General features: G+C 40.9%; 3 protein-coding genes across 4 annotated transcripts in view; 2 read left to right on the top strand and 1 right to left on the bottom strand.

Annotated features, from left to right (window-relative positions):
* The first annotated feature begins 1,841 nt into the window (after positions 1–1,841).
* Positions 1,842–40,046, top strand: smyd2b (SET and MYND domain containing 2b). Its single transcript, XM_026233955.1, has 12 exons — positions 1,842–2,277; positions 3,225–3,288; positions 4,447–4,557; positions 4,637–4,697; positions 31,879–32,003; positions 32,875–32,942; positions 35,113–35,215; positions 36,110–36,220; positions 37,063–37,183; positions 37,708–37,882; positions 37,980–38,088; positions 38,933–40,046. The coding sequence occupies exons 1-12, from the start codon at positions 2,105–2,107 to the stop codon at positions 39,011–39,013; spliced, it is 1,302 nt and encodes a 433-aa protein (XP_026089740.1). The 5' UTR covers positions 1,842–2,104; the 3' UTR covers positions 39,014–40,046.
* Positions 40,047–49,044: 8,998 nt separating this feature from the next.
* prkg3 (protein kinase cGMP-dependent 3) lies at positions 49,045–80,298 on the bottom strand. 2 transcript variants are annotated; one of them, XM_026233954.1, is made up of 22 exons: positions 80,234–80,298; positions 76,142–76,286; positions 75,998–76,060; positions 75,510–75,636; positions 74,805–74,971; positions 68,444–68,557; positions 68,252–68,357; positions 67,499–67,562; positions 66,366–66,443; positions 66,060–66,148; positions 65,778–65,843; positions 65,613–65,660; positions 65,258–65,299; positions 64,300–64,411; positions 64,055–64,191; positions 63,875–63,964; positions 63,415–63,553; positions 60,525–60,688; positions 58,218–58,334; positions 58,033–58,095; positions 57,712–57,787; positions 49,045–50,361 (listed from the first exon to the last, which is right to left on the bottom strand). In XM_026233954.1, exons 2-22 carry the CDS (start codon positions 76,233–76,235, stop codon positions 50,275–50,277), a joined length of 2,043 nt encoding a protein of 680 aa, XP_026089739.1. In that variant the 5' UTR covers positions 76,236–76,286; positions 80,234–80,298; the 3' UTR covers positions 49,045–50,274. The 2 variants fall into 2 exon arrangements, with proteins under 2 accessions (XP_026089739.1, XP_026089738.1); XM_026233953.1 differs by having other exon boundaries at positions 49,046–50,361; positions 63,415–63,556.
* Positions 80,299–107,596: 27,298 nt separating this feature from the next.
* Positions 107,597–109,543, top strand: part of LOC113062766 (transcription factor MafA-like) — a 10,108-nt gene continuing 8,161 nt past the window's right edge. The window contains exons 1-2 of the mRNA XM_026232727.1: positions 107,597–107,823; positions 109,298–109,543. The exon at positions 109,298–109,543 is cut by the window's right edge and continues 519 nt beyond it. Coding sequence (XP_026088512.1) covers positions 109,466–109,543 — 78 coding nt within the window. The 5' untranslated portion in view covers positions 107,597–107,823; positions 109,298–109,465. The remainder of the gene's footprint in view (positions 107,824–109,297) is intronic.

Here is a 109,543-nt window from a genome sequence, read left to right as displayed (position 1 = left end):
TTTAATGCTTACCTGTTTTGCATTTATTTACAGATCATAATCTGTTTATTTGGAAATACAAAACATTTCCAACCCCACACAGCAAAATCCCCAGTGTTAATTTAACACTCTGAGTGTGGACTCATATAAACACTGAAGCAGTGTTAAAAGTAACACTGAAGCAGAGTTGAAGTTAATGAGATAATTAAGAAGTTAATTGAGTTATGACTGGGCATTATTGAAGACACCTGATGTTAACAAGCAGAATCACCACCCGAGAAAATCACAATTTGTGTCACCATTGTAGCGGTCAGTGTTTGATTTAGCTGGGATCTTGGCTTGTGACTTTTTACTTTTAAAGTTTGTTTGTCAAACCAAGAGCAAAAACCATTGCGTGTTGATGATTATGTTTTAATGTAATTGTTGTTTGACATGAGTCACTGAACTCATTTACAGTGTTTTCTCAAAGTAAAACTTCTGTTATCGATTGTCACAGCTTTGATTCCTCAATGAAAAAGTCTGCATTTTCTATACAGTTTGTAGGTATCTCTTGCAAGTGATTCAGATTTTTTTTTTTTATTAAAGAGCTTTAATTTTAGGCACACACAGATAACAATAATCAGTGTATGAATCTCAACAATGGTGACAAACAGCATATTCAGATAAACACACCAACTCTGAACATCACAAAACTAGATACTAAAAATGAACATAAAAACAGCAAAAATAAAATATAGTTAGAATAAAAAGTTAAAAAGACTCATAATATATTTATGCCGCAATGCATGATGGGAGCCATGGATGAGTTTTTATTGGCTATAACATGCTTTTTTGATGGTCACCGTTGTTGTGATGCTCACGCTGATTCCTGATGTCTGTGTGTCTAAACAAAAGATCTCTTTTTATTTTTTTATGTAGAACTAACTATTAAAAACATGTCATGTTATGGCAAAAATGCTGGGTTGCTTACTTTTCTTTTTCACTTAATTTATGTTTACAGGAAAGAAACTTAAACTCAGGCATTCAGATCACTCTATAACAAATAGCTCAAATCACAATCAATGGCACACATGATTGCCTTTGCTGTGGTCTGTCTGTATGATATAATTCAGTCACCACAGCCACGTAAAATCTAAAGTTAATAACTGAAGGGTCAACTAAAGCAAACACTGACCACTACAATGGTGACACACAAATTGTGATTTTCTCGGGTGGTGGTTCTGCTTGTTAACATCAGGTGTCTTCAATAATGGTCAATCATAATTCAATTAACTTCTTAATTATCTCATTAACTTCAACTCTGCTTCAGTGTTACTTTTAACACTGCTTTAGTGTTTATATGAGTCCACACTCAAGAGTGTTAAATTAACACTGGAGATTTTGCTGTGCATAAGAAACTAATGGGTTTTGCAATAAATTTTGTAGCTTAAGCTTGATACTGATTAAATTATATTTTCATATTAACATTAGTATTAATTGTGTTGAAAAGACTAAGAAAATCATTAATTAGCACTGTACTGCTTCTCATAAAATGTTAGTAAACCCACAGGAGAACAAATGTCCAAAAAAGTCCGGAGATATTGAATATATTACTTTTAAAACCTACCGTCGCAGAGATGAATCACAACTACTTGCGCGTGAGATCATGAACGACCATCTCTGAAATGTTACTGTCATCTAGTGGTATCTAAATGCACAGTTACGAGTGGTATGCTATATTTGTAGATGATTCCGTGCAACACAAAAACCGTGAAGAGAAAGTCTAAAAAGGGCAGACTCTAAAAGAAGCCACGCGTGTCATTTGATCCACGAGTGAAGACACAGTTCACAAAACCATTTCGTGATTGATCTGCAACATCTTCCTTTGATTGCATGCATATACACGATAACAACAATATTACAAACTATAAAGTCTTACCAGTTGTAGTAAGGCATACGTGACGCTTGATTATTAAACGTTTTATTTAATATAATTATTACGTTCCCGAAATAAATTCTGAGAGTCGGGCGTGGTGGGGAACTCATAAATATTCATATATGTTCCACCCATTTAAGTTACATCGAAAAGCTCAGAAGTCGGAACACCGGCGCGGTCTACCGTTAGGTGCTAGGTTTGTGTGTGAGGATGGAGTGTGAGGGCATCGCGGGCATTGAGCAGTTCAGCAGCCCGGGGAAGGGCAGAGGACTGCGGGTGAGCAGAGCGTATGAAGTCGGTGAATTGCTCTTTTCGTGCCCCGCTTATTCATACGTACTGTCCGTCAGCGAGAGAGGATTCATCTGTGAACAATGCTTTGCAAGGTCTGAATTTATTTATTTATTATTTATTTATGCAGGGATGGTTTTGTCTTTGTATTGTATAATGATTTTGTCTTAAAGGCTAGGCTACTGTTGTTACGCAGGCTATATTTTTATGATAGTACTATTCTAACAAATTACTCTCTTAATGGAAATATAATATATGCAGCAAAATTTGTAAATAGAGATGTGTACGTCCTCATTGTTAGCATTAATGTATTTCTACAGCTTAGTTTGAACTTTCTTATGAAGCTGAATGAATGGCAGGATTTCACAGCATGAGTAGAGGTGCAAACAAGCTTTGAGATTTACACATCTTTGAGAGAGAGAGAGAGAGAGAGAGAGAGAGAGAGAGAGAGAGAGAGAGAGTAATGTTTAAATAAATCTTATCTCTCAGTTGTTCTATTGATTTTAGTCTGAATGATGTCTAAGGTATGGTCTAAAGTTAATATATATAGAAACAGAAAAGAAGACAGCAGTAGACAATATAAACAAGGCCTTTTCTACTTTTAGATTTATTTCTCTTTTCTGTCATGACCAGCAGATAAGCTCCAAAAGGGCACATCTAAAAATACAGCAGAATGTCCTGAAGCAGCTGCCCAAACTCAGGACATTTGCTCTGGCCCTGTGTGGTGACAGCACACTCATTGTGACAGCTGCTAAAGAGAGATTGCTGCTCTAATACCTTTCTTTATCACATTCTGTTCCGGTCTCTCTTAGTTATAAATGTACCGCAAGTCACTTTGAAAATATAGTTAATGCATGTCAGTGATGACGTTAAATATTTTAAGTAGTAATAAACATAGTAATTTACATATGAAACATGCTTACCGTTACATGAAAATAGTTCTTGTTCTTTCAGACACATAAACACATTTTTTAGCATGAAGTGTTTTAATGAACTTTGGTGGTTATGTGTGTTTTTTTTTTTTCTTTTCTGTCATGTACAGGAAAAAGGGTCTTGCAAAATGTGGAAAGTGCAAAAAAGCATTCTACTGCAATGTGAACTGTCAGGTAAAACACACACATACACAATAATATACATACTAACAGTAATAAAAAGAACAAAGAAACAATCTGCAGGCAAAAGATCTGATAAGGAAACTGGAAGAAAGACATACATGAGTGAAAATTGGGCAATGCATGTACTGTGCTGATAATGAAATTAATATCACAAGACCTTTGTTAAAACTATAGATCAAACTTCCACATTTTTATATTCCTGCTCAGTTGGATCAACAGATGGTGCCAAAATCAAAGGTTAATTATAGGTGACATAAGAAGGTCTTTATATGTTTTCCCTAGTCATGTACAAAATGCTATTTCAGAATTAGTTTTTTTTTCAACATTCTACTGTAGAGAAAGCCAAGTTACAATTATGAAAAGTCCACCATGTCAACAGTGAATTTCCCTTTTAAGTGGCTGTTGGTTTATGAAGTTCAGAAACATCAGCAACTCCTCATGCATGGCAGCAAGTCATTGATATGTTTTTTCCCCATATTTTTTTAGGCTCCATCTGCAAAGCACATTAGGATTTAAATATAGCATCTCAACTCCGTCTGAATTTTATGTGTACAGTTGTCCACAGCAATCACATCACAACACTATTTAGTTGTCCACACAAATCAGTTTAATTAGTTTATCCATATTATTCATAAGGGGGCGACATAGCTAAATTTTTTCATCTTAATATATTCCAAAACTGTGACAATATTTTTTACATTTTTTTTACACTCTTGGTTTATTTATTTATTATAAATAAAATTAGGAAAAATAACATTAGTTAATGTAAAAATGTAAATAATTTTGAGTTTTGCTCAAACCCTAATCAAACACAGCTAAACATTATTAAGTTCTGAAGAGTTACTAGAAAGCTACAGGCAGGTGAGATTTAATTAGGGTTGGAGCTGAACTCTGGAGGGCCCTCTCCAGGATCCACCACCCCTGCCAGAAAGCATGTGTATATTCCACAAATTCTACAGTTATCTGAAAATCAGTAACCATTGTTTCCTGAAAATCTTTTAAATATTTTCATAATCTGCAATCTTGCAAGGCATACAATAAGCATCTTATCGCTGCATGTCTTTATACCTTAAAGACATTCATGATGTGTATAGTGTATATGCAGTAATGAGTCTTTCATGTGTAATTTTTTTTTTGTGTATTTGACAGAAAAAAAATTGGCCCATGCACAAGCTGGAGTGTCATGCTATGTGTGTGTATGGAGAGAACTGGTGCCCCTCAGAGACAGTGCGACTGATGGCCAGAATCATCGCCAGGCTGGTCAGATACAAACACCATTTTATTACTCTCTTTGTCGATACAGAATCAATGAGTGATTGACACATACTTACTGATACAGAGACACCAGAAAGAGAGAAGCCCATCAGAAAGACTACTCTTACTGAGAGATATGGAAGCACGTAAGTACCAGAATTCATTCAGTGCGTCTGACAGAGAGGGCATGCTGTGTTTTGTATTTTTTACATTTTATTTTGTGTCAAATTGATTTTCACATATCAAGTCTTTTTATCTAGAGATGCCCTTTAGTGATGCTATGTTTTATTATTTTTATTTTGATCATATTTAAACTCATAAAAAATAACTACCACTCTTTAGGTCTTAAAACTGGGGATGGTAAATGGGAATCATGTAACGGGAGTTGGTGGCCTAATCTAATTATTAAGCTACAAAAGTATATTATTTAATTAAACTACAAGTACAAAGTAAAAATGTGGCACTGTTGAGCATTCTACAGGCTTGTGGTTTCAAAGTAGTTTGCAATTAATGTGTAACAAGGACTCTTTAGATAGATCCTAGTGGAAGCTTTATTAATACAAAGGTGAGGTAAGCTCAAGATCCAACAAACAGTGTAATCCAAACCAAATTTTCAAAAGAGTAATCCAAAGGAACAGGCAATGTTCAAAATCCAAGTGAGCAGTCCAAAGTATAAAATAAACAAAACAATGGAACAAGGCAAATGCAATGGTAAATTAAAATGCTTGGTAGAGTCTGCAACAGCAAAACAATATTTCACCATGTGAGAGTGATTGTGTGTAACTTAAATAGTCCTCCTAGTTCCTGACATGGGGTGTTATGGGAGATGTAGTCTGTGAAACAATGGTACAGGTAAATGATGGAGAGCCCTCTAGAGGATCTCATGGGCACTCTAGCTGGAGATCCTGACACAATGAGTACGCATTTATGATAAGCATTATGATCTACTGTTGATTAATTATTGCAATGTTTACTTTATTGTGCATTTTATCTACTTCATCTTTTTTAAATGTACAGCGGTGTACTGTTCTCGCTGAGGTGTAACAACTCCAACTAAACAGTGAGATAAACTCTCTCTATTCATGAACATGAAGAAATCCGGAGTTCTTTTTATGTAGATTTATTTTCTTCACATTGAACTGAATCCATACATATGAGATGACTGATGAAAAACGAGAGAGTGAAACTAGAAAACAAACAGCAAAATACTGTAATTAGCTAAGCCATTTAGTTTTCATGAACATTACTTCTACAGCACAAAATCAAATGCTTATAAGTTAACTTAGTCAGAACAAAGATTATATACATACAAGCGATGCTTCTGCTGGGGAATCAACATGCAGGATGAATTTTCTCTGAAGAAATGACTGTTTTCATTTTTTATCCACACTGTAAAAAATTTGGAGTGGGATTTACTTGAAAAAAGCTTGGAAAGTTTTTTCACTCAGAAAAGGCTAGTAAATTTACAAAAAATTGTCAAGTAAAAGCCTAAACATAATTATAGTAAATTTAATTAGAAATTTAAAGTTACGTTTACTTGGGAATTCCCAGTAAATTTTGTCGACTCTTTCTTTGTAAATTTTACATTGTGTAGCCTAATGCTTATTACTGAAAAAAAGTGTACAAATGTATTTATTTTGCAAATTTTGCACTCATATATTTTAAGTAAAACTCAACCATTGAATTTAATAAAATCTGGGAGTTTATGCAATTTACTTTAACAACCTTAACACTGGTAAATCACCGTGCTATTAAGCATTTGGTTCACTTGGAAACATGCATGTAAGCATGTAGACAGGCTGTTATCATTTAAAGATAATATGCCCACTCAATAAAAGTAGTAGCCACCTGAACACAGAGACCTCAATACTTGGTACACCACACACAATGACGGTGAATAGTGTTTGAGTATCAATGGGTCATTTTAAATAGAAAATAAACTCCAGGTGTCACAAAACGGTATGTTACTAAAACAAACAACAACTAACAACTAAAATAAGCAACTAACAACAAAAACAACCATAAACAGTGTACATTTTTTAATTATTCATGCCCCATTGCATGATGGGAAATATGGGATCATAACTTTGATATTTACTTAAAGAATCATTGTAAACATAACAAACAGTTCCAAGTAAAATATACTTATGAGTTTTAACTTTCATTTCTACCTAGGCAGTTCCATTTAAATTTACTTATGTATTTAAGTAAAATAAATAAAAATGAAACCTCAAGTAGCTTATTGAATTAAACATGATATTTTGAAGTAAAAAGACAAAATAGTATTTGTTTGTAAAATGTACTTAACTGATGCTATCTTTATTTACAAGTTCAAAAAATATTTTTTTACAGTGCAGTCTACCGTTTCTATTGCGTTCTTTCATGCGTTTTTTTTTTTTACTTCCGGTTTTGCTCAGTAAACAAACGTCAAAATAAGAGTCTGCATGAAACTGAAAGTATACCAAATTAAAAGCATAAACTTTAAACTTATTAAACTTAAATGCCTGAAGGGCAGAACACTCCCCGTCTGACCTAAAAGGTCACTATTAACTACCAAATGAACATTCAGTCATTGGGAAGAAGAAGAACTACTTCTGACACTGGTCTCAAGAACACCCTCTCAGAACCTTGATTTGATGTCCTGAGCTCCACCTTCCTTATTTTACTGTCTCTCCCAGGGAAGACAGCTGTGATCCTTGCCATAGGCCATGTGTTACGTGCAGCTTGACTGTCCTTCAGGAGCACAATGTCCCCTTCTTTAGGTCCCGTTGAGAATCTCTCCATTTCTGGCGGACTTGCAGGGTGGGGAGGAACTCCTGACGCCAGCGACGCCAGAATCTGTCAGCGAGAGCTTGGACTTGTTTCCATTGTCTGCTGAGAAGATCCTTGTCTGTGAAATCTCTGTGCGGTGGGGCAACCCCAACCTTCTGGGTAAGTATCATTGAAGGAGACAATATGAACGGTGACGCTGGGTCGGTGGAGACTGGAACAAGAGGCCTGCCATTGATTATCGCAGTTACTTCCATCATGAGTGTGCACAGGACATCGTGGGTAAGTTGAATGTTCTCTTGAATCAGGATTGCATCCAGGATCCTTCTTGATAGGCCTATCATACGTTCCCATGATCCACCCATATGGGACGCATGAGGAGGATTAAATATCCATGAGCACCCTTGTTGACTCAAGAAGTTCTGCACTTTGAAGTCAGGTTGTTGTTGGCTTAATCCCAGTTCCTTTGCAGCGGCCACAAAGTTTGTTCCGCAGTCCGATCTAATCTGCTTTGCAGGTCCCCGTATGGCAAAGAACCGTCTCAATGCATGGATGCAACTTGACGTGTCTAGGGAGTCGATGATCTCGATGTGCACGGCTCGGGAGCTCATACAGCAGAAGAGCATCGCCCATCTTTTGCTTTGGGCCTGTCCACCTCTTGTACGCCTGGAGATGATTTGCCATGGTCCGAACACATCCACTCCTACATAGTTGAAGGGGGGACATGTGTGCAAGCGTTCTGGAGGCAAGTCTGCCATAAGTTGTTCCTCTGTTCTTGGACGTAACTTTCGACACACTACACATTTGTGCAAGACAGAGGCAATAAGTCGTTTTCCACCTATGATCCAGAAGCCCGCTGCTCTCAGGGCCCCTTCTGTGAAGTGGCGGCCTTGATGCTTTACCTCTTCATGATACTGTCGCACCAACAGCAGAGAAATGTGGCTGGTCTTGGGCAAGATGATGGGGTATTTTTCCTGAGTGCTCAAGTCAGCGTGCTTTAATCTGCCACCAACACAAATCAGATTACCTTCAAGAACAGGTCTGAGCTTGTGAAGAGAACTGTCCTTGGTTACAGCTTGTCCATGCTCAAGAACTGCGAGTTCTTTTGCATAAACATCTTCCTGTGCTGCCCTGATGATAATGTGTCTCGCCTGAGACAACTCATCCGGAGTACGTGGGAAGTTGCAGTGATGCCACCCTTTACATTTACTGGACTTGTTGTGTCTGTAAGCACTGGCTATGTGGATGAGTAGGGCAATAGCCCTGATGAGGGAGCGCATACAAGAAAAGCACTGAAACCGTGCAGCGGTAAGGCCTCGGTTTTGAGTCTGAGTAAGAAAACTACTCACTTCAGGTCGTATTTCCATGTCTGATTCTGGGTTAACAAGTTCAAACATCCTGATTGCATGTGTGTCAGATGGATTTGGCTTGTGTAAAAAGGCTGGTCCAGTGAACCACATAGTCTTTGTCAGTTGGGACGCAGGAACTGACCTGGATGCGTGGTCAGCCGGGTTGTCCTCTGTGTTGACGTAGAACCATTGGTTAGGTCTTGTTGATTGACGAATACGTCTGACTCGATTGTGAACGTAGACGTAGAAGCGTTTTGTTTGATTGCAAATGTATCCAAGCACGACCTTGCTGTCACAATAGAACTTGATTTCATCCAGCTTCAGGCCCAGTTCAACTTGGATGAGTTCGGCAACTTCTACGGCTAATACTGCGGCGCACAATTCCAACCGAGGAATGGTAGGTTCGGACTGTGGTGCCAGCTTAGCCTTCCCTAGAATGAATCCTACTTCGACTTGTCCCTCAGCTTGAATGGTCCTGAGATATGCCACAACTCCAATGGCTTTTGTGGACGCGTCAGAAAACACACATAGCTCTGTGTGTACAGCATTGGAAAGTGACGTTGCGGTGTATGAACGTGGGATATGCAGCTTACTTAAGTCATGGAGTGACTCACACCATGCCTCCCATTGCTTCAGCTTTTGTTCTGGAAGAGGAGCATCCCAATCACTTGTGTTGACACTGAATTCCCTCAAAAGACTTTTGCCCTCAATAGTCACCGGTGCGACCATGCCTAACGGATCAAAGACACTATTCACTGTTGACAGAACTCCCCTGCGAGTAAAGGGTTTCTTGTTTTTTGAGACTTTGAATGTGAAGGTGTCTGTCGTTGTCTCCCACAACAGTCCCAAACTGCGTTGGGCTGGTGTTACTTCACCGCTTAGGTCAAGATCTTTCAGAACAGCCCTGTCCTCTGGTGCAAAGGCCTGAAGCACAGCTTCTCTGTTTGAGGCAAACTTGTGAAGCCTAAGGTTCGATTCACTGAGAGAGTGCTGCGTTCTCTGTAGCAGACTGATGGCTTCAGCTTCAGTAGGCACACTGATGAGACCATCATCTACGTAAAAATGATGTTCAACAAACTGGACCGTGTCTTCTCCATACTTATGTGCACCTTCATGGATGGCTCTCCTTAGTCCGTAGATGGCTACAGATGGTGACGGACTGTTACCGAAAACATGAACCCTCATCCTGTAATCGATAATGTCCTTAGACATATCATTGTCTCTGTACCACAAAAACCTCAGGTAGTCCCTGTGGTCTCTGCGGACAAGAAAACAGTGGAACATCTGCTGTATGTCAGCAATCACTGCAACCTGTTCCTTGCGGAAGCGGATCAGCACCCCAATGAGTGAGTTATTGAGGTCTGGGCCTGACAGAAGAACATCATTTAGAGATGTGCCAAAATACTTTGCGCTGGAGTCAAACACCACGCGGATGTTTCCAGGCTTTTGAGGGTGGTAGACTCCGAAAGTAGGCAGATACCAACACTCATCATTCTTCTCCAGTGGAGGAGCCACTTCTGCATGTCTGTTGTCAATTATTTTCTTCATGAATTCTTGAAACTGGTCTCTCATCTCAGTTTTTCTTCGCAACGTTTTCTCCAAGGAGGCGAAGCGAGTAAACACCTGTTCGCGGTTGTTGGACAAGCATTGACGGGGAACTCTAAAGGGGAGAGGAGCGACCCAGTTGTTTGACTCATCTCTATGCATTTCTTGGTCCATGATTTTCAAAAAGATTGTATCCTCCATGGACTGGGCGGGTTTGTGGTCAGACTCAGTTTCCCTGAAGACATGCAGTCCAAGGGCTTCCAACGATGCCTTGTTTGGTTTGTTCTTCTGCTCCTTGCCATTGGACACATCTTCGGTCAGCTTCATGAAGCCTTTACATGGTCTGAGAATGGAGGGTCGGCCATTGTCTAGCACACTTGTCTTGAATGCTCTAACATCTGGTTTGTGTGCATTCCCTAGGCACACGTCTCCTATCAAGACCCATCCCAAATCCAGTTTTTGTGCAAAGGGGGCGTTGTGAGGTCCGCTCACTTGCTGTCGGACTTTATGGACTCTCACAATGTCTCTGCCTAGCAAGAGGAGGATTTCCGCTTTGGGGTCGAGTTCTGGAATGTGTGCCGCTACACTTCGTAGGTGTGGATGATGACGGGCTGCATCGGGTGTTGGTATTTCAGAGCGATCAATGAGAATGTCATTACACTCAATTAGCGGCGGTAGCAATAAGCTAGTCTGCCCATCGAGCGATTCGACCTGGAAACCCTCTGCCTTTCTGCCGGACGTCTGAACCAATCCGGCACAGGTCTTCAGTGCATAGGGAAATGATTGGCCCTTGATGTTGAAAAGCTCGAAAAACTCTGAACGCACCAGTGAACGGTTACTTTGATCATCCAAAATAACGTACATGTTGGTTGCCTTTTCACGTTGACCTTGAGGGTATATTCATACCAGACAGATCTTCGAGCAGGATCTTGCGGTATGATCTGGACCACATACTTGGGTGCAGTGTGAGGAGATGGCTTTGCTGTCGCTAGCATGTTCCTCTACCTCCCCGCCGTTGTCTGGTGGGGGTGTAGGCCTTCTGTAGACTTGAGGTGGTGGACCTGGATGCATAGCAGTATGATGTCGTTCGCTGTTGCACTCCAGGCACTTTACTGCTGCTTTACAGTCTCTTGCAAGATGACTAGCTGATATGCAGCACTTGAAACAAATTCCATTCTCCTTGAGAATGCTCTTTCTTTCTTCAAGAGGCTTACCTCTAAATACTCTGCATTTCCTTAGCGAATGTGGTTTGTTGTGAATGGGACAGTTTTTCTCTGGCCCACCGAGCCTTCTCTCAGGTGAGTTCGCAGGTGGATCTTTACCCGAAGAGATGTCCGTCTTGTGAACTGATATATTTCTTCCATAATTATTTGAAACTACCCTGTCTGACTTCAGTCCGTTATTGCTGGCATATAAAAGGATGAAACTTGGATCATTCCTCCGCCGTGCTTCGTCGCAGATGAAATCGGCAAAGTAATCGAATGGAGGGAAGTAGCCGTTATTATCTTCCTTAAATTTTGAGCCAACTGAGAGCCATTTCTCCTGTAGTCCGTGAGGAAGTTTCTCCACGATGGGCCCAATGCCTCTGGCAGTATCCAGGTAGGCCAATCCTGTGAGGTAACCTTCTTCTCTGGCACCCTGGATTTCCATAAGAAGATCGCCTAAGTCTCTCAGCTTCCCGTAGTCTTTAGTTGATATTCTTGGGAATTCATCCAATCTCTTAAAAAGAGACTTCTCCATTACTTCAGGCGCAGCGTAGCATTCTTGGAGGCGACTCCAGGCCTTTTTAAGTGCTGCATCTGGGTTCCCGATATGCACAGAGCGAATCCTTTTGATGTGTTTCACAGACTCTGGTCCGAGCCATTTAATCAGCAAATCTAACATTTCGGGGGAGGTGAGTCCTAAGCCTGTAGCATTGTTAAATGATGACTGCCATGCTAAATAATTTTCAGGTTTATCATCGAATCGGTAGAGACTTGTACTCACTAAATCACGACGAGCCAGGTATCGTGCCAGGTGTTCCGTTTCAGGTATTACGCTTGAGATGGGTGGTGCATACACAGGCACGTATGATGGCGCTGTTGCTTTAAGTGGTGATTTGTGAGGATGTTTTGTTGTCTTGGGTTTTGTTGGGTATCCGTTGTCTCTAGCAGGTTTTGTGTGAAGTCCACCGCCTCCAATGGGTGTTGTATGATGTCCATCATATCTTACCAAACCTGTATGACCTCCATTAAGTGGTGTGCTGATTTGGGTTTCATCCCTGAATTTAGCATGGTTGCTGAAGAATGGCTTTGTCGGCGCTGTGTTATACTCAGATGGTCTGTTAAGGGTTTCTACCTCTTCTTGCCCATCCACTAACTGTAATTTGCCTTGTACTGGAGGATTCCATGTGACATAGCTCTCTTCTGACAATGTTGCCTCGTGTAATGTTGCATGTGCAGATGGTTGAGTTTGTGGAACGTTATGTTCAGCTTGTGCTTCAACATATTCATTAGTGCGTGTTACAATTTCATTTTGTAAATTTGCTTGAGAAGATACATCGGTCTTACTTGAATCTTCTATATCTAGCTCGGCTGCTTCTAATGCCTCAGCTTGGGCAATAGCCGCCGCTGCTTCTCTTTGAAGTTCAAGTGCGCCTAGTTCGGCTTCCAGCTTTGCTTTTCCTAATTGTAGCTCTGCTTCCTTCTCTGCCCTTTGTACCTTTAGCTCTGCTTCTTTCTCTGCAAATGCTGCTCGTGCTTTTGCCGCCTCTGCTTTAGCGCGCGCCCTTACTGCTGCACTCGACGCTGATGAGTGAGAGCTCTTTGTTCTTCTTGTGCGCGCAGATGCATTGTCAGTCGTTTCTGATTCCATTTTACTCTTTCTTGCTTCTCAAGACGTTGAAACTTCAGCTGGATTACGCTTTTTCACTGTACTGTTCTCGCTGAGGTGTAACAACTCCAACTAAACAGTGAGATAAACTCTCTCTATTCATGAACATGAAGAAATCCGGAGTTCTTTTTATGTAGATTTATTTTCTTCACATTGAACTGAATCCATACATATGAGATGACTGATGAAAAACGAGAGAGTGAAGCTAGAAAACAAACAGCAAAATACTGTAATTAGCTAAGCCATTTAGCTTTCATGAACATTACTTCTACAGCACAAAATCAAATGCTCATAAGTTAACTTAGTCAGAACAAAGATTATATACATACAAGCGATGCTTCTGCTGGGGAATTTTCTCTGAAGAAATGACTGTTTTCATTTTTTATCCAGTCTACCGTTTCTATTGCGTTCTTTCATGCGTTTTTTTTTTACTTCCGGTTTTGCTCAGTAAACAAACGTCAAAATAAGAGTCTGCATGAAACTGAAAGTATACCAAATTAAAAGCATAAACTTTAAACTTATTATACTTAAACGCCTGAAGGGCAGAACAAGCGGTCTAGAGGTCTTCACAGTGCACCCGAGACCCGTCGACCCCGGACCCGACCCAGGACCGGTACGGGTTCGGGTCTATATTTTAAATCATCAGCCGGGTCCGGGTCGGGTCCGAATCTATTACCTCGGGTCCCGGGTCTGTTTAACATTGTGTGTAATACCCGTGCGATCGGAGTCATTGGACTCGGAGAACATCCGGCCGTGATCAAAGACTGCTTGTGTTTTTTGTAACTGAGTGAGCCAAAAAAAGTGATCTCTCTCTCTCTCTCGCTCGCAGACTCAGAGTTAATACAAGTGCACGCACGGTATTAATGCTTGCAGACTTGACACACTCATGTTTAATATATTTCAAATCAGCAACACAATCTGAGGTGAACTGTCACATGAATGTTTTCTATGACGCTCAAATTGCATTAAAGCATTTTAGGTTGATACAGCTAGCACGCATGTGCAGTCTCGAGTGCATTTCATGTTTCTATGGAAAGCAGTGAGGGACACTTCGACCGCCAAACCGCGATTTACATTTTCTCCCATTTTTATATTATTATAAATGAACCGTTTAATCTTAAAGTTTTAGTGGTTCAGATTCAGACTCGATGCAGAGCAGAGAGCACAGACAGAGATCAGATGATAATAGTAAATAAATAACGTCAGCGGCCATGGCATTGCACGAGCGATTGTTATTATAGTTCAAAAGGGCAAACAGTGTAAGTTATTATGCGAATTAACTCGAGTCAGAATGTACATGTGCACAGTAGCATTTGTCATCCGTCACCGTGACATCAAGTGGACATTTGAAGCTGAAATAATAATGAATGGATTCAGCTTGGACTTGGAATAACGAGAGGAATAACATGAATAACTTTCTTGACGCAGGATTGTAATGCATCACAGGCAGTCGGGTACAAGGAAGAGAGACTACGGCTCTTTAAATTAGGTAAGACAAAAAGCTGTATTCTTCGCAACATGTTTATTGACTTGTAAAAGCAATTTAAGGTGGATTATGTGAACGTCGGGTCCAGTCGGGTCTGTCTTCCCGGCGGGTTCGGGTCCAGATTTCAAATAATATACGGGTCCGGGTCGGGTCCGGGTAGGCATTTCTCGGATCTACACGGGTCCGGGTCCAGCTTTTGAAATAATAGACGGGTCCGGGTCGGTTCGGTGTAGTACATTAGGGGTCTCTGTCGGGTTCGGGCGCGAATTTTTGGACCCGTGAAGACCTCTACAGCGGTCAACTCTAGTAGCTTTTCACATTATCATATCAGCAAATATATAATACATATACATATATGTATTAGTGGTGTCAAAATTAGCGCGTTAACACAAGCAATTATTTTTTCAAATTTAACAAGCTAAAAATATTTAACGCAATTAACGTAGGGGCGGGGCTAGGATGGGCCACCCTACTCAAAACTGCTGATTCTGTCACTTTTTCTCTTGACAAGAAGTGCATTTATTTAGGCCCCGTCCACACGGAGACGCCTTTAGCTGTATTTGCATAAATTTTGTATCGTATAGGTGTTTCGTCCACACGGATCCATCGTTTTGGGAGAGTGAAACCAATATTTTTTTAAACCGGGTCCCAGAGTGGATAAATTTGAAAACGCTGCCTTTGCGTTTTCGTGTGGACAGTGAATCCGTATATTTTCTGAAACGATGACGTCATCAGCCTACGTCTCGCCCATAGTCAGACACCTATATGTCACGTAACAAAACATGAACACACACTGAGCGATTGTCTTTTTATTAACTAACATTTCATTAACACAGATTAATAAATGTATTGTTCCATGTTCGTTTGTGTACCACGCACAAGGTTTATGTGCGTAGGTCATGTCTTCTCCATTTTTAGTGTATCTCTGTGGCAGACTTAAAGCACCACATGTTGGTCTGGCATGTATACTACATCGTTTTGTGGTTTCGTGTGGATGAGGATATTTCTTGAGACGAGGGAAAAAAAGATTGGATAGAGAAAGCTCTGGCTTCATCTGGACATAGCCTTAGACGCAGAGTGACTGAGAATGGGAGATTTTCAGATGCACGCTCCACTTCACTTCAGCGCCAGGTGCGATTCAAGTGAGTGCAAAAACTGTATTGTGCTCACAGCACGTGCTCCTCAATTGCATGCACAAAGGTTTTGGCACATGCTGTAGCCTATATCTTTTCATAAATAATATGTGCATGTAATGTCGGACTCAGTTAAAGAGTTAGTTCACCTAAAAATTTAAATAATCCCATAAATTACTTACCCTCATGTCATCCATGGGGTATATGATTTTCTACTTATAGACAAATCCAGCCGGAGTTATATAAAAAGTTGTCTTGGATCTTTCAAGCCCATCATTGTGTCAAAAAAAAAAAAAAATCTCAAAAGTGTCTCACATGGCTCCGGGGGGTGAACAAAGGCCTACTGTAGTGAATCGATGCATTTTTGTAAAAATAAAAATATCCATATTCAAAACTTAATAATCAGTTTTTATAGAGAAATCAGTTGGTATCATTGGCTACATTTACATGCACCATTTTTGTTTGATTCAGACTGGATTCATTGATGAATCAGATTTTAGTGTTTACATGAATGCTGAATAAAGTGATCGGGTTGATGTGAAGTGTGAAAGTGAAAGTGACATTCAGCCAAGTATGGTGACCCATACTCAGAATTTGTGCTCTGCATTTAACCCATCCGAAATGCACACACACAGAGCAGTGAACACAAACACACACACTGTGAGCACACACCCGGAGCAGTGGGCAGCCATTTATGCTGCGGCGCCCGGGGAGCAGTTGGGGGTTCGATGCCTTGCTCAAGGGCACCTAAGTCGTGGTATTGAAGGTGGAGAGAAAGCTGTTCATGCACTCCCCCCACCCACAATTCCGTCCGGCCCGAGACTAGAACTCACAACCCTTTGATTGGGAGTCCAACCCTCTAACCATTAGGCCACGACTTCCCCTTAAGTGTGGGTATATATGTGCGGGTATATATGTCACAAGCTTCCAATTGGAATTGATTTTTTTTTACATGCTCACACTACACAATTACACACTACAGAGAGCATAGGTCATAATTTAGATATATTTTTGAGATGGAAAAATGCTGTTTTACAAATGCTAGAAATGTGGCTTTCAAAGGAAAGCTTGCCATCAAATAAAACACCTAGGTTCCTAACTGATGACAAAGAATTGACAGAGCAGCCATCGAGTCTTAGACAGCGTTCTAGATGATTACATGCAGAGTTTTTAGGTCCTATAATTAACACCTGTTTTTTTTTTTTTTTTTTTTTTCAGAATTAAGCAGTAAGAAATAACTCATCATCCAGGTTTTTATATCAACTATGCATTTCGTTAATTTTTCAAATTGGTATGTTTCTCCAGGCCTCAAAGATATATCGAGCTATAGTGTTTCAAAAGCTAACACCGTGCTTCCTGATGATATCTCCCAAAGGGTAACATGTAAAGTGTGAAAACTAATGGCCCTAGTACTGAGCCTTGAGGTACTCCACACTCCACTTGTAATCAATATGATATCTCTTCATTCACTGCAACAAATTGATGGCGGTCAGATAGGTATGATTTGAACCATGCTAATGCACTTTCATTAATGCCAGCAGTAGCATGCACAGACCTCCTAAGCGGCAGGGGCATAACCAAATGAATTTTTAAATACATTTTTATACCAATTTTTTTATGAAATTATCTGTATTTAAATCAGTATTCGTCTTTCTGGTGCCATTTTAAATATTTGAATGACTTCCTCCCGATTAATTAATAAAAAAAGCAGCAGTAGGTCAGAACAGATTTCACAAGTTTTAACTTAGAAAATGACCTCTCAACTGTAGAAGTGGAGACGGGAAATGTTGCATAAATTTTTAGCAGTTAAGAAAGAGAGGGTAAAACAGACTCAATCTCATTGTCTTTTAGGCACTTTAGCATTTCCTGGAAATCAAATTTTTGGAGGAGGATTCATGAAAAATTTAAGTTCTGTGAAGACCTTTTCTTCATCAATCCCGTATAACTTACTAACTGTTCTTATAAGTTCTGCATCACCAGGTTCTACTCCTTTTGACCATTTGGATGCTACTGTCAGACTGTTTAAGCTTTTGAGGATAATGCCAGTTGAACTAGTGTCCTTTCCTTTGAATAAGGTATCTCTTGAGTAATGGTATCCAAAAAGGTGTAGTACATCTTTGTTTCGGTAGAACTCCTCCAAATTCTCAGGGTGATGGTCTTCCCCTGTTGACTTGGAACTGTACTTATACCTTGCAGGTATTTTTCTGGCTCTTGACTCGCCAGGTATTTTGTCAGGAGGTCAATTCCAGCAGCCTCGGGCTGCTTCTTTGCTTTTTCAAAGACAACCTTGAATTTACTTTCTGTCCTCAGTTCTTGAAGCCTTTTTAGCACTCCTTCTACCAGTGTGTATGACACTGCTAGATCCACATCTTTACGCTGAAGAGCAGCTGAGGCAAGAGCAGTATCGGGAAACAATGTGTCAGGAATGCACACAGGAAACGAGAGATCCAAATGCAGTGTTTTAATGGGGTAATCCAAAATCAAACGTTTTCAATGAAAGTAGAGACAGCTGAGTGCAATTAACAGGTGTGCAATTAACAGTGATGAATGGGACAAAGGCTAGTGGGAAATGTAGTGCCTGCAGTGGGGTGACTATGGGTAAGTGAGACCACTAGTGGACACCCAAGAAAACACAGACCAGACACAGTGACATTACCAACCACAGCCCACCACAGCCGAGCAGAAGGGACTGGCGCCCACCAGGTCAGTGCAGAGAACCACCACCTCCGTTTGGTCCAGACAGAAGCCCACCAGGGAGGCGCAGAAGACCACCACAGCTGTGTGGTCGAGACAGAAGCCCACCAGGGCTGCGCAGAGGACCACCATAGCGGTGCAGTCGAGACAGAAGCCCACCAGGGTTGTGCAGAAGACCACCACAGCTGTGCAGTCGAGAAAGAAGCCCACCAGGGCGGCGCAGAAGACCACCACAGCTGTGCGGTCGAGAGAGAAGCCCACCAGGGCGGCGCAGCAGACAACCACAGTGGGATCGATGGCACAGGAGAGCAAGACTGGTTAGGTAAACCTGAAATAGAGAACATGAACAGGTTAAGGGTGGCCTCCGTGGCCCTGATGAGATGGTGGATGGTCTCCATGGCCATGACAGGGCAGGTGGTGGGTTCCTGGATGACCTCCATGGCCATGACAGGATAGTACGAGCACTCAGGAAGTTCGGCTGAAACATGACAAGGCTCTGGAAGTTCGGCAGAGACGTGACGAGGCTCTGGTAGTTCAGCAGAGATGTGAAGAGGCTCTGGTAGTTCAGCAGAGATGTGAAGAGGCTCTGGTAGTTCAGCAGAGACATGAAGAGGCTCTGGTAGTTCAGCAGAGACGTGAAGAGGCTCTGGTAGTACAGCAGAGACGTGAAGAGGCTCCGGTAGTTCAGCAGAGACGTGAAGAGGCTCTGGTAGATCCTTGGTGATTTGACTGGGTTCAGGAAGATCAAATGTGGCTTGACTTCGTTCAGGAAGATCAATGGTGACTTGACTTGCCTCAGGAAGATCAACGGTGACTTGCCCTTGCTAATGAAGATCATTGGTGACTTGCCTTTGCTCATGAAGATTCTTGGTGACTTCACTTTGCCCATGAAGAACACTGGTGACTTGACCTTGCCCATGAAGAACACTGGTGACTTGACTTTGCCCATGAAGATCATTGTTGACTTGACTTGACTCCTGAGGTCTAACTTGATTCATGAGTGTTAATGGTGACTTGACCCAGTGGCGCAAAAAGTGGGTATGCGCCATATGCTGCGCATAGGGGCGCCGGACCATGGGGGGTGCCAAAGCGATGGTTAATTTTTTTTTTTATATATAATAAAAAATAAAAATCTGTATTTAAATTAGATATATATTTTAATGGACTAACAGGTGCCTGTGCCTTCATAATATTCAATCATAGAATTTAGACATAGAACCTCGCGAGTGGGTGGGGCGCCGTGAGCGCTGAGTAAGTAGCAGTGACGTTAGTGCATTGTCGTTGAAACTCGAAAAAGATGAATGAAACAAAAAAGCTCTCGGGGGCTAAAAATAGAAAAAGAAAGAGGGAAAAGGAGATGGCATTTGACAGCAGCTAAATAAGTGAATGGTGAAAGGCAACATGTAGGATTTAAAATGTGACGTCTACGCTCAGAGAATATGTAAAACTGGAATATGACGCAGTCATTTATTCCATCATCACAGATGAGACCTGAACAGCACGCGTTGATATCTGTGTTTAAACTAAACAAATTTAAGATTTGTAAGTTTAAACAATTAAGAGGCAGAGGACGCGAGCTCGCGCGCGCAGTGAGAAGATTTGTGCATGCGCTCATCCGAAGCGCAAACCCACGCCTTGGCACGCGCGCAAATATAAGATCTCTCTGAAGTATTTTATTTAAATGGCCAAATTCATACAAAAATTATGTCAAAATGCCCGATGCCCGTCTTGGTAAGTAACGTTATACTATCAGACATAGCCAGCCTAACGTAGGCCACTGTATCAGTGCATTCTCTTATAGTGACAGTCTTTATATTAATCAAACAGCAACAACAAAGAAATTACTCACTGATCTTGATTAAAAAGCTTTTGTAAATCAAATGGGTTGGTAGTGATGCCCCCTCTACTCAGATGTGGAAATCTGATATCTGAAGTTGTAACTCTAGAACAGTGTTTCTCAAACTTTTTCAGCCCAAGGACCACTTTATCTCCTATTTTTTTTTCTGAGGACCACCTAACAGAATCCCACTCTAACACGCCCCCAAAAACCAACAAAATAGGAAGGATAAGCTACATTTAAGTTTAATATGCGACTGTTTTAAGTCAAAAACTAATTATTCAAACACAAATGCAATGATATGATCAGAAATTATTATATTAATTTTTATTTAATTTGAAAAAGTAAATGCGAAATGAGTTGCAGCTTAATATGAACAACAAACTGCACATGTGAAAAAAAAAAAAAAACCTGCAATTAAACACTGTAACAGCCTAGGTCCCACTTAATGCCATTCCATTAGTTCCATGTAGGGAAACGAAAAAACTGTAACAAATGGTTCCTATGGTTTCTACGACAATCGTGTGAGACACTGGATCAGTTTTTTACACAGCAGTGTTTTCCAGGCATTCTAGAATAGTGCGACAACCTCCTCTACTACCAATGTAAACAATGAAATGTGCTTGCGGGTATCCTCCCAAAATGGCGGAAAGGGGAGGAGACGCGGTCTCTGGGGGCGGGGCGCTGTGTCGTGACGACATCTCCTCATTCACAATAGGAAGTCTATGATTGTAACTATGTTAACAATAAAATGCTGAAAAGAATGTTACCCTTAATGTCCAATATCACTGAAATTACTGGGATTTTACACATGAAACAAAACTAGAACATTACAAAACTAATAGATCTGTGGATTTTAGATTTTGAGATTTCCATATAAAACTTTAACGTGAATATTAATGAGATGGGTGGTGCTGCTTATCACACATCAGTTTCTGAATGTCTGGCTCCAAAGAGGAGAGTTTTAGGTCATCTTTTCGCGGACCACTAGGGGGCGATGGCGGACCACTAGTGGTCAGCGGACCACACTTTAAGAATTACTGCTCTAGAAAGATTGAGGTATTGTCGCAATGGTAAATCGCACCTGTTTAAAAAATGGGAGAATATTTTTAAGTGTCTAAAGGTTAAACGGTCATAAACAAAAACTGGATAAAATTTAGGTACAATCATATGATGAAATGCTGTATGTAAATTGTCCACATGTTCATGAATATGTTAATTATTTCCTGTGCTGAGTTTTAGTTTTACTATGTTTTTGTTTGTAATAATTAAAATGTTTAATAAAAAGAATATCTAAAAAATATATAATTTTATTTTTTTAAAAAGCTTTTGTAACTTTAATAAAGAACAATCTTTAATTTTAAGTCAAATATGTGATGCTGTTTTACATTTGATTACTTTATTCAATTTCTGTACCTAAAAAAATAATACTATACCTCAACTGTGTGTGTGTGTGCATATATACCATATAATTATGGTAGGCTTACAGTGGCTGTCTGATATACTTTAAAATAAACATTTATTATTTAAAAGCCCATACATGATGATGTCCGGCACAATTATTTATTTAGAAGTGGCGGTGGGGGGTGGGGCGCCAAAATGTTTTGCTGCATACCCCTCTAACCTGACTCAGGACGGTCAACGGGGACCTGACTCAACTCAACGGGGACCTGACTCGACTCTCGAGGGTCAACGGGGACCTGACTCGACCCAACGGGGACCTGACTCGACTCAGGAGGGACCACGGGGACCTGACTCGACTCTGGAAGGACCACGGCAAAAAAGCATAAACTGAAAATGTATGCTGCGAAACAAAATTGGAGCATCACCTGCAGCTGGATCAGGTGGAATTCTGTCTGATTTTTTTTCAACAGCTGCATAACTGCAGGAAATTATTGTTCCTGTGCTTTTGAGGAATTTTCTCAAAACAGGCCCAGCATGTGCCACTCAGCTGTTTCAATTCCCACATTCTCTCTCCAGCATAAAACAAGTTATGAATGCAGCATGACGCTTGCTAGAAGACAGGAAAGTGTAGAGTCTCTCTACCAAAAAAAAACAAAAAAACACACACAATGGGGGTTTGATTTAGCAATCTACACTAACACTAAGTTTAAACAGTGTGCGTGGCAGTGCACAAAGAGTGCTTTTTCATTTTGCCTCTGAATTCTTATAGATTATTAACTTCCCCTATACTCACATCACCCCTATTTTATTTCATCTTCACTAGCTGCTTGTATCTATTCGTGTGCAATACAAAATTCTTCTGCTCACTGTTAAGGCACTTAAAGGTCTTGTTCCCTCCTATCATTCCGACCTACTCTTTTCTTATATACCTTCTCGGACACTCCGGTCTTCTAATTCTGAACTTCTTTGTGTACCTTGGTTCTGCCTATCTTCAATGGGTGGCAGGTCCTTTTCCATTATTGCACCCAAACTTTGGAATTCACTTCCCTGGCGCTCAAAACAGTCACCCCTTTAAGTGAATTCAAATCAAAACTTAAAACTTATTTACATAATCTGTGTTATGTGCAACTGCATTATTTGCAACTGAATTGGGCAAATGTCCAATTAAATAGTTCCTTGTTATCAATATTTGTTGCTTTGGTGTACCATGTTCAGCGTCCTTGAGCTCGAGAAAGGCGATATATAAATTAAACATATTATTATTATTACCACTTCCTCCAAGTCTTGCCCAGTTGTGGATTTAATGTGACACACTTGGATGAAACGCTCCTTTATTTGCATGTCATGGACAATTCGGACCACAAAGGATACTTGCTCTGAGTGTGACACGTCAGTAGTTTCATCCATAAGAATTGTAAATATCTTGGCCTCATTAATCTCTTTCAGAATGACATTTACTGTGTTCCAAGAGATTGTCCAAAATCCGTTAAATGCTCATGTTTTGGAGACTCATGGCTATTAGATACTGCTGCATAGCGCTGCAAAGGTAAATCCGCCTACCGCTCCACCTCCGCCAAAATAACGTTATGTCAGCCAAAATCTAAATATTTTAATTTGTGTTTATTGTCTTACTGTCCTTAAAGTTTGGATGCGTGTCTCTAATTTTTAAACCTTCTCTTGTCAGCCTAACTATTTCCCTGCATTTAATCACCTATGAATCCCTCATTGCCGACAGAGAGAGCTAAACTGTGGTAAGTGGTGCAAACAACAATAGCAGGAGACAGTGTCGTAGTCAAGACCAGCTCATTCGAGTCCGAGTCAAGATTGAGTTCAGAAAGGGTTGAGTCCGAGTTCAGACCGAGACCAGAGAGGGTTAAGTCCGAGACAAGACAGAGACTAGAGAGATTGGGTCTGAGACAAGACCTAAAGAAATCTTCAAGAGTATGTAAAATGTTTGGTGGAAACAATAAAATTGGTACCATACTCAAACAGTATATAAAATATAACATGGCATGTACACTGTATTTTATTGTTTAAAAAATTTTGTTTAAAAAATATTATCAGTTAAGGGTAAAAAGGCCACATATGAGTTTTACTGCACACACACACTCTTTGTGGCTCTTATATGCAAACTGAATAAGAGATGATGTAACAGACATTTTAAAAGTTAATGTGTTAAGTTCATGAGACATCCTGAACTGAGTCCTGCTGCCTCTGCACTAACATTATGCTAACATCTCATGTCACAAGAAAATCACTAATCATTGAACGTGTCAATCATAGGGCCCTATGAAATCCGTTAATTTTTTTTTCCCAAATTACATTTAATTGTTTTCCGATTTTTTTTTTCTGAGAAAAGAAGAAATGTTGTGTGATTATTCCTTTAAAAAATAAAGTTTGTTTCATTTTCGTAGTAGTAGTAGTAGTAGTAGTAATAGACTATGTACATTCTGCTGAACAACAGTTATACATTTCTGGCAAATATTTTGACGGGTTACCATGAATACCTTAACAGTTCTGTGTATGTGATATGACACTAGTTTAACTCAAATCAAATGGTCAAATGCTCATGAAGTGATTCTCAGAGCAGTTCTGGAGATGTTTTTCATGTTTACGTCCTCCTTTAATGAGATGACAGATGTTGAAGTCATCGTGAGTGTCACGCGTACTTCCTTGTGTGTAATAAATGCACTTCTGCGCCATTCATTAACAGAGACATGCAGAATTCATATTTAAATAGACTTTTCCAGCTTAATAATTACACATACTAGTCCATATCATGATTTGATATAAGTGGAATTACCTACTTTTGATTAATTCATTCAAAATAGGACAAATTTTGTGACATTCTGTGTTAAACTGTAAATTCCGTTTTATATGACTGGATTCTGTGATTCCGTCCACGTTTTCTGCATTGCAGAAATCATAGGGCCCTACAATCATATATCAGTGTAAAGAAATATTAGCATACAGTAATAATTATGATATATTTTGATTGGGACTCGAGTTGACTCGGGAATAAGTCAGATTCCTAATATGTTCGAGTCAGAGTCAAAATGCACACGAGTCCATGACAAGACCAAGACCATTAAAATACGGTCTTGAGACAGAGTTCAAGACCGAGTCCAAGTCTCGAGTACTCAACACAGGCAGGAGAAGTAGCCATTACTCACCGTGATTGAAGAATGATTCTGATTCACCACTGTTGTTTGATTAACTAAAAATGGTGTGCGAGAAAATAAAGGAGGCAAAAGAAAAAAAGAAAACAATAACAGATGCAAACATAAATACAGATTGCAACGTGAATGTTAAACTAACCGGCTAACAAATGGTAACTCGCTGCAGGTGTGCTGCACTCGCAATTTACAATTTTTAATCGGACCGTCAGATTAGTCAAATTAGACTGATAGATAATATTGTATATATGGTGGGAATTAAGTTTAGATTTTATCACTTTAGGCAACAGAGAGTGATCGTAAGATAGAGATTCAACAGAAAAGCAGAGCTACAATCACAAACCTCTCTGCAGCACGCAGACAAGAACCGGAAGGATAACACTATCTGGGCAATTTGTCCACAAAGAGTTAAAGTTAATGAGATAATTAAGTAACTAATTAAATGATGATTGTGCATTAGTGATGAACATCTGCTGTTAACACTCAACATCACTGAAGAAAAGAGAAACACAAGAACTGTCACAGCCTTAGATAAAAAAATAAATAAATAAATAAAAACAGACACACACAACATGCCACCATAATTGTGGTAAAGCTTTGCCTTAGTTTGTCTCTTGACCCTTGTATTAATTCAAAGTAATGCTATCAAGCACTCTGTTTCACAATGAACATTTGTGCATTGCTTATTCAAAAGCTCAAAGTAGTAGATAGGCTCACACCTTCTGCTTATAACACATGATGAATGAACATCATGAAGTGGTTTTTCTTTGATTTATTGACTGACATTCAGCTATTAGTGAACTGCAAAAAAAAAAAGTGTGTGAGTGTGAGACATTGATATCAGAAGAGAAACTGCATGAAAAGCGCATTTCTCCGTCTTAACAAAAAGCCCATTCTCTAGCAACCTCTGAAGCACTTGTCTGATGTGTTGAGCATGCTCCTGGAGAGACGAAGAAAAAGTAAAAATGTATATCTATATAAAAAAAAAATGTATATCTATATTACTACCACCTACCCTACCTTTCTATATTTTCTTATATAACTTTGTTGCTTTCAAAAAATATAAAATAAATACAAGACCTTCATATTCTTTGAAAAAAACTATTAAGTATAATCGGCAAAATTAAAGAATTTATGCCAACCTCAATTTAATAGTTTTTTTTTTTTTTTTTTTTACTGAATTATTTCCCTTTCATATGCCATACAATTTTATATGCCAGACCCTCTTACTTGTCGACTGTAATCATCGATAAGGGAGTGATCCAGGATGTCCCTAGCAGGAACTCAACTCCTCTCCTCCGGACCATAACCTTCCCAGTCCACCAGGTACAAGAATCCGCAACCCCTCCAGGGTCTCGAAAGGACAGGCAGCAGTTGAAGTAACGGTTGGGGGTCGATTGGAAGTCTTACCAGTGGCACAAACCGAGCAATCCAAAACAAAGCTGTAAATTTCACGAGCCATGTGTGACCACCAGAATTGTTGCTTGACCAAAAAAACTAGTGCGATTAACTCCTGGATGACAAGTGTAGCAGAAATGAGTCAAATCAGACAAATCAAAGAGTCTATCAGAGCTGTGTGCATTGAAACATGAGCTGAATTCCTCAGGAAGTCATAAATCAGTTCTAGTGCCACAGGAACCAAACAAGATAACCAACCAACCAACTTGTTCACACAACAGCTTTCAACATTAACACCAATAGAACAATTATTGACAATTTTAATTCAAAGAAGAGATTGTCAAATTTATTGTTCGTGATTGGAATGCAACGCTGGACATCACATGTAAACCCAGGAGATCAAGTTAAATACTTGCATTGACTTCCCCCCCCAGCCAGTGAAACCAGACTGAAATTCCTAAGGGGGAAGGGCTTTAAACCTTTGTCTTCACAGAAAAGTCCTTTGCCAGAGAATGGCAAAGAAACCCTTTTTATACATTATATATGGACCAGAATGAACTCAAAAAAGACTTATGAATGAATCATTCTATTGCTTAACTCCATATTCATTTACGTGTAACCCACACATTTGACTATCATGTTATAATCACTTATCGTGTATGTTTTCTTTAAATGACTATGGTATAGCTGAAGGGTACATAGTCGTGTTTGATATGTGTGTGATTGAATTTTCTTGCTTGATATTGCCCTGACAATCATTTATTTGTAAAATATATCATAATCATGTTATAGGAATCATGTCCAAAATTAGACCCTGTGAGGCAAGAACCACATGCTTGGTAAGATAAACAAATGATTTATGATACCCAAGACTCAAGAACATATCTGATTGGTCAAGGCAACATTTGAGGGGTGGCCAACAGGAAGTTTTAAATACTTTGGACACGATGTAATTTCGCTTTTAGTCATGCCTTGCTTTTAGTCTGCTTTTAGTTCTAGTCTAGCTGCTGCTATTAGCCATGTCGGCTTTTAGTTCTAGCATTGCTCGTGCTATCAGTCATGCCTGCTCTTAGCTTTTAGCTTGTAGCTTTGCTACCTAGCTTTAGCTTGTAGCATCTAGCCATGCGGTAGTCATCATTGTTCTTTGAGCGCGGTTCCAGCGTGCCTGCCTGCTGCTACTATGAGAAGGAACACAACCTAGTCTCGGCAAACTTTATTTCTTTTCTTTTCCGTTTGAGAGTTTCGTGTTCTGAGTTAAGTTTTGTAACGTCCATTCAACTTCAACCAGCGAACACGACTCTGCACTTTCAGCCAACGCCCAGCAACCACGGGCTTCCCAAGACGTCACTTCAGAGACTGAACTTCCAGCCAATCAACGACCTCGGGATAGCCCTTTCACCGAGGCTCCTTTTTTCACAGGAAACTAAGGCAACGTATCCCCAGATATTTGTTGTGCTGGTGTATCTAATATAATTTTAGTCACATTGAGGAACTCAATGCAAGGGCTAATTACGTGATTGATGGTTGTTCATGTCTATGCAATATAACGTATTGCTGTAAACTTGGGATTCCATATTTCCATTCTCTTAAACTCATCTTTCCCTAACTTTCGATATTCCTGCAACTTGTGTGAATGTGTGTGTGCGTGCGTTTATGTGTTAGATTAGTTTATATGTCTTAGATTTATCTAATAAAGCCTTATTCATATTGAAAAGAGAAGTATCTTGTGTTTTGTGCTTACAAGTTAATGTCTTAAGCTGCCGATCTTGTTACTGTGCTAATTGATAGTGTTTCACTATAGTTTGGATATTAGTATCCAGCGCAGATTTGATGTTAAACGGCTCGTTCACTGAACCGCAGGCGCGTCTCCGTGAACAGCCGTGAAACAGTGATTCTGTTCAAATTCCCTTTAAAATCTTAAATGATTCCCTTTGAGCTAAATTGACCTGTTTCCCTTACACAAGCCACATTGGAACAATGCCCCCACTGAATGATGTCTGACTGTAATCTCTCCGGCACAAATAAGCAATTCGGTGGGCACCCGGGCAGAGGGATTACCCCTTTAAAGGCCATCTTGACCTTCGATTCAACCTCCCATGTGAGTGTGGAGACAATAAGGGGCTCGGGTAAAATGCACTCGGGAGTAGATGGGCGTTCAGAATCAAAAGTCAAAAATATCATCAGTCAAAAATATGCGATAAATAATCAGGTTTGATGTTTTTGGAACCCGGGGGGTATGAGAGAGAAAAATCAAAATGACTGAAAAAAAGTGCCCACCGAGCCTGCCTGGAGTTCAATCCTTCGGTGGTTCTGATTTATTCTAGGTCAGAGATCCTCAAATCTGGACCTCGAGATCCACTTCCCAGCAGAGTTTAGAACTAATCCTAATCAAACACACCTGAGCATTCTAATCAATGCCAATCAATGTCTTTGGGATCATTAGAAAATCACAGACAGGTGACTTTGACCAGGGTTGGAGCTAAACTCTGCAGTCCATTGGACCTCCAGGGTAAGATTTAAGGAAGGGGGTTCTAGGTTCTTGTGATTGATCCAGACAATAAAAGGTACCCCCGACCCCTCTAACCAGTGACACCACTCCTCCAACGCTAACTTGACTGCCAACAACTCTCTGTTACCAATGTCGTAGTTACGTTTGGCAGGCAATAAACGACGAGACAAAAACGAGCAGGGATGCATCTTGTCATCTGTGGGAGAATGCTTGGACAGCACTGCTCCTAGCCCCACCTCTGACGCATCGACCTCCACCACGAACTGACATAATGGATCAGGGGCAGGTGGTCAGCTGTGTCTGACCACCTGAACGCCGTTCTGGGGGAGGTCAAGGCAGTCAGAGATGCTGCTAGTTGGCTGAAGTTGTGAATAAAATGCCGTTAGAAGTTGGTGAAACCCAGAAACCTCTGTAGGGCCTTATGGGAATCTGGGCTTGGCTACTCCACCATAGCCTTAACCTTCTCAGGGTCCATCCGTATTCCCTCAGATGAAATGATGTACCCTAGAAAAGGAACAGACTGTGCATGAAAAGCGAATTTCTCCACCTTGACCAAAAGCCCATTCTCTAGCAACCTCTGAAGCACTTGTCTGAGGTGTTGAGCGTGCTCCTAGAGAGACGAAGAAAAAATGTATATGTCATCCAGGTAAACAAACATAAGACCGGTGGGGAGTTGGAAAGACCAAGCGGCATAACCAAATATCCACCGGGACTGTGTTTTCAGTTACACATTTGCATATGAAATTCCTTTAAATACTCTTAAACATTGAACTTTCTCAGCATCTTTCCTTACCTTACAACCCCCGTAACCTGCACTATGATTACTTCTACAGTTGCAGCATTTTGGAAGAACTCCATGTCCACATTTCCCGTATTCATGCTCACCTCCACACCTTGCACAGCACAGTTTTCTCTAACAACTTTCAGCAATACGACCAAATCTCTGACACTTGAGCCATCTAACTGGTGGTGGTAGATATGGCCAAACTTTGTAACTTAGGGTGTACTCACACTAGGCACTGTTGCCATGAACCGGGCCCGAGTATGATTGTCCCTCCTCCCCACTTCCCCTCTGGCCTGCACTCACATGTAGGGTTTCAGCATTCGTGCCGGAGCATGCTTACGTCATTATGGTGCGACGGTTTCGGGATAAACAGGAAGAGCGGCGCTCTCTGAACACAATGGAGTGCATCGCTCTGTTTTCTTCGTGGATAATTTTGTGTTGTTTGGTCCACAGTCTGTTGTTAAACAGATGTGTCACCTTAGTGGCGCGAAAATTTTCACGTAATTGTGCTGCTCGTATGAGGATGTTTGCAAGGTACCAGCTGAAGTGCAGCAAGGACTTTGCAGTTTTTTGTTTTTATGGGTTTTGCACCTCTGCCGTAGACCAAAGCGACCCTTTCCCTGCAATGTTGGTTTTGGAGCGTCGCAAAACCGTGACGCAACGCGTCCTTTTCCGTGCTCCAGCACGGTTAGCGCTCACAATGCATGTGAACCGCGCCCGAGTCCAACTGAACCGGGCCCTGGCCCACCTCTTCCAAGCGGGCCAGGGCCGGCTAATCGAGCCGCGCCCGGGCACGATTCGGAGCACTCACACTAGTCAAACGAACCGCGCTTTGGTGGTCAAACGCACTCGGGCACGGTTCAAACTGGCTAGTGTGAGTACACCCTTACATACCCAATACACACTTTACCCAGCAACTTTTCTTCATCAAACTGAATCATAACTGACAAGCTATCCGCCTATTGTTTTTTCTTTATCTTTTACATATTTCAGTCTCTTCGCATCAATCACCCTTACCCCTGAAAGGTTTTCCTTAATTGATTCAACTGATCTATCTGTCAGAAGCCCTGAAATCACTCCTTATACCAATGTCTTATATTCCATCAAAGAACACAATATTTTTATTCCAAGTAATATTTTTAGCCCCACAAAAAACTCAATTAGCTCATGCTTTTAGACATGAACATTTATCATATGATCCTCATCATCGGTGACAATCATTTTTCATACTGAAGTGCACGATGGGAGTTTTTACTGCGGTGTTACCCAGCATGCATTGCAGCATGAATCATTTTGTTGATCATCACTATTGTTGAGATTCATATGCTGGTTCTTTGTGTGTGTGTGTGTGTGTGTGTGTGTGTGTGTGTGTGTGTGTGTGTGTGTGTGTGTGTGTGTGTGTGTGTGTGTGAGAGAGAGTGTGTGTGTGTGAGTGGGTGTCTGTCGAACTAAAAATAACACTGATCTACATAACCTTTTTTTTTTTTTTTTAAAACATTAAAGTCTGATCCTCTGTAAGTCTTAGTAACAACCGGTGTTCACCACTAATGCACAATCAATCGTCATTTAATTAGTCACTTAATTATATCATTTACTTAACTCTTTGAGGACTTGAGAGATATGACTTGAAGACTTGCTTGTGACTTGAAAGTCCCACCTCAGCTTCACAGTGTTGAGATGCATAACATTTCCATCACACACTTGAGGCATTCAGCCAATCACAGTGCACTGGGAGGCTGGCCAATCAGAGAACACCTCACTTTTTTAGAATGATTTTTGAAAAATGTATGCATTTCAGAAAGTTTGGGCGAAACAATAATGTACATTATGTGGAAAATAATATGTTTTTACACATAAACACATTGCATTACACTAAACACACATTATTTTTAGCGATGTCATATGACCCCTTTAATATAAACTATAATAGTGTCTCAATGATACTAAAATAACACTGTTGCCCCAGCCTGTTTAACTAAATAAGAAATCTGAGATACATCATGAAGGGGAACTCAAGTTGCACATTGCAACACTAAATCGACTATGTCATGGCTGATCGGTTCCCCCATGAACGTGGGGGTGATTGAAGAAGATGTAGACACCACCACACTGTGCCCACTCTCCATGTTTATTCCAGGGCATGTATATCCAGAGAATGGCACAGCACAAACACCCAGGCTCACCCAGAGCCAAAGCCAAGGCCCTACAAAGACCCATTTTTTTCTCCATGTTTAAAGAGGGGTGTTATTAACACCCATAGAATAATTTTTGACTTGGGTTTTACAGTGCGTTGCAAATGTAATTTTATGTTAACTTTAAGCATGTAAAGCTGTTACTGCATATAATGTTATTATGTCTTTATTTTCTTGCAGACATGGAGGATATGGATAATGAGAAAAGAGAGATGAATGAAGCACATATAGCCGGTCTCCATCACTTCTATTCCAAACACCTGGATTTCCCTGATCATCAGGCCCTGCTCACACTTTTATCACAGGTAAACACAGAAGTTTTGACAGCTGACCCTTAGCAATGCCCTTCCTTACCGCTTTACTGATCAATCCTTCTTTAATAAATAACATGCAATCACGCATGATTTTTCTACAGAGCAAATGTCATCATGCAACAGCAAGCAGGTCATTTGCAGAGGATATGGATTGCAAATATTAATTTTGTAAATGTTGCCAATTTTCAAGTTTGAAAACTTCTTATTTAGGGGGGACATGGAATATAATCAACTTTACAGTTTACAGTTGTTGTTGTTTTTGTTTTAATAATTCTTAAAAAGAAGAATAGGAGTTTTTTTTTTTTTTTTTCTGTCGGATCATTTTAAGGTTTTTTTTTGTTTTGTTTTGTTTAGTTTTAGTTTTAGTTTTTTTACCTCGAGTTTGAATTCAAAAAAATCAAATGGAATGTTTGTTTTGACCTTTTTTTATTATTATTTTTTAAAGAATATTTTAATTAAAATACTTTTAAATAGTAAAAGACAATTTGATTAATATTGATGTGTGTGTCTAAATGGTTCTTGTTAATGTTTGGAGCACTAGAGTAGATGAAATATATCCAGGAAAAATTATCAGGCCAGTACGGATATGAGATGTGGCCCAAAACAACAAATAATAAATATGCTTTTTGAAATATTTCACATCATTCTACATATGCCCCCCAAAAGTGTGCACTTTATGAACATATTGTACTGACAATCAGACTAGAATAAATCCTTGGAGTGTTTTGCTAAATATGTCTAAGCGAGCAACGGTAACCAAAAGGGGTCTCTGCAAAGGGTCAGTTAATCACTTAATAGTCCAATTAAAGTAAACAGACAGGTAATGCAATGATACATGATGTTTTGTGTATACTTTATTCAGGTTCACTGTAATGGCTTTACTGTGGAGGATGAGGAACTCTCAAGCTTGGGTTTAGCTATTTTTCCAGAGTAAGCACAAGAAAACACATATACAATCTGTGTTACAAGACTGTTGGATGGTGAATAATCATATATGCTGCTGTAGTAGGGAACTTTAGATGGTCCAGCCTCTCTTGGACATGGTGTGTGAGCAGTCCTTAATGCCCATAAAACAGTGTCCTGCTATTGTTAAAAAATTAGCTTTGTTAGATATCGTATTTGCAACTGATACTAATGCTGGAGCTTTTGTTTCAATTCTGCACCAACACACATACTAGATAGTTTTCCCATAAGTCTGAAAGACTTGATTAGTTGGATCAGGTGTGTTTAATTAGGGTTGAATCCCTCCAGGAACCGAATTTAGCCAGTAGCTGGTTTTCATCAGTGGTCCCTTGGCAAGTAATCATAATCACAGATAAACATAAGAACAAAACAACAAACACATACAATAAATTATTTCACAATATTATGGTTTTTAAGAATAAATGCAGTCATAATGAGCAGAATAGACTTCTTTAAAAAACATTACAAATCTTACTGATCCCAAACTTTTGAGCTGCAGTGTATTTTTTTAAAAAACACTCCATATTAGTCACTAATTAAATTATTATAAATTATTTTTTGTTATTATCAGTGATTATCGGTAATGGATTGATTATTTAAAAACAGATACTCACAGATACTCGTTTCTTTATTTAGTTTCAGAAATAAATTGATCTTGAAAATGGTTGCGTAAGTGCAGTTTTGCATTTAAATCCAGTATTGCATGAGCTCTGAAGCATCTACGGCATAAAGTAATTTAATTAATCCCAGGAGCAGGGTTGAACACCTATGGAATTAACAATATAATTTCCACATTTTTACTTTTCTAAGAAAACGTTGCTAATGCATATAAATATTTTGCTGTGATTATATATAAATTCATATTTCTGTTGACAAAGCAAAAACTCTGTCAACAAACATTTTCATTAATTTCGTTAACAAAATGAACATTGGACAAAAAAGCTAAAACAAAACATAAGGGGTGCTTCTCATTTCTTATTTGTGCATCTTCGTTTCCTTTCTTCACTAACTTTTCTCGCATCTTACCTCCATCCCTTAGGATGTGAGGGAAAGGTACACCTGTGTATGCTCTCTCATGACTCCTCAGGAAGCTTCCTTGATTCTTGTACCTCGCAGTGCAATTAGAGAATTGAGATGCCCTTCAAGATGGCTAAGTTTGATCGGTTTCTGGATCACATGCTGGAGGACGGAGCAAGGAAACAAGGAAGCGTCAGTTTCAGTATTGAGAAGCACCCCGAGTAATTCTGGCAAAGATTATCAATATTATGGCATTGTTAAGGGATTGATTTTGTAAGTCTTAGAGCCTAACACATCAAAAGAAAGTAAAGCAAGACACTGGCCAAGCAAATAGCCATGGCAAAAAGCCATAGAAATTATGGAAAGATTGCTGTTTGAGAAAAATAAGAATTGCCTCAACTTTCAGTGAGGTGGAATTTGAAAGGAATTGACCAAACCTTATTGGCCATGCCTTAAGTTGCACAGGAACCAAACTGACATTAAAAAGGTAATACTTCAAAACTAGTTTGAAGCACATGCCCCTTAACCCCAAAAAGTATAATTGTTTTTTTATGTGTGCCAGTGTAGCATTTTCACTACCTTGTATACTCTTTAAGCTCAGCTAATTACTTTGTCAACAAGGTTGTAACACTCTCCAGGTCCACTGTTTCACATTCAAAAAAAAAAAAAAAAGGAAACTTATGAGACAGAAAAACAAACTGAAGATGCAAAACCGGCAGATATCTTTGATGACAAACACTTGTTTGAGGGAATTAAGAAACCTGTGCCAGCAAATCTAGTTCAAACAAGTAGAAATGTTTTCTCCTGTTCACATCCACATTCCCAGCATTGTACCACTGGGTTACTGATTACAAACGATTATTTTATTACTTACATTGGCACAAATAACCCCGGGCTTCCTTACCCAACAGTTTCAAACCAGCATTTAGGCTGAAAGTGTAATCCAACGTTTTGTGTTCTTAGAGAAATATCTTGGTATGTCTGAGTGGGGACATTTTTCTCCTTTACAGCCTTTTGTATTTCAAATTTCTATTTTAACTCTTTATGGTTCTTTCTAACACTCCTTTTATCCACTTTTCACCTCCCACATTTCGGTATTGTTTTTCTGTTGCTCTCTCAGCATTGCCCTCTTGAACCACAGCTGCTGTCCCAACGTCATAGTCACATACAGGGGTATCAACGCTGAAGTACGGGCTGTGCAGAAAATCGGTCAAGGGCAAGAGGTCAGTATGCCAAGTGTTAAAGTAGTGAAATGACTAACAAAATGTTCATTAACATTATTTCAGGGAACAAGAGTTACAATGGTAACCATTATATTTCCTTTCTGTCGGTTATTTTTGATATTGTGTCAAAGATCCAACAATAGTGGTCTCTATAAATGCCAGAACTAGCTGAACTGAAAACAATTGTCACCTTGTTGTGTCCTGGGCTATCAACATCAACTCAAGACAAAGAAGAAACAGAAACTGAGGGCTTATAAAGGAAGTCAAACTAAGGAGCACATGAGATGATTAATATAACACAGGTGGAAACTAATGAATCAAGATTAACTGATAAGAACGGGAAATTAACTGAAATGAGGACAGGTGGGAACTAAATCACTTAACCACCATTTTTCTTCATGCCCCCAAAGTAAGCAAATGTTAACGTTTTATTTTATGTTAATTATTTTATTTTCTTAGCATGTTTTTTTTTTTTTTTTTTTTTTGTGGGATGACAGTTCCTAAATTAGATTGTTTTAGCTCAAAGTAGGTTGGCAGACGTTTTTTTTTTTTTTTTTTGGATGAACTGAACTGTGACGTGTTGTTTTTTACTTCATGAGAAAAAAAAAACTTTGTTTAAATAGTATTCTATTAAATATAAAGTACTTGTATTAAACTTAGTTATACTGACTTTCACTGAGCCAACATAGCAAATTTAAACATAGTCATTTAAACTTTTTCAAGTTGGGTTTTTTTAATGTAATGTGGTCATATGCTTCATGAGTGACCATGCTTTTGGATTACCCAACATGCCCAAAGCCAATAGCAGGTAAAACTGAAGCTGTCATGAACTTGTCTTGAATATGAATTGAAGTTACTGACAGCTTTCTCTGTTCTTGTTCTGTGTGTGTACAGATATATACCAGCTACATAGACCTGCTGTACCCTACAGAGGACAGGATCGAGAAACTCCTAAACATCTACTACTTCAGCTGTGACTGCAAAGAGTGCACAACCAAATCCATGGTGTGTGGAATGGATGGAATCTATTTTGTTGCATTTGCGAAAATTTGTCTTTGACCCATTTACACAGCAGCCAGATACACAATAAACACATACAGACATGTATAAAAAATAAAAACAATTTGAAATTACTGGTTTACAAAAATACCCTAAAAACTAGTGTTAATTTTGTCAGCTATTTTAATTTAGACTTAGTCTTAGTCCTGTGTCAGATGTAACTTTTATTTTTTAGTCCATATTCATGAAAACAGATTGTGTGTGCCTGTGTGTGCACTGGTTTGGGTGGTTTATGAGGACACAAATTTGTATAATGACGTGTATGCCATAGATATTACAATATGATGGTGGTTTATGAGGACACTTCCTATGTTAAAAAACATACTAAATGGTGTTTTTTTTTGAAAATCAAAAAATGCACAAAGTTTTATGTCACGGATAGGTTTAGGCATAGGGCGATAGAAAAAAAAAAACTGTTCAGTTTAAAAACCATTACACTTATGGAGAGTCCTTGTAAACCACCAATACCAACGTGTGTGTGTGTGTGTGTGTGTTGGTTTTGGTGGATTACAAGGTCATTTCTCCAATTTACGTACCAATACTATAAGGACATTTGGTGTTATAAGGATTAATACTATAATTAACACTACTAAAAACCTAATTTAATCAGAACCTCAAGAAATCTAATTCAAATGTCTGACTGAGGATGCCTCATCTATCTTAAAGTAAAAATGTGTATTCATTACATGTACAAGAGAGAGCTTTTAGTAAATTACTTACAGTTAGGTTTGTTTTATAATATTAATATAATATAACATGTAGATTATATATTTTTTGTGGTTTTGTAGGATATGGAGAAGATGAAGGTGCGGAAACTGAGTGATGAAATCAGTCAAAAGGAGATCCGGGATATGGTGTTTTATGCTCGGAATGCCATGGAAGACTTCCGCAGGGCCAAACTTGAGAAAAATATCCTTTTTTGACCCTTTTTTACTTCTTGAAGTGTGCAAAATTGATTGCATAATTGCAGTGCTGCTTAATTGCATCATTCATAAATCTGTCATTACAGTACTGAGGTATCCAAAATATTAATCATTGTATAATTCAAGTATTTTATTTATTTATTTATTTATGTTTGGTAACTAAAGCATCACTATTATTACTGCCTAATGGGTTGTGATTTAGGAGTGATTTAAACAAACCTGTCACTTGTTTTAAAACCTCAGTGTCTCAAATTGTGTTGCTTTTTGAAGAGAACTGTTGTTTTATTTTGTCCAAAGCCATATCTTGAGACCAAAATGAATGAGACCTTGAATGACCTTGAAAATGAATGAGATCTTGAGACCGTAAATGAATATAGCCACTTAGATTAGGTTTGCAACACCCTAGCAACCACCCAGAACACATTAGCCCACCACTGATGTTGTTTAGTCAAAGGTCATTAAATAATTTGAAGCTTAAATCAAATGTTTATTGAATCTTGACTCGTTCACGTCCCGCTGAGCTGCTAGAGATGTGTGAGCTCAGCATTGATAAGATGAGCGCAGTGTTTGATGACACTAACATCTACATCCTTCATATGATGTACCAGGCCATGGGCATCTGTCTTTTCATGGAGAATTATGATGGAGCGGTTAGATATGGAGAAAAAGTCTTGAAGCCATACACGTAAGAACACACACATCCTCATGTTTATATTATGGTACAGGAATTATGTAATATATGTGCATATACCAATATATTAATGTCTTCTTTTTATCTGTAGTGTCCTTTACCCAGCATACTCTTTAAATATTGCATCAATGTATCTAAAGATGGGCAGACTCTACATGGCTCTGGACAGGAAGTCCACTGGGATAAGTGCACTTCAAAAGGTACAAACTCCTCCAAAACTAACTTGTCATTCCAAACATGTATGGCTCTCTTGTGGAAGACTTTAAATGTAGTGCACAAATCTAAACTATTTGGAGCATGACAGCCCAAGTCCCTTTTCTCTTTCATTGTGTGGAAGTTTTTTGTGTTGCATGGGAGAAAGTGAAGACAGTCTGAAATTGTTGTGGTGCAAGGTGATGTGTCAAGGGTTGCGGCCAATGTCAACACGGTGTTATATGGGTTTGCAATTACATGAACGTAAATGTGAGAGTAAGTGATTTATACTCTGGCTTTTGAAATATAACAACAGAAACTATAAATCTCTATTTAGAATTTCCAGATTCCATCCAAAGTTACAAAACTGGAATGTTGCATAAAATAATTGTGAATAAGCACCGTTTGCATCCAACAAGTCATAGAGCACAAAATCATCACTTCCTGATAAACTGGCACTAAATATCACTAAGAAAAGTAGGAGGGGCCATTAAATATAATAATTTCCATATGTAATAAATTAAATGCACCTCAGAGCAAGCAGATGAAACACAATAAATGTGGTCATTGCTTTTGAAGGATGATGCATGCTGTTTGGGAACTCAGTCGTGTAAGTCAGGTCTGGGAGGCAATTATACAGAAATACTTAACGAGATATCTGCTCGGGCTTTTCAAAATGACCATAATAACATTTCAGATGCTGTGTAACGAGTTTGGTTCACTGGTTAGTCAGGTTTTTTTAATCTACAGCTTTAATGTGCTAATTGCCTCCCAAGTTTTTTATTTTTCTTTATTTTTCCTTTACTACTTTGTTAATTCCAGAAGTGTGTGATAATTCTGTTTGTGTTACAGGCATTGGCCATCATGGAGGTTGTTCATGGAAAGGACCACACATATGTTACAGAGCTTAAACAGGAAATAAGAGGAAAATAATGTAAATAGTGTGTACTGTTTCAGATTGCACTTCAGTTTCACTTTATGGAGAGACTTCTTCATCTTCTGTAATATGCTTAAGAGGCTGATAAAGTATTTCTGTAAAAGATAAAACTCTAAAAATAAAGAAGTGCAAGTGTAACAAGTGTGCAAAAATGGAAAACAGAATAAGTAATTCATATAATTTAAGCAGATGGTCAAGTAGAACAGTAAGAGCAGATAAACAGAAAAATAAAGAAAATATACCGTAATCATACAATTGAGCAGACATCAATACACAACAGAAATCACAGAGAAATGAATGGAGGGACAGGTACAAGGAGAATTCCACCAGGAAGCAAAAGAAAAGAGGCTTATTTTAGGACCACTATCATCAACATGATTGATACTTAGCATACAGTTCGGGTGAAGTGACATCCCAAACTCAGAATTTGTGCTCTACATTTAACCCATCCAGGTGCGCATACACACACACAGCAGTGCATAGTGAACACACACCCAGAGGAATGGGCAGCCATATTTGTGCACACGGACAATTCCTGCTCGACCTGAGACTCAAACCCGCAACCTTTGGGCTACAAGGCCGACTCTCCAACCATTAGGCCACAACTGCCCCAGTCTGCCGTGTGGATTTGGCATCAATAACCTCCCCGTCGTATTCCTATAGGTAGATGTGGATCAGTTGAGAGTTAGCTGATTCGAGCTTGACTCACGCGACCTGCCAGAACTAACACCATACACTTAATGTCTTAAACAGCTATGCTTCAAATCAGCACAAAACACAATATATATTGTGTACAAAGAGTGAAACGACTATAGGAAATTTACTAAACCAATCAAATTTGAGGACCGGAACTATTTTCTGTATAAATAGTCTATGCATTCATTTCATTTTTTACTGCAAATGCCAGTTGTTTGAGAATATTAAATACATAATGAATCAATTCTGTTTTATATTGGTGAATGTTTACTATTTGCCTGTTTCTGTTTGTGAATATATTTCCCAAAAGTAATAAACAGATGAATTATTTGACGTCTTTTTTTTTTTTTTTTTTTTTTTTTTGCTGAGTGTTCTGGCGTGTCATACATGATTTTTAAACAATGGAACTGTCACGATCGGTGTTATGGAAAACACAGAGAAGGAACCAATTGCAGGTAAGTCGTTTATTAAGGGATAATCCAAAGGGGTAAACAGTCCAGGCAGGGTCAAAACCAGAAGATCCAAAACAAAACATAAACAAGACACCAACACAAGGCAAGGCAAGGCAAGAATGACGGACATGAAATAACTTACACATTAAACAAGGACTCCGTAACACAGACTGAGACAAACCGGGTATAAATACACAGAAGTATTATGAAGGAAGTGGAGACAGGCGGGGGAACAATCAGTTAACACAAGAAGGAGAAAGGTGACCAAATAAGGGAAAGTGAGACCTCTAGTGGACACCCAGGGATACATAGACCAGTCACTGTGACATTCGCCCCCCCCCCCCCCTCTAAGGAGCAGAAGAGAAACCTTGGGGAACAGACACCAGAGAGGAGGACTGGAGGAGGTTCAGGGGGAGGGATGGAGGGCCAGACTAACTGAAGGGAACAGACAGAAACATAACAGAAACCAAGTACACAAACCAGAAGTCCATGAAGGGCATGTTGAGGCGCCCACCAGGGCGGAGCAAAGGACAACCACAGCCATGTGGTCAGGGCGGAAGCCCCCCAGGGCAGAGCAGAAGACCACCACGTCCTCGTGGTCGCCGCCAGAGTCCCCCAGGGCGGAGCGGATGACCACCACGTCCTCGTGGTCGCCGCCAGAGTCCCCCAGGGCGGAGCGGATGACCACCACGTCCTCGTGGTTGATGTCAGAGTCCCCCAGGGTGGAGCAACAGACCACCCAGTGACTTGACTTGGCTCTGGAGGGTCATCGGTGACTAGCCCTGGCTCTGGAGGGTCATCGGTGACTGGCTCTGGCTCTGGAGGGTCCACAAACACCTGACTCGACTCTGGAGGGTCCACTGGCACCTGACTCGACTCCGGAGGGTCCGCTGGAACCTGGAACCTGACTCGACTCCGGAGAGTCCACCGAAACCTGCCTCGACCCCGGAGAGTCCACCAGAACCTGACTCAACTCAGGAGAGTCCACCAAACCTGACTCGACTCCGGTGAGTCCACCGGTACCTGACTCGACTACGGAGAGTCCACGGGAACATGACTCGACTCCAGAGAGTCCACGGGAACATGACTCGACTCCGGAGAGTCCACCGGTACCTGACTCGACACCGGAGAGAGTCCACGGGAATCTGACTCGACTCTGGAGAGTTCACAGGAACATGACTCGACTCTGGTGAGTTCACGGGAACCTGACTAGACTCTGGACTGTCTGTGGAGACCTGAGGCGCCTCGGCTTCGGGCACTGCCTCTGGAATGGTCTCGGGCACCGCCTCGGTCACGGCGTGGGGAGCGGCCTCGGGCACTGCATCGGGAACGGCCTCGGGCACAGCCTCGGCATCGGGCATCACCTCGGCCTCCGGAACAGCATCGGGCACCACCTCGGCCTCCGGAACAGCATTGGGCACCGCCTCGGCATTGGGCATCACCTCGGCCTCCGGAACAGCCTCGGGCACCACCTCGGCCTCCGGAACAGCATCAGTCACCGCTTCGGCCTCCGGAACAGCATCAGTCACCGCCTCAGCCTCTGGAACAGCATCGGGCACTGCCTCAGCCTCCGGAACGGCATCAGGCACCGCCTCGGCATCGGGAACCACCTTGAACTCCGGAACAGCATCGGGCACCGCCTCGACCTCCGGAACAGCATTGGGCACCGCCTCGGCATCGGGCACTACCTCGGCCTCCAGAACAGCATCGGGCACCACCTCGGCCTCCGGAACAGCATCGGGCATCGCCTCGATCTCCGGAACAGTATCGGGCACCGCATCGGGAACGACCTCGGGCACCACCTCGGTCTTGGCATCGGGCACCGCCTTGGCTAAGCCACCACCTCGGCCTCTGGACCAGCATCGGGCACCGCCTCGGCCTCCGGAACAGCATCGGGCACCGCCTCGACCTCCGGAACAACCTCGGGCACTACGTCGGCCTCCGGAACAGCATCGGGCACCACCTCGGCCTCCGGAACAGCATTGGGCACCGCCTCGGCATTGGGCACCACCTCAGCCTCCGGAACAGCCTCGGGCACCACCTCGGCCTCCGGAACAGCATCAGTCACCGCTTTGGCCTCCGGAACAGCATCAGGCACCGCCTCGTCCTCCGGAACAGCATCAGTCACCGCCTCGGCCTCTGGAACAGCATCGGGCACTGCCTCAGCCTCCGGAACGGCATTGGGCACCGCCTCGGCATCGGGCACCACCTCGAATTCCGGAACAGTATCGGGCACCACCTCGGCCTCCGGAACAGCATTGGGCACCGCCTCGGCATTGGGCACCACCTCAGCCTCCGGAACAGCCTCGGGCACCACCTCGGCCTCCGGAACAGCATCAGTCACCGCTTTGGCCTCCGGAACAGCATCGGGCACCGCCTCGTCCTCCGGAACAGCATCAGTCACTGCCTCGCCCTCTGTAACAGCATCGGGCACTGCCTCAGCCTCCGGAACGGCATTGGGCACCGCCTCGGCATCGGGCACCACCTCGGCCTCCAGAACAGCATCGGGCATCGCCTCGATCTCTGGAACAGTATCGGGCACCGCATCGGGAACGACCTCGGGCACCACCTCGGGAATGTCACCCTCGGGAACGTTCTCCAGGCTTTGAGGAGTGGTAGAAGCTTGTCTCCTCGTCCTCCGCCCTCTACGACGGCGAGTCGGGGGCACCTTGACTGGCGACTCAGACGTTGAGTCGGCCATCTTGTGCTGTGGCTCTAAGCTGGCGACCATCTTGTGCTGTGGCTCTAAGCTGGCGGCCATCTTGTGCTGTGGCGCTGGGCTGGCGGCCATCTTGTGCTGTGGCTCTAAGCTGGCGGCCATCTTGTGTTGTGGCACTGGGCTGGCGGCCACCCCGCCGGAAGAGACAGGAGTGACTGGGGCATCCCACCGACACCGATGCTGCAGGTAGCGCACAAATTCCCAGAATTCCAGTGTCTCTAACTGCGGCATCTCCAGAGACACTGGATCATCCAGACCGCCATTAAAATAATCTTTAAGGGCCGTATCGTTGTAGCCCATGCCCTCTGCCAGGGACCAGAACACCTGAGCCAGGGCACCCACTTCATTGCCCTCTTGGCGGAGGGCGGTTAACCTCAGATACTTGGCTCGCCTCTCCGCCATCTTGGCTGGGGAACGGAAAAATGACATACCGCTGGTTCCTACAGTGACGGACTCCTTCTGTCACGATCGGTGTTATGGAAAACACAGAGAGGGAACCAATTGCAGGTAAGTCGTTTATTAAGAGATAATCCAAAGGGGTAAACAGTCCAGGCAGGGTCAAAACCAGAAGATCCAAAACAAAACATAAACAAGACACGAACACAAGGCAAGGCAAGGCGAGAATGACGGACAAGAAATAACTTACACATTAAACAAGGACTCCGTAACACAGACTGAGACAAACCGGGTATAAATACACAGAAGGATGATGAGGGAAGTGGAGACTGGCGGGGAACAATCGATTAACACAACAAGGAGGAAGGTGACCAAATAAGGGAAAGTGAGACCTCTTGTGGACACCCAGGGATACACAGACCAGACACTGTGACAGGATCTGCAAAGGACAGGGCACACAGGGAGAATAAATAATAGACAACCTGCACCCTATTAAGTCTACTTGTAGGCAACATGAAACCTGTGCAGTGAAAAATTATGTTAATTCCTTACATGGTGACATCATAAGCAAATTTGTATCAGAGTCTTGCCTGAAACAGATAACTTACCAAGGCCCAAAAAAGCCACTGGCATGTGTAGAACCGAAACTATCATCCAGAGAGCATAGTCTCATCTCCAGGACTGCAGCTTAAACCACATCAAGCAGACAGGCTAGAAAAACATCCTGTAGAAAGGGTGGTATGGGAGGTACAATCAGTTATTTGTATGTAATGGAAATATGAATTGTATGCATTCCATGGGCATCTGAAATATCTAATATAATGCGTGGAGGCTGAAAATCATCCTTATCCACTGGTGTGTTCTCACTTGGCATGGCCTATACTGAGGGTTATAAAGGCTGTAGAATAAATTTTATTTCTGGTAAGAAGATAGCAAAATGTATCAATATTAAATGCTCAGAAATGTCAGTCTGCAGAAGATTTTTCTTCTTTGTCTGCAGAGAGCTAGTCACTGATGATGTACAATGCCTTTGAACTCACAACAGGGCTGAACCATGTTGATAAGACTAACAAACGAGTTAACGTCAAGGATCAGCCAGGCTCTGACATCACCCAGTAACAACTTACCCTCACCCATTACTAACCAGCCACACCTGCACCATATTAAGTCTGCTACTTAAAGGAGCTATGTGGAGGTTTTTACTTAAAAAAATCTTTAAGATAGAGTTTTCATTTGTACATGTATGAGCCAACCATGATGTTAAAAAAGAATGACACCTCGACTGTCCACCAAGGTTACCTCTATCAGCCTGTATATCAGCCATTATAGTAAGCAGCTGCAATAAATAGTGTTTTCAGATGGACTCTGTGGATGGAAAGAAGTGACCAGCCCCGGGCAGCACAATTCAGACACCCACGGACACTCCTCGTAAGTAAAAAAAAGTGATCAGAATCTCCAGCTGAAATGCCCCTGAGATCCTCTAGAGGGCATGCCATTCTTAAACTGTACCATTGTTTCACAGACTACATCTCCTATAACACCCCATGCCAGGAACTGATTAGACCTTCAGTTGTTTCCAATTAGAAGGAATATTTAAGTGGCACTCATTCACATGGCAAAGTATTGTTTAGCTGTTGCAGACTCTACCAAGCGTTTTCATTTGCTATTGCAATTGCCATTGTTTCATTGTTTTGGTAATTTGTTTCTTTGGACTGCTCACTTGGATTATGACCATTGTCTGTTCCTTTGGATTACTCTTTTGCCACTGCCTTGGATAAGCTCGTTTTCTGGTTCTCAGCCTTGCCTGTTGTGTTGCCTTTGTGTTAATAAAGCTTTCACTTGGTTCTGTCTAAAGACTCCCCATTACAAAATAGTTTCTCTTTTACAGTCCGATCTATAGCTACATGCTCTAATGCATTTGTACAGTAAGAAAGTTCCTTTCTTAGAGTTGATATGAAATTACACTGAATGTTCGCTGGACGAACAGATTAGTTGATTATAATATAAATTCTGCTACAGTTACTAATAGCAGCTGAGGTAAAAATTTGTAATTAATTGAAATTATTTATATACATTTCCCTTTTGAGCGAATTTGCTACAACATGATGATTCTATGCTCTTTGTCTGTCAATAATGCAAAATGAAAGTTAAAGGCAGTTCATAATTGAATTCAGTTATGTTATCATTCAGTTCAGTTTAAATAGTATCTATGCTATAGGTAAAGGGTTAGTTCACCGAAAAATGAAAATTATGTCATTAATAGCTCACCCTTATGTCGTTCAAAACCCGTAAGACCTCCGTTCATCTTCGAAACATAGTTTAAGATATTTTAGATTTAGTCCGAGAGCTCTCAGTCCCTCCATTAAAATTGTGTGTTCACGAACCGGATATCATTGAACTGTTGTGTTTAGAACTCACTCACGACAGACTCGGAAGAGAAGACAATGCTGAATAAAGTCGTAGTTTTTGCTATTTTTGTACAAAAATGCATTTTCAATGCTTCAAAAAATTCTAACTGACCATCTGATGTCACATGGACTACTTTGATGATGTTTTTCTTACCTTTCTGGACATGTACAGTATACCATACACACAGCTTCAATGGAGGGACTGAGAGCTCTCATAAAATTTCCCTCTCAATCCTTATTGACGCTGTTTATGTTTATTTCTGTTCTATGTGAACACAAATAAACCGCTGCTGACGTGACTGAATATGAATGATTGGTGAATTTCTATTAAAAATGTGGCATAATACGGATTTATTATTTTGCACTCCTGACATAAATTACTAAATAACTGTCACTGCAACAATGTTTTATCAAAACACCGGTCAAATATTGAAGCTAGAGTCTTTAAACTTTCAATTGATGCACAGTTTGTCCAGATTCAGTAAGAGAGTGATGTTTAAAATGTTGTGAAAGTGAAACAATAATAAACTGTGGCCGTCACCGACCTTGCGAGCAAAGGGGTTAACATCCTGTTAGGAGTGAAACCTTTGTCATTTCGTCAATGGGTTGACTGCTCCGAAGTGAATCAACAAAGTTGCTGAAAACTGCCAGATGATCGGACTCACAAGCGTGTGTCGGTAGGTGTCCAAGGTGATGGGTGTCTCCATGGACCGCAAGTTAAGAGAAAACTTTTTGGGTGTTGAAGAGGTTTTATCTGGTTTCCCGGTAACACCCCTTTTGGTTAGATTGACCAATAACAAGCTATATAGTTTCAGCGGAAAGTGTTTCTTTGTCTCAATGAGACCTTATTTGCATATTTTGCATATTTTATGAATGATATGATGAACTGGTTATCTGGTAACCCAAACTATGGTACAAATAGTATGATGCATTTAAGGCTCACATAGTAGAGATATTTAGCTAAGGCAAAACGAGAGGTTTAATTAGGTACCAAAAAAGATATGGAAGAAAGATAGAAACATAAAGATACATTCTAATGCTTGAATATAGGCACTTAGAGGTCAAACTAAAATGACTAGAGAATCATAACTATGCTAATATAAGCTGGGAAACATCCAAACACACAGGAATATATTGTGTACATTTGGATCTATCATTGGCTCTAAGCTGTGATTTACATGAGGTCAGTCAGTAGATTAATCTTTCTAAATATTAGAATGAATGTGTTATCATGATCTGGTCCATATGCTACACACATATCTAAAATGCTGCAGTTGTCACTTAATTTAATAGTAAAAAGAATCTGAAAGGGGTGTCCAAAGTCCAGCCACAGGTCAAATGTGGCCCATGGATGAATTTAAAATAGCTTGTCTTTTGAAATGTAGGCTGTTATGTGGCCCGCCAATCAAAATGTACAAATCGTGCAGTTTCACAATGTCAACAAAAGGTGAAAGCACTAAATTATAGGCCAGATGTATCAGTAAAACGTGACTCATATGCGCTGTCATTACTTTAGCACACTGAAAGCAGAAGAGTGCTACATGTGTGAAGTCCGCTCCATGGGACAATGTGAACTGAGAACAAATGCGTTTACTCGCAGGTTTTGATCACTGAACAGCGCTGTGAGAAGCGTTAGAGTTTGGAACATATTTGGAACCGATACAAACTGCAGACTCCACAGTGATTTAAAAGGGTCATATGATGTTGCTAAAAAGAACTTTATTAATTGTATTTTGTGTAATACAATGTGTTTATGCGGTTTAAGGTAAAAAAAAAAAAAAAAAATTATTTTCCACATAATGTTCATTATTGCTCCTCTATGCCTCGCCTTTTCGAAACGCGTAGATTTTTACAAAGCCGATAGTTCTGTAAAGCGAGGTGTATGTTGATTGACCAGCTATCCAGTGCATTGTGATTGGCCGAATACCTCAAGTGTGTGACGGAAATGTTACTGTGATGCTGTGTGTTAATGTGTTCTCTTTGGACTGCTGCTCAACAACACTGATGTGGAACATATTGTGTGACAACAATCAGTTAGAATACTTTTCAATCCACAAATTAATATTTACAGTAGATTTACTGGTGTAACACTAAACCTACCTAATTAAAGCTGTGGTAGGTAACTTTTGACGCTCTAGCGGTTAATAAACAGAACTGCTTGCATCTTGCGGAAGAACATCGTAGCCAGAACTACTTCTCTCTGTTTATGTCTATGAAGAATCACAAAGGTACTGGCTTACTCCGCCGCGGTACCCCCGAAGCAATCTAAAATAGTCAGAATATAAACTCTTATTATAGGTGCACCCTAGTGATTCAGGACAAGCTAAAAACACGGTTTGGATGGATTCATGGTGTACTCGCTTATTATATACTTTTTTCTACATTTTGAACACAAACAAAGTTACGGACCGCAGCTCTATTTGGTTGTTTCTTACCAGGAGAGGATGACTTTCTGCAAATGGCAATAGGACACTGGGAGGAGCCAGAGGAGCTTGATTTTTTTCACAGATTATCTGTCTCATATTCTACTGTCAGGACATAATGACAGGTTTAACAAATATGTAAAAAATATATTTTTACAAAAGTTACCTACTGCAGCTGTAATACATTATTATTAAACAGTCATTAAACAATAGATTTTTTTTGCTCAAAATGTAACACGTTTGTTTCCTCAAATTTCGCGTAATTTAATGAATTTATTCTCAACTTTTTAATCTCAAGATGCTTTTATTTGTTATATTGCTTGGCCCTAATCCTTTTCCATAAAATAGGGAGTTAATCTTTAATTTAAACCATAAAAATGTCAAATAAAAACTCCTCTGCTGTGAGGAATACTATGGTTGCCAAGCCATGATGACCTTAGACCGGCAGGAATGGATATTTCTCTTGTAGTAAACTCAAAGCTGAAAGTATTCTAGACTCATATTTATAAATGAATTCTAATTTTCTTTCTCTCTCTCTCTCTCTCTCTCTAATACAGCAAAACATAAAAATAAATCAAATATTACTATAGTTATTTGAGCAAAAATTTGCTTGCATGTTGTAGTTTCAAAGGATTGATAATACAAAGCCTAAACATAATAATGGTTATATATATATATATATATATATATATATATATATATATATATATATATATATATATATATATATATATATATATTATGATATAATGATTAACTCATATAAAACAGCTAATAGCTTTGTCACTGTATCATGAAGTGTTCCTGAGAGAGATTTAACACAAGAAGTCAAGAGCCCAAATAAAGCAAACAGTGATTTCCATGATGGTGGAAACATTTTAACCAATAAAACATCAAAATCTCATCATGTGTAATTCTCAATAAAAGCAGGTGTTCAACACTAATGCTCAATCATCATTTTAAATAGTCATTTAATTATCTCATAACTGTAACTCTTTGGGGACTTGGGATTTGGCTTGAGATTCTGTTAGTAACAAACTCACGTACTGAAAATCATAGTCATAGAGCTGCACCCCAACTAGTCTCTGAAGGCTTTTGAGAGCCGCATTTTTGTGATATTGGTTGTACGTCTAAGATGGTTTTAACCCTCACAATCAATTATGATGATGATGATCATAGTGAGCATTTTCAAGCATCAAATAGTGAAAAGCATAGGTTAGACGAAGTGTTATCATAACATATTGACATGTGAAATTGAACTAGAAGCATATACATTCCTGTTCTTGGAGTTTATTTCAGACTGAATCTTTTATTTACCAAATGTACATAAAGTTTCTCTAAAAGCACAGTTACTTTGAGAAATGTACCATATGTATGCATGCAAATTCTGCAGTTATAATTTATATTGTATTTCTAGTATTTCTATACTATATGACTTTCTACACTTGATCACGTCATGGCAAAGGTCAAATGTTTTAGGGGTGAAATAAGAAAAATAATAATCATAGTTGTTATGTAGCTTATACTGATTTCAATATAGCTAAATCTAAAATCCAGAGGATCACTTGTTTCATCCTTACATATTGTCATATCACCCAGAACCTAAAACTTGCTCTGTGGTAAATTACAGATGTAATGGTGTGAGTTTCTTCAAAAATGCTGTTGATGACTTGACTTGATTATTCCTTATAACATCCCAGTAAGAACATAATTTGTTCCATAACTGCAGCAAAAATATTGCTTTTCAGTTCAAGAAGGCATTTCACATTCTTTCAATTCTTTCAATTACATTTCTTTTTAATTAATTCTTTATTATAATACCTTGTCAATAATAGTACAAAACTGCAATCACATTTATTTAAATTAAATATTCATAATTAAATTGAATTAAACAATATACATAATATTCATTACTTATAAAATGTTCTCTAGTCTGACTGGGCTCTGGGAATTCCCTTCAAAAAAGTTTTTATTGAAGTAATTTTTACTTACTCTCTGTGAAAGAATTTTTTATATATATACTAAAGTTCAGTCATAAACCAAGGCTGAAGAAGATAAAAGAGTGAGAGATTATACATTAAACTGTGAGTATATTTCGGAGTAAATAACTTGGGAAGTAGAGATATCCTTTAGATATCAGAAACCTTAAGATTTGGCAGCTGTTCAGAAATCACAATCCCAGCCTGAAAATTCCTCGTCTGCTTGGGTCTTATCATAGGGAAAGCGGTCAAAGTTTATATAGCAGGGACCCTGTAAACCAAAGAACCCACAAAGATCCAATCAATAAAACAGTTTGCATTTTTGGTTACTTGGTGGCTTGAGATATACAGCTGTTTCATCCTGAAGCAGTTTTTAAAAAGCAGACATTATCTTGTATTTGTTTGATGTTCTGCAAGATAAAATTATTAAAATTTTGAAAATTACCACATTCAAAATGTTTTTCCACTGTGTCAGAGTAAGACATCAGAAAACCAGAGGTGGAAAGTAACGAATTACATTTACTCGCGTTACTGTAATTGAGTAGCTTTTTTGTGTACTTCTACTTTTTAAAGTAATTTTTAAAATCTGTAATTTTCCTTGTACTTAAGTATATTTTGTTTGAAGTATTGTACTTCGCTACATTTTAAAACACATTAATTACAGAGTAAAAAAAAATTAAAAATCGCTCTCTGGAAACTACTGCAGTAAATAATGTGCAGGAGGGCAAACTGGCGCTAAAATCACAAGAAAGATGCAGACGGACAAAACAGGCGTTAGTAGTGCAGATACCGCTGAAAACGACACCCCATCATATTCTGAAGTTGAACTCGAAGGAAATGAAGTGAACACATTATGCTTTATTATGCAGTTTAAGCTGTGCTTACCTAGGGAGACCAAACTAGCAGCTTATAAAATCTCGACAAGACATCAACCCTTTGCAAGCATGTGGAGGTAAGCTAAATAATTGCATCGTTGTATTGGTGGTTAAAATGAAGCTTTGACATTTTAGCAAGATGTTTTGCACAAATTAGCCAAAAAGATAGTGGTGTGGAGTGTGCAATATATCGTCTGTGATAATATCATTATTGTTGTTTTAATGATGTGCACACACATTTATAGTGCGTTCTTTCACTGTGTGATTCAGTCTCTAAAATGCATTTAGAATGATCACAAAACTGAAGATATAGTATTTACATATTTATATCATTTCATATAGTAAATCAAAATCACACAAAGCATGCCGTCTTTTCCTCCAAAAATCATGATTATATATATATATATATATATATATATATATATATATATATATATATATATATATATATATATATATATATACACACACACAACAGGTCAGTAAACAAGTTAATTAATAGACTTGCGTTTTAGACACCATATTGTCAGTTTTTTGCTCTATTTCTACAACAAAAAAATTATTCCAAACACAGCCACCAAAGCACAGTTTTGCATCTCTGAGCAACATGACAGTGTTTCGTTCCTGAATGAATCAACCGTTTAAATGACTCGGTTCAATCGCAATGACTCACTTATTAACAGTGTGTCATGGTAGGAAATCCATTGTTTCCTCCGTGTCATGTTTTGTGTTTGTATTTGTACTCTCGTAGTCTCCATGTGCTCGTTTGGTTAATTGTTGTCACCTGTATGTTGATTGTCTCGCTCCAGCTGATCCTCATCTCCACTCAGCTATAAATACTCACCCATCTCTCTGTCTGTTGTCAGATCCTCATTCATGTTTCAGCCATACAGTTGGATTACCGTCTCCCGTGTTCGTGTTCTGGATTATGTTCGTGTTGTCGTCTTCGTGTGAGTGTTCCGGTCTGTTCCTGGTTTCATCCATTGACCGTCTTCACCTTCACCACCGACTTCACCGTCCAGCACTTCTCACGCCACCGTAGACCTTCTATCACCATTGCCTACATTCTGGACAAGTTTTCAATAAACCATTTCTGATTGCCTGCATTTGCTTCCTCCTCTCTTACGAGCCGTGACAGTAGGATCTGACCATCATGGAAGCAGCAGGCGATTGCTCCCCATCTCATCTGGAGGAGTTTCTGCAGAGAGCCGTTGGTCGTATGGATTGCCAAGACAAGGCGATAGATGAGATGGGTCGAGCTTTCCAAGCAATGGTGACGAAGGTGTCCGAGCTCGCTCTCCAGGCTCAACAACAACCGCCACCCGCTGCGCCTCCCACGCCACCCACACCGCCGATCGTCTCCTGGGGGATTTCCCAGTCCGAACCACGCCTCCCCATCCCTGAGAAATATGCGGGTGAGCCAAAGTTTTGTCGATCATTTCTGTCACATTGTTCTCTGCACTTCGCCCTGCAGCCCCGCACGTTTACCACCGAGGAGATGAGGGTGGCATTCGTCTTGTCACTTCTGACGGGGAGGGCTGCCCTCTGGGGGACGGCGGTGTGGGAGAACCAAGACAGCTGCTGTGCCTCGTTCCACGCCCTTTCGGAGGAGATGAGACGGGTCTTCGACCGCTCCGTCGCCGGGAGGGAGGCGGCTAGACTTCTCACGGACCTATGTCAGGAAGACAGGTCCGTATCCGACTATTCTATCGAGTTCCGCACCCTGGCGGCGGAGTGTAAGTGGAATGAAGAGGCGCAGTGGGATCACTTCCTGCTTGGGTTGGCTGACCGCATCCAACAGGAGATCCGCGCCGTTGAGCTCCCCACTTCTCTCAATGGCCTGATTGACCTCGCCATCAGAGTAGACAACCGACTCGACCAAGCCGCCAGACGGAGGGGGAGAGCAGTTCTCACGACCAGACCGGAGGCTCAGCGTCAGCGCTCAGAGGTTGCGGTCAGCCCACCTGGAGATCTTGAACCCATGCAGGTGGAGCGAGCTCGGCTCTCCCGGGAGGAGAGGATCAGGCGGAGATCCCTGGGACTGTGTTTATACTGTGGCAGCCAAGAACATCACATCCAGCGCTGTCCGGTAAGAAGACCAAGCCCGATAGTAAAACGGAGGCTACTATCAGGTGGGATCTCTGCCAGTAAGACCTCATCTACATCGACACTCCTTCCGGTGAGCCTACGGTGGTCCACCCACGCACTCGATCATCACGCTTTGTTGGATTCTGGGGCCGAGGGTAGTTTCATGGACTTCAGGTTTGCTAGTAAGCTCAACATTCCTCTCACCTCCCTCAAACACCCCATTGCACCCTTTGCACTCAACGGACACAGACTGCCAGTCATCACACAGACCACTTTACCTGTTTCTCTCATCACATCTGGTAACCATACGGAGGAGATTTCATTTTTCATCACGGACTCACCTCAATCTCCCATTGTTCTCGGTCACACCTGGCTCCATAAACACAACCCCAGGATCGATTGGCGCCTCGGATCGGTGGTTAGCTGGAGCGAGGAGTGTCATTTGTCTTGTCTTTTGTCTGCTGGTGTTAATGTTTCTGAGTCTGTGTTTCAGGGGGAAGCAGTGGAGTTGGCTAACGTGCCCGCGGAGTACCACGACCTGAAGGAGGTGTTCAGTAAGTCTCGGGCTGATTCTCTTCCTCCTCATGGTCCCTATGACTGTGCGATAGAGTTATTGCCAGGTACTTCTCCGCCTAAGGGCAAGTTATATTCTTTGTCTATTCCAGAGACGGCGGCCATGGAAAAATATATATCCAGTTCTCTAGCAACGGGGTTCATCCGCCCTTCTTCTTCTCCAGCGGGGGCGGGGTTCTTTTTTGTGGGAAAGAAGGACGGATCCTTGCGACCTTGCATTGACTACCGAGGGCTGAACAACATAACGGTAAAGAATACCTATCCTTTGCCGCTTATGTCTTCAGCTTTTGAGAGGTTGCAGGGAGCGTCCGTTTTCACTAAATTGGACTTACGTAATGCTTATCATTTGGTCCGCATCAGGGAGGGGGATGAGTGGAAGACTGCCTTTAACACCCCTAGAGGCCATTTTGAGTACTGCGTGATGCCCTTCGGGCTAACAAACTCACCAGCAGTCTTCCAAGCACTAGTTAATGACGTGTTGCGAGACATGGTCGATCTGTTCATATATGTTTACCTGGATGACATATAGATTTTTTCTTTGTCTCTCCAGGAACACGTGCAACACGTACGACGAGTGCTTCTGCGGTTGCTAGAGAATGGATTGTTTGTCAAGGTGGAAAAATGCGTTTTTCATGCACAGTCTGTTTCTTTTCTAGGACACATCATTTCGACTGAGGGTGTTCGCATGGATCCTGAGAAGGTTAAGGCTGTGGTAGATTGGCCATCCCCAGAGTCTCGCAAGGCCCTGCGGAGATTTCTGGGGTTCGCCAATTTTTACCTGCGTTTCATTCGCAATTTCAGCCAACTAGCCGCGCCTCTGACCGCTTTGACCTCCCCTAGTTTGACGTTCAGGTGGTCAAACGCAGCCTCGGCTGCGTTTGCCAAACTGAAAAGCTGCTTTGTTTCAGCTCCCATTCTCGTCACACCCGGTTCGCTCACGTCAATTCATAGTGGAGGTCGACGCGTCAGAGGTGGGGGTAGGAGCAATGTTGTCCCAGCGCGCATCCTCAGACGGAAAGATGCATCCTTGCGCGTATTATTCTCACCGTTTATCTCCTGCGGAAGTTAATTATGACATTGGCAATCGAGAGTTGTTGGCAGTCAAACTTGCACTGGAAGAATGGCGTCACTGGCTTCAAGGGTCGGGTGTACCTTTCATTGTATGGACGGACCATAAGAATCTTGAATACATTAGAATCGCCAAAAGACTTAACTCCAGGCAGGCTCGGTGGGCATTGTTTTTTGGTCGTTTCGATTTTACACTTTCTTACCGGCCGGGTTCCAAAAACATCAAACCCGATGCTTTATCCCGTCTTTTTGAGCGTTCCGATCTTACTGCTACTCCCGAGCCCATTTTACTGGGGACCATCATTATCTCCGCGCTCAGATGGGAGGTCGAATCGAAGGTTTTGACTGCCTTAGAAGGGGTAACGCCCCCGGCTTGTTGCCCACCGAACTGATTGTTTGTGCCGGAGGGGTTACGGTCAGACGTTCTCCAGTGGGGTCATTGTTCCAGTGTTGCTTGTCACCCAGGGGTTAGTAGAACAAGGTTTCTAGTCAAGCAACGATTTTGGTGGCCTGGTATGGCTCGTGACGTCCACGACTTCGTCTTGGCTTGTTCAGTTTGCGCTTTTGTTAAGACTTCCAATCGACCTCCAGATGGGTTACTCTTACCGCTGTCTGTCCCTTCTAGACCCTGGTCCCACATTTCGCTAGATTTCATTACCGCCCTCCCGCCCTCTAAGGGCAATACAGTGATTTTAACCGTAGTGGACCGGTTCTCGAAGGCGACTCATTTCATTCCCTTGCCCAAATTACCATCAGCCAAGGAAACAGCGGTAGCTGTCATTGACAACGTCTTCCGTATACATGGCCTTCCGACAGACGTGGTTTCTGACAGGGGTCCCCAATTTGTGTCCAAATTTTGGCGAGAATTCTGTAAATTGTTAGGAGTGACTGTTAGTCTTTCTTCCGGGTTCCATCCCCAGAGCAATGGTCAAACCGAGCGAGCCAATCAGGATGTCGAAAGGGTTTTGCAATGTTTGGCTTCCAATAATCCTTCATCCTGGTGTCGGCAACTCTCAATTGTGGAGTACGCACACAATTCTTTGCCAGTGTCATCTACGGGCATGTCTCCATTTAAGGGTAGTTTAGGGTACCAACCACCTAATTTTGTCAGTACGGAATCCGAGCTTTCGGTCCCCTCCGCACACGCACTAGTCCAGAGGTGTCACCGCACCTGGACCAGAGCTCGCAGAGCTCTGCTCCAGGCTAGGTCGCGCACCAAGGCTAAGGCCGATCGCCACCGGTCGAAGCCTCCCCGTTACGTCGTCGGTCAAAGAGTGTGGCTTTCAACCCAGAATATTCCTATGCGTTCCGTTTCGAATAAGCTTGCTCCCAAATTTATTGGCCCGTTTTCTGTTACCAAAATCATTAATCCGGTAACAGTGCGTCGTAGCCTTCCTCCGGCGTACAGGAGGGTTCATCCCGTGTTCCATGTATCCAAAATTAAACCGGTGATTTTTTCCCGTCTTAACCCGCTTGCCCGGCCAAACCCCCCCCCCCCCCACCCCCCACCCCCCGCCTCGTATCGTTAATGGGGAAACCACGTATTTGGTTAATCGTATTCTGGACTCTAGACGGAGGGGACGCGGATTTCAGTACTTGGTGAATTGGGAAGGTTACGGTCCGGAGGAGAGAAGGTGGGTTCCTGCTCGGGACATACTGGATCATCGCCTTATAGATGATTACAATCTACAGGTAAGGCAGGCTGGGAACGTCAGGTGACGTCCTAGGGGAGGGGGTACTGTCACGGTAGGAAATCCACTGTTTCCTCCGTGTCATGTTTTGTGTTTGTATTTGTACTCTCGTAGTCTCCATGTGCTCGTTTGGTTAATTGTTGTCACCTGTATGTTGATTGTCTCGCTCCAGCTGATCCTCATCTCCACTCAGCTATAAATACTCACCCATCTCTCTGTCTGTTGTCAGATCCTCATTCATGTTTCAGCCATACAGTTGGATTACCGTCTCCCGTGTTCGTGTTCTGGATTATGTTCGTGTTGTCGTCTTCGTGTGAGTGTTCCGGTCTGTTCCTGGTTTCATCCATTGACCGTCTTCACCTTCACCACCGACTTCACCGTCCAGCACTTCTCACGCCACCGTAGACCTTCTATCACCATTGCCTATATTCTGGACAAGTTTTCAATAAACCATTTCTGATTGCCTGCATTTGCTTCCTCCTCTCTTACGAGCCGTGACACAGTGACTTGCTGACACATACTGGCCATTTTAATTTCACATTTAAAGTATCTTTTGATTTTTCTTTTTTTATATATAATTGATTTCGTATAATTTCAAATGAGTATTCAACATTTTATGTCTTGTATATCAAAACATTAAAAACAGGTTAAATGCATTCTTGTCCTGAACTAAACAGTGAAGCTTCCAGGGAATCTTCTGCATTTCCTCTGCATTAAAAGATGAGTTTGTTGATACTGATTTGCCTGGTTACAGCCCAAATGTTTTATTATTCTAAATAGCTGATTCCTTTAATTAAAAACAACTAGTTTAAGATTAATAGGCCTATCCCAGGGGTGTCAAACTCAGTTCCTGGAGGGCCGTAGCCCTGTAGAGTTTAGTTCTAACCCTGTTCCAGCACACATATCATGTAGTTTTCAAATAAGCCTAAATGATTAGATTAGCTGGATCAGGTGTGTTTAAATAGGGTTATATCTAAACTGTGCAGGACTGTGGCCCTCCAGGAACTGAGTTCGACACCCTTGGTCTGTCCCATTTTTGACTCCCTCCCACTGTTAAAATGTAACTAAGTAATTTTTACTCTGAGTAAATTTTAAATGAGCTACTTTTTACCTTTACTTGAGTAGATTTTTAGAATGGTACTTTTACTTGTACTTAAGTAAAATTTCATTAATGTAATGGTACTTTTACTTGAGTGGAATATTTTTGTACTCTTTCCACCTCTGCATACAACCCAGGATGGCAAATGTATCTTTACAATTCAAATCATTATAAAACAGTAAGACAGTACACTTTTTCTAAAACTTAATTTATGTTTAAAATGTGACCTTTCTTATAAGCCGAATAGTCGGTGCCTCCAGCTGCCCCATTCTTAATTTATGCCAGTTAATGCTGTGAAACCACCTGAGAAATAATGGATAGAAAATGTCAATTCACACATAACAGCAAAAAACATTAATAACAATAAAAACGGCACAAAGGTCACAGAAACATACTCAATACCATAACCATACTCATCTCAGTACTACTCAGTGTGTGTATATGTGCACACACACACACACACACACACACACACACATATATATACACACGCACATTTAAATTTAATACACACTGAACTAAGCCTAATATTCGTTCATAAAGCTTGCCTGTGATGTCGGACATCTTTGATTCCATTTTTTGTATTGCCCAGACGCTGTCCAGGACGTGGCCTGCATGCCATGTAAACAAAACATTAACTGAAGATTAAAAATGTAAATACCTAAAAGAAATGTAGGGGTGATATTTAAATTTAAAAATAAATAAATTAAGATTAGATGGATTCAGAAATTACCTGCACAATTTACTGATGAGAGACTTGGCACCTTCCCCCATATATGATGGGAAATTCAGCACACCATCCAAGATCTTGGCATAAATCTTCTGTGGGTCTGAACTAGAGAATGGTGGACTTTAGGACAAATAAAACATTATTAATAATAATTCAATTTTGCCATAAACAAGAGAAATACAAATGTAAACATAAATAGATGATATATAACTTATTAATTAGCTTAAAAATGTATAACAAGTGCAAACTTGATAGAACATGGACACTCAGAAAAAAAAGGGGTTGCACTTTATTTTACAGTACGTGTACTAACATGTACTTATAGTGTACTTACAGTGTATTTATCTAAGAAAGTTCTGGTAACACAAGGTAACTACATGGGGTAGGGTTAGGTTTAGGGGTAGGTTCAGGGTTAGTACCTAGTTATTACATAGTAATTGTAATTACTATAATAAGTACATAGTATGTACATGAGGAACAGAACTGCAAAATAAAGTGCTACCTTTTAGGTACTAATGTACTAATATGTACCTTTAAGGTACCAGTATGGACTGTTTAGGTACAAAGGTGTGCCTTTTGAAAAGGTCCTGCCCCAGTGATAGCTTTTGTAGTAACTGTCAGAACTGAGGATTTCATTCTTAAAGTGTGTTCCTCTATTCACACGCAAAATGCAGTTTGTTGATTATGCAACGTGATGCAAAATTATTTAAGTTTGAACAGGGCACAGTATATACAGGATTCATGGAGTTAAATTTAACACCTTTTAAGACCTTTTTAAGACTCTATCCATACATTTTAAAACCTCATCGCCATTCCAAGTTTTAAATGATTACATTGGCGACCCTTTAACTTACATTTACTATATATTGATTGTAAGATAGCACAACTAAACAGACTTACTTTGTGATAACTCATTATCAATACAACATAATTCAGAAGGGGGATATGAATCACAAATAAATTAATTGAGTGATTATCCAATGCAACCCAAGAAAAAAGAATTCTAACAATAAACAAAACAACTGACAATTTGAGAAGGGAAAATAAACCTCTATGAGCTAAAGGGGCAATGCGTTCACACAAAGTAAATTCAAAAGATGTTTTTCTAACATCAACTCTTATAACTGTCTGCAAACCATAGCTGTTTCGTGGAACACTTCTCATAACAAACATCTGACTGATCAGACAGTTTCCCTGATTACGGAGTGCTTGATTTGATGCTGACTTGACAGACTGTAAGTAATACTGGACCTGATCGTGTCTGACCATGGAAGGCAAAATAATGATCACAACTATTACATTTTAATTGTGCATTCCAAGCCCATGCCCGAAAAATAACTAAATAAATAAAAATAGCCCAAAGTACCGCAATTACAGTACCATGTCCTAATATAAACATGCCATTTTCATTCCAAAAATACATATTTTATAGTCATTGTTATGTACATTTATTATAAACACAGCTCAAATGCTTCAGTGTGGCCCAAAACATTTAGCACAGTTTTATTACAGGTAGAATACAAAATGATTCATTACATGCATTTCATCTAAATGTAATTTATGTAGTATTTCAAACCTTTATTTCAAACCCATGGCAACAGTTTTAAAAGCAGTCCAATTTCATGCATCCAATATGAGCTGCAGAAGTGTCACGGTTGGTAAACCGTGGCCTCGGGATTTGCACTATGTGGGTGGAGTTTGTGTGTGTCTCGCGTCAGCACTGATTGTTTCATGTGGGCATCTCCGTTAATTGTTCATCTACACCAGCTGCTACTCATTACCCCATCCCTACTTATTGCCCTGTATCTCACAAAATTCACACATACTTTGATACATTGCACAAGTAGTCTAACTTAAAGATCTGAAAATCCCATCTCCACTTTTTCAAATTCTGTTACATGTGTTTTGTGTAGGTTCATTTTGTTATTTGGACTTTTTATTTTTTAGTTTTTTTTTGTGCTGTATTTGTAGTCAGTTTGTAGCCTTTGCCTTTGATTAGTATCCTCAGTTGTGTCTTGTTATCTCATTATGCCTTTGTGTGTATAAATAGCCCTAGTGTTTCACTTGATCTTTGTCAGTGTCTAAACATAATGTCTGTACTTTTACCTATGCTTCTGTTCATTTTTTCCCAGTGTTCCTTGTCATTTGTTTACTTTGCTTCTTTACCTGCAATTAGATTCTCTTTTCTACTTTCCTACACATGTTTTTGAGTTTGTAAAACAATCCCCTCACCCAATTTAACTTCTTTACTAAAAAAATAAAATAAATAATAATTCAGCACATGTGGATTACATGAGAAAACTTTGATACCTGCCCACGAGCAGCTCGTAGATTAGAATGCCAAGTGACCAGAAGTCAGCAGCGAAGTCATGGCCATGGTTCTGAATGATCTCTGGAGGGATGTACTCAGGAGTACCACAAAAGGAATATGTCTTTTCACCCCGAGAAAGCTCCTTTGCAAAACCAAAATCAACCTGAAAATAATTCAATAAGAAAGTAAAACTTTCAGTAATTAATGCATCAAATATATTGAATTTTACTGTTTTTTTTACTCGGACAAGCTTGTCACCTATTTACCAAATATTTGCTGTTGGGGGGGTAACACATTACAAGTAACATGAGTTAAAAGTGATAGTGGCATGACAAGTGGCTAGGAATTGTGTCCCATACTCAGAATTTGTGCTCTGCATTTAAATATGTAGGTCTACTGCAATCCAAATTCACACATAAAGAAGTGAGTAGGGAACAAACACACACACACACACACCGTGAACACTCACACAGAGCAGTGAGCAGCCATTTCTGCTGCGGCAACCGAGGAGTTATTGGGGGTTCAGTGCCTTGCTGAAGGGCACCTCAGATGTGGGTAATGAGGGTGGAAGAGAGCACTAGTCATTCACTCTTACAATTTCAGCTGGTGCTGAGACTTGAACCTACAGCTAAAATGTCTTGACTTTTTAGCTGTAAAAAGTCAAGCTAAAATGCTACCAGCTAAAATGTCTTGACCTTCTAACCACAACTGCCCCATTCAGATTACTTTTTTCAAGTTACTACAGTGGTAAATAAATTCAATACGTTTTTTTGATTTACAAGAAAAATATTGGAGTTTCTTTTACAAATAAGTAACACCAGTTCCCTTTCAGCCGGTCACCCTCAACGCCATGTTGGTGACCAACAAATTGGGAATCTCGCTAGAGAGACCACTACTTCAAGTGTAGACTAAAAAAGCCAATGCACATTGGCATGCCATGATTACATCCAGCTGCCACTGATCACAGCATGAGTATAAATAGGCAGCAGATGAGCTGCATACTCAGGTTTTCACTAAAGAGCTGAGCTGGTGATCAGGCCACTCAGTGGTGATACAGCATCCGTGGTGACAGGATGTGATGTCTCCGTTCCCTCCTGCAGGGAATGAGGGTTCAATACAAACGGAAGAACAAGAGGACCTAAAACCCATACCCTGAAGGAGGGCCGGGCGGAGAATCTTTTGTTTCCTTTTTCCATGCCACTGACTTCACACTCAGTGGTACCCAAATCTTCAACAAAAGAGCTGTTTCTTCTATTTCTGGGTCCCCAGAGGAGACGGGGTTGTGGACGGGCAAGTCTCGGATCACACTTACCCTTCTCTCTCGCCAGAGCAACTGTGGGTGATTCAAGAGTGAGATCAAACATTCCTCTAGAGCTCCCCAGTCCAACTTGTGGGCCCCTTCAGACCATCAGACTCAGCTATGCGATTCAGCATAGGATGTGATGGAGCCAGTCCCTCCAGCCGATATAAAGACAGGGTTTTACAGCCCTTACTTCATTGTGGCCAAGAAAGGCAGTGGATTAAGGACAATCTTGGATCTGCGCATCTTGAACCAGGCCCTTCACAATCTTCCATTCAAGATGCTCACACAGAAGTACATCTTCAGGTGCATCCATCCCTGAGATTAGTTTGCAGCGATCAACATGAAGGATGCATACTTTAATGTTTCAATCCTTCTGTGACAATCCTTCAATCCTATTCCTGTGATTCGGGTTCGAGGGACGAGCATACCAGATGAGCATCCCTGTCACCCTGTGTCTTCACGAAAGTTGCGGAGGCAGCCCTCATTCCCTGATAGAGCAGGCCATTTGTGTTCTCAACTACCTCAATGACTCATACTAGCTCAGTCTCAGGATCAGTTGTGCAAACACAGGAACTTGGTTCTCTCACACCTCAGCTAGTTGTGCCTTTGGGTCCACTGGGAAAAGAGCAAACTCTCCCTGTCGCAGAGGGAAAGTTTTTTTTTGGTATGGAGTTGGATTTGGTCAAACAGACATCATGTCAGTGTTGAACTGCCTGAATATGTTCAAGAGCAGGACAGCCGTCCCACTAAAATAGTTTCAAAGGCTCCTGGTGAATATGGCAGCTGCAGTGGCAGTTACGCCACTGGGGTTGCTTCATATGAGACCAATTCAACATTGGATCTATGGCTGAGCCTCGAGGTGAGCATGGCAATGCAGCACTCACCGGGGCCAAGTCACACCGGCTTGCCCCCAAACCTTCACCACATGGTCAGACCTTGCATTTCTCCGGGGAGATTGGCCCTAGAACAGGTCTCCAGCCATGCTGTGGTTCACATTGTTGCTTCCTCCACTGGCTGTGGGGCCTCGTTCGACAGGCTAGCAGTCTCTGGGGTTTGGACAAGTCTTTCGGGGACATTTGTGCCTTTGTAGGCAGTTGAGCTGAAGTGTCTATCAATAAAGACTCTGCTCCTGCTTGCACTGGCCTCCATTAAGAGGGTAGGAGACCTACACGCAATCTCGGTTGACAAATCGTGCCAAGAGTTTGGGCCAGCTGACTCCCAGGTAATCCTGACGTCCCGTCAGGCTAAGTGCCCAAGGTTCCCACAGAGTGAACGACTGAAAGGGAATATCTCGCTTATGTGTTGAAACCCTCGTTTCCTGCAGGAGGGAACAGAGGCATTACGTCACCATTGCTGCTGTACCACCTCTGAGTGGCCGGGTCATCTGCTCAGCGGTATGCGGTAAAATTGTGTATGCGGTAAAATTGTGAAAATTATTTTACTATTACATTTATTACATTTATTATTAACAGCTTATCGATGTTAACGGTCATTGCTCTATTTGATCCTTGTTTTAATACACAGTTGCATGCTGCATCACATTATAACTAGATATAGCAAGGAAAAGGGAATTTAATTTGTTTTACCAATTTCACATATCCTTTGGAGTCGAGCATGAGATTTTCTGGTTTCAGGTCTCGATACAGGATCCCTTTGTTATGGAGGTATGCAAAAGCTTCAACCACACACGCTGTTATGAACACAGATATATTCTCCTCAAAGCGTCTTCTGAAACATGACAACACATGTGCCCACATTCAGATATTCAAACAGCTCTAATTAGGGAATATAACAGTTTTCTGCAGTCAAACATTTGACTGAGACAGGAAATGGATTCTAATTTAGGGTCAGCAAAATAAGCAAGAAAGATGACACTAATATGCTGTGGTTAATTGCCAAAGTGTTGCTATGCATTTTTTAAGCATTGCTATGCGGTTGCTAGGGTTTTCCTGCTAGTTTCTATGCAATACAACAACACAGTAACAACAGCTGTCATAAGGATGCTTGCTTTAGCAAACAACACTAATGCATTTGTGAATGTCTTACGCTTGTTTCAGCTTGGTCCAGATTTCCCCACCAGGACAAAACTCCATTATCATATAGATGTAGCGGGAATCTTTGAAGGCAGCATGCAGCCTGAACAACACCAGAAAATTCTGACTTGATGAGAACGGCTTGAAAAAAATCTGATATGATTATAGGTTAGGTATACATAGTTGCACTAACCTGACAATGAAGTCACATTGGATTGCTTGGAGAATTTTTCTTTCTAGGAGAATGTGTGCTTCCTGCTTCTTTGCAACAATGTGTTGTTTACTGATCTTCTTCATAGCAAAGTACGTTCTGTGCTGTAAGGTAGTTACCTGGTAAATAAACAACCAATCCAATCAGAACAACATTAAGCTGGACCAATCAGCGTTTTAACATTAAAGGGACTCATAAAATCCATCATCTATGCTCTCCTCTCATACCAGCTCCACTTTTCCAAACCCCCCGACTCCAAGAGTGACAGGATCTCCTTGATGACTTCCCTCCTGGTACAGTACAGGGACGAGATCTTTCAGCTTTAGAGATGTTTCTGGCCTGGAGACAGTAATACTTGTAATATATAATTCAACAGAAATCACAACATAATATATAATTCATATTATAACTAAGTTCAATAAGAATTATAACTAAGAATCAATAAGGCTTTATTTAGCAGCAGACAGGCACCTAGCTGTATGATTAGAAAAACTCAGATTCATGAAAACTTAAATGAAAGTAACTGAACATTTATGCAAAATTTGCATTTCCTATATCTAATAGTTTGGATTTTATATGGAGATTAATTGTAGCATCCACAATATCATTCAAAAGTAGGAAAAAAACTTTAATATTGTGAAATATTTTTACAATTTAAAATGTTTTCACTTAATATATTTCAAAATATAATTTATTCTGATGCAAAGCATCGTTTTCAGTATCACATGATCTTTCAGAAATCATTCTAATATGCTGATTATTTTCTAATATGCTCAAGAAGCATTTATTATTATTATTATTATTATTATTATTAATGGTTGTCCGGAAACCTGGAAAGTATGGAAACTGTGATGTGGTGTCTTTTTAAGGATTCTTTGACGAACAGATAATTTGAGGATCTATATTTATTTGAAACAGAAATCTAACATTGTTGATGTCTTACTGGTCATTTTTTGATCAGTTTAATGAATAAAATGAAAATCAATTTCTTAAAAAAAAAGTTTTCCTTAAACAGTATATGAAACATGCTTTACATATATATATATATATATATATATATATATATATATATATATATATATATATATATATATATATATATATATATATATATATATTTTTTTTTTTTTTTTTTTTTTTTTTTTTACAAATATTATTATAAATATTACAAAATACCCAACTTACCCAACCTTCTCTGGCTTTACATCATCCTCCAGTAAATCAACCCTAAAAAAAAAAAAAAAAAAAAATCCTTTTTGATAAAGAACAATACTTCAGTACCAAAATAACCTAAACCGCTGTGGCAAAACACTAGAATAACAATATACACTCAGCGATCTAAAACATGAATCCAGCCAGAGAACAGAATGCACATCTGTAAACATATCACTGGAGTAGCACAAATCTTTTCTAATGCCTGACAGATGTCTCACACTTTATAACCACTTATAAAACTAGTGAAGAATGTTAAAAGTGACCGTGTTGAAGACTATGCTAAAAATCTTTACAAAAGTAGAAATCACAAAGCAGGAAAACTCACTCGTCATGGAGCTCAAGGCTTTCAAAAGGAATGGTCTCCTCAAAAACCCTGTGAAAAAATAAGGGACAGTGATCATTTATCAAATATTCGAAATCAAGGGAATTATGCAATTACATTTGTACAAACTAAGTAAAGCAATATTGTCATCACTGACATCAAACTTACTCTTTATCAATGGAAAAGCAAGTGACAGCTCCCACAGCTGTGCATGTGGCTGTCCTAAGGATATCTCTGGATTACACACAGAAGATCTGTTTGACTTTTACATTTAAACCAGATTTTGATATCATAATTCAGAACTGTTTATGTTTACCTGATCATTTTATCTAGAAAATTACATCTTTAAAAATAAACATTTAAAGAGACCAGCTGATCAGTTTAACAAATATTTATTCCTGATATTGTATTTCTAATGATCGCATGTTATCACTAAGGGACCACGGTTACCGTATTAGAGCCAGTTCTCCAAAGTGTTCCCCCTCACTCATCTTACGAATGATTTTCTGCTGTCCGTTCACTTTTTTTGTCACTAAAACCTAAGGGAAATTGACAAAATCCTGACCAGCTGTTGTAAGTTAAGATTTATTTTTGTAAGTAACATTATTTAAATGTATTATGTTTAATATAAACACAAACACACAAAATATTTTGTAGCATCTTTCATAATAAAGCTCAGAAATATGTGCAAAGTTTGGTTCTTGCATATTTTGTGTTTGTAAAAGTGCTTAAAAAACAAACAAACACATATTTAACCTCTCCTTTGAGAATGATGTAAAACGTATTGCCCTCTGCTCCCTCTCGGACAATCACTTCATTGTTCTGAAACTTCACCTTGGAAGGGAAAAAACACGAAAAAGACTTCATGAGTCATTATGTCATGCTTTGGTAGAAGAAAATATACTGGACTTTGTGTCAAAATAAGATTTTTTTTTTAAATGTTCTTTGTGACTAAATATTGAGGCCTTCGTGTGGTATTTGCTTTCTATTGTGGGCTCACAAGACAAAATCAGTGACATATTGAATTAATATTCAGTAATGCTGCATTATCGATTTAAATGCATTGACACCACTCGCTGAGAATTAAACTGACTTAAGCTGCATGATGACACTGTTTACTTCTGTAGAGCTGCTTTATAGCTAAATTGACTGCATTTAATAATTTAAGAATTGTGCTACATCAATAATGAACTTCCACACCACATCAGACTTCAGAGGCTGTTCAAAATCCTGCTGCATAGACTTTTGCCTGTATAGATTCACAGTTTTGGAGTGTCGTACAAATCCCAACATCCGCCTAGTCTATTTTCTCGTACATAACAAGATTCCAAAAAACTGTGCTGTGCATAGCAGGCTTTGCTTAAAGTGAAACACGATAATTATTGTCAGTTCCATTTTTTATCGAATACTGCAGTTCATTATAAACGATTTATATGTTCACATCATTATTTTTATGGATATATATATATATATATATATATATATATATATATATATATATATATATATATATATATATATATTTAGAATTCATGTGCCCTCATATCTTTAATAGTAATAAAAAAAATAATTAAAAAAAATGTTTCTCTCCCCCTTGCAAATACATCTCTTTTCTGACGATGTGCGCTCCCTGAAAAGATGGAAATAATATCCTAGCTGGTCAGTGAGTGACTACAGTGTCTCATTTGAGTTTAAATACTTTTACGATGCAAAGATTTCTGTCACTTTTGGCAGTTTGAAGGAGATTTGACATTATCATGTAAACATGCACTTTATCTCAAAAATGGGTTAGAAAAAATTAAAGACATGACTACAACTAAATAGACATTATATTATTCTATTCTATATTTTCTATATTTTACTATTTATAAGGGTAAAATCACACTGACTTCCTCCATGGAATCAATGATCTTTGACAGCTGAACATCATTCAGGGCTTTCAAAGTGCGAGACCTGATGGAAACAATCAAAAACAACAGAACTTACTCAGCAATAATACACTAACAAAACACATTTACAAGGACAACCTCTTGTCTAAGAATCCAAAACACACAAAACACAAAGCATCTGGGCCCGTATTCATAAATATTCTAAGAATCCTCTCAGAAAACACTTAATTTAGCTTAAAAACTTTTACGTAGGAGTCTTAGCTTAAGAGCGATTCGGGATCAATCTGAGAGCAACTCTGAGTAAGGAAAAGACAAAAACTTTCATCTTTTAAATGATTAAAACATTTACTTAAAATTAATTTAAAAACAGTTAGAAAATGTGATAGACACTATCTAATCTATAGCATCTAAACTCCCTGTCACTGATTGTTTGTAACACTTTTCTTCTGCCTATTCTTCTTTCTGTCATTTTCTCCTCTGCTAAAGAAACTCTTAAGCCTCTTAAAAGTCCTCGTCTGTGCTCCTAACAAGTTTGACCTTAAGACCTATTTTAAGGGTTAAGATGCTTTCTGAATTACTTTTTTCTTTACTAGGATTTTTTCTTTAATTTTAAGAGTAAACACCCACATTTCTAAGAATTTTCTTAGAATTTTGTCACTAGGAGCTACTTTTTGCATTAAGATTCTTTATGAATACGGGCCCTGATATTTTACTACTACAGCCTTGATACAAAGTGATGCCAGAATGTCTTACGTTTTCAGGAAGCACATGAGTTGCTCTCTTTTCTTCTTGGATTTGTTGGTCATGATGCTTCGATATGTTTGTCTCTCAATGCACCATAACTGTACTGCAGTGATGGCTGTGGCAAAGAGAGAATCAAAACACTAATGTACCACACAGGAAAGGGCGATCCAAATTAGCCATCACTCCAAAATACGAACTGACCTTTGACAGATGCTGTGCGTTTACAGTTGTATAGAATGGCCAGTTCCCCAAACACATCACCGGGGCTCAAAGTTCGCAGATCACGTCCAGACTGAGTAACCCTCAGCTCACCCTCTAGAAAAATAATGGAATTTAGGTTCATCAATTATTTACACAGAAGGTCATCCTCGCTCTCATCCAAAGCATGAGAGATGAAGCATCTGGTTATGAGCAGCCCCTCATTTAATTTAAAAGTCTGTAAAAGTGACTTTGTGCTTCTTTGGGATGGCACAATCAAGCGACATTCACTTGCAGGATGCAAGCTTCTAGAGGCACATAAGTCTGAAGTAACAAATTTAGGTAAATGGGTGCAGAGACAGTGGTGGTTTTGTAGGCAAACAACAATTCCTTGAATTTTATGCGAGCAGCTATTGGAAGCCAGTGCAAATTGATAAACAGAGGTTGCGACATGTATTCTTTTCGGCTCAGTAAAAATGTATCTTGATTAATTGTAAAGGTTTGATAGAACTGGCTGGAAGACCTGCCACTAGAGTATTGCAATAGTCCATCCTGGACAGAACAAGAGCTTGAACAAGGAGTTGTGCGGCATGTTCCCGAAAGAAAGGGCTTGATCTTCTTGATGTTGAATAAAGCAAATCTGCAGGATCAGACAGTTTTAGCAATAGCAGTGGTCTGAGAAAGTAAGCTGATCATCAATCATAACTCCAAGGCTTCTAGCTGTTTTTGAAGGAATTATGGTTAATGTGCCTAACTAGATGGTAAATCCCTTACGAAAGGAAAATATATTTACCAATATATTTCTTAAAATATATTGTGATATATTGTAATATATTATTTTCCCTTTTTATTTTCTAATATTTTATATATTTGAATACATTTAATAATATATTGATGATACATATATTACATAATATATTAGAAAATATACAAATGATTGTCGCTTTCAATATATTGCAATATATTGGAAAAAATAAATATATATAAGAATATATGCCTATATATTACATGATATTTTCCAATATACTGCAATATATTTTTGTTTCATAAGGGAAATTGTGATTAAACAATGGGTTTGCTGGAATCACAAGCAGTTCTGTCTTGGCAAGTTTGAGTTGAAGGTGATGGTCCTTCATCCAACAAGAAATGTCTGTTAGACAAGCTGAGATGCGAATAGCTACCGTCGGATCATCAGGATGGAATGAGAGGTAGAGTTGAGTGTCATCAGCATAGCAGTGGTATGAAAAGCCATGTTTCTGAATGACAGAACCTAATGACGGCATGTAGACAGATAAGAGAAGTGGTCCAAGAACTGAGCCCTGAGGCACCCCAGTAGTCAGATGTTGTGAATTGGACACCTCAAAGGAGCCTTAAAGGACCTATCTGATAGGAAAGACTCAAACCACTGGAGCGTGGTTCCTGAGATGCCATTTTTCAGTAGGGCTGACTGGAGGATCTGGTGGTTATTTGTGTCAAAGGCAGTGGATAGATTAAGCAAGAAAAGTATAGAAGATTTGGATTCCGCTCTTGCCAGTCTTAGGGCTTCAACAACTGAGAGCATGGCAGTTTCAGTTGAATGTCCACTTCTGAAGCCAGATTGGTTGCTCTCAAGGAGGTTGTTCTGTGTGAGAAAGGTAAGACAACAACAACAACAACAACCTTTATTTATAAAGCACATTTAACACAATAAAAATTGATCCAAAGTGCTGTACATAGTGCATAGCAGGACTACAACATTAAAAACAACAATTAAAAATTTCCAAAAGCTAAAGAATAAAAATGTGTTTTCAGAGTAGATTTAAAAATGTCCAATGAAGGAGCAGACCTCACATGATAAGGAAGAGCATTCCAAAGCTTGTAGACTGGTGGTTGAACACAGCCCGTTTTTACGGATCACTCAGGAGACAGAGGAGTAACAGATGAAAATGTTATTTATTAAAGACACAAGCAGAAGAGCACGTAGTGAGGAGTGGATGGGTGTTGGGATCCGTGCCGGGAAGATCGTGACCTCGAGAAGGGTAGGTGAACCACAAACACACGCACTGTTGGGGACTTGAGGACTTCGGAGGCAATCCTTAGAGAAAAGATAGAAGAGGAGTCTTCAGAGGTAATCCTTAGAGAGAAGGTAGAAGAGGAGTTAGTCCTAATAGTTAGCACACAGGAATGATCTTGTCGCGAATGTGACCGGACGATGATTGAGTGTGTGTGTGGCTTTTGTGGTGCAGCGATGATGGGTAGGTGATGAGGAGCATCAGGCGGATGTCCCGGGTAGACAGCCAGACCTTCTGACCGGGTTGGTACTGGGGGGCCTCGGACCGGCAAAGGTCGGCTGGCGTCCTGCGTCTGTGGAGCAACCGTTGAAGCTTGTGATGGGCCGCGTCCCAGACCCTCTCGCTCTCCCGGAACCAATAGTCGACAGCGGGAACATCAGAGGGCTCTCCAGACCAGGGGAAAAGAGGTGGCTGGCCATGACAGAAGGTACGGAGGAAGCGTCCGATCTCCTGGACCTTTCTTTCTGTCTGCCCGTTAGACTGTGGGTGATAGCTGGAAGACAGGCTGATGGCCACACCTAGGAGGGAGTGAAACGCTCTCCATACCCAGGAGATGAACTGGGGGCCCCGATCTGACACAATGTCCTCTGGGATGCCGAAGCACCTGAAGACATGGTTAAACATCAGTTCTGCCATTTCCATGGCAGAGGGGAGACCCTTCAGAGGAAGAAGACGACAAGCTTTAGAAAATCTATCCACAATAATCAGAATACATGTGTTATTGTCAGAGGGTGGAAGGTCCGTAAAGAAATCCACCCCTAGGTGTGACCATGGGCGATTGGGAATGGGCAGAGGATGGAGTTTGCCAGATGGTAGATGGCGAGGACTCTTGGACATGGCTCAGCTGGTACATCCACTCACGTACCTTCTGACATCCGAGGCCATGTTGGGCCACCAGAAGCGTTCCCGTAGGGTTTCATTGACCCCCGGGTGACCAGTGCCAAGTGATGTATGGGTGGAGTGGATGAGTGGAGTGCGCCGTGTCCTGGGGATGTAATGGTGTCCTGGTGGGCAACCAGGCGGGGTGTTGTTAGGAGCTTCGGCTGGAGGTAGAGTCTCTGCTGACCAGGTGATAGGGGCGACTATGACCTTGTCCGGGAGGATGGGTTCGGGGTTCTCTGACCTTTCTTCGGGTGCGTAACATCTGGAGTCTATGACAGGGATTTGGGCTTCTGACGAAGGAGGTTGGTTAGAGGACTAGTGATAGTACTAAAATTCTGAATGAATCGTCTATAAAAGTTGGCGAAGCCAAGGAATCGCTGCAGTTCCTTTATAGTGGTAGGAATGGTCCAGTCAATGACTGCACTTACCTTCCCCTCGTCCATCCGGATGCCACTGCGGTCGATGGTTTATCCAAGGAACTGCACTGAGGGTTGATGGAATGAACACTTCTCTGGTTTCAGGTAGAGCTGGTAGTCCATCAGGCATTGCAGGACCTCCGCAATGTGGCGCTGATGTTCTGCCAGGCTCCGGGAGTATATCAATATGTCATCGATATAGACTAGGACGAACTGATGGAGGAAATCTCGGAGCGCCTCATGTATGAAGTCCTGGAATACGGAGGGGGCGTTTACAAGCCCATACGGCATAACAGAGTACTCATAGTGACCAGTAGGGGTGATGAAGGTGGTCTTCCACTCGTCCCCCTCACGTATCCAGATGAGGTTATACGAGCTGCGGAGGTCCAACTTGGTGAATACAGTGGCACCACGGAGATGTTCTAGGGCCGCTGGGATGAGGGGAAGAGGATACCGGAACTTCTGAGTTATCTTGTTAAGGGCTCTATAATCGATGCATGGCCATAAACCTCCATCCTTCTTGGCCACGAAGAAGAAACTGGAAGCAGCAGGGGAGGTAGATGGGCGGATGTATCCTTGTGCCAGCGCCTCCCTGATGTACTCCTCCATGGCCTTCTCCTCGGGAACGGATAGGGGATAAATCCGTCCCTTAGGCACTGGTTCATCCGGCAGCAGATCTATTGCACAGTCCCACGGCCGGTGTGGAGGCAGCTTGGAGGCCCGCTTGGGGCAGAAGACATCACTGAAGGGGGCATAGCACTGGGGAATGGAGATGGACTGGTTTGCGACAGGGCTTTCAATGGAGGTTGAGCCACAGTAAGTGTCACCACAGTGGTGAGTGGTTTCATTTGGTATTGTGAAGGGAGGATGGCACTCACCATGGGATGAGGAGGACGAACTGGGCACCCAGCTATGGTATGCCCCAGAGCTGCACAGTACAGACAAAGGTTCTGGGCCAGCCGTCTTAGACGCTCTGCCATAGTGAGGTGGTATGAGTCCACCATCATGGGTTTGTTGGCTGGTTCTGGGGAGCTGACGTTCTCTGGTCGGCAGAGAGGTGTGGAGGAATGTGCCTGGCCCTGGTTCTCTTCTAAGCACGACTGCATACGAGTGGCGAAGCGGATGGACAGCTGGATGAATCGCTCGAGGCCGATGGTATCCTCATATGCAGCGAGATGCAACCGCACTCTGGGTTCCAGTCCTTGGCGATAGGTAGTGAGCAGGGCCTGTTCGTTCCACCCACTGGAGGCTGCCAGAGTTCTTAACAGTAAGGCATAATCGTAGACAGACATTTTTCCTTGTTTTAAATTGTACAGTCTCTCACCTATCGAGGAGTCCCAGGCAGGTTTGCCAAAAACTTCGCGGAAATGTTCGATGAAGCTAGAATATGACTGAGTCACAGGGTTATTTTGAGTCCAGAGAGAATCTGCCCACTGTAATGCCTTGCCTTGTAATTGGGAAATGATGAAAGCTACCTTAGATCAGTCCGTAGGATATGAGAGCGGTTGCATCTCCAGGACCAGTGAACACTGAAGCAGGAAACCGCTGCATTCCTCCGCCGAACCAGAGTAGAGCGCTGGCCTGGCCAAGGGAACGGCGTGCACGGCAGGTGAAGGAGGGAGGACGGGATCAGCGGAAGTGCTCGCTGGTGGTGGGGACGCGGGTGCTGACATGAGTGTCCGACGGAGTGCATCAACTAATTCCTGAAAGGGGTCGGTGAGGCTCATGCTTGCGTCTCTCGGTGCAAGTCCGGTCATCTGTTACGGATCATCAGGAGACAGAGGAGTAACAGATGAAGATGTTATTTATTAAAGACACAAGCAGAGGAGCAGGTAGTGAGGAGTGGATGGGTGTTGGAATCCGTGCCAGGAAGGTAGTGACCTCGAGAAGGGTAGGTGAATCACACACACACGCACTGTTGGGGACTTGAGGACTTCGGAGGCAATCCTTAGAGAGAAGATAGAAGAGGAGTTAGTCCTAATAGTTAGCACACAGGAATGATCTTGTCGCGAACGTGACCGGACGATGATTGAGTGTGTGTGTGGCTTTTGTGGTGCAGCGATGATGGGTAGGTGATGAGGAGCAGGTGGTGATGATTTAGTATTCAAGTGAGGGTGTGCGCTGTGATTGTGTGGAGGTGGAACCTGGCGTGTTTGTAACACCCGTTCAAGTGTTTTTGCATTTAAAGGAAGAAGGAAAACTGGTGTGTAGTTTTCTAAAAGAGATGGGTTGAGGGTGCGGTTCTTAAGTAGTGGAGTCATACGAGCCTCTCTAAATGTTGAGGGAATAATACCAGTGTGGAGGGATGTGTTAATAATGTGAGTGAGTGCAAGTACAACTGCAGGAAAAATGATTTTTGAACCTCTCTTTTCAGTATTTCCTTCACCAGCAAGCAGTCCCCAGCACTCTAAACTAGTTTAAATGGCCAGCTCGCTTCAATCCTGGAGGGCACATCTTGTTTTACACATATTTGGCGCCACCTATTGTTGCCTCGGTATCATTGACATGTAAAAGGCCAGGGGTCTCCAAACAGTTGTTTGTCACAGTATTTGACATAACCATATACAAACAATATGTCCTGCAGAGTTTAGCTCCAACCCTAATTAAACACACCTGCACCAGCTAATCAAGCTCTTACTAGGCATACTAGAAACTTCCAGACAGGTGTGTTGAGCCAAGGTGGAGGAAAACTCTCCCTGAAAAATGTCTTATATTCAGAACATACAGTTGCATATTAGAATGATTTCTGAGGAGTCATATGAAACTGAAGAGTGGAGAAATGGCTGCTGAAAAATTAAACTTTACTATCACAGGAAAAAAGTACATTTTAAAATTGTAATAATATTTCATGATAACATTATTTTTGCTGTATTTTTATCAAATAAATCCAGCCTTGGTGAGCATAAGAGACTTCTTTTAAATCTTAGAATATTTAGAACCAAAAATACTAAGGGTGTTATGCAAGTATGCATATCTGAATTAACAGTTAACTCTGTTATGTCTATACATACACACCAAAGACAATGTACATGCTGTCTCCCTCTGTGCCCTCTCGGATGATGTCCTCGCCAGGACGACAGTCCATAACCTTCATCAGATCAACCATCATACTGATCTGCTCCTCATCCAGACGACGGAGGAAATCATTCTTACCAATGGCCTTCACAATCTGAGCTTTTTCACTGATGGCAAGACACATATAAACAAAGCACAACTTTTGGAGTTAGTAAAACAAAATAATTTATTAAGTTATTTTGAGACTGGATTATACCACTGCTGTTTAATTATGCCTTTTTCAGACTGTTAGTAAAAATCAGATTTTTTTGTATATCCATATATTATCCAAATAGATTTTGAAAGTCTGGACAGCATGTAACATCACAATACACACTGGTTTTCCTTGTGTGACAGAGGAGTTCTTGACTCTGCAGGCGCATATCTGAAAATCAAGATGATGCACTTTTTTTTTCTGCATCTGTTTTGAAAGCCTCGCCACATACAAGGGTACATCTGTGTTGTAACCAGAGCAACCCATGCAGATAAGTCAGTTATGTCTGGATACACAAATCAGATTTTTTTATGAAAATGTTGATAATATGCAATCATGTGCTGGACAGTCTGCCTGAAAAGATCTGATTTGAGAAAAAAATCCAATTTGCCAGCAGTCTGAACATAGCCTTGTATTCGCAGGGTTGTTGATTAGTATGTGTATAAAGTAACCTGGCAGTTTTATTGACTCTGTTGGCAGTGATTTCCAGGACCTCTGGGACACGCTCCCTGGCCATGACAGCTGCCCGACTCTGTCGAACCTCAGGCATTTCATTACTGTGTCGTTGTGGTGCACAATCTGACAGACAACATTAGATGTGATTCAGTGTTTTATAGACACTAAAGATCAGACTGAAATGTTCAGGGATATTATGAAAAATCTACTTCAGCTGAATGTTTCTAACATTAGGATATACAGAATTGCAGATGCTACACAGTTTGCTCTTGTCATTAGTTTTTTGTCCATGTATTTTGATCACCAAATGGACAATGTTGATACATATTGAAATATGAATTGTGCTGTCTTTAGGCAAAAACCTTTGACATATATATATATATATATATATATATATATATATATATGTTTGTATTATTAATAACATATGAAGGAAGCAGATGAAAGAGGATGCAGATATAGTTATTAGTCTGTTGGATCTTACCAAGCTCATCCAGTTGTCCTTGCAGTATCTGTAACAATCTCTCTTTCTGTTCAAGCTGTTGCTCTGTAATAAAAACAATATTCTAGTGTGCATAGCTCACATCAGATAAACAGTGAAAAAGTCATGGCTCAGATCTGGTCTTACTTAGCTCTGTGTTCTGGTTCTGGAGTTCCTGGTTGAGCTGGCATTCTTTCTCCAGCATTTGTCGTAATTTCTTGAGTTGTGCTTCCATTGGCATGATGAGATTCACCTTTACTAGAGCAGCATGACACTGGCAAAGAGCAGTAAACTGTAAAAAAAAAAAAAAAAAAAAAAAAAAAAAGTTGCGTCAACTTAAAAAAATAAGGCAACTTATTGCAAGCACTTTTTTGAGTAAACTTTACAAACGGGACTAAAGTCCACCCAACTTAAAATAACTTAATATCACATGTTTTCACAACATAAATAGTCATGTTAAGCTAAAAAATATCAGAACAAAATATTTTTTGTTTACTGAACACAAATGCCTATTATCTATAAGCATACACAATTTTAAAGTTAAAAAAGTGAAGTGACATTCAGCCAAGTATGATGACCCATACTCAGAATTCATGATCTAGCCATCCGTTAAAGTGACAAAAATACAACAACAAAAATGTTTTAGGAAGAGAGTGAAATTAAAACACATTATAGTGTTCTAATTTCTAATTGGAGAAAAAAAAATGTTAGTTTTTTTTTAACAGGATGTGCACAAATGGATGGAATTGAAATGAGTTTATCTGCGGAACACAGATTTAACCTCTTATTCTGACCCGATATTGATTTAGTGACTAAGTTATATAGATTTACAGGTCCTTCACAAAAAATTTGCATATTGTGATAAAAGTATAATGTAATGATAAAAATTTAACTTTCATATATTTTAGAATCATTGCACACCAACTGAAATATTTTAGGTCTTTTATTGTTTTAATACTGATGATTTTGGTATACAGCTCATGAAAACCCAAAATTCCAAAAAATATCATAAATTTAGCATATCATGAAAAGGTTCTCTAAACGAGCTATTAACCTAATCATCTGAATCAACTAATTCATTCTAAACACCTGCAAAAGATTCCTGAGGCTTTTAAAAACTCCCAGCCTGGTTCATTACTCAAAACCGCAACCATGGGTAAGACTGGCGACCTGACTGCTGTACAGAAGGCCATCATTGACACCCATCATTGACACCCAAGCGATAGGGTAAGACACAGAAAGAAATTTCTGAACGAATAGGCTGTTCCCAGAGTGCTGTATCAAGGCACCTCAGTGGGAAGTCTGTGGGAAGGAAAAAGTGTAGAAAAAAACGCTGCACAACGAGAAGAGGTGACCGGACCCTAAGGATGATTGTGGAGAAGGAGCGATTCCAGACCTTGGGGGACCTGCGGAAGCAGTGGACTGAGTCTGGAGTAGAAACATACAGAGCCACCGTGCACAGGCGTGTGCAGGAAATGGGCTACAGAGAAGCAGCACTGGACTGTTGCTCAGTGGTCCAAAGTACTTTTTTCGGATGAAAGCAAATTTTGCATGTCATTCGGAAATCAAGGTGCCAGAGTCTGGAGGAAGACTGGGGAGAAGGAAATGCCAAAATGCCTGAAGTCCAGTGTCAAGTACCCACAGTCAGTGATGGTCTGGGGTGCCATGTCAGCTGCTGGTGTTGGTCCACTGTGTTTTATCAAGGGCAGGGTCAATGCAGCTAGCTATCAGGAGATTTTGGAGCACTTCATGCTTCCATCTGCTGAAAAGCTTAATGGAGACGAAGATTTTGTTTTTTCAGCACGACCTGGCACCTGCTCACAGTGCCAAAACCACTGGTAAATGGTTTACTGACCATGGTATTACTGTGCTCAATTGACCTGCCAACTCTCCTGACCTGAACCCCATAGAGAATCTGTGGGATATTGTGAAGAGAAAGTTGAGAGATGCAAGACCCAACACTCTGGATGAGCTTAAGGCCGCTATCGAAGCATCCTGGGCCTCCATAACACCTCAGCAGTGCCACAGGCTGATTGCCTCCATGCCACACCGCATTGAAGCAGTAATTTCTGCAAAAGGATTCCCGACCAAGTATTGAGTGCATATCTGAACATAATTATTTGAAGGTTGACTTTTTTTAAATTAAAAACACTTTTCTTTTATTGGTCGGATGAAATATGCTATTTTTTTGAGATATGAATTTTGGGTTTTCATGAGCTGTATGCCAAAATCATCAGTATTAAAACAATAAAAGACCTGAAATATTTCAGTTGGTGTGCAATGAATCTAAAATATATGAAAGTTTAATTTTTATCATTACATTATGGAAAATAATGACCTTTTATAACAATATGCTAATTTTTTGGGAAGGACCTGTATATAAAAGGTATACAATTTGCATCAATAAAGCAATCATGCACAATATGAAACCAGATTCAGGAGCATTTAGGGTTTATGTTGTAGTAGTCACAGTATACGTAGTTAGTGGATAAAAAAATACTGTTAAATGATTGCCATTCAGAATGAACTGATATCATGGATTCTCACATGATAAAATCCACTAATTACCTTTTTTGCTTAAAACATCTTGCACAACAGGTCTTCCAGCTAGTTCTACCAAACGTCTAGAACTAATCCATAATGTGGCAGAAAGATGAAAAAATGCATGTAACACATCTGTTCATTAATTTGCACTGGCTACCAATAGCTGCTCAAACAAAATTTAAGTGATTGATATTTGCTTACAAAACCACCACTGGCTCTGAGTCTGCATCCCTTTACCTAAATCACTACTTCAGACTTATTTGCCCCCCAGAAGCATTCTGCAAGTGAACAGTGAATTATGTGCCATGCCAAAGAGACACAAAATTACTCTCACAGACGTTTACATGAACTGTTCCCTGCTGGTGGAATGACCTGACCAACTTGACCCAAGCAGCTGAGTCTTTAGCCATCTTCAAAAATCGGCAAAAAAAAAAAAAAAAAACCCCGAACACTAGCACTCTCTATGCTGTTTCTATGTTATCTACTTGTTTAAGAAAACACATAGATAACATAGAAACAATGTAAATATATAATTGACACTCTAACGTTGTATCTGCTTTTCTTTTTATTTATTATAAAAAGATAACAGTAACTTGACCCTTTAACACTAGCTCTGTCTATTCTGTTAAAAAAAAAAAAAAACTAAACCAAAAAAACTAAACCCTTGCTGCATGTACTACGTTAGACTAACTGGTCACAGCATTTATATTCTTATATTGTCATATTTTTGCCCTTTTATTGGTTTGATTGCTGCTATTTTCCTCATTTGTAAGTCGTTTGGATAAAAGTCGTTTGGATTAATGTACTAGCAGGGGATCCCCTGGTTCAGTTTAGCTATAGGGAGCTTCTTTGAATAAATTTATTGACAACTAAATTAGCAAATGTTTTTGTTTATTTCCCTTCATTACATCAGCCAGTGTGTCATCAGCCATCACCAGATGGACAGAAATTATAATTACAAAGGACACATTTCTTCTAATTTCTTCTTTGTTTTTTGTTTTTTTACACATCCAGTCACAAAAAGACCCTGTTTTACAATCATTTCTGGGTTTCATTTTTTTTCCCCATGCAGATCTGTTATTTAAGTATTGTCTTTTTCAGCTAAACTTTCTTCTAAATGTCTTGTAGAAACAAAACAATCTCTAAATGGGCACTTTCGGACAGTCTCTTTCTTATGACGTGGACAGTTCTTGACCAGAATAAGCTACAAAATGGGCCAGATGTTATGCTGCTAGTCAAAAGTAAGGCTAACTAGGAATGACTTCCATTCATCCATTTTATAAAGCAGTGTGTTTGATAGCAGCATTTCAAAACCATTGTTAACCTTCAAGGAAATGATTAGCTAGCCTTATTACCCTCTATGCTGTACACTTTATGACTGAAGAGGCGGTCAGGGTCTACTGAAATCCTGCTGGTGCCCAGCCATCACCATTGCTAAAGAGAACTGGAGGATTTAGATAGGGCTGGTGGTAACACTATTGTTTACACTGGTGCAGAGATATAAAATTATCTTTGGATTAAAGCTCTCTGTCCTGTCACGTGTCTAGAAAATTGCCAATTGTAAGGCGTAGCAGATGAAAAGTCCTTGACACAGCACAGCTACAGATACACACTTCTGATCTATGCAAATAATACCAGTTTGTCATCTCTCTTGACCATAATCAAATCTCTGTTTTATTTCTTAATGAAACCTACCTGAACATTCACGCTCTCACTCCCTCCAGATCGATGTGTGTTCTGGCAGAAAGATCAGCTTGACGGGTATAAATCATTAACCTGACGCTCCACCCTTCTGCACAGGTAAAAAAGGAATGCTAGAACAGAAGCGTACAAAATCTTTCATGGTTAGACATTACACTTTCAGCAGATTTATTGTAGCTTTCAGTTATGTTTTACCTACTTCAGATGTGTCTCCTAACATTACATTTAAGAGAAGTAACATAAAGGACTCCCAAGAATAGTAATGAAGGCTAGTGATAAAAGCTCCATCAGTGTTATTATAATGTACCCTTAGCAATGCAGGCATGCAGACATTAGGAGTAAAATATGCCAGCATCTCATCAGCCAAAACGGTCTCTAATCAATATTGTAAACGAGAATTTTCAAATGTGCCTAAAACAAAGAATATTATATGGAAATGAAAGAAAAATGACGAATGGTTTAAAGGTTTGTACAGCACTAAGCTTGTCTGAAAACACCTCTGGGATTCGCTGAAGAATTATTTTTATTGGCAGATCAAAAGTCACTTTTTTCCACAGTGAAAGTAAGTTTCCTGTACTCCAACTAGGTTTGTCCAGAAGGGCGTGCTTTTTTATTTTTTATTTTTTTACAACGACAAATAGCAAATTCACATTCTGCTTGTTATATTGCACTGGCATATTTAAATACCCCAGCAATAAATCTGCTCAAGAATGTAGAATAGTTACAGCTAAATGTTAAATGTTTTGCTGGAGTCAAAAATGGAATAAATAAATGATGCATCAATAAATAAATGACAAAAACTCAGATGTATAGATTTTTTAATATACTGGAAATGCAATTATCAATATTAATATTCCATTATATTGCAGCAAAATTTTAAAATTGTTGAATTAATATTTTACTTCAATTAAACTATTGGAACTATTACATTCTCCTTTGTAGCTGCCTTAATTAATTAACCTTAGAGTTAAATGTACTGTATAGTGTTAGTGAGATCATGGCTCAGGCAAAAACCACGCTCCTCATTAAAATGGTTTTATGGTTCTATAACAACAATAACAAAATAATTAATAATTAATAACAATAATAATAAACTATGAACACATGAAACTAAAACAATCTCCATAAAAGTGACTTATTTCCTTTATACTATCCAATATTTAATACTACATAATAATACTATATATTACTGTAATACTGTATATATTTCTGACCAAACAGTACAGGAGTTATGAGCAAAAATAGACGTTTTTCCTAACTCCTGACTATGAGGTGGCGCTGTGCTGAAAGTGTGCAGGAAAGTCATGGTTGGCATGTCACACCCAAGTTTGGTCTCAATATGCTAAAGCATTGCAGAGATATTCCCTCACATCCTTTTTGACTTGCTCTTTGTTGAATCTGTTGAAAAATTATTTTTTTCCATAACTATTGCATTATATATATTTTTTTTTCCATAAACAATTGTAATGAATTTTTAAAATGCATTATAATATTTTGAGGTTTGATTGTCGTGTTTTAATGCATTGTACTTTTTACTGATGTAACAATGATTGCATGTATAGCTGGTTACAATTATTCATGAGATCATACAATGTATTATAAGGTTCATTACAATGCATAATTAATTTATTCAAACTACTTTTATAATGCATTACATAAAGGCTTAAACGAAATGTAACAATGTTCGTTGTGTAGGAAGGAAGACGACAGGGTCGGCTTTTACTACTGACTGCTTTTTACTTCAACAAAAATAATAACAAAACAAAATGGCACATAAAATAGCAACTGACAACATAAATTCCATGGTCCAGGAGTGTAGCAGCCAGCAGTCCTTCTCTCTCCCCCGCTCCTGTTTCTCCTGGTGATTTATACTCTCAACGCCAATTACTGCAAGCAAAGACAGGTGTTCGTTATTTGCGTTTAACCCACTCTCTCACCGTGCGTCCCCTGACTCTCTCCCGCGCAGCAGGTTCGCTAAACCACACCCCCCCTGCCAGAGGAAATCCGCCACAGCCATCTGAACACCTGGCCTGTGGACCACCTTGTACTTAAAAGGCTGTAAAGCTAGATACCAACGAGTGATCCGCGCGTTGGTATACTTCATGCGGTGGAGCCATTGCAGGGGAGCGTGGTCCAAACAGAGGGTGAATTCCCGTCCCAGGAGATAATAGCGGAGGGTGAGGACGGCCCACCTGATGTCCAAACACTCCTTCTCCACGGTACTGTGCTTAGTCTCTCTCTTAGAGAGCCTGCGACTAATGTACAGCACTGATTCGCACACTTCTTCGGGTTGGCCGTGAGCCACGCCCCTCTCAGCGACCTCAGTACTGCCCGCACATGCTGCATGTGCCACTGCCAGTCATTACTAAATATAATGATATGATCTAGATAGGCATGACCATGGGGCCGCAACACCCTGTCCATCAGTCGGTGAAACGTAGCTGGCGCGCCGAACAGCCCGAACAGGAGTGTAACAAATTGGTGTAATCCAAACGGTGTCGTGAAAGCGTTTTTTTCTCTGGATAATGGAGACAAGGGGATCTGCCAATAACCCTTTGTTAAGTCCAGTGTAGAAAAAAAAACGAGCCGTACCGAGCCGGTCAAACAAATCGTAAACCCGTGGCATTGGATATGCGTTGAATTTCGACACAGCATTTACCTTGCGAAAATCCACACAGAACCGCACTGAGCCGTCCGTCTTAGGAACCAAACCTATCGGGCTCGCCCAGTTATTGTTGGATTCTTCTATTAACCCCATTTCAAGCATCGCACTCAATTCTTCCTGAACTATTTTTTTATTGTTTTCAGGCAAGCGATATGGCCGGCTGCGAACCACCACGCCCGGCTCTGTCTCAATATGGGGTTGAATGAGATTTGTACGGCCAGGTAGGGGAGAAAACAAGTCAGCAAATTCTGCCTGTAATGTAGTCAAATCAATGAGCTGGGAGGGCGAGAGATGATCTCCCCCTGGGGCCAGAGTGAGAGATTGTTTTTTATATTCGCTTCTGGTCCAAGATCATCCTCTCCACTAATCACCGTCACCAGCATCACTGATTCTCCCTCATTCCATTTTTTAGGAGATTGAGGTGATAAATTTGATGCGTTTCTCTCCTATCTGAGCATATTACCTCATAATCGAGCTCTCCAACTTGCCGTGTGACCTCAAACGGTCCTTGCCACTTTGCAAGTAATTTTGAACTTGACGTTGAGTTTTGATCTCAGGTCCATCACAAACTGAATTTCGTTTTTAGATTGAGAAGGTCCATCCTCCCAAGTCTCTCTTATGACATCCAGCTCCCCCCTGGGCTGGTGACCATAGAGCTTGAACTTGACGTTGAGTTTTTCTTCTCAGGTCCATCACAAACTGAATTTCGTTTTTAGATTGAGAAGGTCCATCCTCCCAAGTCTCTCTTATGACATCCAGCTCCCCCCTGGGCTGGTGACCATAGAGCAACTCGAAGGGGGAAACCCCGTGGAGGCTTGCGGGACCTCTGCGGCACAGCGAACAACAGGGGTGCCAACCATCTGTCCTAATTTTTGCCGTCTTCCTGAACAAATTTACGAATCATTGTCTTAAGCGTGCGATTAAAATGTTCGACCAGCCCGTCCGTTTGTGGGTGAAAGACGCTGGTTCGAATCAATTTAATGCCCAATAATTCGTAAAGTTTGTGTAATGTCCGTGAAATAAACGCCGTGCCCTGATCAGTAAGGATTTCCTTAGGAATCCCAACTCAGGAGATTAAAGAAAACAGTGCGTCAGCAACACTCTTAGTGGAAATGATGCGGAGAGGCTCTGCTTCTGGATATTGTGTTGCAAAATCCACAATGACTAATGAAAAACGATGTCCTCATGCTTATCGCTCTAATGGCCCAATGAGGTCCATGCCAATTTTCTCGAAGGGGACCTGCATTAATGGGAGGAGGCGCAAAGGCGCTTTTGGGGTGTCCGGTGGGTTTACCAACTGACATTCACGACAAGCCACGCACCACCTGCGCACATTCACGTGAAATGCCCGGCCAAAAAAAAAACGGGTTATGAGGCGGTTTAGTGTTGTTCCTTGTCCTAAATGACCAGCCATTGGATTAGAATGAGCTGCCTGAAAAAGCATTTCCAGGCGGCTCATAGGAACTAATAACTGGGTTGTATCTTCTTTTGTCTGAGAGTCTTGGTTCACTCGATACAACCAATCGTTAATTATTGCAAAATATGGATAGGTAAGCGGCTGTCCAGGATGGAGAGGCTGAACGTCGATGACCTGACCTTACCCGTCTTGACCTGTTCAAACGCGTGTTTCAGCGTCTCATCCTGAGACTGCTCCAGGGGAAAATCATCGCGCTCCGAGAGAATAATTCTCTCGATTTCACTCTGTTCCCCTGAGGCAGTACTCAGTGGTCCCGGTTCAGTCTCTCTCCCGCCTGCACACTCGCATCCTCCTCCGGTGCATTCTTTCCCCAAGAGGCATCCGTGCATAAAGCCCCCAATAATTCTTTAAACGCTGGCCAATTCGTCCCCAAAATTAACTGCCACCTCAACACTATGGTTTTGTCCCCTAAATTTGTAACGACTGGCAAAATAGGATACTCAACCACATCCCCGTGTACACACCATACTTTAACCATGTGGCTCTTATCCAATGCCCAGATTGTATCAAACTTTGATGGATTGAGGTGTGGTTACATCCTGAATCCACCAATGCCTGATAGGTACCCCCCTTGATACTCACAGGTATTTGGTAGATTCAAGATTCAAGATTTTTATTCGTCACATACACAATTATATATAGCATATATAACCAGCAGTGAAATGTGAGTCAGGTCCGCTCCATGGACAGTGCAATTATTAAAGAAACAACACAGATGAAAATATTCATAAATATAGCTATGTAAGAATGAAATTAAAGTAAACAATAAAAATATAATAATAAAATATAAAAAACTCTAGTCTTAAATATTGAGATGTACAGGGATGTACAATGTGCATAAATGCATTTTACTGTGCTCTTAAATATTAAGATACTCAGGAATGTACAAGAAGCAAATGTGCAAACAGGGTGACACTGTAGTGTGTCTATGTGAGGTAGTGAATAAAGTGAAAAAGATAAAGTGAACATTAAGTGGATGCATGAGGATGTTAAGAGGCTGGTTTAGAGTTTAGGAGCCTGATGGCCTGTGGGAAGAAACTCCTCCTGAGTCTCTCGGTTTTTGCCATCACGCTACGGTAGTGGATTCCAGATGGCAGCAAAGTGAAAATATGATTACTGGGGTGGGTGGAGTCTTTGATGAATTTAGCAGCTCTACTTCTGCAGCATTTGAGGTAGATGTCCTGCAGAGAGGGGAGAGCAGACCCTGAAATGTGCACAGCTAAGCGCACAACTCGCTGCAGGGCTTCGGTACCACCCAGCCTGACCGGGGGCAGCCTGCTGTACGTCCGGGACCCGATCATCATCCCCACCTCCATAACGGGACACCTGTCCACAAAATGGTCTGGATCCCCGCAATGCCAGCAGGCCGGCCCAGACGGCAGGGAGTGGGTTAAGCGGTTGGCGTGGAGAGAGCTGGGAAACAGGGGCGGGGTACAACCCCCTGGGCGGGACTCGGGGAGCAGCATAGTGATTTTGGCCATTCCCGCCCCCGGGCGGACGGGACCTGGGTAAAGGGACAAGTCGAGAGAGAGAAGGAGAAGAAAAAAAGGAGAGAGAGAAGCTGATGGAAGAGATTTGCAGACCCTGGGGCACGTCACCATATGGTCCTCCGCGAGATCAATAGCCGACTCCAGCGACATGGGGCGGTGGCACTGGACCCACTGGCAGTTTTTCTTGGCAGGCGAGTGACGAACTGCTCCAGCACCACACGATCGAGTATCTTCTCCACGTCGCTTCCGTCGGCCAGCAACCATTTGCGGCAAGAGTCCCGGAGCTGTTGGGCCATCACGAACGACCCGCTGGATGATGGCCCTCTTCAGGTCGTCAAAAACAAGGAGATTCTGCACCGGAAGCTGCTGTGCCGCTACCTGGGACTCCCCGGAGAGCAACGGGATCAGGCGCATCGGCCACTGGTCCCGCGGCCAATCCTGTACCTCGGCTGACTTTTCAAAAAAATCCAGAAATGTCTCCTGGTCGTCCTCAAGGCCCGATTTTGTGCAGAGGGAGGTGGGCGTAGACTGTGTCTCCCGGCAGAACCTCCTTGTCCATTCAGCTCTCGTGGTCTTCCTGCTGGGTTTGGAAGATGGCTTGAAACCGCCTCCCTGATCATGATGTATGTCCAGCAGGGCCTGGTGTTGATTGTGTTGCATGACCGCGAGGGATGTAATTAGCTCCGCAAATGGTGCAGCGGAGGGCACAGGCACGGCGGCGGCATCCATCTTCTTTCCCGGGTTTCGGCACTAGTGTAACAATGTTCATTGTGTAGGAAGGAAGACGGCACGGTCGGCTGTTACTACTTACTGCTTTTTATTTCAACAAAAATAATAACAAAACAAAAGGGCATGGAAAATAACAACTTACAACATAAATTCCATGGTCCAGGAGTGTAGCAGCCAGCATTCCTTCTCTCTCCCCCGCTCCTGTTTCTCCTGGTGTTTTATACTCTCCACGCCAATTACTGCAGGCAAAGACAGGTGTTCGTTATTTGCGCTTAACCCACTCACTCACCACGCGTCTCCTGACGCTCTCCCCCGCTGCAGGTTTGCTAACCCACGCCTCCCCTGCCACACTAAAGTGTTTCCAAATTTTGTTTCTAGCCCAAATAGTTCAAAAGTTATTAGCATATACATAAGTGCAGCTTTGGACAGTTAGTGTTACAGGTTTATAAAATAGAGAACAGAAATGCTTCTAAAATATTACTAACCTGTGATTATTTTTTAAAAAAAGACTAATTTTTTTATTTCCACTTGCAACAACTAGGCAGCTTTCCAGGTTGTCTTGTCTATTCTACTCGATGTCAAAATATATACAGTATCAATTCAAAGTACAGGTTTAGTAAGCTATTACTCACCCAGGCATGTGCACACATAGACATCAAAGGGGGCTTGAGCACCTGCCCTTTTTCTTTCTCGAGAGCCTAGAGAAGTTTTTATTTTATTTTTTATTTTTTTTAATGAATGAATATATGTATATATGTGTGCATGTGTGTGTTTCTGTTTGCATGCAGCTTTCCTTGTCAAACAAATAAAAAAATAAGATATCAGGTCAGGTTGGGAAATGTTGAGAGTTCTGATGCCGTGTCTTTGTCCAGGCGAGGCACACATAGCACGTTGGATCGGCACATGCACATCACAGACAGGCAGAGCTCCCTCCCTTTCCAGTTGTGTTTGTCTTGGTGTGGAGGTGAGTGGTGATGAACAAAAGACTAAGCTACCCATGCCTAAAATTTACAGCTAATTATCCAAACGACAAATGGCAAACAAGTTAAAAGGTTAGTTCACCGAAAAATGAAAATATTATATATGTATATATATATATATATATATATGTGTGTGTGTGTGTGTGTGTGTGTGTGTGTGTGTGTGTGTATGTATATATATATACACACACACACAGGTGCATCTCAATAAATTTGAATGTCGTGGAAAAGTTAATTTCAGTAATTCAACTCAAATTGTGAAACTTGTCTATTAAATAAATTAATTGCAGATTAAGTAGTTTAAGTCTTCAGAGTGTTCTGTCCTTTGGCCTCATCTGTGTGTTTGGTAACATGCATGTTAAGGACCAAAGGAAACTGCAGCGCATGATTAAGATGGCTAGCAGGATCATTGGAATTGACCAGGTGTCGGCAGCTCAGTTGTACAATGAGCTTATTTAAAAAAAGACTGACCAAATCACCCTTGAAGTATTACTCTACAGAATCAGAGATGGATCAGAACTTCTTTACTAAGGATTCACATGTTCAGTACAACATACATTTCCGGCTCACGTACTCACGTACACACCCGTACATACGTACACACGTATTACATATCACAACATCCCCCCTGTTTAACATAAGTGTGTAAACACTTCAGATAACCAATACAAACAAAAATATTGCTCTTTTTTTTCAATATGTTGCACTTTAAAACTATAATGAACTCAAACAATCTGTTTAATTACTACGCGGGAAAAATACACATTTAGTCCGTATTTGGTATTCTTTTTACTGTTTGACTATTACTTAATCTTTACACAAAGTCTTTGTATTGGGCTGGCTTGATAATGACCCGTCCAGACCTTGTGCGTGTTGGTCTTGTCTCAGTACCTGTATTGTCTGTTTTTGTATCAAGAGGTTACATGATTTTGTTCTCCACTGGATTCTTGTGGCTTTGTTCAACCTCATCCTTTTGGGGTGTTTCAGCAAACTGTACTTTTTTCTGTATTTTCTGTGTGTGTGTTACATACATTTCACGTAGTTGGCTCCTAGTACGTCGGACTGTGTTTCCATTTGGTGTTTGGATCAGGTAACTTCTCGGCTCCTTGCATCTTTCCACAACAGTTCCTGGGTGCCATGTTTTCCTCTCCTTGTCTAACACTCTTAGACTCTGTCCACGAAACAATGGTGGTAAGTCCCTACCACTACATTGGTCATGGTGTGTTTTCATCCTTGTAATCCTTTTTTCCAGGTGCTGTCTGTGTTCCAGTTTACCTGGATCTGCATGACTTGGTAGGAGTGTGGTGATTGGTCTGCCAAGGAGTAATTCTGCAGGGGATGGTAAATCACCGTCAATGGGTGTCTCTCGCACCTGCATCAGAGCCATTTGTACATCTCCTTTGTGTTGTATTGTTTTTTTTATGATTGATTTGATGTGTCTCACATGTCGTTCAATAAATCCATTGCTTTTTGGATAGTGTGGTGAACTTGTGATATGTTCTATTCCCCAATCAGTTATGAATTTCCTGAAAGGTTGTCCCGTGTACTGCGGTCCGTTATCTGTCATTATTTCATCTGGTCGACCAAATAAAGACATATAACATTGCATTTTTTGTGCGACTGCATGGCTACTTACTGGTATGGGCATTTCATCAACTAATGGATACTTAGAATATCTGTCCACGGTAAGTAGGTACTGATGGCCATGGATCTCGAACAGATCTGATGCCAGGTATTGCCATGGCTTTGTGGGAGTTTTGTGTGGAATGAGAGGTTCTTTTGGTTGTGCATCTTGGTGTTCTGCACAGGTACTGCAAGATCTGCACATTTTTTCAATGTCTGTGTTTATCTTGGTCCAATATACACTTTCTCTAGCCAACCTGCGCGTTTTTTCGATACCTTGGTGGGCTGCATGGAGTTGAGTCAGTATGTCGCTGGTCATGGATTCTGGAATAAGCACTTGTCTGCCCTTAAATACAACTCCAGCTTCTATGGCAAGTTCATCTCGAAAAGGCCAATAGCTGCGTAGGTCTTTTGGCAAGTCTTGAATCCTGTCTGGCCATCCCTGATGGATGATTTCTTTAAGTGCACTGAGCTTGGGGTCTTTTGCAGTCTCCATTCTAAGACTCTCCTGTTTGTTTGGTGAGAAGTTTACAATTGCAACAGTATGATGCTCAGGGTCTTCAAATTCGGTGTCATCAATTCGTTCATCGAGTTCAATGTCTTCATTGTTTTCAGGGTTTGGCAGGCGGCTGAGAGTGTCAGCTTAAATCATTTGGCATCCAGGACGATACACAATGCTGTAGTTGTATCCCTGTGTTTTGATCAACATGCGTTGTAACCTTGGAGGAGCAGCATGAAGAGGCTTTGTGCATATGGTGACGAGAGGTTTGTGGTCCGTTACTACGACGAATGATTTGCCATACAAGTATGTGTGATATCGCTGCATACCATACACAATAGCAAGCATTTCTCTTTCAATGTTGCTGTATCTTGATTGACATTCAGTTAACGTCTTCGAACCGAAAGCAATGGGCCGGTTGTCTTGCACAAGTGCTACACCAATGCCTTTCTGTGACGCATCTACCTCCAGTGTTAGGGTGGCTGCTGGATTATAGTACTTTAAGCAAGCATCAATAGTCACTGTTGCCTTTAGGTCATCGAAGCATTTCTGATAATCAGTGTCCCACACCCACGGTGAGTCACTTTTCAACAATCCTCTCAGATTGTGGGCTTTATCAGCAAACTTTGGTATGTAGGGTGACAGGTAGTTTAGCATGCCCATGAATCGATGAAGGTCATCTTTGTTTTGTGGCGTTGGCATTTTTTGTATGTCGTGGATTTTGGCTGGATCTGGTCTGATGCCTTTGTCTGTGTACAGGTTGCCAAAAAAAGATATGCTCTGCTGTTTGATGATGCACTTGTCACTGTTAAACACCAGACCTGTTTCTACAGCTCTTTCCATCAGGCTTGTCAGATTTCTGTCATGATCCTCCTCGTCAACTCCACAAACTGCAACGTCGTCTGCTATGCTGATTACACCATGAAGACCTTCAAGAATTTGGTCCATTTTGGCTTGGAAAAGGTCTTGGGACACACTGAGACCAAATGGTAAGCGTCTCCAGCAGTATCTGCCAAAAGGAGTGCGGAACGTGGTTAGAGTTTGTGACTCCTCTTCAAGATGTATCGACCAGTAACCGGCTTTTGCGTCTAGCTTGCTGAACACTTTTGCATTTGCAAATTTTGGGTTTAGTTCCTCTACAGTTGGAATTTTGTGAGGGCACCTCTTCAGGCTTGCATTTAGTTTCTGAGGATCTAAGCAGATTCGAAGTGATCCATCTTTTTTAGTGCTGAAAGCAAGACTAGAACACCAATCTGTGTGTTCTTCTACTTTTCGCAGGACTCCTTGGTCGACAAGTCTATTCAACTCATCTTGAAGTTTGTCCTTTATGTGGATACTGCATTTGCGTGGTGGGTCGATGAATGGATTGGCACTTTCCTTTAGGATGAGCTTTGCTGTGCCACTGAAACTGCCAATTTTGTCAAATTGGTCTGGGTATTGCTCTTTTAGTTCTTTGATGCCTTTTATGTGTTGATAGGTACTCACTTTTGTTTGTCGTTCTTCATGTCCCTTATTTTCTCTTTCAGACATTGCATCAACATTTACCGTCACAAGGTTGAGGAGTTCACTTGTGGGTAGTCCAACCACGGCTGGTCCAGGTACATCAACGACATAAAACTTTACATCTATCCATCTGGACTTTTTGTGTTGGCATGGCATGTTGATGGTTCCAAAGCAGGGAATCACATCGCCAGTGTATGACGTTAGTTTTACGTTGGAGGCTGATTTTAAATGTTCCATGCTTTGTGGAGATGCACCATACATCTGCTTGAATGTACGCAATGGAAGTGTGTTTCCAGATGCCCCCGTATCTATTTTCAGACGAAGTGTGTACCCATGTCCTTGCAAGAAAGGTGGTTTAATATTTAGGTTTGTGTATGCCTCATCTCTAGGTGGTTTCACATGGATGCTATGCATGCATTTAGAACTGATGGTGATGGAGTAGAAGTGTTGTTGGTATGTATACTCATCATCTTTAGTGCTTTCTACAGTGCTAATGCTGGACTCGTCTTTGCGTTTGTGCTCTTTCCATGGGCGACCGTGGCTTTGGTATCTATTGCGAGTTCGTGACTTGCTTCTTCTGTGCTGGCTGGATAACTCTCTCTGTCGTCTGCTCTTTTTACAGCACTTTGCCCAGTGGCCTCTGTTACCACACATAGAGCATATATCATTGTATGCAGGGCATTGCCTTGGCTTGTGGTTTGTGTTGCAGTTTTGACATGTTCGTCCTCTTGTTACAGCATGGACATTTTCAGTCTGTGACATACCAAGTTGTTGTATCTGTTCATTACCAGCTGCTAAGGCTTCGTACTTTCGCCCTTCTGCAAGAACTTCAGCAATTGGATGACCTTTAGGTTTGCTGTATAGGTCATTTCTTAAAGCATCAAAAGGAGTACTGGCAATGATAAGTTCAACTAAACGTTCATTGAGCTCATCGTCATTGAATTGGCATTTCAGTGCTAAAGTTCTGGCTCTAGTCACAAAGTCATCGATGCTCTCATTTGGCTTTTGTCTATACTGCATAAGATGTAGCCTGTGGATTCTGAAGTTCACATTTAACTTTAGTTGTCCTTCAAAGAAATTCCACAAGGTGTCAGGCTCTCTCTTATTTGCATCACTAAGCCCACTTGCATTTAGTCGTTTTAATCCTTCATCTCCAATTCCTCTACATATTTTCCTAGCTTGTTTTTCAGCATCTGTTATTTCTTCATCTTCGAGGTACAGATTCATTTTTTGTTTAAATAAAGACATTGCTTCACTCAGATCGGGGTCAGACCAGTTCATCATTGGTAGATGTGCCGCCATTTTTGCACATGTATCTTGTACTCACGTTAAAAGTAGTTGTCGTTTTCTGTATTTTGTTGTATCCTCGGACTGATAAGCAATTATCACGCAGACAATGCTCTTTTACGATCCCACACGTGTATAAGAGAGCGCGTCATGGAATGTACTCCCGCGGTAACTTTACACAGCCATCTAGCGTTAAACAGATTGGGCTCGCGGCATAATTTCCTCGCTTCACTGGTCACGAACACTCACGTGGATGATACTATGGTTGTTTTACCGCTGCCACCATGAAGTATTACTCTACAGAATCAGAGATGGATCAGAACTTCTTTACTAAGGATTCACATGTTCAGTACAACATACATTTCCGGCTCACGTACTCACGTACACACCCGTACATACGTACACACGTATTACATATCACAACAACCCTACTCACCCCCTATATCATAAACTCGATGAGAAGTAATACATCAACTGGTAGAATTTTACAACAGAGAATTAGAACAGAAAGGTATAATAAATAATTTGTCCCCGTAGCGATCAGATTGTATAATGATCAAGCACATCGTAAGCTATCATAGTTTTAGTTACCTGTTAACATTATATATTTTTAATATTAAATGGTGGATTGTAATTTTTTTATTTGTAATTTTGTACTTGGATTGTAATTTTTTTTTTCGTATTATTTCTTTTTGTCTTTATTGTTATATTTATAGATTGTTTTATGTGTTTTGTTTTTGAAGAATGTGTTGTGATAAGGGCATTTAATGAATGAATGACCATATGAATTTCCTCTTGTGGGACAATAAAGTTTACCTTGACCTTGACCTTGGTTCTTTTAATTTGTGATAATTTTGGCTCATATTTAACAAATCTCAACAAATTAGAATATGTTGACATACCAATCAGCTAATCAACTCAAAACACCTGCAAATGTTTCCTGAGCCTTCAAAATGGTCTCTCAGTTTGGTTCACTAGGCTACACAATCATGGGGAAGACAGCTGATCTGACAGTTGTCCAGAAATCAATCATTGACACACTTCACAAGAAACATTCATTGCCAAAGAAGCTGGCTGTTCACAGAGTGCTGTATCCAAGAAAGTTGAGTAAAAGGAAAAACTGTGGATGCACAACCAACCGAGAGAACCGCAGCCTTATGTGGATTACCCATGAAAATAAATACATAGTTGCAAAAAAACATTAAGATCATATTTTGCTATAACTTTGTCACCAATAAGAGCAAGATGTGAACATTTGATTTCAACGCTCTCTGCCACAATAAGAGTGTTTTATAACACACAGTTACAACCGCCAGAGACAAGCTAACTCAGAAGGTTCAGGTATGAGGACCAAGATACCAACTAAACCAAACACTGTCCACCACAATGGTGACTTTAAATGAATCAAATATCAACATTTAAACCTCTGATAATTCTCACTAAGAGCTTCTCTAGATGTCTGACAGAAATAGTCAATATAATGAGTGAAGCTGGTGAAGCTGTTTGTGGAGATGTTTGATCCTCCTCTCCTGAGATCTTCAGAGTATAAATTTAAAGTATCCTGTGAACCTTAAAGTTTTAGTTTTTAACCTTGTAAGGAGGTTCTGCGAATGTCTAAATCGGACGTATAGAACACGGAAAAAAATAACGTCATAAAAACTTTCATTCTGGCTCCTCAGTTGACGCCTTTTCAACGTCTGCAAAGACATAAAAAGACGTCCACTGGACGTACTTTGCCCAGAGGGAACCAGCACAGAAAGGGACTTAAAATATTTACTGTAGATTCAGGATATATTCAGTGCTGTTAAATTAATTATGTCTATAATAATTATATGGTTACAGCTTTGTACCACATGATTAGGATTAAACAAACACTGTCCGTACCAATAGTTATCATAACCTTAAGCCTAACTGTATAGCTTAACATAATTGCAAACTTACATTTTAAAACCACTTTGCTTAGTGAATTTTTTTTTTTATAATAATTTAATTAAATTAAATAATTAAGATGAGACAAAAAAAATTCACTCTCCTTAATAAAAAACATTTATATATATATATATATATATATATATATATATATATATATATATATATATATATATATATATATATATATATATATATATATATATATATATATACATTCCTAAGGAATAGGTTTTATTTTTGCACTTCTTACAAAGTGATTAACAGAAACATGAACCTATCTGATAATCCAATGTAAAACAATCACATAAATATCAAATGAATGTTTTATTTTAAAGGTTTAATGTATCAACTACTGACTAATCTTCAGTCTTGAGTAGCATTTAATGCACAGTATAGCAGTAAATGACTGAGAAATATATTTTTGTTGATTTTGTCTTAATGCTGTTTGTCTTTGCACAGGTGGGAGGTGTGTCTACATTACAGACAGTTTACCAGATTAGACAAATCTGCTAATCTGACACCAGATTATTGTGGTAGAATCAGGCTCTTAATCCAGAGAGTAGTCTGTTAATCACACACAGACATGGCTGCGTGTCCCAAGCACAATATATATATATATATATATATTCACATTCATATGCATTTTCACATCTAAAATGCACACACACACAAACACAAAAAGTTATTTTGCAGAACACATTGCAAAGATAGAAAATTAATAAGTACACAATTTAATAGAAAAAGTTTTGGTTATGTATGTAACTCTCATTTCCTGAAGACGTTACATTGACACTAACGTTAGGGGTCTCACTTGAGAGCCCCAATCACATCTTTATAAGAAAGCAAATGACAATTGGTGAGTGGAATTTGCATGCCAAAATGGCGGCATGCATCCAATCGAGAGCCCAGAGAGCATCCCAGGATTAAGCACAGTTCACTGAGGATTAAGCACAGCTCTGATACGTTCCCTTTCAATCCGTCAAGTTCAAGGTTGCATAGACTCTGACGTTAGAGTTCCCTATGAAAGTGCCACAACCAGAACTGTTGTATCTGTAAGAACAGTGAGATGCACCTCAATCTGTAACCCACCCCGATTACCCATAAGGAAGATCACATATCAAGTATACAGGCTTACCAGGGAAGCTGGAAAAAGGTTGTCCTGCCATTCTGCTGGGGTGCGGAGACACATACAAATAGGAATGTGATAGTAAGACTGGTTGCAGAACAACCAGTGATTCCTGTCTGGTTTCTGTTGGACTCTTGCCTTCACACACGGATATATTCACCTCACTTGGAGTTATCACCACCGTCATCGTCATCAGCGCACTCAATCCATCAACTCACCAATCTGTGCTGCCATCGTGGTTCCTGCATCACTCCCAGACCTTCCATCATCTATCCAATAAACTCTATTTTACTTGCTATTGTCTCCTGTCTTCCATACACAACGTCACAGAACAATCTGACCAACATGGAGGCAGCGAGTATTCAACCATCTGTTCTGGAGGAATTTCTCAGCGCCAGTGTTCGGAGGATGGACTCCCAGGAGAGGACTCTTAACGACACTGGTCGCGCGGTTCAAGCCCTGGTGACGCAGGTGTCCGAGCTCACCCAGCAATTCCATGTTCTTCGAGCTCCCACTGCACCACCCACACCGCCCGTTCTCCCGATACAACCAGTGACCGCCTTCCAGCCGGAACCACACATTCCGATCCCGGAAGCATACTCGGGTGAGCCTAGCTTCTGTAGAGCATTTCTAAACCATTGTGATATGCATTTTTCCCTTCATCCCAGAACATTCTCAAATGAAAGAGCTAAGGTGGCCTTCGTTTTAACGTTGCTCTCTGGGAGAGCGGCACTATGGGGACGGCGGTGTGGGAAAACCAGGACCCATGCTGCGACTCGTTTCAGGCGCTCTTCGCCGAGATGAGGCGGGTCTTTGATCGGGCCGTCGCAGGACGGGAGAAGGCCAGGAGGCTGGCGAAGTTACGCCAGCATGAGAGATCCGTCTCAGACTTTTCGATCGAGTTCCGGACCCTGGTGGCAGAGTGCATTTGGAACGAGGAGGCGCAGTGGGACATGTTCCTGCATGGGCTAGCTGACCGTGTCCAGAGGGAGATCTACGCCCTGGATCTTCCCCCCTCTCTCAATGGACTCATTGAGCTGGCGTTACGGGTCGATGCCCATCTCACACGGATGGAGAGGAGGGGTCTACTCAACACCCCATCCAGGGGACCGGCAGACGGGCGATTCAGTGGCGGGGACGTGGTCAGCCCCACCTACGATCACGAGCCCATGCAGGTAGGGCAAGCTCGGCTTTCCCGGCAGGAGAAGGAGAGGCGGAGGTCCCTGGGCCTCTGTCTTTACTGCGGGGGAGCCGGACATCAAGCCCATGCCTGTCCGGTAAAAGGCCAAGCCCGGTAGTACGCATGAGGCTACTATCGGGTGGGATCTCCGCCGAGAAGACCTCATCACCATCATCATCTACGCTCCTTCTGGTAAGGCTGCGGTGGTCAGCACAGACACACCACTGTCAAGCACTACTGGACTCTGGGGAAGAAGGTAACTTCATGGACAGTACTTTAGCACACAAGCTCCACATTCCCCTCAGACCCCTTCCGCACCACATCACGGTTCACGCCCTCACTGGACAGCAACTCCCCACTATTTCTTACATTACTGAAGACATTACACTCATCACCTCTGGCAATCACTCCGGGACCATCTCTTTTCACATCCTTGACTCTCCCCTGGCACCCATTGTCCTCGGGCACCCTTGGCTCCTCCTCCATAACCCCAAAATAGACTGGTCCTCTAACTCCATTTTGTCCTGGTGTAAAAAGTGTCATGAGTCTTGTTTAGTGTCTGCCTGTCCGTCTGTGTCTGTGTCTGTGTTACAGGAGGAGGCGGTGGATTTATCTAACATGCCCGCTGAGTACCTCCACCTGAAGGAAGTGTTCAGTAAGTCTCGAGTTGCTTCTCTTCCTCCGCATCGTCCTTACGACTGTGCCATAGATTTACTGTCAGGTAAGTCTCCGCCTAAGGGCAAACTTTATTCACTTTCTGTTCCAGAAAGGGAGGCTATGGAGGAATATATTTCTGATCCTCTAGCTTCCAAATTCATCCGTCCTTCCTCTTCTCCTGCGAGGGCGGGGTTCTTTTTTGTGGGAAAGAAGGACGGGTCACTGCGACCTTGTATTGATTACTGAGGGCTGAACAACATCCCGGTTAAGAATACTTATCCTTTGCCGTTGATGTCTTCAGCCTTTGAGAGGTTGCAGGGAGCGTCTATTTTCACAAAACTGGACTTAAGCAATGCGTATAATTTGGTTCGGATCAGGGAGGGGGATGAATGGAAGACCGCTTTTAACACCCCCAGAGGGCACTTTGAATATTTGGTTATGCCCTTCGGGCTCTCCAACTCCCCAGCGGTCTTCCAGGCACTCGTCAACGACGTGCTGCGAGATATGATTGATCAGTTCATTTATGTCTACCTGGACGACATATTGATTTTTTCTTCCTCTCTCCAGGAACATGTGCAGCACGTCCGACGAGTGCTTCAGAGGTTGCTAGAGAATGGGCTTTTTGTCAAGGCGGAGAAATGCGAGTTTCATGCACAGTCTATTCCATTTTTGGGGTATATCGTGTCGACTGAGGAAATACGCATGGATCCCGAGAAGGTTAAGGCTGTGGTAGAATGGCCAAGCCCAGATTCCCATAAGGCCCTACAGAGGTTTCTGGGGTTCGCTAACTTCTACCGGCGTTTCATTCGCAATTTCAGCCAACTAGCTGCGCCTCTGACCGCCTTGACCTCCGCCAAGACTGCGTTCAGGTGGTCAGACACAGCTGAGGCTGTGTTTGCTAAACTTAAGAGTCGTTTCATTTCAGCTCCGATTCTGATTACCCCTGACCCTACACGTCAGTTCGTGGTGGAGGTCGATGCGTCAGAGGTGGGGGTAGGAGCGGTGTTACCCCAACGTTCTCCCTTAGACGACAAGGTCCACCCTTGCACGTATTTTTCATATCGTTTATCTCCTGCAGAACGAAATTACGATATTGGTAACCGAGAATTGTTGGCAGTTAAGATGGCACTGGAGGAATGGCACTGGTTAAAAGGATTGGGGGTTCCTTTTATAGTATGGACTGACCACAAGAATTTAGAGTACATTAGCACTGCCAATAGGTTGAACTCCAGGCAGGCTCGATGGGCATTTTTTTTCGGACCGCCCGGGTTCCAAAAATATCCAACCCGATTCTTTATCACATATTTTTGACCATTCTGAACGCTCGTCTACTCCCGAGTGTATTTTTCCTGAGACATTAGTGGTCTCCACTCTCACATGGGAGATCGAATCAAAGGTCAGAATGGCCTTAGAAGGGGTAACGCCTCCGCCCGGGTGCCCACCGAACCGCTTATTTGTGCCGGAGGGATTAAGGTCCAACGTTATCCAGTGGGGACATTGCTCTAATGTAGCTTGCCATCCAGGGGTTAACCGTACTAGATTTTTAGTCAAGCAACGATTCTGGTGGCCACTTATGGCTCGCGACATTCACAGTTTTGTTTTGGCTTGCTCGGTTTGTGCCACTGGTAAGGCTCCAATCGCTGCCGGTTCCTTCGAGACCCTGGTCCCACATCGCTCTAGATTTTATTACCGCCCTCCCAGGGCAACATGGTTGTTTTAACCGTGGTGGACCGGCTCTCGAAGGCCGCCCACTTTATTCCCTTGGCCAAGTTGCCCTCAGCCAAGGAGACAGCGTTGACCGTCATAGACCACGTCTTTGGTTTACATGGCCTCCCGATAGATGTGGTTTCTGACAGGGGACCCCAATTTGTGACTAAATTTTGGCGAGAATTCTGTAAATTACTGGGAGCGACTGTAAGTCTGTCCTCAGGGTTTCACCCCCAGAGCAATGGTCAAACCGAGAGAGCCAACCAAGATTTGGAAAGGGTGTTGCGTTGTTTGGTCTCCAAGAATCCTTCCTCCTGGAGCCAACAATTGTCTATGGTGGAGTACGCCCACAATACCTTACCAGTATCAGCTACGGGCCTATCTCCTTTTGAGTGTAGTGTAGGTTACCAGCCACCTATTTTTCCCAGTATGGAATCTGAGGTTGCGATCCCCTCCGTTCACGCCTTTGTCACCGCACTTGGAACAGAGCCCGCGAGACTCTACTCCAAGTGGGGGCGCGCACCAAGGCCAAAGCCGATCGCCACCGGTCTAGGCCTCCCGTATACGTCGTGGGTCAAAAGGTGTGGCTTTTTACCAAGAACATTCCTCTCTGTTCCGTATCTAATAAATTGGCTCCCAAATTTATCGGCCCGTTTACTGTCACCAAGATCATTAGTCCGGTGACAGTCCGCCTTAAACTCCCTCCTACGTACAGGAGAATTCATCCCGCCTTTCATGTATCCAAAATCAAGCCCGTATTTCATTCTCCCATTAATCCACCTACCCCGGTCCCTCCCCCACCGCGTCTCATAGATGGGGAAACCACCTATTTGGTTAATCGCATTCTGGACTCTAGAAGGAGGGGATGCGGATTTCAGTACTTGGTGGACTGGGAGGGTTACGGTCCTGAGGAGAGAAGTTGGGTACCTGCTAGGGACATCCTGGATCATTCCCTTATCGATGATTACAATTGACAGGTAAGAGATTCTGGGGACGCCAGGAGGCGTCCCTAGGGGGAGGGGTACTGTCACGGTTCGTGAATGCACCGCTGTATTCATGTTACGTCATGTTGATTGTTTCATGTGGGTGTTCAGACGATCAGCGGCAGGTGCTACTCATTCCAACAGCCTATTTAACACCCTGTCTTTCGTCTCCTGTTTGTCAGATCGCTGTTTGTAGATTCCATGTCTGATGTCTTGTTCATGTGTTCCTGCCTTGATTTGTCTCCTGTCTGGTTTCTGTTGGATTCTGTTGCCTTCACACACGGATATATTCACTGCACTTGGAGTTATCACCACCGTCATCGTCATCAGCACATTCAATCCATCAACTCACCAGTCTGTGCTGCCATCGTGGTTCCTGCGTCACTCTCCGACCTTCCATCATCTCATCTATCCAATAAACTCTATTTTACTTGCTATTGTCTCCTGTCTTCCATACACAATGTCGCAAATTCAGTTTGGATATAGTAGCACATAAATTAATACCTTCAATTTAAGATGTAGGTTTTCTTAAAAATCCTGTGATTATACATTAAACGTTTAATATTACATAAAAAATGAATCTGAAGTACAGTGCTTAAAAGAACCATTGTTTCTAAGTCTGAAGAGCAGTAATGCTGTGTCTAGGAAGCATAGTCAAATAATTATATCTAGGATTAATCCCTATAAAATATTTTCTTGGGACGCTGCACCGATTGGGAGTACTGGATTAAATAGTTAATCTTTAGCTTGTAAAAGTGTTAGAGTAGATTTGGACATTTATCTGCAAGATCAGATGGGGAAACAGTGGTGGGGTACTGGAGGGTGTGCTTGCTCACTTTGGAAACTGACAATACTTCGCACTGGCCTGTTAGCCAGGTCCAGCTAAATAGCAAAGAGGAAGTGAACCTGTGCAGCAGAGGGAGCGGAACACAGTCAATACTCAGGAGAGGGCTCCCTCTGCTGATGTGGCATTACAGACCCATACCAGCAGTCATGTGGACCGGTTTCAGGAGGGAAACATGGAAAGATGGAGAGACACGATAATTAGCAGGAAGCTCCAACTGGTATGTGACCTCATTAATCTGCTTTAGGATTTTAAATGGGCCTACATACCTTGGGGTGAGCTTCCTGCTTGGTAGCCGTAGCTTGAGGTCCCGTGTAGAGAGCCAGGCCCTCTGTCCAGGTTGGTAGGGAGAGTGTTGGCGATGTCGCCTATTAGCCTGAAATTCTGGGTTCCTGACTGCCCTTTGAAGACGTACATGAGTACTGTCCCACACCCTCTTACTATGAGGAATTCAGTCATCTACTGCAGGTATTACTGATGGTTCTTCTGACCACAGGAACATGTGGGTTGGTATCCAAGCACACACTGAAATGGGGTGAGACCAGTCGAAGAATGGCTTAGCGAGTTCTGCACATACTCTGCCCATGGTAGAAACTCTGACCAATGATGCTCTTCACAACTACAGTATGACCGTAGATACCTGCCAATTTCCAGGTTCAGTCTTTCCACTTGTCCATTGGACTGAGGGTGATATCGAGATGTTAGACTGACATTGATTTCCAGATGTCTGCAAAAGGCTTTCCATACTTGTAAAGTGAGCTGTGTTACTCTGCCGGATACAATGTCTTCAGGTATGCCATGAACTCAGAAAACTTGATGGAACAGTGCTAATGCGGTTTCCATGGCCGTGGGGAGGGCTTTCAATGGGATGAGACGGCAGGCATTAGAGAACCGATCAATAATAACTAGAATTGTAGTGAATTCATTAGACATAGGTAGATCAGTGACAAAGTCTATTGAAAGGTGTGACCAAGGGCGTTGGGGAATGGGCAAAGGCTGTAGCAAACCAGAGGGTAACTCTTTGGGTGTTTTGGACAGGGCACAGACTGAGCAGGTCTTGACATAATTAGCCATATCTTTAATTATTGATGGCCACCAGAACAAGTTGAGATGGAGAGTTCTTGAGATACCTGGGTGGCCAGAGCAAAGCAATGTATGGACCCATTGCATGACTCTAAACTTAAGATTTCCAGGTATGGAGTGCTTGTTGGGGGGACAACCTTGTGGTGTGGGTTCATTCTGTTGCTCTCTTTGTAACTCATCCATCAGGTCCCATAAAATGGGCGCAATGATTAACGATGGGGGTAAGATAGATTCTGGCTGGGACTCTGTTTGAGGATTTTCATGTCATCTAGAAAGTGCATCGGCCATACCGTTTTAACTGCCTGGTCTGTATGTGACTGTAAACTGGAATCTCCACCCAGCGTGCTTGACGAGAGTTCAGTCGCTTTGCATTCTTGATGTACTCAAGATTTTTATGGTCTGTGATTACCTGGAAAGGGTGACTGGAACCAAATTCCACTCACCAATTGTCATTTGCTTTCTTATAAAGATGTGATTGGGGCTCTCAAGTGAGACCCCTAACGTTAGTGTCAATGTAACGCCTTCAGGAAATGAGAGTTACATACATAACCAAAACTTTTTCTATTAACCTCCAGCTAATGTCTCCATTCTTCAATGGCAGTCTTCATGGATAAGAGCTCCTTGTTGCCGACACCATAGTTGCGTTCTGCATCAGTAAGTTTTCTCGAGTAGTAGGCACATGGGTAAAGCTTCCCTGGCTGTCCATGGCATTGAGAGAGCACAGCACCAATTCCTCTATCCGAAGCATCAGCTTCTATGAGAAATGGCAGTTTGGGATCAGGATGCTTGAGAATGGGCGCAGTAGTTAAACTTTCTTTGAGCTTGGTGAAGGCTAGAGTGGCACTTCCAGACCATTTTAACTTTGAAGGTTTATCTTTCAGCAGGGGTGTCAGTGGTGCAGCAATCATGCTATAATTACGGATAAAGCATTGAAAGAAGTTGGCAAATCCTAAGAAGCACTGAAGTTCTTTGTGGTAGGTTGGGGACATTCATCAACTGCCGAAATCTTTGAACTATCAATTTCCACACCTTGAAGGCTGCTGTTGTACCCCAGGAAGGAAGTTTGCTTGACATGGAACTCACACTTCTCAGCTTTAACATATATTTGGTTCTTTAACAGTCTGGATAGCACAGTCTTGACATGATCTTGATGTTCCTCCTTTAGCTTGGAGTAGATAAGTATATCATCAATATATGCAATGACATACTTGTTCAAGATGTCTCTGAAGATCTCCTTGATGAAGGACTGAAATGCAGCTGGAGCATTTGCTAACCCATACGGCACGACCTGATATTCATAGTGCCCCCTAGTAGGGCTGGGTGATATATCTAATGATATGATCATGCGCATCTAATCAGTAAAGCTGCTTCCATGATCACCGCTAAAATCGCCATCACATAATTGGAGTTGCATTTAATAAACAGCAGAGGTGGGACTTTCAAGTCACAAGCAAGTCTTCAAGTCATATCCAAGTCCTCAAAGGGTTAAAGTTAATGAGATAATTTAGTGACTAATTAAATGATGATTGTACATTAGTGATGAACTTCTGCTGTTAACAATCAACATCACTGAAGAAAAGCGAAACACAAGAACTACAACTGAATTTAGCCACAGCCTTCAACTGAAAAAAAAAAAAAAAAAAAAAAAAAACACTATGCCACCATAATTGTGATCAGGGTTTGCTTTAGGTAGTCTCTTGACCCTTTTACTAATTCAAAGCAATTTGATTCAAAACAATTTCAATATTTTTTTTTCGCAACAAACATGTATGCATTGCTGAATCAAATCTTGTAGTGACAGATGATCTTATGCTTTTTCTGCTTATAACTCATGTTGGCTTTTTGGATTGTTGACTGACATTCAGCTTTTACCAGAGTTGGGACTTTCAAGTCACAAGCAAGTCTTCAAGTCATATCCCAAGTCCTCAAAGGGTTAAAGTTAATGAGATAATTAAGTGACTAATTAAATGATGATTGTGTATTAATGATGAACACCTGCTGTTCTTGAGAATTACAGAGGATCAGATGTTGGTGTTTTATTGGTTAAAGTGAGGCAACCATAATGGAGATCAGTGTTTGCTTTAGTGGGGCTCTTGACCCTTGACTGTCATGTTAGATCTCTTTATGTAACATTGCATGAGGTGCTGTAAAGCAGAGAGAATAAATTAATCTGTATGTGATAGGTGGTCAGACTACAATCAAATTAAAATTAGCTCTATTTAAGTTTAGCATAATCAACCCAGTAAAACTACACTATGGAAACAAAATTAAAGTTAGTGAATTTTAAATCTACTAAGTGCATTCAAAATTTGAAAAAACTATACTCTGTAGACACACACAGACATCAAGAACCAGCATATGCCTCTCAACAGTGGTGACAATCAACAAAATGTTGCATGCTGGGTAAAACCTTAGTAAAAACTCCCGTCATGCTCTGCAGTATGAAAAATTGTCACCACTGTTGAGGATTGTGTGATAAGTGTGTTTGTCTAAAAACCTGAACTGATTGTCTCCTTTTGTGTCTTTCAACATTGAAGCATTGTGTTTTTTTTTTTTTTCAGTAATAGCTGAGTTTCAGTCTACTATCCAAAGATAAACACAATTTCATGATGTTCAGTCATCATGAGTTATAAGCAGAAAAAGCATAAGATCATCTGTTACTGCAAGGTTCGACTCAGCAATGCATACATGTTTGTTGCGAGAACAATATTGCAATTGTTTTGAATCAAATTGGTTTGAATTAGTAAAAGGGTCAAGACACTACTTAAAGCAAACCTTGACCACAATTATGGTGGCATAGTGTTTTCTTTTTCTTTTACTTTTTTTTTCAGTTGAAGGCTGTGGCTCAATACAGTTGTAGTTCTTGTGTTTCTCTCTACTTCAGTGATGTTGATTGTTAACAGCAGATGTTCATCACTAATGCACAATCATCATCTAATTAGTCACTTAATTATCTCTTTAGCTTTAACCCTTTGAGGACTTGAATATGACTTGAAGACTTGCTTGTGACTTGAAAGTCCCACCCCTGATAGACAGAGCCGTAGATCGCTGACAAGCCACGCCATATCGCGGTCATTATCGAAAGCGATTCATCTGCGATAATGAACGCGATATGGCGTGGCTTGTCAGCGATCTACGGCTCTGTCTATTAAATGCCACTCCAATTATAACAGGTGATTGAGATTTTAGCGGTGATCACGGAAGCAGCTTTACTGATTAGATGCGCATGATCATATCGTTAGATATATCGCCCAGCCCTACCCCCTAGTGGACACAAAGGCTGTTTTCCATTCATCACCCTCTCTGATTCTGATGAGGTTATAGGCACTCTGGAGGTCTAGATTGGTGAAAATTGTGGCTTCACGGAGTTGATGTAAAGCAGCGGGCACAAGGGGGAGTGGAAAGTGGAATTTAACTGTGACATTGTTTAAACCACGGTAGTCTATGCAAGGCCGAAGTCCTCCATCTTTCTTTTACACAAAGAAGAAGCCAGCTGCTGCTGCTGGAGAAGTTGATGGGTGATTGAAACCAGAACTGAGAGCTTCTTCTATGTATTCCTCCATTACCTGAGCTTTTGGGTGTGATAAGGGGTAGATCTTACTCTTGGGCAACATCACATTGATTAGGAGATCTGTGGCACAATCACAGGAAGGATGAAGCGGAAGCTGCGTGGCTTTAATCTTGCTGAAGACTTCTTGATACTCCTGGTAGCACAATGGAATGGTGACTGATCTCACATCTGGGCTTTCAATACTTGTAGAGAGACAAGACTTGGTAACTTTGGGGCGCAGTAGGAAAGCAGAATTGTGGCCATTGTGTAATCTCACCATGATGCCAAAAGACGGATGGGTCGTAAACAGACAACCATGGGTAACCTAGGATTACTTTGTGGCGTGGGGAATCAATCACAGAGAAATAGATGGTTTCTATGTGAATCAGTCTTACTTGCAATTGTATAGGCAGGGTTTGCTGGATGATACCACTTCCAATGGGTTTGTTGTTAACAGCAGGAACTCTGTGAGGTTGCGTGGGAATGTTGAATTTTTTGATGAGGTCTTGATGGATCAGGTTCAGTGCAGATCTAGAGGCTCAACGCCTGTTAGCTAGGCCCAGCTAAATAATAGCAAAACAGGAAGCGAACCTGTGCAGCAGAGGGAGCTGAACACAGTTAATACTCAGGAGAGGGCTCCCTCTGCTGGTGTGGCATTACATTCTGACTGTAAAAATTAGCTTGGCTTTCTTTCTTAATCTTCTCATACTTGACCTTATTTGAGGTTATGTTTGAGCTAAAATCACGTGTGTGCGTGTGTGTGTGTGTGTGTGTGTGTGTGTGTGTGTGTGTGTGTGTGTGAATTTTACTGGAGTACTGGTACTGGTGATTTGTGGTTCTTTTCAAATTATTATTAAAAAATGTGTCACTTTAAAAAAAAATATTTTTTTTAATTAGATCTTGGACCTACAGATGTTTCCACTGAACAAAGTATAATGATTTTTAGTCCCTTTCACTGATTGATGTTTTGTTATGTATATATATAAAAAATATAAACTGTTAGATATATAATTTTATTGTAATGTCTGTTTTAAAAATACATTTTTCAAGAACATGCTAATTCCAAGATCCACAGAGAAATTCTAATGTGTGTGTCAGAGAGATTACATATATCACCGTATTACTCCCAATGTCTAAATCAGATTTACTCAGACATTATTACTGTGTTGATTCCTCAACGAGACATTATTACGAGATCAGATTAACAACTTTAGCCCCCCAGGATCCCTAAAAGTGCTAGTTTGGCAATTTTTGCCCACCACTTAACCTCTGCAATTACACACCAAGCCACAAGACAATGTATTATTACTGTATCTAAATTACTGTGAATTTCAGGGTACTTTCTGATGTAAATATAATTCCACAAATTTACTAAAAATAATAATAATAGTTCTACAATGTGCAGAATTTGTAATTATATTGCAATAAATTCTTGCTACAGGACAGATTTAAAATCCTGAATGATTTCCTTTTGGGAATTGGGTAAAGATTTAGTTATATAATATACAATGAGAAAATCTAAATCATTTTTCTACTATTACAATGTTTGCATACATTAACTGACCCTTTATCTAATTTTTCCTGACCTTCATTCTGAAAAGTCAAGAGTTGATTTTTCAGTCACTGCACTAGGTGGCAGCATGTAATGACTCTTTGATTGCTGTGAACCAAATGAGCTCATCAGTCTGTCTGTTGGCTCTATGAATATTATAATAAAACCTGGTCTTGTCAGACATATGTGTATATACTTGCAGGTGTGATGGGTCATGTGGTTACTCCAAAGCACCTGTAAATTCATGTATACATTTCCGTTTTCAAATACATTTTCTTTGTTTTAAGTTTTGTATGTCAACTTTTTAAATCCTTTAGTCATGGATTTGTAAAAGTCCTTGTCTGCTTGATTGAAAAACTTTTTCTATTGGTAGTTTTATAATTAGATTTCTTATTTTATAATTTTACAGGATAAATTTTTTGTATAAGTTGATTGGTGGAAAAACTACAGGAGAGAGAGAGAAAGAGAGAGAGAGAGAGAGAGAGAGAGAGAGAGAGTGAGACGGTATGGATGGATGGATGGGGATTTAGAGCGGGGGGTCAGAGGGGGAGGACTGGGGCACTGTTAGTGGCAATCAGCACCAAAGTGGCTCACACACACTCACACCAAACATATGCTCTCACATTGACACACACACACTCATATACACACACTGGCAGGAATCAATCTGTCAGTCAATACCTCAGGATGTGTATGAGCTGTCTACATGAACACACGGTAAGAAACATGGACATATTAAAACAAACCTTTTCCTCTGTTGTCTCTCCATTTCTCCCTCTGTCTCTCTCTAGTCATGCTAGTTTTATCCTGACACTCTTTTTAATTCTCTATTGTTCTCTTTTGTATTCCACTCTCAAATCCTCTCTTTTCCCACTTTATTTTCTCTTATATTCTTCCTATAAATTTTAAGAAAAAACAATTGAAGATTAACTGTTCTCTCAGCTAAAATAATTATTTGAATAATGATTGTTAAGACTTAAATACTGTTTTATTAGCTTAATGACAGGCATTTTAATGCTAAGATGTCAGTTAAAGTTGGAGTTATAAATGAATGTTTAATAATAAAATGATTTTATCTATTAAAACTAAACACTTCATATTCGAGTTTGTAGATTTTTTACTCTTAATTTAAGGTTGTCTACTTTGCTTAATATTAAGTGAAACCGATTTTTTCATTATTTAAATTTCAGTACATATTCATTTCAAATACTTCATGAACGTTATCAGTTATTAAAATGTATTCCTGCCTAATCTCAGGATGTTACTGTCCTTTCTTTTTTAATTTTTTGTTATTTGTATTATTTATTCTAGAGACAAGATGTTAAATAGTTTAACATAAACCTGGGCAATATTGGAATTTAAATTTGGAATAATTTGAAGTTTGAATTACTTGAAACCTAAAATCTTTTTTTATTATTTTATATTCATATTTGTACTTTTTAGTAGATTGAGTTTATGGTTAAACCATTTAGGTGTCTCTCATTGCTTGCTACCATATGAAGAATATGTAATAAGTTGTTGTTGTTGTTGTAAATTTCAACATATGTATTCTCAGCTCCTAAATATGTAAACTGTGTTGTCTTATGATGCATAATCTTCATTTTTTAACACAAAATTATTTGAATGTTTCTTTTTTGGGATAAATAAAATGTGTTTATTTTTGCCAATGTCTTTTTAACCTACAGTGAATACTTTGATCTGTATTTCATCAGTTCTAACATTAAATATTATTTGAGTGATATATTATAACACTTATGTTAAGGAGCAAATGTCCAATGGAATAACTGGATTTATGGTTTAAGATTATGGGATTGGATTTAGGCATTTCCACTATTAATATGAAACTGTTTGCAACCCATAAATCAATGGAATACATAATTAGCCAATAAATGAACAGCCATTTATCACAAATGTTCTGTAATGTTTCATGAAAATTAATGTGTCACATTGTTTATTTTATTTATTATTATTTAATAAAGGTGTCATTATCAGCCTTTGCTGTAATATCAGGCCAGTCTTTGGAATCTTCATGTCTAATGTGGCATAACCTTATAGTTCCTAGTATGTTAGTCATTGCTAATGTAGTCCCACTGTTATTGGTTGCAGATTACCATGCAGTATATGCACTGTTTTGCTGGAGAAGACTGTGGATGTCTAATCAATATTTTTTCTCTTTCTTTCTCTTTGCCAGTTTCAGATGATAAAACTGGAAGCCTTCAGTTCAAAGAAATCGGCATTTTAACAACAGAGTCTAATTTGGCACATTATTGTTTTCATCTCTGTTTAAAAACTGAAGTCTGTTGTTGTTCACCTTGAAAACTCAAAGACAACAGCTTCCATACTTCCTGTTGACACAGCAATGTCTTCATCTCTTCCGCTACCCTCTTTGCCCCCAAGCCCCCTGGCCATGGAGTATCTCAATGACTTCGACCTTCTC

This window comes from Carassius auratus, chromosome 45, assembly GCF_003368295.1.
Source record: "Carassius auratus strain Wakin chromosome 45, ASM336829v1, whole genome shotgun sequence".
Lineage (NCBI taxonomy): Eukaryota > Metazoa > Chordata > Actinopteri > Cypriniformes > Cyprinidae > Carassius > Carassius auratus.
Note: the sequence above shows the minus strand (reverse complement) of the source record. Positions and strands in the feature narration are given on the sequence as shown.

Bases quoted from the DNA above. Each gene is read 5' to 3' on its own strand.
- smyd2b (XM_026233955.1), top strand. From the start codon at position 2,105: ATGGAGTGTGAGGGCATCGCGGGCATTGAGCAGTTCAGCAGCCCGGGG. The intron at 32,943-35,112 runs GTAAGCACAAGA...TTGCTCTCTCAG, and splicing joins GGTTTAGCTATTTTTCCAGA to CATTGCCCTCTTGAACCACA. The intron at 36,221-37,062 runs GTGTGTGGAATG...GTGGTTTTGTAG, and splicing joins AGTGCACAACCAAATCCATG to GATATGGAGAAGATGAAGGT.
- prkg3 (XM_026233953.1), bottom strand. From the start codon at position 76,235: ATGCCAATGGAAGCACAACTCAAGAAATTACGACAAATGCTGGAGAAA. The intron at 65,661-65,777 runs GTAAGTTTGATG...ATTTTTTCACAG, and splicing joins TGCTTTTCCATTGATAAAGA to GGTTTTTGAGGAGACCATTC. The intron at 63,557-63,874 runs GTAAGACATTCA...GTCATGTTTCAG, and splicing joins TGGACCAAGCTGAAACAAGC to AAGACGCTTTGAGGAGAATA.